Source organism: Brachyistius frenatus, unplaced genomic scaffold, assembly GCF_029030835.1.
Source record: "Brachyistius frenatus isolate BFR_SWC_R1_liver_20210118 unplaced genomic scaffold, ASM2903083v1 Contig_235, whole genome shotgun sequence".
Lineage (NCBI taxonomy): Eukaryota > Metazoa > Chordata > Actinopteri > Embiotocidae > Brachyistius > Brachyistius frenatus.
In genome coordinates this window covers 1-128,508 of record NW_027210834.1, presented here as the reverse complement: position 1 = coordinate 128,508, position 128,508 = coordinate 1, and the positions used below count along the sequence as shown (strand labels likewise).

The following is a 128,508-nucleotide window of genomic DNA, read 5'->3' as shown; positions in this document are numbered from 1 at the left end:
AAAAGCAGGTTGGATGAATGTTGACAACAAGAGCTGAGTTTAAAGACTTCCCCGGTATTTCATGGCACAAACAGTCTCTAGTCTGTAATTTCTAAAGACCCCTGTCACCATATTGTGTCTACCTTTTTTTCCTCCCGATTCTCTCGCAATAGGAAATGAGACAGAGGTTCATATTTCACGTTTCACATTTAATGTGGTTTGTGTAACTGCAGCCTTTAAATGGAGATAACAAAAGCCTAACCGTTGATAATTCGAAAAGATGATGAGGATTTTTGTCTCCTCTGCACTGACCTCGCACTTCCTTCGTGCAGAGCTTTCCCAGGTTTATGTTTGACCCGTTCGCGTGCCAACTGAGTGATATAATCACAAGGCTCAGCAGGCTGAGTTCATAACTGATTTTTACAATGAGCTCAGGGTAGTGCATAAAAAGAGCCCCAACTTTCATCCAAGCCCAATTAAAAGAACAGTGAGCTGAGAGCAAAACAACTGAGTCTATGTCACTGCTGCCTGAATGTTATGTCATCTTGGAGTTCAGTAAATATTATGTCTCTGAGCAATTGCAAATTCACAGGTCTTAAATTTTCTCTGAACCTTTTATTATTTTATTTTTTGAACATGAAAAGCTTGTTCAGAGGGGACAGGCCATTTTTTCTGTCTCCCTGTTGTTTATGGCTTCTGTTTGTGCAATCTGGTCCTGTCATCCCAATAGATACTGCTGAGGATACACGATACTGCCCTGGACTGTGTACACCCTCTATCCAGTCGCTGCGGCTCCCCTTCCAATACATGTAACTTTTTTTTATGTAGCCACACAGAGCTGCTATAAACCTTCAAACTCTGGACAGTTTCCTTTTCCACCTTGAGTAGAATCTGCTCAAAGCAAAACAGCAACAGAAAGCAATAGATTCAGTTTCATAATGTACAAAAAAAAGCTTGTTTACACTTGTCCAATTAATAGTCTTCAAAAAATGTAACTCTTTAATTCAAGACATCTGTCTAGACTCAACATTTGGCAGTGATGTGCAGCAACCATGAAGGTAGAAATGCTATCATAGAACACGCCGCTGCAGCCATAATCCTATGTGGAATGCATTTTGCTTCAACACCTTGTACACAAATACTTGGAAAAACAAATGGAATTGGTTACAAGCTGTATATTCTATAGGAGACACAAATCTTTTGTGAGAAAGTGTTGTTGGATGTCGAAAAAAAAGGGCAATAGTTTTATTATCTGTTAAGTATTGGTTCCCTAAATAGTTCCATACACAAATAACAGAAATAAAATATGACATTGCTTGTAAAGTTCTCGGTTTTGAGTATCTGTTTCTCACCTTTTTCTGGTCTCTTGGTTTTCTCTCCTCTAACCTTCGACTGATTCTTCTAGCGATGATTTCAGTGCTCTAGAATGAAGTCTAACTTTTTCCAGCCCAAATAGCGTGTGACCCACTTCTATCAGAAAGAAGAAAAAAAAGAAGCAAATGGAAAACAGTTAGAAGGTCTGCATTCTTTCAAACCCACAATATGGTTTTTTTCTCTTGAGATTTTAATGTTATTAATTAAGCAATTTTGTGCTATATTCAAACGTATGGAGATGAGCTCTTTGTAAATCAACACAATAACACCAGGAGTAACTTACTGGCAACGAGAAGCTGTTTGAAAAGTAGCTGAATTCATAATGTAAGATCCATGTGTGGAAAGTCAGCTGGGCCTGGACTCAATCATGCAAGCGTGGCCTTTTCCCCTTTATATATATATATATATATATATATATATATATATATATATATATATATATATATATATATAAAGGATCAGTAGTTTGCTCTGTGCACAGACCTTGACTGAAAACTATTACAGATGATCTGACGAGTCCTGGAAAATAGCTGACATATGATGTTTTAGTGCCGTGTCATTATGGATGGGTATCATAGTGTTAGCTTGGCTGAGAAAAAACAAACATTTCAACATCTTTGGACTAATTTAAAAGACTGTGTTTGTGTGTGTGTGTGTGTGTGTTTTGTATATGTGTGCATGAGTGATAGAGGCCACCTAGTCTTCCCTCTGTCTTCTGATGTCATCTTTTGGCCTCATCTCTTGATCAAAGCAGATGCAACAAATCTCAATCCAGTATTCAGTCCAAAATCTAATGCTGAAGAGCGAGAAAGTCACCAGAGCTGTAAAATCCATCAACAACTTTGGTAGGAACACAACAACCAACCCCTTACTTCACCTGACACCCTGAAGTCCCAGTGCTGTGATTTGCTTGATTTTTGAGTTTAACATTTGTAAGAAAACAAGCCAACGATGAAAAATGTGCTTCCATTGATTCACAAGGACAATTTTAGACATTGAGTGAATCGCATGAAACCAACTTGCGCTGATACTTTTTTTTTTTTTCCCCAAAATATTGGATACTCATGACCAAATATGTTGATTATTATAGGTTATATTTACCTATAACTATAAACATTTCATATATCCGCCCATTTTCTGTTTACTTCTGCTAGCAAACTGACCGCTCACCTACTTTCTGTAGCTTAGTATGCTAGTTAATGCTAGCTAATATGGTAAACTAACATCAGTTGTCATTATTATTTTTCACAGTGGAAAGGCTTGTGATGTTAATTAGCCAGCAGGTTTTCATTTTAAACCAAATTATCACCTACTATACTCTGGCTGGGCAAACGGCTAACTTAAATTTGGCTGTTTCGAGAGTGTGTCTGTCTAACATGCCCATGTGCCTTGTGTTGTCAACATTTTAGGTTAAAAAAACAACACTTGATAGGCTGATATGTCAGAGTGAGTCTTCTGTTGTAGTGAACTTGATGATATAGCCCTTAAACCAAGTGATACTGAGCCCCCTGTGTGTTTAGTTAGTTCAATATTTCTCTAAAACTGGATTCCTGAAAGCAATGTGCCATCTTATTAGAAATCTCCTTGAAAACCAGATGTTGGGGCTGTTTTAGTTTCAGAAAGTCAAAATTCAATAGTTTTTGTTTTATTGTAATGAAAAGTTTAAGCATGGTGCATCATTTACAAGTCTGAGCATCACATGCTCTAAATTCTGATTTAACATCTTTCCAAAATGCAATTTCCTGCATGTGGAAGCCAGTGGTGCAGAGTTTGAAACTTGGATCACCGTCTTGTTTTCTTGCTCGTAGCTATACATCGTCTTGTCATATTGGTTATGGTTTATCTATTTTGCTTATTCCCCCTGACAGCCCTCATCATTTCTGACCAGGACACACATGCAGACAGTGACTATATCCTCTCTAACATCTGTAGCAGATGTGGTAGCCTTCATGTACATATGTTTATGAGGTGTGTTTGTCCTCGTGGCCAACCTTTTTCCTTTTTTCTCTTCTCTTTTTCTTATTTTCTCTCTATCTCAGCTCCTCCGGTCGTTGTCATCAGAGACCACTTACATCAATACAGATTAATATTGTTTTTTATTGTCTTAATGGTTATCTTTGGCTGCTAGAGTGGTGACAAATTGGTCTGCTATGACTCCAAAGAACAGCCTTTATCTCTCAATCGTTGCTCAGGGGAAATACGTTATGCCCTTCCAGAACTCCCACTGCAATTAATGTCTTTTAAATCTGACTGCCATGGCATATTGGAGCCAACTTCAACAAGATACTGTCTGCACTCCTCAGATAAGAGATTGTAGGGCGGTTGTAAGGAATGTAAGAACCAAGCTTTTTCTGCACTATTTACTATATTTCTTGCACAGATGTGAATAAAATTAGAATCACAACCACAATCAACATGATAGTATGAGAAGGATTAGGTGTAGTAGTTATTGATGAACAGCATGTCAAAGTCTCCCAGCTCTTGCAGGTTATAAAGAGACTTTTTTTTTCCATTCTCCGAGGAACAATAGGGATTAATAAGAGTGATATGTTAACATTTTCTGTGAGGCAGAGTTGCCCATTATGTGGCGACAATGAATAACCTGTCTGCTACTGGATATCATCAATTTTACTTAGAGTCAAAACAGACTGAAAAATGCTTGTAATAATTTTGAGGCAATATCTGAAAAGGGCAGCGCTGGGTCGATCTCACGGCTAAAAGTTAATCGAAATAGCTTGTAAATATATTTCTGATGAATAAGCAACAAAAATAAAGTACCTTCCAATTCATTCAGCTTTATCAGTGAAAGATTTTCCAACTGCCTTATTGTGGTGCCGTCACCCCTTATGATTATACTTTTTCCTATTGGTCACAGTTAATTTACACAAATTGGAGCGTAATTCATTTTCAACAGCCTATTCGTTGGGAACAATTTTATCCAAATGTAGAAACGATACATATTAATATTCAGTTTCATATTATCTGGAATATATCGGAGATAATCTGTTCAACAAACTTCCACTGAAAATCTCTCCAAATGTAACAGTGCAGATGTGGATCCTGTGTTAAGCAGTGGTGAAAAAAGTATTCAGAGCTTTTACTGAAGTATAAATACAAATTGTTAAAATACTTAGTTACAAATCAAATTCTACATTCATAACCCTTCTTAGATAGTGGAACAAAAGTATTATCAGAAGAGTACATTTGATTTTATAATCTATCAAATGTAAATTGGCAGTGTAATATAACTAAAGACATTCATTTGAATTTGAGGTGCTTCAGTAATTCCTTTTATTTTTTATCCTCTACATGCAGTTTATTGCTTCTAGTTATTTTGCTGAATTAACACACAAAGCATAAAATGATTTCATAAATATGATTTTTTACATATTTTTCTTCATAAAACATGTTGTTATCATGTGTTATAAAAATCCAGCAGTAATATGTAGCTTAATAACAAAACACCCACAGGGGCCATTTTTATCAATGATGATTTTTTCTTTTGGCCTTATAGATTTTGCAGTTTATATTCATTTCACTTAAGTGGTTTCAATGCTGAACTTTTACTTGCAATATATAATTTTTGACAGTGTGGCACTGTTGCTTTTAGTTGATGTGAATTACATCCTTCTGTGCTGAATAAAAACACTCACTCTGCAGAAAGATGGCCCCTGTGAGTGACATATGTATTCTATATTATTAGATTGTAATGAATTGTAAAGCCTTAATTTTGAATTTTTTTTTTTGCTATAGTTGCCAGGTAATTGTAATGGAGTAAAATGTACAATATTTGAATATAATATTTCACAACACTCAACGAAGATAGAAGAAGTACATTAGAATAATATTTCATTTGAAGTTTAGTTCTAACACTTAAGTACTAAAATATGAGAATTTCACATAGACTAATTGTACTTAGTTAATTTCCACATTTGAAACCTGGATATTTACAGGCAGTGTGTTTACTCACAGCTAATAGGTTAGTCCATTTCTTGCTCACGACCAGGTGTTTTCTGAGTTGTTTTTTTTTCCTCTCTATCACCTGCCTCGTGTTGTTTTTGTTTTTTATGTTGTTTTTGACGTTTCATCACCTCATAACAGTTGGTGTTCCAACTGGCTCACCTTGTATTGACTCAAACCTTCCATGAGGTTGATTAAGTAGATCTGGATCACGTGTGGAAGCTTTTGCTAGAAAAGAATGTGGCTGCCGGAAAAACTTATGATATGATTCATGTTTTTGGATTGCTGTGGTTTTCATAGCACCTTTATTCAATCTCCCACAGTTCCTGAGCAAATATTTGGTCTTTTATTCTTTGTCCGTATACATACAAAACTTACATAGTAACTTTTAATGAATTCTGGTGTAAAAAATAACTATGATGGTTTCAGGACAAAAATAAACAAACCAAAAGTAGCTGTCAGAAGGTGTTACATTAGGAAATATAAATGTCACGACTGAAAATTAACAGACCTATACACACATTAAGTGCCCATTCTTACAGTTTACTTTGCAGCTTGTACTTTGGTCCATTGCTACTGGTTAAACTGTATGTGTTGCATTACTGATGAGATAAATAACACTGGATAAGGACCTGTCTCTGAGATAGTTGGGAATAGTACAAGGACACTTTGAGACAAGAGTTAAACAAAGCAAAAGTATACATGCTTCTTTTTTCCTCATATACAGACTGCTCTATATAAAAAGTGCATTGTAATGATATACATTGAGTTGTTTAAAAAGTACTATATTCTCTGTCTGTGAAGCTGTAATAAATTCGTAGTGGTGTCTTTTCGTGGTGGCAGGAAAAAGTCATTTTTAAGGGCAGGGCCAGCGAAGGTGACAGCCTTTGGTTACCCTTGGTAACAATGTCTCATCCTCCCTTCCTGTGTTACCACTTCCCAGGAATGGGCACCCCGCATTCATACCAGCCCACGAATGGATGGGGTGTACGTCGGCCAATAACTCCAAATGAAACTGGCTCCTGTCTGTAGGCACGATAATATCCTGCAACAGAAAAATAAAACAAATATTGGGCAGGTTTCCATTGATATTGAGAGCAAATTTAAAATAAATTAGCAGATTTAAACAAAACAATGTACGTCTCTGTCGACTGCTGTTGAATATTAGGACATAGATGCATAATGATAAACAGTATGTGATGTCACTTCTCCAGTCAGGTGCCATTAAGCCTTTGTAGAAGAAGACCGTGAGATAAAGTTAAACAATGTAATGAAAAGAGTGCTGGTCAAACCTCAAACAAATGAAAATGGCATCTCACCAGTGAACATTAAATCACATGCATGAACTTGGCCACTTTTATTTGTATTGACTAACTTTTTGACAAACTTTGATTTGAATGTGCAAATTGAAAACGGGTGAAAATCAGGTGAATGAAAATGAATGTGCATCTGCACACATTAATATAATACAGCCTGAGATAGTCATATATCAAGACTTAACATACGGTTAGAAAAATGCTATAAAAAGTTTTGTCCATTTACCATTCTCTCAATCGCTGTTGTGCTGGGTAACATGTTCCTTTATTATGACAAATAGGGGGTTTATTTTTAGGTAATCCCATATACTGTACATTGTTCTGCTGTAAAAATACTTAAGGTAGCACAACAAAAGTGTTTTATAGGTGGGAATTGTCCACAGCAAATGCATTATTTACTCCTGTTTGAGTAATATTTAATAAAAAATGACATCATCCAGCTGTTTAAGTTAATTACTAAGCCTTTTACCAAAATTAAACAATATATTGTGACTGGTTTTACAAAACTTCTGTTTAATTACATCATCTGTTGGAACCCATAAGTTTGCTAATAGGAAACATCATAAGGAGGTGTAAAAGTCCTGAGACAAATAAACACATTACTGTTTTCCTTAGGCTTTGTTGAAAAGAAGTTAAACAGAGAAAATTAGCAGCCTTATCTTGTAAATATAACAACACAAACAAGCTGCGGCACTGGAGATTTGAAAGTTTACAAAAATTGGAATGTCCCTACACTGTTGCTGGGAAATCAAATCCAGAAGGTAAAGATTAAGCAAATAGTTAAAGTTTTGAAAAACAATATTGTGAATTTGGGCATTTCTAGCATGCAGAGTTACAGGACAAATAAAAGAAGGTATGGTATAATTAGAAAAATGTTTCGGAGTAATAAAAAGCATGTGAGGTTTGGGCTAAAACATGCAAATCCCTTTAACAAGTATTCATTTCAACATTATTCTGCATCTTTGCATAGATAAAATACAGCTGGTCCACTATAGAGCCAAAGCGCCAGCCTGCATAGAAAAAAAGTGCTATTAGGCTCAGTCTAACAATAGAAGCTTCATATGTGCCATGTGTTCTTGTTTACCTTGTGCTGAGGGCAGATTATTTGAGAGGTAGGCCGGGCCCGTCCTTCCATCCCTGTAGGAGTCTACAAACTGGCAGTGGTCCTCTCCCTGGCCAAAGGTATCTCCTACACTGTAGAACGGCTCTGTGGGGGGAGAGGAACAGTTATTAGGACATTTTCACTTATTTAATGTGGATTATTTACGACGATTAGTATTATATAAGGACATGTTACCTCTTAGCCCGTCTCCCATGAAGATTTTGTATCGTAGGGAGTTGCACAGAACTACTCCCACAAACTTCCTGTACCAAGTCCGCTTGACGTACTGGCTGCCCTTGCAGCTGCTGTGCATCGAGTTATACTTGAAGGTGAAGGGAACCCAGATTGGTTCTCCACCTGAGGAGCAGAGACAAACAGAGGAGAGGCATCAAAACGGCCCGACTTGGTCCTGGATTGATGTTTGAAAGAACGAAAGCTTTCAATTTTGGATCTCAGTGCAGCTTCAGTATAGAGCATGACTTGTTGACGTTATATTAGAGATGTGTTGTCAGTGTACATACTCACCAGGTGGTCTTTCAATGAGCAGAGGGTCATCTGAAAGAAAGAATGTAAACATTTCACCACAAATGAAAAAGACAGCAATGCAAATTTAATGCAATGAAAAATCACTGTAGTGTGTAATTCAGTGTACATCTGGTATTCTACTTCACTGCAGGGATGGTTTTCAATGTGGATATCACGCATTGCAATAAAACTTATTTTTGGAGAGTAAAGAAAGAAAACATAGAGCTGAGGGTTTGAACTAATCGTGCATTTCAAGGTTTATGTTTGCAGGTGTGGACAGGATACACACCTGATTCCGTGACATAGGTGAGTGTATCGCTGACTGGTCCCAGACCAAACACATTCTTGGCCTGCACTTTGAAGTAGTATCTGGATGAAAACAGACCACAATGTTTTCATTTAAAGTGAGATTTTGTCGTTAAAGTATCTTTCGGCCAGCTTTGTTGTGACTGGTTAAAGGCGAGGAAAATGATTATGAGCATAGCAGATGACTTGGCATGCTTCAGCCCGGCTGATTTAAGAGTAGTCCGATTTATACTCGTGCGATTCCAAAGTGAGCGCAGCACAATAAAATGGCTCATGTTGAAGGGAGAAGGAGAGAAGACCAGTGGAGAAAAGAGACGTAGAAAAAAAGTGAAGATTAACAGATAAGAGGACAGGGTAAGAATGAATAGAAGCAAAAGGGAAGGATGTGGAAAATGCAAAGCACAGAAATAAATATAAGCTGAAAGAGAGTGGAAACAAAGGTGGCTAAAGGGAGAGAGTGTATACTCAAAAGAAAAACTTCTCACCAAGAGCTTTACTATATGGCACAAGCTTTATTGCCAAAGAGTAAAACAGAGACGTGAACTGAGCTCATTTTGTCTCCAGGTGGTTGAAGAATTATAAAATCCAATCAGATTAAAAACAACACCAGAGTCAACTTCAAGATTCTGCAAACTTTTCCACTGTAGATGACTGGTGCATACGAGCTTTCTTCCACTCTGCGAGGTCACATACAGTAGGTTTACGGTCCGTCAATTTCTAGGCAAAAACTTTCACCGCATACAGCCACAAGGCCTGGATCCAATCACCCCGGCCACGTGATGACGCTGATCAAAATATGTCACCAGAGAGAGAAGAAAGAAATGCAGCTGCAGAGAGATGATGTAATTAAAGCAAAAGTGAAGAAGAAATTTGAGTAAGCAGAAAGAAAATGCAAACCATAATCTAAAACAAAGAGATTAGACAACAAAACCCAACATCAAAACAAGCTAGCTATTTCATACTTTCAGTACAAAGATCTTGGAGTCTTTTCCATACATTCAGAAAGTAAAGCATTAGTATAACTGAACAAACCAATGATCATTTTTAGTATCAATTACCCATTTTAGTCATTTCTAGATTAGCTGTTTGAGAAATAAAATACTAAAGAACAATTGAAAAAAATTGCCCATCACTTCTTCTTGGAGCCCAAATTGATGTAATCAAATGTCTTGATTCGTCCAATCAAAATCAAACGAAAACCAATTTACAGACAAGGAAAACCAAACATTCTCACATTTGACAAACTGAAACCCTGAAACATTTGGCATTTCTGCTTGAAACCAATTAATCCCCTATCAAAATAGTTGCTCCAAATTTAAAACTTCTTATTTCTCAAAGGATTCTTACAGTGAGGAATAAAACGTTTTATAGTCTTGAGTAATTCAATTCCATTTTTATAGTCGAAGTACTGGAAGGCAATGTTCTCAAATCCAATATTTATGTAGCTGTTCGGTATCAATAGTCAGCCAATTCAAGTCTGATGCAAAGTAGTTTTTAATTTGAGAAGAGCTGTGATATAATAAGGCATCTACACATATAGTAAATTACTTAGTCTTAAGAAGAGGAAAGCTTGCAAATGCAAGGACATTTTCCACACGTTTGCACACATAGCTTTGTTTAGTAGGTTAGGTTAGGTTAGGTTAGGTTAGGTTAGGTTAGGTTAGGTTAGGTTAGGTTAGGTTAGGTTAGGTTAGGTTAGGTAGTTACTTTATTAATCCCCGAGGGGAAATTTTTTCGCTACAGCAGCATACAGAAGCAATAAGATAATAATAGAATAATAGAAAGCAATAAAATAGCAGTAAAAAAATATTAAATATAAAATGCAGAGTATATACAGTATAGTATATATCTATATATATTATATACAAACAACCAAGAAACACAGACAAAAGTATTATTGTTGTGTGATGGATTTTGCCAGATGTGAGTTATTGTAAAGTCTTATTGCGGTCGGCAGGAATGATCTCCTGTATCTGTCCTTGTGACAGCGGAGCTGGAGGAGTCTTTTGGAGAAATTATTGTGTTATTGTGTTATTGTAGCTCAATAGTCAGTAGCTCAATAGTTCTGGCAACCAGGAGGAGCCTCCAGCATGGGAAATACCAACACTGTCCCATAAACCATCCCATGATCTTGAATACAAACCGGTTGCCAGGGAGGAAAACCTTCTTTGCAAACTCTTAGAAAATGTTATCCTTGCACGCAAGTGTAGTGTTTGTGTTCAGCAGCAGGTTTTTTGTTTCCTGCAGTCCAAGATGACCTATCACAACACCTGAGTCGATTCATGCTTCTGCTGGCCTTAAGGATACTTGATGAACACACACATCTGAAATTGGTTATCAGTTTTTTTAATGTATATGGTTATGTTGTTTGCAAACGTTTATCTCGAGGGCCACATGGGTGCCTCAACTGGACTTTTAAGACAGTATGTGGTTAGTTGCATACATATATAATCTGTTGGGAAGTCAGAAGATTTTACAGAATTTGTGTATATTGTTGACTGACTGCAGCCCATGTGTGGACCACTCACCTCACCTCACCTCACCTCACCTCACCTCACCTCACCTCACCTCACCCAGACAAAAAAAACATGTGTTTTTTCCAGTGAGGACTTTGATTGACTGTGTGTTATATGACATAAAGCCTGATAGCAGTTTCACCTTTATTCTGTATGTTATCATAATTATGCAGACAACACACACATTTACATAACTATATCGCCAGGGGACTATAATCCCATATAAGGGCTGTAAATGCATTGAACAAATGAACAACTGGATGTGCCAGAATTTTCTTCAATTAAACAAAGATAAAACAGAAGTAATTGTTTTTGGTGCCAAGGAAGAACGATTGAAAGTCAGCGCTCAGCTTCAATCACTGATGTTAAAAACCACAAACCAAGCCAGAAATCTAGGTGTAGTCATGGACTCAGACCTCAATCTGAACAGCCATATCAAGACAATTACAAAGTCAGCCTACTATCGCCTGAAGAATATATCAAGGATTAGAGGATTTATGTCTCAACAGGATTTGGAAAAATTTGTCCCTGCATTTATCTTCAGTAGACTCAACTACTGTAACGGTGTATTTAAGGGTCTCTGTAAAAAGTCAGTCAGACAGCTACAGTCCTCACTAAGATCAAGAAAGTGGATCACATCACTCCAGTTCTGAAGTCTTTACACTGTCTTCCTGTCAAACAAAGAATTGACTTTAAAATCCTGCTGTTGGTTTATAAAGCAATGAATGGTTTAGGGCCAAAATACATTTCTGATCTGCTGCTACTTTATGAACCATCCCGACCCCTCAGGTCGTCTGGGACGGGTCTCCTTTCTGTTCCCAGAGTCAGAACTAAACATGGAGAACCACCGTTCAGTTTTTATGCTTCACATATCTGGAACAAACTCCCAGAAACCTGCAGGTCTGCTGCAACTCTCAGCTGCTTCAAATCAAGACTGAAGACTTTTCTGTTTGCTGCCTTTCACTGAACCAGATTTGAGGATGTCTTAAACTGCACTGTAACTTTAATCCTATTTTTTTTTAGCTTGCTTAATGTTTTAATCAATGTTCTTAATTGTATTTAAATGTCCTTTTCTTTTGCCTTATGTTTTGATGCTTTTAATGGTTTTATGTGAAGCACTTTGAATTGCCTTGTTGTTGAAATGTGCTATACAAATAAACGTGCCTTGCTTTATTCTAGTGTCTAGCACATGCCAAAGCTTATCACTTTTTTTTTTTAATGAATAGCAGAAGACAAATTAAATCTAACTAACATACATTTTTAAATGAGACAAAACACACATGTACATTGTTTATCAAATCTCCAGTTCAAATAAATCAAGAAATTTAGGAAAAATAAGGAATGATTAAAAAAAGTAACTTGTAAAATGTCACAGCAACATAAAATCTTGAAGCAGAAAACCATAAAAGTACAGGTGAATGAAAAAGAAATCCAGAACTGCAGCCCTCATCTATTGGGTTCATATTTCCATGCATTTATTTTGAAAACGGTCACCTGAGTCTTGTAAGACATGGTTGTGGAAACATGCTCTAATAACTGAAACAGACAGTGATGGCTGTATCTGTGTGCAAGTGTCAGATAGTATGTGCTGTATTTACATTCCACTGAATTTTCCAAGGTTTCAACAGCATGTCACATCAGATTCAGAACGGTTTCCATTCAGCCAAACTCATTTCCTTCGCTCTGAGAGTTTAATCAGTGCTACAGCATCCAACTCACACTCTGCTCTGATCGGTGTCAGCCTCGTTTCATATCACATTAGTCCATATTCCAACAGACAACATACACATACACATGCATACATGAAATCATATCAGAAAAAACACATGAATTTCACATGTGCAAGAACTCCTGTGATCACGTGACCAAATACACATGCAATTGTGCACATGTGAAACATGTGCAGTTCTATTCTGCCCATGGGAAATGTGTTTTTGGAACGTTTTCATTGTGTAATGTGTGAAGCCCATGCAGATTTTCATGTGAAAACCTTTCTACACATTTTCCCAATGTATCATACATGTGATCACGTGGAAAACATGGGTAACTAATGTGTTTTATTTCTATAAGGCAGCTCCTGCTGTTCCTGCTTTCTATGACTCCCACGTGTGAAGTGTTACTGCAAATCACTGCACCTAAGAGTGTGGTGGATGTGCAAACATCAACATCTTTCCACACATACACCTACTGTCGGGTTATTCATAAATGGTGTACAGTGATACAAATAAAAACATACTGAATAATATGTGTTACCTAGAGTTGGGTTTAAGATTTTCCACTGGCAGGTGTGTCTCACTGGAGGCTCTAGAGGACCACCGGTTGTTTAGGACATCATCATAGGAAGCACTGTGGACCATGTAGCCTGCAGGGAACAATACAAAACATGTGCAATCGTTGTTAAAAAATGGAGATCAGATACTTTGGAGAAGCAGCTAGAAATGAAGAGACTGTGTATGCTTATGTAAAGTCCTATGTGAAACATAACATCACCCTGAAGTTTAGTATGAAAGAAAGGTTTTGACAGTTTAAGAGATACGCTTATTCACTTTTCTTTTGCCAAGAGTGGGATGAAGGAATCCATACCACTCTCTTAGTTATAACGTTACCACTGAAAGCCAGCTGGCTAAGCTGGGCACTGTTCAAACCAAGGTGTAAAAATCACATGTTTTTTTTATGGGTTATGTTCCCGATCATTTCTTGACTGGGCGCAGTAACTTCCTGGACTGCCCTGGTAGCCTGGCAACCCTGCGGTGATGAGGTTAATCCAGCTGGCTGCTGATGGTAGCTTCATATTTACAGTTCATGTCAAACTATTTCTTTAAAAAGGCTTATAATGTATCTGTAATGTACTACTGCAGCCTGCAAACCCCAAATTGGAGTCGCATGACTTATGACTGATGATTTATAAAGTACCAACATTTATTCAATGAATTAATTTGCTTTGTGACAGTAGGTGGTCTACCATACATTTAACTCAAGAAAAACGACCCTTCTGGCATCCTCTGTAGTTTATTCTGACCGTCCTCCAACCTGCCTAACTCTCTTTCTGTTTTCTTCTTCGTACAGACTAATCCTCAGAATCCGCGAAGTAACCTGAGGTCACAAGGCCCTCAATCATTCATGTCAAAACCAGGGAGACTGGCTCTGCCACACATCAAACTACCAACTGTTTCTATTGGATGTCTGAGTTTTACTCTCTATTTTTACTGGAGTCACACCAACACAGCTGGCTGCTGACAGGAGAGAAGGGAAATACTAGCCGCTTTGTTTTTCTTCTTTTGGGGTTTCATTCCTTCTCCATTTTACATAGTTAAACTGAGGTTTCATAAAGTAGTAGCATCTTGTATTTGCCATCTGCCTCTGTGCTATGTGCAGAGTATCTTTCCCTGTACTTTAATTTGTCAAAGGTTTCCCTGGAAATTGGTGCACAGAGCCAAAAGCAACATGTATAATACTCAGTGAATAATGTGTACGTTTTGCCCAAAGCCTTTAAAGGAAAAGGTCATCAATTCATCACAGAAATGGAACCAGACATGGGTTTCAGGTGAAAACTCACTTAACCACACGCTCGCAGCTGTTTCCATCCACTTGTTTTAAAAGCCGTGACCCATAAGTCATAAGGCACGGTTGTGCAAACACGCCGCCCTAATAATTAAAACAGTGCCTTGTGATTGGATCTGCATGTGTGAACTGCACCAGCATATGTGTGTCAGATAATGTATCCTGTATATGATATATTCCATTCTTGCCTTTGTGTGTAGGAAATTCACATTAATTTCCCATTAGAAGTTAGAAAGGCTGAAAGTTTAAACAATTGAGGGAAATAATTTTTGATGTCATTCATAATTTCAAAGAAAACAGCATTTTCCTGGTTGTTTTATATTTCATTAAAAAAAACCAAACAATCGACATTAATGTCACAACACTTAAGAACAGTTAGTTTCTGGAATGCAACATGTAAGATAAAACTTTAAAGGATATACTTTGTTGGTTTTCTCTGACATGTTTATTTCGAAACAGCTTCACAGTCTTCAGTTTTGGGAAAGTTAAAGTGTAAAAGTCTGCAGCTCAGTGATGTATTTTGTTGGACAGCAATGGAGCTTTACAGAGGATTAATTAAAATCATGCTGACAATATAGGATCAGTTCATTGTTGCTTGTCATTTCTTCACAGGATTTGTTGACTATAAGAAACACAGTAAATTCCCCAAAGTTGTGTTTTAAGTTATTTTAAATGAAAAAAAAATAGTTATCAAGTTCCAAAAAGTCCAAACAAACAAAGTAATAACAAGTTTGTGAGCAGTGAGCAGAAAGGAAACACCAAAGAGAGCAGATGGAAAGAGAGAGAATAAGAAAACATCAGTGACACTGCTGACCATCTATCTGTATCTGTTTTACAAATCAGAGGAGGAACCCTTCCACAGCATGACCAGGAGCTTGTGTTTCCCTGCCAAAGAAAACACATTGCCTCTCTAGCTGGCCAGACTGCTACCTCTGATAGTCCACCATGTCTCATATAATCAGCTCTTATCTTCAGTCCCCACTCGATTCCCTTTTTTCCATGTGTCAATTTCTAGGTCAAAGGAATCTTGATTTTCCCTGAGAAACGGTAGGAGAGCAACCTCTATTTCATGGTTTCAGCACAGTCTGTGTTTTTTGGATGATTTATTAACAATAAACTGCAGGACTGAGTTCTTAAAAGTCAGTCCAGAAGGGTGCTGGTGGCATGTTAAAGGTATCTGCTGATTAAAAGTTGATGAAAGAGAATCGCCAGGTAGTTTTGGACTTCACAGTCAAATTTAAACACATATCCTTTTTTTTGCCTCTTTGTGGCCCTTCTGTTGTTATGAATGTAAACACACTTGTGTGGCTCCTAAGTCAAACTAAAATTTGAATTTTCCTTAGGTTTTCTGGAAAGAAATAAAACTATGACACCTCTGGATGGGTGGTTTCCATGGTAGCATTTCACTGACATTTGAGTATGTTGTTTGCAGACATGCTGTCAAGCTACATGGTGCACTGCTGACTTTTAACAGGCACACAGCGATAGTTATGTACTGCCCCATCTCTTCTGACCAGACTGACAGAAGCAAGTAGTTTTGTAACTTCAGCTTCAACTTCTCCTTAACTAACTAACATAACTGAGGAACTGAAGTCATGGGCTAGTGTAGGGAGATCTCAAAATCAAATGAGACCAAACAATGGCTAACCCACTTAATTTACAGCGTTCAAACACATACAGCATCGATCAAACTAGAAGTGCTACATGTTGGGTAAGTACAACTTTAACTTATTTTTTCTATTCACAATTTTGATTTAAAGTATGAGCAAAAACCAACATGCCAATGTACAATTTGTGTAATGATGGAGTAACAATTAATCATTTTAAAAATGACTTTGAGTTCTGTAAAAACAAAGTTTCTTACCTGACACCATGTCACCCTGCAGGGGGCGGGCCCAGTCCAGGATGATGAAGGAGTGGCAACCTTCCATGGCGACCACAGTGAGGTTATGAGGCTTGTTTTTCGGAGGCTGGTTCTGATTGACCGTCTCACTGTCCTTCTTTATCAGGTCTTCCAGTATGTCAACCTGAAGGTACTCCAGAGCCTCTGTTAAAGAGCAAGGTGCAGTAGGGTCCTTTTGGATGTAGTTCAAATAGGGAGCTGGTGGCAGGAAAATATGATGGAAAATCATGTAAATATAGGCAAAATAATTTTTATAATAGGAATATAAAGAAAAAAGATTGTTCTTCAATGGACAAATGAAAAGAATTCAAAACATACTACTACTCTTCCATTTACATTTTTCCAGTTACAGTCATTTTAATATAATTTGTGCTTTCTTGATATATATATTGTTTTCCTCAGGTGACTGTCCCCTTACTTTACTTTTCTCCTCTCTTCTCCTCTTAATTTACTTTATTTATTTGTTTTCAGTGACTCTGGCAATGTGAGCAAGACCTACAGCTGTGAATACTTTAGATATCCCATAATTCCTAGTCTGTCTGGTATTTGGAGGGAACCACCACAGCCTGGAGTCGCTCCCACCTCCCCAGATGATTGTGCTTCTGTGAGTGCCAAGAGTCTAACACATGTCAGTATCTTCACATCAACTCGCAGACTGTTATGCTGTTTGCATTAGGCTGCTACATGCTCCTACTGTATGTGTATATGCAGTCATGTGGCCTTTGTACTACACATTCATAGACCTGCCATCAGGGTGAGCAGATTTATGTATCTGTGTAATCGCAAGGTGCTTGTAAGGTTGTATTTTTCTGGACAGTGGAACTGTGCAGGCTCACGCACGTGGAAGATCCAGATGTTATGCTTTGGTCATGTGATCATTTTTAAATGCTAAAAGCACCTCCCTGAAGAAACACACTGTCTTGTTGAAAAACCAAATCCAAAACCAATGACGAAAACTGGCGTGTGTGAGCCTGACGTGGATTAAATGTCAATGGGAAACAGTATCTGGACAGTTCACATCATGTCAGCTCTAAAATCAGCCTAGTAAGGCATAAATCTACATCCTAGTTATCCAAATTTCCCGTTGCTTGTTTTCTCATCCAATGTGGCAAACTCCATCCATCTGGAAGTTACGGTCGAGCAGATTCACGCAACTGCTGAGAATTATTAGTTAATAGTTTTTGTCCCACGTCTGCCTTGGACTAGATTCACCCAAGTCAAACCAAGCCGGGACAGATAAAAAGACAAAGGAAGTCTCTGTTAGACAGTTCATACAAAGCATGTCAGTAGACTGGCAGGCTCAAAAAGTGGACCTAAAATAAATTATAATAAACAGGACAGAGGAAGTCTCCACATCGAGCCAACATACTCTTCTTTCTCTGCTGAGGTCAGCACCCTTAACTTTTATTATTTTCATTTTGGATATGGGAGGGTAATAGCTTTCAGATGATTGCTTTTAAGATAGCGGCTGTTTACTGAGATAGATGGTGTACAGAGTAAGTTATTGTTCTATTGCTTCTTCTGGAGCAAATGATGCTGACAATTCTGATGCTGTACTGATTAAAAAAACAAACAAAAAAAACAGCCATAAATCTTCCCTCTAGAAGGTCTCAAACGAGATCAATATAAATGGCAGTGACATGTTACATTTAATCTGTCAATGAGGGACAGTAGAGCCATTACTCAAAGCTCACATAGAAGCTCACTCACATGCAGATCAATAAACCTTGACGCTGACTGGCCAGAATATGTGAAATATTTTATGCCAACCACAATTGGATCTGAGTTAGCTGCCTTGTCACCAGTCTAAATTAAAGGGGCACTCCAGTAATTTTACATGTCAAAGTCAATTTACTCACCGTGGGCAGTGCTACACAGCCTATGAAAACAATTGTACAATGTCTTCTGCAGCTTTAAAGGGGCTTGAACAGGAGGATGACAGGGAGCGTCTAACCAAAGACCTTATTGATTTGCAGGCTCTGGTATTTTTGGAGCTTGACTATGAGCAATAGTGCACTGCATTGATTTTGACTATCACAATACTAAATCACTCCACAGCTTTCATGAAAATATAAACATTTTAGTTCAGGTTCTGGTTCATCTTGGTTCATGCATTCAGCCATGTAAGTGAAATGGTCCACTGTAGGAAATGTAACCTGCTCTGCTACATATGGGGTTCTTTGCCTCCATGTTTTGAGTTATGTTTTGATAACCACACTGCTCCAGGGACGGTAAGAGTACTTGCTCTTAGTACTAAAACGTCTGCGTTTAAAGAAATTATCATTATGAAAACTTCAAGTGCTAAAAGTATTTATTGATCATGTTCGGGAAATGCTGTAAATCTATTATTGAAGCCTGGAGTCAACATGTGTTGACCAAAGTATGCACACAGGACCAGTAATAAGACAGCAGGGGGGGGGGGGGGTGTTTACAAGGATCTCAAGTCTAGGGACCCTGAACAGAGTCCTCTAAGAACTTTGTTATTATGATCCAATTACGGTGTGTTTGTGGATTTTTCGTTTTTGTTACTGTACCATCTGAGAAAGTCACAGATTTATGAGGCATTGCTAAGAAAACCGAGATTGAGGGCCAGATTTATTGTTATCCAATTTAACTCCACCGCTAAACAAAACAGAGTTCATCGTTATTTACAGCGCTGAGAGACATTCATCAAACACAGGAACACACACATTCACAAAGACAGACCCAAAAAACGTGACACCGCATGGTCAATCATGCTTATTGACTCTCTTGGCTAGAGACATTTGCTATTTATCAAGTTATTAAGTAAAGATAATGTTTGTTATTCTTGTTAGTACTTGACAAATCTCAAAGAAACAAATATGCACTCTCCTCCTAGTATTGGGTAAAGAGTGGCTTTCTATACATGAAGTCAAATTATAACATATATGGGGGTTTAGTTCCTTATAAAAAAGAGTACATTATGCTTATGTTGAATGTGATATTCAATAATAAAAAAAAAACTACACTGCAAACCAAAAGTTAAACTCGGGAAGAAAAACCATAAGAAAAGTTTATTATCTTACTCCTTGGGAGGAGCTAAAGTATTGGGAGCAGGATGTTTTTCTGTCAATAAAAATAAAAGTATATCTTACTGATTATCAGAGGGCTTAAGAGAGATCCATCATACATAATAGGATAGAGACTCAAAGCTAACTTCTGGAAGAGATTACAACGAACCAACAATATCGTTTTTGGGGCCACTTGGGGCAGCATAAACATGCTGTAAACATGACAGTGACAAACAGTTGCTTATTTACACATCTCATGTTTTTGGACACATGATAAATGTAAGTCCAATATTCACTCTCGTTTTAGCTCTGTTTTGGGTCTATGCTAGCATTTGAAGCATATCTGACTCTAGTTTCTAAATGCTCCATCCTGAAAACAATTTCCTGTTGTACCTTAAAACAACTGTATGAGAGCCAAAATAGTGAATCCATGGGCTGATAAACTGAAACAATTATCTGAAAGACACCATACAGCACCATAAAGCAGAGGGGAGTTGAGTAATGATCCCCTGTTGCTTCATCACAAAGGGACCCTTTCGTATTTAAGTAGTTATGTGATCATTTCTTTTCTTTTCGGTTTACAGCAACAATTAACAGTGGACAGTAGTATGTCTGACCGACTGCATAGAGCATATTAAGGCAAGTGTAAGTATGTACAAGCATGCATTTGTTGACAGACTTACCTGTGAATCGTTTCTTCCCACTGAGGTCGAACTTGGATGAAGGGCTTCTGTTGAAGGGTCTGGTGGCTGGCTCTGGAGTTGGGATCTCTGTAGTGGTGGTGGTGGTGGTGGTGGTGGGTGATGGCAGAGTTGTCTGAGCAAAATGATCTAGCAACAACATGTGTCAGTGAGCTTTTGATCAAAACAGATTCATATTATTTACATCCTAACTTAATAATAAACTGCTGTGTTTCATTAATCCTTTCTAAATGTTGCCATAATCTGTGTAATGAGTCAGATAGATTTAATTAATTGTGGGCAGATGTGTGAGCTTACTAATACCCATGGCTGTATTTGTTCTTCCCATATTTTCCATGTGAGGGGGGCTTGAGGACAACAAGCATTTCATAAGTCTCCAAAACTAACAAATGTGGCGGTTTTCGGGGTGAAATTGAATTAGTGCCTTCATCTTTCATCACTGTTTTTTTTTTTTTAAATTCCTGTGCTGCACCAGTGGACCATGGTATTACATCATGGTCCACACACATGCAACCATCTTTGCGCCGTTGCAAATAAATGCTAAGAAAATATTGTAGCAATCAATGTGACTTCACTAGCAAACCCAAGAAAGACAGAAAATATGACATGCAGCTGATTCCTTCAGACATCCCAATACCTGCAGTAAAATTACAAATGCAACATCAACCAAACTCTGCAGTTTTCCATCCAGCTAGTGTTTGGCTGAAGCTGAGGTTCCTCTATTCCATTACAAGGCAATGTTAAAAGAGCAAATACATTGCATTAGATCATAGGCCAGGGCATTTTCTTCCGCTTAGTAATACAGTTCACATGCAGCATGCGTCCAGTTTTTGGAATAAAAGTGATTAAAAACAGCCCATAATGGATAATATCCAAAACCCCAGCAATGAACCAAGACCAACCCAAACAAACGTACAAGAGGAGAAACAATGTGAAAACCACATGCAAGGCAAAGAGGAAGAGATGGGAATAGCTGGCAAACAGATCCACTGACAGATAAACAGACAGAGAACAAACAGTGTAACTGTCAACAAACAATGAGCATACAGTGCAGTTTAGTCTGTCCCAGCCCAGTGGCGGTAGGTCGGTCCGAAGCCAAACTCAGCCAATACCTTTCTTAAGAGATAAAGCATCAGGCAGCATGGTCACTGTAACCATATGGTCCATTTCCATTCCTGAGGAGTCCTCTGTCAGAGAAGTAGAACAAGCTGCAGCATAAATTTCACACAACTATGGACACATGTCTAAACTGGCACATACACACACTGTAGACATGTACACCCACGCATCCATATAAGAAAACTCACTATGAACAAGACAGTGTCAGCATTATAATGGGAGGTTTTTGCAGTGTAGTTAGATATTTTTTGTGGGGCGCTATCTGCTGTTACAAAGAAAACAGGATCTCAAAAATTACAATGAAGTGATAATTCAATATGGTTCTTACTTAAATATATCATTATCAGTATTTGTTAAAAAAAATATATATATATATATTTGCATTGCTTAGCAAGACTTTATTGTTTGTAGATCTAAACCAAGTAAGACTTTTTCACTTCCTTCAAATGTTCACATCCAGTTATGTATAACTTCAGTGCTAATGCTTTTCTGTTTATAGTTCAAAATGCTGTCTGAACTCCATAATGGGGAAATCACAAAGCACTTGAAGTTTAAAATGCAACACAAATAACAACAAAATGATTTTTTTCTAATTATGAGAGTTCTATACTTTTTATATTTGTTTTTCTGTAGGACTGTTAGGATTTCGATGCTATTTTTTCATATTTTGGTTTATTGCAAATCTGATCCTCTTGGACTTAAACTTGGTTTAGTTTGATTATTTTAAAATTCCTCTTCATGTGTGCAGTAATAACAATAACACCACATTCTGTGTTTATGCATGTGTGTAAGTGTGTTTCAGTCCACACAACTTGTAGTGTGTTTGGACCCACAGTATTCTGACCACAGCAAGCTCCCATCCAGAGACTTACATGTGGTTCCTGTGGTCTCACATAGACATACGTACTGTACATGTACACGCGCACACTGACCAGTTATGCACACAGTTGTAGAGTTATAGGACTCTGTGGGTACAGACAGGAAGCACTTACTATTGTAAGCAGTATATTGTTTCATTCCTGTAGCACAAATCTCTACTGAGATTAAGGAGTCTACAGCGTGTTATAAATTTCAATTTGAAGACTCACCTTCTGGATAACAGTCCAAAATTCCTTCTGGCTCCAGAACCGGATACCCATATTCATCTGTTTTGGAGAAGGTTCCCGGTGGACAGGTTGGGTATGACAGTGTGGTGGTCATCTCTGTGGGCCATTCAGTGGTGGTGGGCCACTCAGTGGTGGTGGGTTCAGGTGTGGTAGTAGGAGCGGTGGTTGTGGTGGTGGTCCTGAGGTGAGGTAGGTTCAAACCAAGAAGAGGCTTCCCTCCAACCATGAGGACCTTGTCTTTGGGGTTTATGACAGGCTGGCTATCTCTGCCATGGCCAAACAGAGCAATCCCTTCCTGGTTTACAAGGGGACTGCCCATGTGGTCTGGAGGTTGGTGAATGGGTAGAGTGAGCAGAGGAAATTTAATATTCATTACTTTTTCTCAGGCAGTTGATAAGTAAACCCCAAGTGTACCCCATTTATATAAAAACACTGAATACCCAATTAGTACAGTATCAAATTGCCATTCCTCACAAATGATTTAACAGGTTTTGGCTACAGTAATACCGTATTTATTTTAAAATGGTGACCAAATACTGAAAATTGTGACAAAAACTAGATTTTTCCAAGGTTGGTCTGTTGGTTAACTTGCACACTAACTGATGAGTGAGCAAACATTTTAAAAGATTTAATTAAGTACATTGTTTCATATAACATTTCAGCTCTATATGTTTCAATAAAAGTGACTGAGGCATATCACCAAAAATTGTACGTCCATCCTCTCCAAGCACCACTCTCTTGGGTGCGCCCTGGGAGTCCTGAAGGACTCGCCCATCCTGGTTCATAAGAACCCCCCTCTCCAAATCTACCACCTGAAGAGACAAATATATATATATAAAAAAAAATCTAAGTAGAAGTATAACTAAAATGAGAACTATTGTCTTATCCTGACTGAGAATTAGTCATACTCCTATTCATGACTTTTTCCTGTAAATATACTCATTTGTTTGGATTACCCATTTGGATCCATCCGGTCCAGTGATAAACCTCTGACCAGTAGCCTTGCCTGTTCCATGAGAGGATGACGACTTTTCATCATTTGCTGCTGTCCAATTGGGTCGTCCATTTTTACCTGACAATTACAGGAGTGAACTCGAGTCATTGTGTTACAAAATTATTCAACGATCACAGTATCAGAAGTCATCTAATATTCAAACAACTTTTTGCTCAAGGAGGTCCTTGCACCTTTTGAAAAAAACAGTAGCTGGTAGCAACATATTAATCACATGCACATACCAATTGAGTTTACCATTTCCATTGCCGGGTTTGAGTCCTCCTCCATTGTTTGGTTTCCCTCTAATGATAGGATAGCGAGACCTACCCCCATGGACTCTCGATGAGGATGAAGGCAAAGACGATGATGATGATGATGATGTGGACTGGGAGTTGCCTTCAATCAATCCCCCTGTCTTAGTCACAGTAGTGCCACTGCCAACGTCACGATCTGATGTCAACACTGGCTGCGGCACTTTTGAGGGAGAAAAAGAATCAGATGATGATGAGGAGGAATCAGACGAAGAACCCAGCTTGGAGTTCTGTGCTGGCTGTGATCTGATGGGAAGCCTGGAACCACCAAACTGTCTGTTAGCTAGAAGAGGAGAGCGCCCCCTCCCACTGACCCCTACACCGGGACGACGATGAGTTGGAGCAACTCCAGAGGAAGTGCCAGGTCTGGTCCTGGGTGAGGCTTCCCTTGTACCCACACTCTCATTGTCTTCTGCATTTCTGTGGGGGTCAACTGAGGTAATAGTTGGATTCTTCTGGGCTGCTGTGGGGTCTGCAAATTTATCATTTTTCCCACTGATTTCACCACTCTTCTCATCAAGATAATCCGTATTACGATCATTACTATTGTCATGCGAGGTACCTCTCTGGATGGGCTCACTGGAGTCTCTGCGTCCACTTGAGGAATGATGGGAATTAGAATTCGTGGATGTTGAAGAGGAAGATGATGAAGACAACGAGATAGTTGGGTTTCTATTCTCACTAGATGCTGTATTTTGATTGGTCAAAGAGGGCTTAACTGAACTCACTCCAACCCCATTCTTTAGTGAGTCATGAGTGGAAGGAGTCCTCAGACTTTCACTGCTCTCCTGTATTAAAGACACTCCTGCAGAACCCGTAGCCCCGGAGACCCTTGTGGGTGTCCCCCTCAAAATTGGTCGGCCAGCCCCTACAGAGGATGACACCCTGGTCAAGGGAGTCCTACCATCCTGCCTGGGAGATGATGCCCTTGTGCCTGAACCAAATCGGCCTGGGTAACGATTAGCTAGCCAAGGAAATCTTTCAGCAAACGAAGTGCTAATTCTGGTACGAGAAACAACGGGTTTTTCATTAGTGTTTTCATCCTTTCCTTCGACCTCCCTTTTCTCCGCCTCTGTGGGTTGCGTCCTAGAGCTTGAAGCAGAGTCCTCCACTTTTGGGACTTCATCATCTGTGTTTTTGTCATTAGTGTCATCAGTTCCCTCCCTGTATGATGAGTCTCGCTCTCTTGATGTGTGTGGACTCCGTGAATTGTGTGCATCATGTGAAGTTGCAGATCCATGAGAACCTCTTTTTGACATTGATTGGGACAAACCTGATGTGTCTGCAGCAGAAGGGTGGTTTGCGCTGCTCTGTGAAGTGGATGGATTGGTGCCTTGAGAAGTCCTAGAGCCATGAGACCTAGACTCTGATGTGGACTGTGATTTGTCAAAATTATATGAATCTGAGGTTGCCTGGCTGTTGGAAGTGATCCCTAAAGTTGACCTTGAAGATGTTGGATTGAAAGTATGTGACTTATCGTGGTTCTGAGTCCTGTCTGGCAAAGTGGACTGTGATGCTGCTGAACCTCGAGTGTTTGATGTTACTTGGTTCTGAGTTCTGCTGGGAGAATTTGACTGTGATGTGATGGCAGGTTTGTAACCATTTGCCATTCGAGTCGAATTCCCTCTAAACAAAATTCCAGGGTTTCGGCGGCCATTACCATATCTAGAACCAAAACCCAAACTGCTAGTGCGCCCTGTGGAAGCAGAACCTACAGATTTTGAGTCTGTCTGCTGTGAATCGGTTTCTTTTACAACTGTCGTGGAAGGGTGTGCATGTGCTACGCTGGGCTTATTGTAGATGTTTTTGGTCTCCAGATATGTGGAAGCTATATAGTCCTTTCTACTGGCTGCCGACTCTTGACTACGTGAAGAAGAGGAGGATGAAGAGGAAGTAGAAGGAAAAGAAGATGAGGAGGTATCCAAAGAAGAGGAGGAAAGGGAGGTAGAAGCAGATGAGGAAGATGAAGAAGAAGAAGAACCAGTGGATGAGGAGGAGGAAGTAGCCTTTGATCCAGTTTTTTTATGGATCCTGATCTTAATTGGCTTTCTGTTTGGTGTATTAGGGCGAACAGGCACAGGGTTAGTAGGGGAGGGCGTCAAAACTTTAAGACGGGGGGGTTCTGTAGTCTGGGGCACTTCGTTATATTCCACTTTGTCCTCAGATTCAGGGGAAACCTCGTTGTCTGGTTCTTTTGTCTCTGGCACAACCTCCATTATTGTTGTCTCTTCTACTGGAGGTGATGTTGTGGGTATTTTTTCTTCCTCTTCTCTGTCTGGAGTTCTTCCTCTGGTTGAGCCTCGGTTCACTGTATTCCTGACTGAGCCCCTGACAGAGGAGAAGATGCTGTGAAAGGAGCGTGTCTGGGAAAGTGGACGTAGCCGTCGGTTGACAGGCGCAGCAGGACGTGGCCGTGGGGGAGTGGTTGGTTCTTCTGGCACCTCTGTTGACTGGAGGTTGGATTCATCATGGGCAGTATCCTGTTTGGAAGGAATGTGGCTTGTCCTGTGGCTGTCCTTGGTTTTTGAAAGTGATGAGGCAGCACTGCTGGCTGGCAGGAGAAAGAAGTCATCATTAGATTTAGTTTGTGTGATTTTTTTTTTTTTAAGATCACATTCACAGTTACTGTATAAGATCGAATGTGCTTACATCCTGGCATGGCAACACTGAAGACCTTGCTCTGTGGTCCCATTCCTCTTCTGTTGGTGGCTCTAATCTTGAAAATGTAACGGTCTCCAGGTGTGAGGCCATCGATGGTGGCTGTGGTGGTGCCACTGCGGTGTGACACGCTTTGCACTCCAAATGGTTTCATAGCCGGGGCGTAAGACAAGATGTACTCTGTGTGAAGGTAGAGCATGAACAAGTGGTGTGAAGAGGTGGTGAGAACCTTCAGGGAAAAATGTCAACTAGTGCCTTTTGAAAATCTGAATTCAAGAAATGTCCACAGTACAAGGAATTTTTGCCCTTTTTCCTATTAAGCCTCTCATAACATTGGGTATGTGTTTTCAAGATTTAAAGCATCTATCCATTTATAACATTTAGGAGCATTACCCTAGCTTAGAGAACTAATGTTGGGGGCGCTATAATAGCAGGGCAATGCCTTCCTTTTACAAATAAAACTGTTATATATTGATTTAAAATAAAATATATTTATTTAGGTTAGATTTAAATTCTCCTGGCCTGACCTCTTATTCTTCCATTGGGTTCTTCAGGTGGATCCCATGTTGCTATGACAGCAGTTCCTTTTCCTCGTAGGGGCTTGACCTCAAAGTTTTCAGGTGGCCCAGATGGTGCTAGCAAGAGAGGAGAGTACAAGTGAATGGAAATACAGGGGGGAGAAGGAGCAGCAGGAAAGAAACCACAGGCAGTATAAAGTAAGAAGGGTGAGGAAATTGCAGCTTAAATCGTATAAAAATAGAAAGAACATTTGTGCCAGGACACTTCAACTGAAGAAAATACTGCTGCCACACATCAGGAACTGCCTCTTGAGATCATGTATGAAGCTGCAGATGGAGATCTGAACTGTGAGCCAGGCAGTAAACGCTGACATCCCAATGATCCACAGCTCAGGAGCTGCTATGACATTGTATAAAAACTGCAATCATGACAGAGCTACAGCCAAAGTTAGAGTCATATATCAAATGGAAGTAATAGGCGATGAATGTGATGAGGTGTGGTATGAGGAAATAAGTAGAAAAGAGCTGACAGACAGAGTTCACGCAAGAATGAATTCTTTTCTTTATAATCTAAGGAAAATTCAGGGCTTTAGCTCTCTATACGTCTTCACAACTTCACTTACAATCACTATCCCTCAGCTGTATCACATATGACAAAAATAATTTATAAGCATTTCTCAGCATGCAGTGGCAGCACGTACCTGACTCGGGAGTCCTCTGAAAGACTGATACACTCCACTTGCCATGATTTTCTCCCTGAGAGATCCTGACAGAGAACTCATACATGCCGTCAGCAGACAGGGTGTCTATCATCATCCTCCTCTGGGTGCTGTCTTTATACTCCCAGCGTGCAGACTCACCCTTCTCCCTGTACCTAACTGTGTATGATCTGAGTTAGGAGTAAATCAAATGTATATGGTTAGTGTTCTGTTTTAATAATTCTCTCTTTGTCTTGAATTCTTTCTCTTTCTGTCTTTTCAACAGATATAAGGTTGAATAGAGCCCACCTGGATGCCTCAGGGGCAATTTTCCCCATCTCAACAGCAGGGTCAACCCAGGAGATAAGGACTGACTTAGCAGACATGACCCTGACACTGATGTCCCGGGCCTCATATTCAGGTGGTTCTGGACAACACACACACAAATAAACACAAAGACATACAGACAAAAAGCTCTAAACTCCAAACTATTATTAAAATCACTTCTGCGATCGATAAATTTGATCATAAGTCAGCTTCAGAATTTTGACTCGCCGTTTACAGCTTATAAGAATGTTGATTACTATTTTGTGATATTTACAATATTTAATATAATAAAATATAAATATAATTTACAATTTACAAGGAAGTAGAGATACATGTGATTATCTTTAGAACTTTGGGGTACCTGGTGTATTTGTTTTGGCTGCAGCTGCTCTGCTGGCGGGTGCGCTCTGGCCCTGGGCCTTCTGTGCCTGCAGTGACACCACATGAACGGACTCAGATGCTATGAATAGAAAGGGATACCAGGCACGGCCAGAGTTTACACTATGGACACTAAAGACAGTACAAACAAAATCTGTCCACTTAAATTATCGTAAAAAGTGTATATAGAAAATAGGAACAAAATGGCATCTAGATGTCATCCATTGCTAATTTGCTCACAGCAATCACACCACAGTAAAACAGCTAAATCAGTGTATATGTCATTGCAGCTACTTAGTCTAGAGTCTAGATGTGCTTCTAATGCTATCTACACATTTTGATCTTGTTTACAGCACTATTTCAGCATCACATTTAGCTAAAACCTAAAGCCCATTTAACCTGGTGATTAGGAGTATAAGATGTGGGTCCTCTTACTTAGTTTCGGTGTATGTCGGTTTCTCTGGTCAGACTGAGGCTTGGTATGGTGTTGGCGTCTCCTTTCCAGCAGGGGGGTTCCTGCTAAGGCTCTCTCAGGCTGCCTGGGACCGGAGGAGGACTGTGGTGCCCTCCTGTGTGTCCTGGCATTAGACACGCCGGATGGCCGTGCCGTTCTGTCCACTCTGGTTGCTCGCTGTACAGAGGAGTGATTTCTGGCAGCAGGTTGTGAAGACCTGATTGGACCTGTTGGTGGACGATAATGAAGGGCAAAAGTCTGCGAGTGCACTGGAGTTCATTTAAACCCTTCTGACCCCATCGTTCATTTATAATGTATGCTCTGTGCTCGGGTTGCCTTTGGGGCCTTGTTGAAACTCTAACTGCTTTGAATAATGATTGGACGTAACTATTCCAAACAAGACATCTGCAAATTGATAGATACATAATCACATGTCACGTTCCTCCAACAGCAACTGTAAACATGGCCAGTCCCCCGTCATCTGCTCCGACGTCTGGTGTACGGCTTCCCACTTTAATTAAACACTAGTAGTCACACCAGCTTGGACAATGTCTCAGACTTTGACTCAGACTGCCAGACAATCCCCCTCATCTGGCTACAGTGTTGAGCGATTGCACTGCCAATAAAAAAATAAATTAAAAAAATCTTCTTTTCCTCCCACTCTTTTGTCTTCTCTCTCCTTTATCCGTTTCTCATAATCACTGTCAGATGAGAAGGCTCTACCCTGTTTCCCATCAGGACAGCTGCATGCACAGCTGCTAGGTCAGCTGATCTAACAAGGTGAATTTGAATAAACCCAAACAGGTTAAAAGGTTTAAACAATAGTCTTTATATAGAGTTTCCTCTCCCCATGAACAGGTAGGGTGGTCAAACTGAGAATAGTTGTCTATGAGACCCCCACATCCAAAAAGGTCTTCTTTAGTTTTGGCTTAACAAAGGAGTGAGAGTTTTAGGGGTGATGGTGCAAACAGGATGTGATGAGGATTCTACTGCATAATATAAAGGCTACCACAAATACAAAGGGTGGTTCCTTTTAATTCTTCTTATACTTGTATTTCAAAATCTGCACCTCCCGTGTGTCCAGCACAGCAGAATGAACTTCTTCCCTTTGGATCTGGAGAGTATTGACTGTTTGTTTGGTATAAGGCACCAACTCTGTCTACTAATCTTGCTTTCCTCTCACCTTTTTCCATTTATGGAACTGTGTAGTGAAAATAGGGATTTACAGTGTCACATTAGTTGTGTGTGTGGCTCAAGTCACATATCTAATGTTGACAGCGTATGGTGATTTTATTTTTGGGTTTGTCCTTCCCTCTAGATTGTTGTTGATTTGTATTGATAAGAAAATGGCCTAAGAAGTTAACTTAATGTAAAACATGCACTCGTGTGGTAATAGCTGAAAGCACAGGCACAATATATAAATATATAGTGCAATACAATAATGACTAAGTTTATCCTTTTGAGTATCATGCTCAGACGCCTCATGGTTAAAGCGCATATTGCCTAATTACAATATCCATCTTTTCACTTCATTTTCTGGCACAATTAAGGCACAATGACAAAACTAATTAATGAAAGTGTCTTATTCTTACTGTAACTTTTGTATCTGTTTCCCTTTGCTGGAACTGTTACCCATAACAATTATATGGCAACTAGCCAGGTGACTCTGTGAATTCAGTCTCCCTGACCCTGATACATGCCTATTTGACTGTATCTCGTGGTACTATAACTTAAAACAGAAAAAGCCCCATTTGGTTTTAATCCGTCAACTTCTCCTTTCTCATTCTTCTTCCTGAATTTCTCTCTCTGGAAAACTGTCACTGTGCATAGTTTGGCCCAGGTCACAATGCCGCGGACCACTAAACCATTGACTCCAGTTCTCTAATGCCAGATCCCTTCTGTCTTTTCCTGGAAGCCCGATGGTCTGAGGATCTACGTCGCTGGCCTGCAGACAGATAGACATACCTCTGCTTAAGCGGAGAGACCCACTTTAGTGCATTCAGGCTGAGATGCCAAAGAATGTCATTGTGTGCTTTAATGCCTCTCACAAACTAGCTGAAGGCAGTATGTTTTTTTACTTGACATTTTAAAAACAAAAACAAGTCCAAACTTTGCAAATATTGGTTGGTTTGGGTCTCATGGTCGAGCACATTGTTCCCTTTACCTGCAATTTCATTTCTATAAACAATTCTCAGTGGCAGATTTTCCCTGCACCCAAAGATAACCAATTCAGCCTCAATTGGCAAGTTAGCTAACAGAAAGAACCAACCCCAATCTAAATACACAACACTAATGCCAATGTATTGAGCTTCATTCATTCATTGGCTTACCAGGCTGTTGGCTATTGGCTACATATAGAATAACTTAAAGGACTTAAATGTTAAGTGGGCCAATTAGCACTCACATCAGATGACAATTGTCAACTAGCAGCAAGTGTGCCAGCTATCTGTATGTTGTAACATAAAACAGCAAAGAGACAGCCCCATCTATTAGTTTGCCAGGCTATCGACTTTAGGTCAATACCTTGAAATGGGCCAATGGATAGGAACTACATTACTTTAGCTGGCTACCATTTTCCAGGTTGGTAGCAAGTGAGCTAACAAGGGTTTATACGTTGTTTTTTTTTTTGCCCCTTCCTTTCACTTTAGTTTAATGATACTTTGCCAGAAACCCAGTGGTTGTTTGGCTCTTTTCACCAAAGTGTAACTCAACAAATATGATTAGCTATGTCTCCAGAGCAGCTCTGCCTCAAACAAATAAAACTGAAACTCCAGAGCAGCATGGTGGTTCAGTGGTTAGCACTGTCGTCTCACAGCAAGGTCCTGGGTTCAGTTACTGGTCCTGATCCTTTCAGTGGGGAATTTAAATGAGTTTTCTCCATGTTCCCTCCCACAGTGCAAAGACATGCCAAGTTAAATGGTTTGGAGAGACTGAATTGTCCATAGCAACAGAATAGATCTATTTGTGATAGACTAGTGAGTGTTTACATGACATATTGTACAACGTATTGAAGTATGTATGAAAATAAAGATTTGAAATGAGCAAACAAACAAAAAATCAGCACTTTGAGAATTTGATAACAGCAAAATTGAGCATTTTTGCTAAATACATATTTTTTATTTGATTGTCAAAATGTATGGCAAGTTTTTTTTTTATCACTTACTAATCAATTATTTGACTGTACATTCATAAAGTGCACTTAAATCACTTCGATTGACAATCTGGCAAGGTACAAGCAAACCATCTGTCTGCAACTAATTTCCTGTCGTTTCACAGCCTATTGAGAACACTGACAGGCAAATATTTGATAATTAATGTGGTGTACAACGTTAAAGGCAACACACTTTGAAATAGATGTCAAATTTGGATCACCCACAAGAAAAACATACCTAGCTGCATAGATGGGAATCTATGAGTCAGAGACAAGTGAGTGTTTTTCCCTACTGATCCCGTAGAGACAGAAAAAGTGAGGTAATGAAGGAAAAGGAGACTGTCGCCCCAAGACAGAGCTGTAAATCATCGTCACATTAGATCTGAGGGTTCCTTTAACATCCACCATGTCAGCAGATAAACTGCTTTTAAAAGGATAATTTCACACACACTGTATGGCAGTTAACTGAGAGGCAAAGCTCCCAGGTGATGTTGGTAATGATGCCTTGAGATCAGGTTTACCTGCTGATGAGTTGCTGACAGGTGCACCGCCCAACACAGCAAAGCCGTCCAGGTTAACCCATTCAGGGTCTAAAAAAAACACAAGATATCTGGATAAATGATGATGTCTTTGACAACGAGTAACTTAGTCGTCACTTTTACACAGATTTCCCAAATAATATCTGTATTTATTTGTTTTCTTTTTTTTGGAGCATGTCAACTTTGACATGTGTATTATTTGCTTTTTCCCACTTATCAGAGAGAAGTAGGATCTGCTCCTCAATCTCCTCTTTTCATTTACTCTCCATTTCTCACTCCTTGTTGCTCACAATAGGTCAATTCTTTGTCTTTGTTGCTCTAACAACGCCTGGCCAGACAAATTAATGAAGTGGAAGCAAACAGTATGGTGTTATTTATGACGACTGATGCAGCTCTCATGCTGCTGAGGGAACAGCACACGATCTGCAAGGAATTTCTGGAAAGGCAACACTGAGACTCAGCTCGGTTGCCAGAAGTTTATGGCAAACTGCACCGGAGCTGGAGAGACCGCAAGGGCCACCACAATGTGCACTGGGCAGCGCACACAAACACAAACTCACATGCACGTATACATGCTTTTTTTTTTTTTTTTTTTTTTAACACACTGAGACATAATACAACACAATGCATGACTTCATCACTTGGCACCACCCTGTCCTCGACCACAAACACTACCAGACACACACACACACACACACACACACACACACACACACACACACACACACACACACACACACACACACACACACACACACACACACACACACACACACACACACACACTACAAGTGGCCACAACACAGAGGATTGGGTTATAGCTGCAGGGCTGGGTTCGGAAAAGGGTTGGCTGCAGACTTTGAGCCGCTGATGAAGTATGGCTTTGAGGTGCCAAGGACAGAGGGAAATGGAATAATGATAAAAGCAGACTAGACTGTGTCAACACTGCAAGCTTTATGTGCATAGAGACATAAGGACCTGTCTTATGTTTTACAAGGCGGAATTAGGAATTACCAGAGAAGCTGTTAAGACCTAAAAATAATGTCCTCCTCTAAAGCTTAAAATAACCACTGTCTGCTTAGCAGGGGGGATGTCCTGGTTATGCACCCCACCACCCCCATAGCTGCTCTTACTTTCTTTCTGGTAAAGTTTGATGACAGCACATCCATTCATGAACTAATCCACCCATATAAATTAATCACACACATGCATGTACATACACTGCACATCTTTGTGCATCCACTTCGTGCACAGCTTTGCTCATCCCCCTCCTCATTCTTGGCCTTGAGAAAGTGCAGAGCTCTGAGATTTGAAAGCTCACACCATAGTCCAAGCCAAACCTTAGTTTCATGCTCAATGTCCATTTATTTTCCTCTGAATTACTTTTTTTCTAGCAGTGCTACCAGCACTCACGTTCCCATTAGCTCCCATTAGGCTTGCCAGGGTCACTTAAACATGGTCAGATTCATAACCACCTAATCCTAACATCACACATTCTCATCCAGCTCTCACCCTCTTTTCTGAACTTTTTCTTTGTTTCTGTCTTACCTACATCCTCCAGTAGGTGAGAGCGACTGTCCTTGCTCACTTTAGGGAAGCGGTGAGACCTCGGGGGTTTGTTGGAGCTGATGATGAAGCGGTCCACAGGTCTTCCATCCAGATGGATCGAAGGTTCCCAGCCCTCCCTCAGGCCCTTTTCCACAGATGTTTGTTTCCCACTTTGTGGCCGGAGGGGTTTCTCTGCTGCAAAACAAATGATGTCAGGATAAATCTGGCATGTACGTTTATTTAAACAGAGTTAATTTTGCACGGTCCCTTACACTAAGTGTGAAGACTTGTTGGTCTTACAATATGTGACAGAAAAGGTATAACCTCTGTAAGATGGTATTATGCCTCTACTTTAGTGCCACAGAGACAGTTTCCTTTGTATTTATTGTTCTTGTCACTTAAAAAAACTCCTAATGAAACGTAAACTTATGTTGGTGGCCCTACAAGTGAATTCTATGGTTAAATAAATAAATTTGTATTTGGTTGGATGCTAAAGGCTTAGGATAATAAGCAATCTTCATTCTCCCAACTGACTGGATTCACCAGAACGAAAACGTTATGTTTTGGACAGCAAATGCATCTTTGAACCAACATAGGAATGTGAGTTCAGCTTGTGTAAAAGAAAAAGCTACTAAAATGCCTCAGAAAAGACTACGTGAATACGTGAGAAATAATAAACAAGCACTGCCTTGATTCGTCATGCACAAAATCTAAGTTTCATGCGTGATAGCTTACATGGATGCTGAAAACTCAGCTGAGTCAACAAATAAAGGGACACTCATTAAAAGTATGAAGCAAAAGAACAAAATGGAGAAATGGTTCTTGTTGTTTTCAGTCCTCTTGTAAAACATACATAAAACCCTTAATCATTGTACTGTATATATCCATTTCATGGTTGGCTCTGTTTTAAGTTAATTATCAGGAGGCTATTGGGTAACAATTATTTACACAAATATATGAAAACAAAAACCACCTGTACACTGCTCTGTCAAATGTTTATTCTACATGACAATATTCTAAACACACATGCTCTGAAATTATTCATATCACATTATACTTTTGATAGAGACAGAAGAAAATAACACTCTTCATGCCAAATGTTTGGCAATATCTGAAATCTAATAACTGTTGCACCTGTAAAAATTTACTTTTTGGTCCCATGGTGGGCAGCACGTTACTGAAAATTATCATCTTGTTTGAGTTTATAAGTAAGTGTACAAGCAAAACGTTTCCTATTTACTCATTCGCATACGTTAGTGTTACAGCCAGCAGTCTGTGTGTGCGCGCGCGCGTGTGTGTGTGTGTGTGTGTGTGTGTGTGTGTGTGTGTGTGTGTGTGTGTGTGTGTGTGTGTGTGTGTGTGTGTGTGTGTGTGTGTGTGTGTGTGTGTGTTGTGTGTGTGTGTGTGTCTGTGTGTCTGTGTTTGTATGCTTTGTCTCCCCAGGTAACGCCTCCTCTCTTTTGGGTAATTTGACACACATGATTCCCACCAGGAGGCAAAGTATAAAAACCTGGAACAGCATGTGACGGGTGCCAATGGGCATTTCAGCAGCATTGTTACTGTTTATGTTGAATAAACTTGTAAAATTCCGTTTGAACATTTGGTTCACTGTTCCTCTTTGGATTTTCCTAGGTTTATTTTTTTCCCCTCATCTCCTGGACCCACTTTGGACATAACAATAACTAATGTTTTTGTCCACCTGATGAACGTAAGTCCACTATTTCATCTCTGGTCTGGTCTCCAACTTTTCCTTTGGGAAATCCTGGCTCTAAATTTTCCACTATGTTCACAAGCTATTTTGATCTGTCTGCTGTTTGATCCAGGGCAGGTGGCATACATTGAGGTTTTGGATTGGAATCAGTTGCTGCTGATGGAACCTACGCTGATGAGAGCACTGAGCATGAACCAAACCAGCAAAGTTGCCTGACAGACGCTCGACTACTACAAAGCGGTGAGGGGAACTGCAGAGTCTGGTGATATTCTCTTCTCAAAGATGTGCAGTCATTTAATACACTGTTTGTAGCTTTAAATCAAGCTCAAATGGTTGGAAACATTAGTTAAACAGAGAGGTTATGTGGTACTTGAACAAAAGTAGTGCAATGTTTATTAGCATTCTCGTCATTTATTGCTGTCATAATTGTCAGTACTGTCAGCAGCTGGTCCTCTTGAGTGTCTGTGCTCCCCAAAGGTTTACAGGAGCACTTTGGGTTTCACTTAGTCCCAAATTTACTTCTTCATTGTTGCTGCCTTCAGGTGTGCTCCCAGCTAGATCTGCACTTTCACTTTGAACATTTAGAAATAATTGCTACTCAGTCCTCCTGAGGCCTAGTTTACAGATGGTCACAGCTTTCAGTGTTGTCTCGGCCGAACTAGGAGTTTAGTATGTGCTGAAAGATTGTCTCATCATTGCTTGTGCTGACTGTAGATAGCACCACTCTAGCTGTAAGTTCTGAGATGTTGACTCATGTCACACTGTGCAAGGGTGCATAAAGAAGTATGGGAGTGTTTTCCCAGTTAAAAAACAAAACACTGTCTCCTCATTATTTCCTCATTAATGTAGGCTTACAGTGCAATTACTTTTATCAGCTGTCTATGGCAGTCTCCACTGACAGTAATCTGGACACACTTCAATCACTTGCACACTGTTTCCAATAAGGCCTTGTATTACGTAGGAAGGGATCTGCTCCTCAGCCCAGACATCACTGTGATTTGGCCTCTTTGAAAATTTATGATCCAAGGGCAAACCAGATATTTTTGATTAAGTCAAGACTCCTTCAAGCACAGCAGATGCATGATTTCCATCCAAGAATAAACAGTTTGGGAAGCAGTTAAGCAACTGAGTGGTTGTAACATCACAATCTTACAAAGGGAGACTTGGTGTCAGGGCGTTGCCATGGGAGACCAGAACAATAATATAACATTTTCTATTCTGTGTTTGTGAATGTGAAATGGAAAGACAGACAGACAGACAAGACAGACAGACAAGACAGACAGACAGACAGACAGACAGACAGACAGAGAGGGAGTATGATTGAGTTAGACAGTGGAAAAAAATAAGTATGTGAAGAATTAGGGCAGAGCCTGACAGTCATTATGTCACCACTGTTGTTTTTTTTTTTTTTTTTTTTTTGATAAATTATTTGTGTATGTAAAAGAGAGACTGACTGTATGTTGGCTGGATAGAGGATGTACAGCACACATACACACTCAAAGACTCAAACAGATGGGCAGACACGCGTGTATGTGCATGTGTAGATTAGTACAAGAAGCATATGCAGGTAAGCCCCTGGGGTAAAACTGTTCTCGAAAATACTTGTGCTCATGCACCTGCGATGTGCTCCACTTTTACAAGCGCACCTTTTCACTTCACCACAAAATCATAGACACTGACCTCCCATTCACCCCTAATGACTGACTTCACAAACTCCCATCAATAATCAGGATCAACAGTGAGTGTGTGGGAGAATTGACTCGGTACTCATCAGAAAGACTGGCCACAATATGCATTTTTGTTTCGTGAGAGATCAAATTTAGATGATACAGTACTTTCCTGTCGTGATAACAATAAAGGGAAGCACCAAGTTGTCTTTTTCATGTAACTGTAGGGATCAGTTTTAACTGACACGGAGGTTTCCACTTTGGTCTTTTAGAGATATTGTTTTGATCATTTCAGCACAAGATCAAATATATCTGTTGTGTTTGTCTGCTTGATGTTTGTTGTTAGTATATGATCCTCTTATTGCAGGGAGTTTTGATTTTATTTGCCCAGGTTTTGAAATGTTTGTATTTGGGAGTTTCTGGTGCCACTTGAATAAAATTCAATTTAACAAGCAGAAAATTTGCATTTAAAAAAATCAACGCCATCATGATTTTCCAAAAACAATGTCCCAGTTACTGTGGATAATCAACAAAACATGTCAACAGTTTTCATTGAAACCATTCTCTGTTGAAATTCTGCTCTGTGTTTCATCCCGAGTAAAAGGTCAGTACCTTTGTGCGAGCACCACAAACGAAATTCACTTCATCTTCATTGTTTTCAGGTGAAAGCAAAACGACGCATTTTAAAACTTGGGAGAAAACCTGAAAACTGTTGGCTTTAGTTATTGTGATATTTCATTAGAGTGATAAGAAATAGGACATATCTTTTTGTTACTGGGTGACCACACCCGATAAAAGAATAGTTTTGCATAGACATACAGTATCTGTCCATGAAGTTGGAGCCAGGAGGTGGTTAAGCTTAACACAAAGAATTGATATCATTTGTACAAGTACTGAAGTAACATGCCCAATTTAAAGACTCAGATGTGTTAGTTAACACATCTTGCTTCCTTCATGTCACCAAACTTTAAAGGGGCCGGTCGTTATGTCTTTATCTTTGCACAGAACAGGTTAACTGTATGCCCGTTTCCACATGGGCACGATTATAGTATCTGTTATCTCATTTAGTCTCTGCTATTTACCCCCAAAAAGTAACCCTGTTACTTTTATGGATCAAATTCTGGGTCTTTTTTTGCTACTCTGTAAGTAAATGAAACTTGTGTTTAAAAAGATCTGAGCTGCCTCTGTGAACGTGGATTCATGTAGGTGGGAGGTTGTTGTCAAATCTTGCCAGGGGCAGCAGAATTCCTCGCAGCCCTTCTGTCAGTTGAAACACCCCTCACCTCTGACATTCAGTAAATTCTCTCCAGTAATCAACTTTGTAGTAAAGCCGACATAACAGACTGAGACCGTGACCCAAGATCGTCATTGCCTTCTGACCGCAGTCAGCCACACCAACACATCAATCACCACTCTGTCAGATTAGATGCTGTCAGCCTATCATTGAGAGTTCAGCCTTATTTAACTGCAAATTGTGACTGAGAGCAAATTCTATTTAAAGCAACATCCTGAAGTGAGTGTATGTTTAGCTTGGGAGAGTTTCATACATACATAGAAGACTTTTATGACACATGACATTGACAGTCAGAAGCTGGCCAGTACAATTATCATCTGAAAACATGTTTTGTATTTTAGTGTCAGTGGTCACAAGTCGGTTTCCTTTCACCAAAACACTTTCCCAAATGACTCTATTATTCACTCCCTGGTTTATATTATATCTTCCTGCAGCACGTTTAGTATGCTGACATCTACTCTTCTGTGACAGGTGTGTTCGTAGCCCAGGTGGTACTTGTTTAAACAACTGGAACAGCGCCTAGAGATGACATCATGACATGAGACATGCCATTGCTGGCAGGTTTAACAGGCAACCAAGTTGCAGGTGGGTGGTGGTGCCGAGTCAAACTATGTCAGGTGATTAAACATAACTAATACTTTGGAAAATATTAAAATATTAGACATATGCTGCCCTTTACACTTAGTAACTCTCGAGGCGAAAAAAGTTGAATTTATAAAATTCCTGACTCTAAAAGATCTCCGTTCAATCTGATTTGTTGTTCCTTGAGAATCCCAACATATTGAGAGCAGCGAAAGCAAATTCCACCGGCCTGCGAGGACATGACTCCCTCTTTCCCATCACTCTTTGTCCCACTTACTCTCCACACACTTCCCACACTTTCCAGGAGTTGATAAACTGTGGCTGTATGGAAGAGGTTGACGTTATTTATTATCTAAATACACTATGTTTCTCCTCTCCCTATTTACACAGCTCCCGGTTTGGTGTCCAGTTGTTCCCATGCGCCCCGTTTCCTGCACTGTGGTGAGGAATTCTAGAGTGACAAGCTGATGACAAGTGAGTGGAGAAAGTTAATGAGTAACACTCTCCTCTCTCTTAACAACTACTGTCAAAATACCCGAGAGGAAGGCATTTAACTCCAAACTGCTCCAGTGTGCTGCTTAGTGTCCCGCAGCAGTGAACTGTGATTGTACTAAGTGGCTCCCAGGTGTGAATGTATGGAAGTGAATGAATGTGCATGCTCTTCTGAAAAGGCTTCCTAAACAATGGAAAATAAAATGACTCGCTGACAAAACCACAACAAATAGCAGCTGACTATGTCCAGAGAGAGCAATGATCTCATGCACTAAGTGCTTACAGTTGAGAAGGAAACGTATAGAAATGTACAGACCAACTGGCAGTGGAGTAAGAGAATTTGAGGAGGAGGGGAAATAAAGAAAAGTCTGGCTGTGGCCTTTAAACCCAGCCGAAAGGATTAGCTTCTTCCTCTCCAAAACTCCTCTGGCTTTATGGCACTTTCTTACTGTCTGAAGAATGTGGGATCCTTTCACTGAACATTTATTTTACAAACAGCACGTAAGAAACTTTAAAAACATATGTGGCTTTGCGGTTTGCAGCCTCTGCGTTGTTAAAAAAAATGTGCTGCACATTTGATAAATCATTGTACTGACATGGAGTATTTCCTGGTGAAGTGCTGTCAGTCTTTGCATCACCAAAACTCTCCATAGTCTCATGGGTTAAAAGCATTTTGCTTCAGTTTGCTGTCAGACATATTCCACCCATTCCCAACTAATAGCTGAAGGATGATGTGACATTTGAAATGAAGCACTTTATCAACTTTTTGCAAAGGAAGTATGACAGACAGAAAACTTGAGCTCCTTTTACTTCTTCAGCCATCAAAGTGATATTTAGAGGCAGGTCATGTGTCATCAGCAACTTCAGCCAGATTAGTCAACAATTTGGCACAAAAACACTCAGAACAATCGTTTTCTTTTTTCACAATATTTCATGCTGGAGCCAGAAATTTGTCATCATCTTCTAACCATTGTATGAGAGTCACTTAAGGATGTATGAAGTAAGGACTTGTTCCCTCACTGCTCAGCCTTGCATCATATTTTCCCCCATAAAGTAACAACAATAAAAACACTGTGAAAGTTCAAATTTTCTGTATTTGTTCTCACTTAAACCACTCTTTCACATCTGCCAACAAATTACACTACACACTCTAAATCAAATATTCTAATAAACTTTAAATAGCAGCAGTTTATATATATTGTTTTAAACAACTTGTAGGCTGTGGACATTTTTAAGAAGCAGATATCCACATTAAATCACACATTTTAGGGTTTATTTTTCTTTTACAAATAACAAATTTGAGATTTGAAGCCCCAGTTATTTCTTTTAAATGTATTATAAATGCACAAACTGCAGCAATACAGTCTACTATATACAAGTAAGCTCTTTCTGTAACTAAATGTGATCTGAACCACAAAATGAGGAAACGGCCACACTGCCTCAATAATCAGACACAAGTGCTATCAAACTAGTGAACACACTAGTGCAAAACTTACACCTGCTTTGAAATAAGCGAATAAATATTTTACCTGTCCATCCGCATCCTGGTGCGCAAAACGTAACGAATAGCGCCAAGAGCGTCCTGCTTGCGGCTACAGCCATGGTGAATGTGGTGCACTGCTGCTGTGGAGCGACGCACCAGCTGGATGCAGAGGGTTGGGACACACCAGCCCTCCCTCCCCTCTGCTGATGGGAATGCTGCTTTTCACCGTGAACTGTCACGTCCTTATACCGGCAAAAACTCATGAAAAGCATGTTATTTGATCGATGAATCTCCTATGTCGATTTAAAAGAAGTGATTAAGCTGTAAAATGTAATGATGTGAGCTGAAAAAAAAACCCGAGAGTGCTGTAGTTTTATAGGATCTATGAATACGTAGAAGTTTTCATGTTTTCAATGTATTCAAATTGTTTTTATTTTTAAAAAGCCTCCTTTGTGCTTTTTCGCTCTTTAAACGTTGTAAACGAGTTGTTTTGGGGTAAACTACAAGCCTGATCGATTTTTTTAGAACATGACAAAATGTCTCCCTCTTCAGGACACAGCACTTATTTCACCCAAAACTGACAGACTTGCAGAAAGTTGAGATGAAAAAACCTGCAGACTCTCTTTGAACACGACGAGTGGCCGGTAAACCTAAAAACAGACCACGCCTATGTTTTGTTTGGCTCACTGTTGTAACACCATGTGATTATATATATTTTTTTATAACAAAACTTTCGAATTTGATTTTTTTTTAAACTCTAATTTTATGCGTTGTTCCAGTCTTATTCTGACAGAGCTGACCCACTTTGGGAATTAAACCTTTCCATGACACCATCATTGCAGGAGGTTTGAGAAAACTCAAAAGTTAAGGTACGATTACATACGTTCTCCGAAGATTTTATTTAACCACTAGATGGAGCAACAAGCCACGCTTTATAGGCTATAGTGTGTGTGCAACAATCCAAGCTGATGTCATCAATATAATGAGCAATATATTGAATTGTAGATAGTTACTGATTGATTAAATTGGGTAGTTAGGATGACTTAAAGTATAGCCCAGTAAATGCCTAATATTTTGTGTTATTCCGAATAGAATTGGTATGTTTTAATGTGATCTTGTTCTTGGGTGAGGCTACAATTCACACATGAATATATCTTCTGTCATGTATATGTGTTTGTGACAGTACATGAATTTGTATCCATGTTTCGTCAGTTAAAACGGTTCAAAAAGATTGCTTTCTTTTCCCATGGCGGCTATCACCTTAAAGTCAGAAGAATTTCTTCCTCAGTGGATGACCTTGCAGCCCTTTTTTCATGTGAGAGCTCCTCTGATTTCCCAGATATCCTCTGAGTTTTGCTGTACAGAACCTCTGGACATTTTTGTTATAAAAACAAATGTCCCATAAGCCATGCAGCAATCTTACAGATGTGCTTTTACTGATGTTGTTTCGCTGTCTCCGAAGTTCAAAGGTTATGCTTTCATTATTGTGCAAAGATCAATATAGATCTATCTGTGCCTGTGTGGGCCCCCATGGTACGGCACACGACTATGTCTCTATTCATTCGACTGTAGATGTTTTACTCCTGACCAACATCTCCCTCTATTGGCTGAAGTCTTTAACCATCTTGTTCATGACTCAATTCATGAATGAATGGGTTTGAGCCTGTGACTTGGAAAATCCATTTTAAATATAAGGACCAGGTTTTCACCACACAGTGATATTACGAAAAAGCAACACAAAACAATCAACAGAGAAATATTAGCACAGCATTAATTATGATAATAATCCTATTATAACAAAAATAACAACAAGATACCGCTGCAGCTCATACGCACCAATTCATTTATTTTTTTTTCAGCATTTGTTACTGAAAAAACAAAACACGCTTCAGTGACTTTTATTTTCTTTTTCATGTAGCCTCTGCCCTCAAAACCTTTATTTCATAAATTCATTGCTGGTGCTGATTGGGTCTGTTTCTGTTTCTCTCCCTGTCTTTCTCAAACGCACACACACACACACACACACACACACACACACACACACACACACACACACACACACACACACACACACACACACACACACACACACACACACACACACACACACACACACACACACACACACAGTACTGCAGCGCATTGAAATAGTCCTTGAGTCAGCACAAAACCCAACAGATTCTTAAACAAAAGAATCTTGTTAAAGCAGACGGTTGTCTCTTACACACTCTCTCTTTCTGCAAACCGGCAAATGTGCACAGACTCTGTCACTCATTCACACTCACTGAGAGACAGGGAGACACTGAGGGACAAAGAGCTGGATTGCTCCTCAGGTAGCGCCGCAGCCACCTTTCAAATACAGAGTACAAGGTGTTCTGTCTTGTTATACACATGCCCAGCTTGTTTATGCCAGGTCCTGCTGATTCCTCTACTGAAGAGACAAGATGTTTGTGATGAAATAAGCCATCTCTGATCTGATTTACTGTATCAAAAGAGGCATGCTGTCCAGTTGAGTTTGTACACATAGGTGTTAAAGAAAAGTGAGTGTCCCAGTTCAATCACTTTACCTTTATTTCTTTCGTCATTTGTCAAATATGTTACATTAGTCTGTCAGGTAAAGGACTGGTCAACACAAAGTAGGCCTGTATAATTTATTTTTAAACATACAGAAAAAAAGATGACTTATCTGGCGGTACCTCTCGTTTGGGTCTCTTCAGCTCTCCTACATAAAAATGATGAATTAGTGAACCAACCTTTTAAGTCTGCCACTGTCTTTGTATTATCCCCGAGTTTTTTCTGGGGGTTTTCTGGGAGAGCCGGGAGGGGTTTAAAAAAAACCTGTCAGGTATTTTCAAACACATTTATGTCAAGAACTCCCACACTTTAATCCCCAAAATTTGCATTGTCTGTCTTTTAAATGTTTCTTACTTTACCAACATCTAGTGAATCAGTTAATGATTCCTCAGTTTCCCAAAGTACAGATATGTGGACCGGGACTCTTGAAACCTCTTGGCACAGCTACCCACCAGCTGATCTTTTTGTATAGGAATGTATGGACTGCAGAAGTTCAGCCAGCAGATGACCGTTGGTTTCTGTTGTTGCCACTCCGGCTGACCAAAAACAACTACTGCCCAAGAGCCAGAAAATGACGATGCTCATCTGACCTCTGATGTTGATCATAGTCACCCACAACCATACTAAAGGGCAAAGGGAGTTGCCTAGTCATATAGAATAAGATTAAATCCTACGGTTATAGCCTACTGTCTAAATGTCACAGAAAATTATACAGAATACTAAAGAAGACAGTGGGGTGTGGCAAATGTACAAATCTTATCATTCAAACTCTCCAAAATTGGTTAATTACCAATTGTAAGGAAACATTTCATTTCCAGAGTGATTTTGAAATAGTTTGATTTTACGGAAAATACTGTATATGGATCATGGGAAAGGAAGGCAGTGACTATGAAAAATATATATTCAAAGGTCTACAGTAAGGTTTTGAATGGAAGATTTTTACGCACTGCAAAAAAGGCAGCGAATTTCCTACAGATCCCACAGCTGGACTGATCGTTTACCATGAGCGCATCCCATCCCATCCCCTCGCTGGAGCACAAGCCCACCCCCTCCTTTCCTGCACAACGAGCAGATTAAAACCAGGAGCCAGCTCTGAGATGAGCGAGCAGCCACGGAGCACGGAGCAGAACGAAATGCTAACTGGTCCCTGTGATTAAATCCGTTTTTTGTTCCTCGTATATAACATATCTAAAGTATTGATGCTGCCCCTATGGAAAAAGATATTTGGGTCCAACGAATCCAGACGCAAGGAGAGGCTCACCTAAAGATCACTCAACAAAGATTGCACCAAACCGTTTTTTAAGTTTTTTCTGTGTGGAGTAGAATTACTCCCCCGACCCGAGTGGACTAATGATGGCCCTAATGGTTCACCTGAAGACGGTCGGTCACCTCCGGGGAAAAGGTGACAGGATCGCCAAAGTTACATTCAGAGGTAGGACATCGTTACATGCAACATCTCTTCAAGTCGAAGAAACGGATGTGTGATGTGCTCTGATTTATTATACGATGTGTTGGAACATAATCATCAGTCCTGGTTGCATTAAAAGTTATGGGAAACCCCGCTTGGATCACCGGTCACCAAATACGCGCTGCGCTCTGACGTACCGATGCGCGTTTTATCCAAAGACGAAAACTAATATTCTTCAAAGAAAAGAGAGAAAGAAAATTCATCAACATCAATTTGGAATAGTTCGTCTATAAGATTGTAATGATGGTCACATCATGTTGATAAGAAATAGCCTGAATTCATATTCTGCCAACAATGGTTAATAATGTAAAATCACAGCTAATGTATCCTTTTTTTTTTCCAGCTTTCAGGACACGGATTTCTCTTTTGAGAAGTATTCTATTATTTAGAATTTAATAAAATATTAGCTATCTAAAACAATCACAAAAAGAAAAAGAAAAATACTTTTTGAGCACCCTTGTAAATAGACGTTTTATTTATTTCTCATTAATGTTTTTTTTTTTTTAACTTGTTTTCATTTATTTACTTTAAACTAACTGAATCAGTGAGGGCAAGAGACTAGTGTTGGCTAAGCTGATGGCATCGATTACTTAAGTGAGTGTTGGAGGTGGAGGGTGGGCGTCTTTTCAGGGCATTCTTCAGCTCCTGCAGGGTCATTATAAAAAAACTCTTGACCTGCACTCTTGCTCTCTCAGAGGAAACTAGAGTTCAGTGGATTCATTAACTGACAGCATGTGCGTCTTTGTTTGAGAGAAACTGAGACAGGAAGGGAGAGGTGAGCGTGTTTCAGCACCTTGGACAGCGATGTGTTCGCTCTGACAGGTGCTCATTCCCAGCTGATCTCTGATTTAGACTCCTACTTCCAGCATCACGGTTGTGGAGGATGTTACAAGACCTCACCCCCCTTATTCCTCCTCTCTGTGTGTGTGTGTGTGTGTGTGTGTGTGTGTGTGTGTGTGTGTGTGTGTGTGTGTGTGTGTGTGTGTGTGTGTGTGTGTGTGTGTGTGTGTGTGTGTGTGTGTGTGTGTGTGTGCGCGCGTGCACCAGGGAAAAAGGATGGCTTTCAGTGTTGTGGTCTACAGCCGCAGTGATTTCAGCAGGGTCTTAATATTATATGAACCGTGTCATCCAAGTCCTGGATTAGATTGTCGATTCTTTTCTCCGTGGTCCAACTGTCAGCACAATGGCTGCAGTTCATCTGTTTATCATTTCAAATAGCCCAAGCAACTGCCTCTGCGTGCGTGTGTGTGCATAGCCTACATTGCATTGTGGGACAGCTCCCCTTTTCGGGGACATAAAAATAAGTCCCTGTCATGTAATGATACATTTTTCAGCTTAAGTCTTGTTTTAAATTTAGGTTAAGGTTAGATTCAGGTAAGTCTTCAGGAAAGCAATGTAAATCAAAAATGTCCCTTGGCAAAATAGCCTGGTTAAAATTCCCCAGGTCCCAGGATGTAATGGGTCGCGCAATACAGTGTAACACTGGCAATAGGTGGCTTTGGCCATAAGGTCAATGTTGACCAATATTATTTTTGATCTCTGTTCTTGGTCTCCACCAACTCCTGAGTAAAATATGTGGCTCTGTAGCTACTAAACGTTATGTTCACCAGATAGTCACTAACTGTATCTGCCACTGTTTGGTGCTAAGCTAACTCAAATTTGATCGTAGACCCGGAGTCATAACAACTCTTCTGTACAGCATCGAATGTGTTTGTTTTATTGTTTTCTTCAGGCCTTTTCCTTTCATAAAGGCCTGGTATCATTCGAGCAACATAAGTGTTTCTATATTTATTAAGAGTTCTTTCAAGTGAAGTATCAGCGGTGAAAGGCATGGGATTTAATCTGAGTGGTCAAATGTAAATCGTGTGTTATACATTTTTAGATTTATTGCTCATTAGATAACAAAGAGTTGAGAAAGGTCAGCGAGTCGGTGCAGCACAACAGCAGTTATGAACAGGGATCAAAGCCTTCATATCGCGAATCAGCGTCATCCAGCATATGATTACTTTCATTCCAAAAACTCTTTTTTTTTTTTAAATAAGGGACATTGTGTTACCATTTTCACATCTTTTCCTTCTCCATTCATCTCCCCATCTCTTCTATATTCTTTCCTAAATTGCAAATAAGTTTAATCATCCATTTATCAAAGACAAACTGAATTTTGTACTTCCCTATTCCAAAACGGATCTATTGTATTTTACTAGCCAATGCCTCTTCTATTCACAGTATGCGTGTCAGTCTTGCATCCCCAGTCTCTTCCAATACTGTGGGTTTTGAGTTACGCTTCTCCCTACAGGCTGTCAGTGGAGTTTCCTGAGTGCTTTCAACTCCAAAAACTTCCTGTCTGGGGAGGAACAAGTCTGCCAGGAAGACCCAGCCTTCCTGTGCATAGTATATGTTTTTTGTTTTTTTTGATTACCTGGTTTTCTCCATGAATTATGGATAAAACATGGCCTGATCTAATTCATGTATAATGTGTTTAAGTTTATAACACATTGTTGGCATTTTGATCTCTTTTTTTTTTTTTTTTTTAACACCTCCATTAAACATTCAGTGTTGGTGGAATCAAGTAAGCGAAGCTTTGGATTTAATAAGCAGCGGAGCCTCCTTTGGCTGCAATATCCTCCAATAAGTGCTTTCTGGAGCTGTTGATCAGACCTGCTGTGCAATGTTCAGGAGGAATTTAAGACCATTCTCCCTTATTGAAGAGCCTTAACTCAGCCATATACTTGTTTATAGGATGTTTGGTAAGTGGAAACGGATGGATTTTGTTTCAAGTCATTCTGTGGTAGATTTGCATTGATTTTTAGGATCACAGTCCAGCTGCGTCACCCGACTTGAACTCTTACTTCAGCTGGTTAGCAGTCACTTTGGATACCTTGATAAACTTTGAAATACATTTTCCCCTCAATGATGGCAAACTGTCCAGACCCAGAGGCAGCAAAGCAGCCCCAAGACATGATAGTGCCGCCGCCTTACTTCACCTTTGAGATGATGTTTTCATGTTGCATATGCATCAGCAGATGATTCTTTTGAATAACAAACTCAAAATGTTTTACTGTTTTTGTAAGTCAAAGTAGCTCTAACCCACACTTCCAATCATTGATCAGGGGTTCACATACTTTTTCAAACATACACTGAGATTTAAGTGATGTATTCAACCTGGTCAATAGCAGTACAATAGACAGTAGATTGATATATATATATTAAAAAAAAAAAGCTTGATATGATGTCTGACAGCTCACACAGTCAAAAGTCAAACATTGTCAATATGTTCAGAAAATATTTGAAGACAAAGGCTAATATAGAATTAAATAATAATTAAAAAAAAAAACCCACTTTGGAGCTCTCTGTCCAATCAAACTGGTTATTTATTATTTGATAGCAGAGACAACAAATGAAGTAAGGTCACTTTAAAGGCACAGCATCACAATTTAATTGATTTCCTAACAAGTCTCTGATGAATTCTCTGTTATCTAAAGCACTTGGCTTTTATCAAAGAGCAACACTTTGGCTCTTGTTGCTTATCAACTGAGTCTCTGCACAGTAGCCTGCAGGATCACAAGCACAGTTCAGTGTGATGCCTTCTATGTGAAAATTAATGAAAAATAATGACAATCGTTCTGCTTTAAGATATTCCATTTCAGCTTCTTTTAGCCCAACTCTCTTCTTCATGCTTTACCACTTATCAAACGTCTCCTTCACTTTCAGACACTTGACATTCACACTGAGGCTTGGACAGTTTCATTCTTGTTTTTATAACTCTGAGTCTTCCTCATTTGAAACAATGCTTTGTGGAATCTATCCTGCAGACATAATTTGATTTCCTTTTCTTTCCTGTAGCACTCTTTTTTTTTTTTATGCACTTTCTGCTAGAACCGACATTTACTGTATTACGTTTTAAACTGCACCAAAGAGCACTTCTGTGGCTTTCTCATTTCTACTGGTTTGAGTCTTTCACATTTTATATTTCCAGCTATCTGCTTCAATTTAAATTTGTTTTACTCGGTTTGTTTTCTTTCTTTCAGGTCAGTTCTTTCAGCACCACTCTTCTCTCTGCTCTCTATCTCTCTCTTAGTTTCACCAAGGCCAAAAGCCGAAGTGATTAGCAGAATGTTGTTTTAGGTTGGTGTGGAGCACCTTACATAAGCATGATCTCCTTTTCTAAACCCACATCTCTAAAAACACTGGTATGACAGCAGTGCCGCTGCTTTTGATAATGTAGGAGGAATTTTGTCTCTCTCCCCCTCTGTCATTGAAGTGGTTTTTATTTTCTAAAAATCTTTTCAAAGGACGTGGGTTTTATCAGATTGTTGAGGGTGTAGGAGTGATGGGAAAGAGAGATGAAAACACTTGCATCAGAGATTATGACCTGGAGTCAAAATTGGCACCTATTGGCTTAATTATAAAGATAACATTGTATAATATATATTATATATTATAATATCTTTGCATATTATATCCTTGTGTATCCTTTTTCTCTAAACTGAGAGGTTGTTTGCATAAAGTGAGAAAAGAGACTTTCAGCCCAGTTAATATCAATAATAATATCAGAGCTAGGCAGAATCTATATATTTCTATTCAAACGTATCAGGGGACAGGGACTGTAATTAACTTTGTAGGTCTCTGTGTGTGCCTATATGATAGATGATGTGTTCTCATGCACCCAAACAGACATCAACACCCATATAACAGCTGCACTTAAATACACAAAGCAAACTACCACAACAAAGCAGAGTGCACACTGTGGTCTCAGACCATTCATAAGCATCACAAAGCAACCAGGTGAGGACAAGCTGTAGCACGCATGAGTGAGTCAGGTTACTGTGCAGTGAATGGCTCTCTGTTAAATAAACAGTGCAACAACGAATTATTGTTTTCATGGGCCCTTAGGGAGATTTAATTATGTACATTCTACTTTCTATAACCAAGGTAAAAATATAATTAGGGCCCAAGCACCGAATGGTGCGAAAGCCCTGTTGTTATCCAAGGAATTATCATTCTTCCGCTTTCATATCCTGACAAAGTTGGCACCTTTTTGGAGGCTTTATCATATTCAAAAACTCATGAAAGTTGGTACGCGCGCCTGTCCCGGCGAAATGTTTGTATTTTAGTGGAGTCACGAGTGGCTCGCTAGCGCCCCCTAAACTCATGCCCCGGCAGCTACATTTACCTACATGCACGAAATTCTGTGGACATGTGTATCACACCTAGATGAACAAAAAAGTTACAATCCACCATTACGTCAACCCAACAGGAAGTCCTCCATTTATGGCGACTTGCACATGTTGTACTTCAACAAACTCCTCCTAGGGATTTTGGCAAATCAACTTGAAATTTAGTCAGTGCACTCGTAACATGTTTGGGATTAAAAGTTATCAAAACAATTTGTTTTGCGTCGATTGGTATGCCCGTGGCGTGGCGACCATTTTGAGCGTCTCACCATGAAACTACAAATTGCTGTAAATCTTATGTACATGGACCGACCGCCTCCAAACTTTACATGTATGATAACAGCCCCGCCCTGTAGACCCCTGTATGGTAATATTCGCTCCTAGTCATAGCGCTACCTGCTTGCAATTGGAAATGACACTTTTCATACTTTCACATGCTCCGTCAAGCTGGTTGATCGCATGAATCTAAATTCAGATCAGAATAGCCTAAACACGTTGATGATGATATATTGAGAAGTTTGTTCGACTTCGTTGAAAATGCGGCAGATGTGGCAAAGTTTGATGTCTCGCCGTGACACAGGAAGTAGATGTTTAAGGTCAAAGGATGCTTGAAACCTTACGAAACGTGGCACATACATCCGGCGTGGTGAGATGATACATCTGATGTGTTTTGCGCGTGGGCGTGGCCAAATGGCTTGCTAGCATCCCCTAAACTGCAGACCCGTCACTTAGTTTCAACTACATGCGCCAAATTTGTTGGACATGTGTATGACACAGAGATGTACAAAAAAGTCTCTTGGCATCATAACCTCAACCTAACAGGAAGTCCGCCATTTTGAATTTAGTTGCCATTTTGGGCTATTCGCACGTGTTGTATTTTAACGAATTCTTCCTACAGACTTTGACGTACTGACCTGAATTTTTTTCTGTCCTATTTTAACACCTGGGAGATGAAAAGGTATCAAAATAATTTGTTTTCGTTGATCGGTGTGCCTGTGGTGTGGCGGCCATTTTGAGTGTGTCGCCATGAAACTACAAGTTACTGTAACATTTATGTACATATTCCGATTTTCCTCAAACATTACATCTTTGATAAGAGTGCTGCCCTGAAGACACCTGTATGGTAATATTCGCTCGTAGTCATAGTGCCCCCTGTTGGCATCAGGAAATGAGACAAAATGAAAACTGCAAGCGGGGATATGCGGTCCCTCGCATGCTGCATGTCGGGGAGCCCACGGCCCCGACCCGCTGGATCCCCGATGTGCACTGTGCGAGGGCCTGCATATCATTGCTTGCAGTTTTAATTTTGATTCATATTCCTTAAAGACTGCTGCAATCTCTGTTTCTCTCTCCAATCTGCCGCATAATGAGTCATACACAGGAAACTTCTAATTGTCTGCATTTTGTTTCTGTATCTGTGGCTCCACACAGCGGTTTCATTTGTGTGTATTTAGGTACTCAAGTCATTATTTGTCTTTCTGCTGGTTTTTAATGGGAACAAGTAAGTAGATTTAAAAATGTTATAAATATCTCGGTGATCTGCCACAACCTATTTGACAGTGGAGGAAGAATTATTCAGTAAAAGTATTATCACCAAAATGTCTTTCAGGAATCAATAATAAAGGTAGATTATTGTTGCATAATATTGTTAGATGTTTTGAATGTTGTAACGGGGGAAGCAGGAAGTGACTGAACTCAAATGCACACCAAAGTAAAAGTACGTTTTTTTTTACTATAAAGCAGGTACAAAAATGTACAAGCAATGTAGGCATCAATACAAAAAGGCAAAACTGAGTCAAAACCAGTGGGACTTTACTGAAAGTAGCAGGGAACACACTCAGAAAACGGCAGGATCGAAAGCAATTGGTACAACAACAATCTGTCACTGAAGTTTTGGAACACGGAGTATATACACGAGAGAGGGAAGTCATTTGGAAACAGTTGGAAACAATCCGAGCAGGGCAGGTAATCACACGAGGGCAGGATGTCAATACACCTGAGGCGAGAGGAGATGTGAGTTTGCAAAAATAAAACAGGACAGGGAATGCTGGAAATGTGAAGAAACAAAAACCTACAGGAGCAGATTGTGACCTGTAGTTTCAATTTTATTACTATGTACAGTTTAGTCCTTTAGTTCAGTGGTTCCCAACCAAGGGGTCATTCTGAGATGTTTGATATGTTAGGAAAGGAAAATAATAAAGTTTTGCTGTGCAAATTTGATTAATTTTAATTAACCAAGCATTGTGAAATATTTGAGAATTCTTTCTCTTTGTTACTCAGACAATAATTTAAATGGAGCCATGCAGGATGTTTAAAGGGCAGACACCGGCCAGTATCAGCAAATCACAAGCTGTTACTTTCCCAATTTCTACAGTTAATTAAAAAAGATCAAAATGCAGTACATGGCTGAAACATGTATGAAACACTAGAGGTTATTTTGACAAGTCACGACATTCGACATTCGCTGACCAGTAATAACTTGTTTCAGATAAGGTCTGGACAGTAGGTTCTCTGATTGAATATTTAATTAATACAGCAAGCACTAGACGGTTTTGGAAGGACAAACAACACTGCTACTATAATGAAGAAGATGTTTGCACACTTACAGTTTGTACAATAGTTGAATTGAGATCTAGCTCAGGTGTTTTTGCTAAAGTTAGTCTTTTCGTTGCTGGCAATGATGCTAACGTTATCATGCTGCACTCGGACTGCATGTAGCATTCGTTGGGAAGGTTTTGACTTTCAAAGCTCTGCTGTATTGTCATCCTACTCTGTTTGTGTTCTCTTTGTGCTTTTTGGAACCAGACGAGCATTACTGAGGTTAAAATGATGCCACTTGAACTAGCTACTGGCAGGCGAGTGTCATGGAGTGCCCTCTGGGTATTGTAGTGTTTGTGGAGACATCATGAATCAGATTACCTTTTATGGAGGATATAAAAGATTGCTGGCAGCTTGAGAAAAATGTGCAAGAAAAAGTCACAGTACGCCAAAGAGTAAGATGTAGAAGTACCTGTACTGCATACCGGGGAGTCCCGACCCATTTCAAGCACTAGCCACAAGCTTATGTATTGTATTTTATGTTATTATGCTCATCATAGTGTTTTGATATAAACTCTTGGTGCAAAAAGTCAAACAGGCTGTCAAATAGTTGTAGTTAATTAAAAAGTTATAGAGTCTGTCTAACATTTGATGGAGATATAAAGCTGTATGCAAAGGATCTACTCAAGTAAACTGTGTTGGACACCAAAAAGGTATTTGGCAAATATTAGGTTTTCTTTGGTTTCTGTAAATCACTTTGAATCTTCTGAAAACAATTTACTTTTTGCAATTTCTGTGACTAAAAATCCGAAACTGAATTGCCTCTTCATGCAAGCAGATTAAAGTTACTAACCAGATTGATTGTTCCTTTTTGTGTTTTAGAAAATACTCCCTGCTGCAAGTCCACCCACTCAAACAGAGATGACAGTAATCACAATGTTATTAGTGAGCCATGTTTTAACCACTGATTCTTGGTCATCTTTCAGGTCTGCCATTCTACAGCCGTGTGGCAGAGAACTGTGAGGAGGAGGCTAACTTTAATGAGGTCAGTATTAATTTCCTCTCCCGTACCCTTAACAATGACCAATCAGCAATAATCAGATATACAAATAAGTTGATTTCAAGTTTTGTTAATGAAGTGAGGTGAAGAGTCAGTAATTAACAGGCATTATGAGGGTAATTAAGTCATTTTTTAATTGATCACATTAGTGAAACTTAAACTTACAATATTGCAAATCTTAGTATTTGATGCTTGTTTCTCTGGAAGCACATGACAGTAAAACTATATGTAGGTAAAGCATAATGAAAATGAGGTGAGGAGCATTAATTTTAGGTCCCACTTCAGTTTCTCCTGTGAGTTAAAGATTTATTTTTAGTATTATCAGATTGAATGTAATTCTTTGTCACCTCACGATGCAGCACCTCACTGATTTCTGAACAAACGGCAGGAAATGTAAAAATATTTCCTGGTCACGCAACTGGATTTTATTAATTTTGAAAAAGCTACAGAGATTGTAAAATAAATTTTTAAAGAATGTTGGCCATGATCAAATTCAATTCAATGCTGTTGAATTATTCTTAGACTAAACTAAATTCTTACACATGCTGTGTCTTAGTCAGCTGCATCCTTAAGTAAGACTTTGAACCCCAAAAATCCCTTTTTACATTATGTCCACTATGCAGAGAGCTACCTTGACATTATGCACCTGCATAATGCTGTATACCTATATAGAGAGCACCAAAAGGCGAATGGAAAGAGAAACACATTTGTATTTACATCAATAAGTAATTTAGATGATCTAGTTTCAACTTTGTGAGAAAATTGGAGCACGTGGAGAAGCACAATGCAGACACTCGGATGACTTCATATGTGCCAATGGTGCTAACCACTGAGCTGTCAGAGGATCATGTCTTATCTACTCATTACAGTTCTAATTCAAATATCTTATCGAGTCTAAATGGCCGATGTACTGCCAAGTATCTCCTAATCACCTTCTCCTGTTCACTTATGGCCTATCAGGGTCTGAGAAGCGAGGCAGAGGTAGTGATCTCCTCCCATGCATGGCACCGAACACTGTTATAATTAAAGTAGACACTTCAATGCTGCAGTGCGAAAAAGCTGGTTCACTAAATGGCTCTTCTGCCAGATCTGGAAGTTCTTTCAACTTTTAAAAGAAAGTTTAGTGGATATGAACTCTTTCACAGTTTCACTGCAAATTACATTATTCTGTACTGACATGAGTAGTCCTTTGAAAACTCTAAGGATTTTACCTGGTGCTGGCTGGCCTGTCTCTTTTGACTTTGCCTGCTGTGAGACTCTGGGAAATGTTCCCATTAGATTTCCCGCAAGCTCCTGTGACTCTGAAAAACCTTGCAGCATTATGATAGATTCAAATGCATAGAGTTATATAAAGGAGCAGAGCAGGGGAATTAGAAAGAGAGGAAGGTTGAGGGATGAAGAGAGTAATGCAGGAGGAAATCCACACAGAGCAGAAACAAGAGACAAAAGAGTGGTAGGGGATAAAGTCAGGGAGAGAAATATGACAAACCAAAGAGAAAGCACCTCAAACATGTACAGTACCTTCCCAGAAGAGCTTTGACTAGTTGCTCTCTTTCTTTCTCTCTCTCTCTCTCTCTCTCTCTCTCTCTCTCTCTCTCTCTCTCTCTCTCTCTCTCTCTCTCTGAGCTGCTGTTTTCATGGAGGAAAACATTTTTCCTTTGATGGGCTCACAAGCAGAAGGCTGCTTCCTTTGCTGATAACCAGGGCTTTTGTTTTCAGTCTACTCAGGAAAATGGCTAAATGACTGTACACATTTGGCCAATTGCATAATAATCACACACACACGAACAAAACAAAACACACATGTATGACTGCAGTCCCTGCAGAAAGAAAGTTGTTTTTGTGGCGTCGAGGGTGAAATACAAGACAGAAAAGTAGTCAAAAAGGAGAAATGTGTCAGAAATATTAATGATGGTGCAGTATATCATTCCTGAAGCCAGGTTACAGTAACGGGTATAGAACTGAGTGGCTGGCACTGATACGCGATGTCTTCTGACAGCCTCACCCGGTTCTCGCCTCTCGGTTCTGTGGTGCTGCGGAGGTCGTTAGCATCACTCAGCATCAATAAAATGTTCAGGCTTCCCTTCGGATGACTTGTGCTTGTAGCCTATAGGTCGATGTGTATTTGTGCGTGCGTGAGTGTGTGTGTGAGTTGCACTGGTTTGTTGTGTGCTGGTGGTGCCCAATCGTATATGTAGTGTCTTCCTGACCGCCGCAAACTGTGGAGCAATTCCTCATCACGGCCTCCTCCTCATCGTCGTCTTCGGCCTTGGCACTGCAACATTTTACATGGTTCAGTAAGCCTAGTCCAGCCCCTGGAGTTGAGGGCCATTAGCACAGAGTTGTGCGTCTTGTTGCTTTATGCATGGACTACCAGGACGCCTTTGAACTAGTGTGCAGATAGACTGGATGGGGAATCTGTATTCATTATTCATTCCATGGTGGGGCTTTTAGCTGCAGAACGCCAGGGCTTCCCCCTCACTAGTTAGACAGAACTGGAGCAAGGAACGATAGCCCTGCAAGTGTTTGATGTGGCCACATGGTTCAGTGTTGGGCCTGCAGATGTAGCTGCTGCTGCTGTGTGTGTGTGTGTGTGTGTAAGTGGGAGGGCACTCATGAGAATTTGATAAGGATAAAGATGTGTGTTTGTTTTACAAACAAGATGTCAAGGGATTCGGACCATGCAGACAATAAACAGGGAATTATTATGCAAAAATAATGAGTAGAAGAATTGTCGTTCTCCCCGATAACTTTTAGCTGCAGCCCCACTGTCTGATTTTTTAATGAGAGTCTTGTGATTACGTAAAACTAAAGTCTGAATCCTATGACTTTTTCATGGCTTTTTCAGGATGTTGTGTTCTGATGTCTGTTTCACAAAAATGATTTAAAGCACTGCTTACATGAGGATCGCAAAAGGAAGTAATTCCTCCCCCCAGAAAAAAGGTATGACCACCTCTTACCTTTAAAAAGGTACACTGGAGCACATTTTTTTCAAGGTATATCTGATTGGTTGTTCGGAGCATCTTGAATGACTTGTCACAGTTTGTCTGTGACGTTAGTGTTGTCTCTGAGTCTTCTGTCTCTTCATTTAATCCCAGACTGACTCCATGATGTCGAGATCAGGGCTCTGTGGGGGCCATACACAGGTCAGCCATAATATTAAAACCGTTGCCAAGTGAAACACACAGCCCATCAATAAATCCTCCCTTGGTAAGGATTATAATGCACAGTTGTTATTCAATGAGGTTGAGGGAGATGGTCATTTATTTTCATTGTCAAATTGGACACTGTTATTTGTGGTGCTGTTGAACTATACTTGTTGAATACTTGAATGCAAGCATATGTCATTTTTGGGAATTTGCTGAAATGGTGATGCTTAAGAAGAGTAGCTGTGGACATTGTCCACTGAAAGCCTCATCAGCCTGACCTATTCTCTGAAATCGGGCGCAGGTTGCGGCTGATCAAAGCGAGTAGCGTCTGCCGTGAGCTCACTTCCAAACCACTTCCCAGATTGTATGGATAATCATGTTTGGGAAGTTAGTGGGTTCAATTAAGGCATATCTGTTACATGAGAACATACTGTATCACTATCAGGGTGAGGTTCTTAAACTAATATGCATTATGCCAAGTTCATATTTAGTAAGTTACCGGAGAATAAAAGATTCTTAAAACATAACTTCATTCATCAGTTTGATCCACCTCTAGATATTATATGTCAGCCGCTGCTTTACCGTCCACTTGACCAGCAGTAAAGACAAGAAAAGTAGCAGTTGCCTCTGGACTAGACACAAGCTGGGTCTAAAAATAGTTTGTGAACTTCACCTGTTTTTAAGATTCAGGGCTTCTCCTGGAAGGTGCTTTCCCATCTCTCTTTATAATGAATAAATGATGATCTGTGCAGAATATATATTTTTTTGCGTCTTTGGAGTTGGAGGCAAACTGAAAGTGAAAATCTGAGCTGTCAAAAATGAGCACAATAGAATCTGCAGGAGTCAGACTCTCAGCATAAATCCTAATTTTATAAGTTTTTGTGAGTAGTGTGATTCATGCATCTTGTCGTGCATTCATTCATATTATTGTCTGTGTAAAATGACAAAACTGTTTGATGTAAGAAGCACGCAGATATAGAAGAGATAGAAATATACAACAAAACATTGTTTTTTGTAATTAATGCTGAATATTTATGTTATTCTGACTCCTTAGGAGAATAGAAATATATAGTTGCTAATTTTCTTTTACTGTTTCGATGAGAGAGCTCCTGTGCATCAGCTTGTAACTCCTCTACCGTAAAGAGTCTCTCAGGAGTGACAGGATGTCTGATTAAACGCTGGCACAGAAATCTGCTGGGCAAAATAAAGTGTTAAAGCAGCTCAGCTTACCTGAAATAACTTTCATTATCTTTTTCATTGATATTCTGGATTTCCACAAATAACTTTTGATTATTTTCTATAATTGACTGACTCCCAGTTTGAGTTGTTTTTTTTGCCATTTGCTACACAACGTAGTTCTATAACTGACCATCTGATGAATATCTGTCTTTGAAAACTATCCTCCCTCCACCAGACTATCGTCCACAGCTTTAGTTTTAACTGTGATTGTAGTCTAGACATCCTGTTTGCATTAATGTGCGCACAGCCCCTGTGGACCAATCAGTGACCAGTGTCGGCGGTTAGGTGCAATGACTTGGAAGTTGAGCGTATCTTTTCTAAATGTGGTTGCAGCTGTGGAAGAGTGTCGGCTGATTTCAACATATACAGATTGGTTAAAGCTTCTCCAATACTTTGTTTCCTGAGGTCTACGCCCAGTAGGATGCAACTACTCTAAGCAATTACCTTTGGAGTGAACTCAGACACATATATTCATGCAGTGAATTTGGGACATCATGCTAGTTGAAGATGAGAAGAAATAGAAATAAAAATAACATCTCGGCAAAGGAAAGTTTATTTAAGGGGTGAGTGCTCTCTCCCAGCACACCATCTATTTTTAAAGAGTTGTGAAGCGGTTTACTTAACAAGTGCAATGTCATTTACAGTGTCTCTGCACCATCCGGTTAGCAGCAGAAACTGGGAAGCTAACTGCATTTCTATCAGAGTCTAACATGAAACAAAATAAGTCTTGAATGAATTGAGTGGATAAAAATGATATTTCCTGTCAGCAGAGCTGTTCTATTTCAAGAGAAAAAGGAAGAGTTCAATTCTACACTTTCCTCTTTTAAATAAGAATAATATATAAGTTGATTCCGTATAATATCAATGCAGGAAAAATTAGGACAGAAAACAGCACCATCAGATCACTAATATGCTGTGCATACATTCTGCATGAATGAAAGACTGACTGGATTAATAGAAACGTGTCTACACCCGTGGCATTTCATTTGACACATACTACAAATTAGACTGAGATGAATTGAAAAACATTGGAGCATGCAGAGAAAGTGACACGAGAAACAGAGCTGGGCTGGAAATGAGAACAAGGACGGACAGTTGAATTGGAAAAAGTAAATTGAGCCTGGGTTGGTGGTGGTGGTGGTGGTGGTGGTGGTGATGGTGCTGGGATGGGCATGTACGCAGTGCTGTCAGTGAATTCAACACGGTCGAGTTTCTCAGCAGAACCAGCTTATAAGAGATATTGTTTCATCTAGTGACACACACACACACACACACACACACACACACACACACACACACACACACACACACACACACACACACACACACACACACACACACACACACACACACACACACACACACACACACACACACACACACACACAGTGGCAAAATAGGAACCACTAACAATATGATGCAATGCAGTTGAAAGATAACAAAACTACATCCTTTTCCAACAGCTCAAACAACAATATTTCATGCTCTCTACAAACAAAAAAATCTAACAAAAGTCTGCAGTCATGCTGTGTTACTGTATCGCCACTACACTTTGTTAAGCTAAACGCTGCCATCTGCATGCTGACATGCTCCCAATAACAACATGATGTTTAACAAGTAAAAGTCTTACCATGTCCACCGTCTTACTTTAGCATGTTAGCCTTTTCTTATGAGAAATAAACAGAGTGCAGCGGAGGCTGAACGTAGTTTGTCATAAATGCCTCCATAAGTTGTTTAGATTTTTGAGGTTTTGTTTTTAACCTCACTCATTTAGATTTAGATTGATATATTGCAATAACTGATAAACTACAGTGTAGTACAGGTATATGCTGTGCAAAATTACTGCATATGGTTCGTACATGCAAAAGTTAAGTTTTTCATACTATAGATTTGCACAACATTTTCTGCTTAGGCAGCATAGTTGGGAAGATAAATATCACTAATATAAAAACGTCAAGTGCATCACATTGGTAAGTATGTTATTTAATTAAAAGTGAATCCACACTGAGAAGGCAGAAAAACTCTTTTCTCACCGTCCTAAATATTATGGATTCGGCTGGTGCATACCGAGGCGACTGGTAAAGCCTGCTGTAATGAGATGGTGGCTCATACTGCCTGTTTCAGCCGTCTCCCCTCATCTTTTTTATCCTTTAAGAAGACATCTAAGCCTGAAGGATCCAAGTGCAGAGAGCTGCATCATCTGAAGATCGCAACAAGCCTGTAAACTTCAACCAAACACTACAAACTGCATATCGAATGCTCCCATTGTAAATGTATTATATTTCGCCCAACCCTTGTAGAGAGTGTAAAAGAAAGAACATATTGTTCATAGTTAATCATTGAGGTGTTTTCATTCTCTGTGTCCATGGCAACAGTCATGAGATATCAAAGGATGGTGAGTAGGGGGAAGCTGAGGACGACCCAGTCATCCCTCTGTTCGCCACAATGCTGCAGCGTAGGATTAGAGCAGCAATAGCTTCTCCTCGTCTGAACATTTAGCCCCTCTGATAGGCCGCTGCGGCCTCAAGGCTTCCGGTTAGTGAGATCATACCTGTCACTTTTAATGAGCGGCCATTCTCCTACCAATTAGTAATCATCCAGTACACTGGGTTAGAGGGGGCAATCGGGGAATAGTAAAGTGCAGTTTTTAGACACATAAAACAGACGAGGATCTAAAATAAGTCAAGTGTTTTTTTTCTGTTTTATATCAGTGCAGTGGTGATTGCTTCTCAGGTTACTATCACACATTTCCTGATGCATGTAATCACGGTTACATTTTGATTAAGAAAGTCAGACTGAAGTGCTGCTAGATTCTGCGCATTGCAGCAGTTTACATCAGTCAGTGTTTGAGGCGCAGTGACTACTTCAGAGCTTCCAGTTCTGCAAAATAGAACTGGAGCAGTGTGACTTCATAGCTACGTTGGTTTGTGTTTCTTTGAATTAAGGGTATCCAAAGGTGTTTTTATTTATTCTGGCTGATAGAACAGAAGATTACATAAGATCACCAAACTCTTTGTACTACAATAAACCAATTTCATTGAAAATATTTGCACCTGAAAAACAGAGAAAGCACATTTTTTAGGTGAGGCAGTTACAGGGCAATGATGTCCTGTGCAAGCCATTATCAATGTTGGATAACGTTTAACGTTAAAAGGATATTAAGCGATATGTCAGTCATGGAGACTGTTCTCAGTCACTGACAAGAATGACAACATTATTGGTTTCAACATGTGATGATATATATTTACTGTGAAGAGACAAACCCCTCTGTAGTAATTATGAGCGGAGAAAGGGAAAAGGTCAGGAAGACAGAATTGAAGAATTTGTTGTTATGGTTTTTACTGGTCCATGAAAAGTCATTTTGATTAGACAAGAAATGACAGGAGCAAAAATAATTGTCAGAGTAATTCTTTAGAGAGTTTGGTGCTTGTCCCTGTAGACTTGTTGACAAGAGTTTACCATTATAAATCAACAATATACATTTTATAATAAAACCATCTCATTTATGTAAGTCAGGCTATTGACTAGTTCAGGAAAAAAATAATTGTGCTTTATTTTTAGCAGAACGTACGGATTTTGTCACATTTGTATTATTATAATATCACATGCTCCATCTACTTTATTCACTTTCATGTGTAGCCTAAAGGTGATGTCACCCTCTAACAAATGGGCTACCAGCTGTGAAATATTTAGCAGGCCTAATCATCAGCACTTCAGTTTATCTTAGCTTTCTCACCTCTTTATTTTCTGTCAAAAAACAAGTCTGTGTTCATGACCAGCAGCCTAAGAGCCTCTTGAGAAATTTGTCTGTCTAATATGGTCATATGGCAGCCATTATAGTCATCCCATAAAGGTTTTATTGGGGTAACCATGGCAGCACATAATGAGTGTCTAATAGAGGTACCTGCATCTGTCCATGAGGCTGATACTGCGTGGCATTGTGCTTCTAATGTGTTTAAATTTTAACTTTGTGTTGCTCAGACTGAAGATTAAAATTAGACATTTAGTTAAATCCCTGCCGTCACAGAATCATGTTATTTATTAATGTCTATTGTAATAGTTAAATAAATAAACAGAGCTGAGTAAAGAAAATTGGGTTGAGTGTGCAGGCAGAACTACCTGTCTGAATAATTTCTCTCTTCTGAATAACAAGAAAGTACTAGCTTTTAAGTTGATTTTTGAACACTTATTTTCTCAGAAAAGAAGAGATCTGCATGTTTGAAGACTGTGTAACTTGACAAATGGTAATATTTTGCACCTTAATGTTGCATAACACCCCCGAAATGGCTTTCTGAGAAACAAAATCACCTTGTAGAAAGTAAAACTGGCATAAAAGTACTGTTTTATTTGAAACCCCTCCTAAACTAAACGTTCCCTCTTTCTCACCTTAATGGTTTCTCTGCTTTCATTTATTTATTTTGTCTGTACAGTTTGGGTGTTTAAGCCACTGTAAGCACTCTGTCTGTCATGGTGGTTGTGAATGCATTAAGCAGAATAAAAAGCTTACTCTTTCTTTCTTGTGGATTCCTGTTTGCGTGTTACTTTGGAGATAAGTTGTTTTGGATATTATAGCAGAGGATGAAGACGAGCATAGTGCTGAGGCATGTAATAGAGTTAATAGGGCTGCAAGCAGAGGCTTAAAGTTGGTCCATCTGTTTGTGTAAAAAAAAAAAGAAGGTAAATGTTTACCTGCACTTATAGTACATGTGTTTGTGTTGTCTGTGCAGGCATAGATTTAAATTTGTGGTTCTCTTACTCTGGGGAAATGAATGTGGCTGCCCAATGTCCCTGATGTTGGATAAACAAAACATAATCATAAGCGGGTGTGTATCATTTGAGCTTAAGTGTGTGTTATGCACTGGTGTGTGTATATTGGGCGTCATTTCCTCTATTAGCTGCGTGCGCTGTCATCTGTGGAACATTAACACCATGCTGGGGCCTCCCTTCCTCTTACTGGAGAAGATTTAGTTGTAAATGAGAAGTGAGATGGCTGTATAAGCCACAATCTCAGAAGAGGACTGTCACTGTGAGGATGTTGTCAGGCTGACAGTGTTGTGTAGGAAAAAATAAGAGCGAAAGAGGCAGCAGTGTTGGCCTTTCCTGGCAGAAGTCTGGGAAGAGAAACCACAGACTGTAGATCCTCAGGCAGCATGGACTGATGGTTTAATGCACACACAGACACGTGGCCACAGATCCTTGAAAGCAGATCTGACAGTAGCAGGTGGGAACCCCAGGATTTGTTAATGGGACAAATCTGATGTATGTCTTGCCTGAAAGCCTGCAGGGTTTTCTTGAATGAGAAGCCTGCATCAGCAGGGGGTGAATGAGTTTTAAATCACCTGAGCAACCTTTATCCATTTGCCCTCAAACAGTCCGTCTGCCATGGTACTGTATGGCTCTGAGGTGATTTAGTGAGTGTGAATCAACACAGGACCTCATCATTTTTCTAACATTTCCGATGAAAGCTTTTGTTTCTTTAGTTAATCATGTACAGTAGCCTTGTCGTAGTTAATCAACACGGGGGAGCTGAGTTATGCATCATAATTTAGTGTCAGCATTTACTAATCTACATGTTAATACCTGTAATGAAACTTGAAAATGGGAATTGCTTAGTCACATTTTGCATATCTATCATACTTTAGTTATTACATTACATTAACTGCTGAATATTTTAGAATTGCCAAATCCGAAGCTATTCCTTTAAGCCTCCATCTTAATTATTATGAGTAATTCCCTTCCGCCATCAGCAACAAATCTAAAGGGAGTTGTTGGATATATTTCCCTGCTAAGGGCTCGATTAAAGTTTCAAAATGCAAATGAAAATAGTTTCTGGTTATAATACTGTGTTTGACCTTCCAATTAATTTCTACTTAAATCTGCCATACCATGAATATGTAAATATAATTTATCTGAATTTTCATATATTTTTTTATATATTTCTTAATTTGAACTTGACAAAGTCGTAAGGGCCATTAGAAAAATAATTCACTTACAAGAGTTCTTAAAGGATCACTAACTTGGATTGATTTGGCACAGACTATAGACAGAATATCACAGATCATTTCATCCTTTAAGAGCCATTTTATAGCCTCCAGTCATCAAGTTGGATGTTATTGGTTGGGAACATTTTAAAAACATGGATACTAGTAGTTTGGAACCTTTTTTTGACACTTCTTATGTTGCTTTAACTGTTTCTCTTTATTGATCCTATATTAAGTAGTTTTTAGGAGTTGTTTGTTCGTTACTATGACTGGATATGTGATATAAACAACTAAATCTGTGAAGTGGATCTAGTATTGTCACAGAAAGACATTTTTACGGTATGTGTCGTAAGCATCTACCTATTTACTACTGTCAAATTAAATCTACACTAATACACATTCAGGATCATTATTTTTACTCATGACAGACCCTTCATGACAGATGCACTGCTTATGTAAACAAGATCAAAACCATTATGATCCATCTTTGAAACGTTAGAGGGCTTTTAATTTGAAACAGATAAAAGCATTTGACTGACCACAGGCAATTTTATAATTCAGTCAGTCAGGGAAAGTAAACCAATTTATAAACAATGTAAAGAAACCTGTTTATAATATTGGAAAGAAGAAACTAAAAGCCAAATTAGATTTGAATGTTATCTATCCCTATAAAGCGATTAATAACTGGCATCTGCTGTCAGAGATGGAGGTTCAGCTCTGTGATTTAAGATTTTAAAAAAATCCTAATAACCTCTCAAAACTGAAAATACTCCATGGCGAAGGAAACCACATATGTTGCAGCCTAATGTGTATCGACATGCTACAACCTGAGGGACAGTGAATGACCTTGTCAAACACCACTCATGCACACACACAAGCACAAATACATGCCTACGCTTCACTGTATATACACTGTATAATCAATATATATATCAATCTTAATGTTGTGTTAATATTCATATTACTCTACTGTCCAAATAAATCTGCAATCTTCTTCTTATCAAAGCAGCGTGAAAGGACTTGAAATATTATTAAACTGCTATTCAGAACTAATTAAAGTGAAATGCCAAAGGATAACCTTTATCCTTCAAAGCTCCTCTCACTGAAGGAGAGCCAAGAATGTATTACCATGTAGTTTTGCTTGGCTTCTGCTTTTTCCTTTTGTACCTCAAGGCAAAACAAGGGGGAATCAATATTCTTAGTCGGTGCTATCTCTAGCCTAAATATGTTTATGATGATCAATAAAACATTGTGGTGTTTTATTCCCTTCTGAAAAGCACCTCTTCATCTTCTAGGGAAGTTGTCTGAGAGTTGAATTGTGGAAACTTTGATTATGACTTCACTGAGAGAGTAAGGTAAAGCTGCGTTCAGTCATTGTGGCTAACGGTAGCTGTTGATGCGTTACGAATACCTTTAAAATGTAGAATGGCAGCTTGTTAAAACCATAATGTAACGTCTCTATGTGTGTGTTACCAATAGCTTCATATTTACCATACAGATATGACATTTAGATATGTTGTTGAATTCAACACCAAACTCCTCAGCAAGAAAGTGAATATGTGTAACTCCTGAATTGTCCTTTTTTATTGTTGAATATTACCAGAATCCAGAATACATAATAAGAAATGAATCAAGAACTTTGTTAATTGTATTTCAATTAACCATCAAACAAAAATAACAAATGTCTGCTTATTCCATTTTCTGAAATTTACCAACCAACCAACCAACCAATCAATCAATCAATCAATCAATCAATCAATCAATCAATCAATCAATCAATCAATCAATCAATCAATCAATCAATCAATCAATCAATCAATCAATCATCTATTGTTCCTTTTGTACAGGTTCAAAGTGCTCACAGGTGACTGACAAGTTGGTGATAAGACAATTCAAACTGAAAAACAAAGTTAGATTTGAAACATCATAAAAGTGCATGATAAAAATGTATTAAAATGAATGGTAAAACTTATAAATACAGTAAATAAGAAAAATCTTAAATAATGGTGGTAATAATGAAACCTGTGCAATATTACAAAAGTAATTGAAATATAATAAAGTTAAATAAACAAGGTAAAAGTAAATCAACAGCAAGGACCATTTTAAACATTTGATCTTTTCTCTAAATAAATATATTTACATAGTTTGCATTAGATATCTTTGCTTTGCATATCAATATAGACTAAATGATTAATGAGGTGTTGCTAAAACTTACAAACAACTACACATTCATTAATAAGAAATCTATCCATTAGTTTCAGGCTGACTGTCTGCCAACCCTTCATATTCTGTCTCTGTTTCAGACATTTCGATGGCCCATTGCCAGCAGGCTGGATGGAAACGAAATGCTGGAGATCCAAGTGTACAATTACAGCAAAGTCTTCTCCAACAGGTAAGGTATACAGCTCCAAGCTTCTCTTAGATGCAAACAGCATTTCAGAGTAAACTGTTTGTGGTTCCAGTGCCCTTCCTGTCACTGCCTGTGACCAATTTAGACTGACACACGGCGTGTGTTTCTCAGCCAAAGGAGAATAAGCTTGAATTCCCCCCAGAGGTTGCTGTAAATTGACTCAATTGTGCAAACCACAGAGCGGGCCATGAGTGAGTATCACATCAGGAGGGGAGGTAGAGGGAATGAAACGGCATGAGAGACTGAGCAATTTATCACTTTACACTCTCCAAACAATCAGATCGTGAATAACACTCGGGGTGCAGTTGTCGACGATCCAACATGGGTTCTCACCTTGAACACATTATTTTGAAATTGTTTGCAATTTGTGAGTCTGAGTTTGATATAACACTGCTGTGACTTGTAGACTGTTTCAAACATTCACAAGCTTGCAGTAAAAGTGTGCATGTTTTTTGTGACAAATCATAACCTCAGGAGGCTTTATTCCCTTTGTGAGCCATGTACACTCATTACCAAAGTGCTGTTGAGCAATTCGCTGATACTTCGGCCTGCTTCAAGAGTGCAGCATGACACTCAACACTTCTTACAGTATGTTTGCATAGTTTTATAAACTTCTGGCTCATGCATGTGTGTGTGAAGAATGTACTTTAATTCCAGCTGTCTACACAGGCCATGTGACAGCTCCTGTTTCCCGTGTGCATAAGCATATTTCTGGGCTTCAGGTCTTTCTTCATCTTAACGCCCTTAACTTCTGTGACTGTCTGACATGTTCTGAGTGCTGCTGAAACGCAGGTGACCTGCAAACAATACTGTGTCTGAACGCATCCCGTGTCTGCTAACTTGTCGCCACGCCTGTCATGTAGACATGATGTAAAACATCATTTGTGAAGGCTGTGTGTGAAAATTGGCTAATAAAGTAATTTCCCTCCACTTCTCCTCATTTCTTCTTCTTGTTTTGTTTTTCTTTGTTTCCCTTGGACGGTATTTTGCTCTTAAGCCTTTCATACTGTGTCCGGGTCTGAAAAGTCGTGGGCTGGTTGCCTGTCCATCTCCTGTGTCTGTAACAAATCCAATCAGATTGTTACAGCTTCTGCATTTTTTTGGTGTTGGACTGATTGATGTGTCCTATAAAGAGTTAGTAGTACTATATCGCCTACACAGTCATTAGAACTTAATACGTGTGTGTGTAGGTGGTAGGTGTGTGTTTGTGTGTGCGCCCCTGTCTTGATATTTTATCTGTGTGACCTTATCATGTCAGCCATGTGGGAGTGTGGTTCAGTGTGAATGTGTGGACTGTAGGTGGAGACACATTTCTCATCCACTTACAAAGACAACTGAGAGCTAAAAGCTGCTGACAGGTGTGCAGACGGATGTTTTATCGGTTCTACATCAAGGCAGCTCTTAACTGTCATCAAGGTTTTTGTGGTGTTATTGTGTGGAAGAGCAAAATGGAAACAGACAGGAAGAAAATTTCACAGCTGCACATTCCAATTTAGAGAGGACCATAAATTTCTCTTCATCGAGCACTGAGTTCATGCAAGCAGTTTTGTGTAATACCTAGTGACTCTGTCTTTTTCAGTCTTGTTCCAAACTGAAATATCTCAGCAACTCTTGGATTTACCACCATATAATTTTGTACCAAAATTAATGGTCTCCAAGAAATAATATCATGTGAATTTGGCAGTCTTCAGACTTTTATTGTAATCCCACCATCAGGCTGACAATTTAGTTTTTTAGGGAATTATCTCAAAAGCTTTAGAATGAATTGCCATTGAATTTGATCCTAAATTCATGTTGCCCAACAGAATTATTCACTTATTCTGTACAATTTTGCACATGATTTTGTGCAGAAAAAGCAAAAACTGCAATTAAGAACTTTTTCATCCACTCACTACTTCATAATACCGCAATCTGAATTGGAGATGCATGTCCACAAGCAAAACTTACAATCACTCTTGTGATGTGCTCAAATACAAGTACTGTACTCTTGACTGTAAAGACACTTAAACACGGACGTGAATACAATTGGACACACATTTAATTAGGTAAATAATTCAAGATGAGTCGTAGTGTTGTGTTGATCTCACACCTCCTCCATATGGCCACAGGTTGCATCATTACCATTGTTACTGATGTACTTCATCACTGTAGGTACCAACACACTGTAAGGGCAGTGTGTCACACCCTGCAACCACATGCGCGATCACATTACCACAACACAAAGAGAGGGCAGCGATGCGTGGTAGTCTCTGTGCTGTAGTGCCATAATGTAGAACATGTTTTATTGTCTGGTTTCCCCCATGGCATGAGACAGGCTTTCATATTCTGCACACCCTGGAGTATGCTGTGTGTGAGTTACGGAGCTGTGAAGCAGACTTCAGGGTGTATGATTGCATATTCAATGTCTTTTACCCGAGGTCAGTGACTCCCATAAGGTCCATTGAGGAACATCAGTGGGGTCCATGAAAATCGAGATAGAATTAATGCATCAATCCATTATCTATACCGGCTTTTCCCCGTAAAGGGGGGCTGGAGCCTGTTCCTACTGACCGGGTGACAGGCAGAATACACCCTGGACATGTTGCCAGCAACACAGAAAGACAACCATTCACGCTCAATTTACACCGATGCCCAATTTTCAGCTTTTCAGCAAAAGATGACAGTTGTGATTTCACCATGGAAATCTGAAACTTGTGCAGAGAGTGCACGACAAATTTTATGTCAAATTTTTGGGCTAGAGAAAGAAATGGCAGGGAGCTAAATCCAATGACTAGGAGTGGTAGGAAGCCACAAATGTGTTTGTTGTCACGCTGTGAGCGGACATGGTGTCGTGTTGGAGAACCAAAGTACCATTGTGCTACGGTTCAGGATATTTGCAGCAATTTTTTTCAGCTCAGACGCCTCAGAACATCACAGTCGAACTGTAGTTGACAGTCTGATCCTGGAGGACGAATTCACAGTGTACAACCCAATGATTGTCAAAGAAAACCCACCTTCCCGACCTGAAGTGTCTTCTTTAGTTTTGGACAGTGACGTTCTGCCCCTCTTAATACATAGTTGTCCCTCAAAACATCTCAGCCCGCTCATTGCCATAGACTTTGAAAGCATTTGAGGATTCTCTGTCACCAGTTTCAAAGTAACATACGTGTTACACAAAGGTTAGATTGCTGCACCTTCAAATCTCAGCCGGTGTAATAAAAGTGGCATTTCCTCTTGTAGCAGACAAGACTGACTATTTACATAATTCTTGTCAGTTTGGCTCAAAAGAAACATCCCATCGTGTTGAGACAAATTCTATGATTTGCATCAGTTATTTAATAAACAAGGTGTTTATGTGATCACACAATGTTATGCAGCTGGACTTGTGATTGGATTGGATGCAGTATGAAATTGATGAAGATGATTCTGCCTGCTGATTATTTATGACACTTTTGCAAACTTGTGATTGTTATTATTAGGCAAGATTATAAAGTATGACTATAATTGGTGCTAACTGAATGTCACTCTTGAATACCCTGCAAACAGAAACACAGATCAATCAGGAAGAACTTGAAATTCTAGAAGTATATACACACTGTTTTTGTTGAAACAGCACATGCAACCTTTGGAGAACTTTTCCTTGGGGTTTGTGAGTGACTATTGAATTTCAGTTTGTCACAGTCTTAAATGTTTTACTTTGCTTTATCTTTAAAATTGCCTTCAAGTTTTGTTGTGACCAGTTTCTACTGAAGTGAGATTAGACTGTTTACAATTTACATACTCTTTGTTCCAATTAATCTACCTCTGTCTGTCCCCTCTCCTGAGTTTAGCACTAAATCAAATCATACCCTCACTGGTTTTGTTATTCTCTTCTTGAGTTTCTGATTATTTTTTAGGCTTTTATGACTCAAAAAAAGGTGTTATTATTATCAGTGTTGCACACATTGGGACAGTTTACAGCCTTGTCTGAAAATGAATGCTTACAAATATAAACCTGTTACTCCGTTGAATCTTACAGATTCTTCTTTTTTGCCAGTAGCATAAAGACATTTTTCCGATGGATTGCTTTGAAAACAGTAGTCACACGGTGGACAATACAGATTGGTTAAAGGCTGCTTCAGTGGTTTCAAAATTAGCCCGAAGTTTACACGATAAAGATTGCAACGAGTTTGGGTTTGGTAAAACCAGACAACTGATGGACATCCATGCTAAACAAATTTTGATATCCTGTTACGCGTCATTCAGAAGCAACAACTGTATTATTCCCTCTTTTTTCACTTTGTTTCTTTCCACTAAAACTCATTCAAATTGTGTGTGTGTGTGTGTGTGTGTGTGTGTGTGTGTGTGTGTGTGTGTGTGTGTGTGTGTGTGTGTGTGTGTGTGTGTGTGTGTGTGTGTGTGTGTGTGTGTGTGTGTGTGTGTGTGTGTGTGTGTGTGTAAAAGGGAGGAACACTGGTGTATTGTTTGCATCCATGTGAATCAATAGAGATGTGTTTACTCAATATTCTTATGCTTGTGTATGTGTGCTCATCAATGGGGGCAATGCTTGACAGAGGTTTTCCCCTGGTCAGAAAGGCCAAATCACACACACCTGTCAGCTGTAACATTTCCATGTCATGCTGTCCTCCAGCTGAGTTACGAGCAGCTGTGGTGGATTAGTGCAACCTTGAGAACAACTCTCTTTGACTTGAGGGAATATTTTACATTTCAAAGTTGTTCTCACCTCCTCCCAAGTTTACCTGAGACAGATCTTTCATCATAGTTACGCCTTGATTTCTGTAAGAAACTTCATGATCACAAAGAAAAATAATACAAATTGAAAGGGAAGGGAGCTCTGAATTATGGAGCAGATGAAAGTAAATTGTTTGCAGAACTTCAATCAATAATGAATGCCACCTTTTGAAGTGCTAAAAAGTGAGCCAGAACATGATAGGCCTCGCTCAGTTCAATTATTCAGCACTTGTACACATGTTACAATGGCTGAAAGTAAATGACAGACCATTTGGACATATTGATCACCTCTGTCTGGTAAAGGAAAAAGTGGAGATGTTGCTCAGAGGTGCAGAGGCTCCTATTTTTCTGCAAAGAAAAGGTTTTCTGCACAGAACCTTTAATATCCTCACTGACTTTTTTTTTTTTAGTTAATCCTGTAAAGTTGAGCATGGAGCTGTGCTTTGGGGAGCCAGGCAGATACACACTTTCACAGAGAAACCATCTGCCAGCACCTGAGGCGCAGCACATATTTTTTTCTGTAAAACCTGGGATTCAAAGTCAAGTTCTGCAAGTGTAAATTTCCCTCATTATTAAGTTTTGAAGCTCTCCTGACAAATGTGGCCTCACTTTTTTCTCTGGTTTGAATTCATCAACACTCGCTCCAGAGGAAAGACAAACTATAGGTGAGGGTAGGAGATAAAGAGAGATTAATCTAGAGAGAGAAGAAGAATAATAGCAGCTTCTAAACAGCGCTCTCGCTTTATTTGCTCACTGATGAAAGCCACGTGCTGCCTTTGTTGTTATTCTTTGCTTATAAATGTAATGAGATAGAATTTGTTGTTTTTCATATTGAGGTGCAGGTGTGCTTGTGTACAGCGCGTGTGTTTGTATGTACTGTACTCATTCACTCTCATCTGACTGTCAATTTATACAGTCCCATTGGGAAGCTCACATTGTTAGCTCCAATGCCTGATGATTTCCTCTATGTGTGTGTGTGTGTGTGTGTGTGTGTGTGTGTGTGTGTGTGTGTGTGTGTGTGTGTGTGTGTGTGTGTGTGTGTGTGTGTGTGCGTAAGTCTTTGTGTACCTTGTGGTTAAGCTATTGCTTGCATGCCCTTGCCTTATGATATTATCTCTCCCTGTGGACTCATCCAGCCTGGTGTTTGAGTGTCCGGTTCCTTTGTTGCTTCATTTGATGTACTACCCACTATGTGACATATGCAGTAAAACTTGTGTTATCCGAGGTATGTGTAGATGTATGTGTAAATCATGATAGTGTAAATGGGATGTGTTTGTGGCTCGGTGTGGGCTGCACGGCATGCTCTCTATGTGTGGCTGATTTCTCTGCACACTCTGTTTTGGGGGAAACTCTTTAAATTATTCACCAACTCTAATTGACTACCTGAATGGGGACTGTACTGGGTTTCTTCCTGCTGTTATGTTGTATGCAGGATCCTTGGGCAGCATAGAAATGCATCTAATGATCTAATAAATAGCAACGGTCCACAGTGGAAGTCCCATTCTGCTGTGTTTCCTCAGACACCATGAGGAAATGTTCATTTCACAGCTTAAAAACTCAAGGCAGTTGTAGAGTTGCAGAAGTAAATAGTATGACTATTTTCCATATAGGTGCCCAGTTGATTACTTAGTTAAAGTTTCCATTGGATGTTGACAGGAATTAATCTCCAATAAAACATGAACAAAAGAAAACAATCAAGAAATAATCCTTTAATTAAACCAGGCATGGGATTTTCAACAAAGTAAAAAAACAAAATGCCCAATATGTTATTCTTCCATTTTCAGTGTTACATTTACATAATTTAATACTCTTAATTTAAACAAAAGAGCAGTTAAATGCAATGTGTGTTCTATGTTCCTATGTTGGATCTAAGGTCAGCACAGAGGCCCTGCTGCCTTCATAATTGTTTTTTTTAAGTTACAACAAACCTTTCTTATAATCGCAAACTCAAAGTAACAGCAAACTAAAGAAAAGTAAAGAGTAACCCTTCAATTGAGTGTGCAAGGTGAATGAATTGTGTGTGACTTCTCATCCATTAAGTCACTTGTCCTTGAGGGGACTAAAAAAAAGTGTAAGAGAAGTGGCTGATAAATTGCTGCCTTGTGCTGGAAATGTGTTGAAAAAAGGTTTTAGAACATTTTTGTGAAAGCTATTTGAAACACATGTCTAGTATTTTCCTTGATGTTATGCCTAATAGGGGAGATTTCCAATTCGAAGTCCTTTGATACAAACACATTTTAATTCTGATCATATTTTATACACGCAAGTTGGCGAGCACACTGGGGAACTAACCAGACTAAACCGATGGTTGATTCTCAGTGAAATCAGGACAATTGGCCATTAAATTACAGGAAGTCATTGAATTCAGGTCTTAATATCTAAAATACATTTTAGCAGAGATTAAGCATTTATGTTTTCTATGTCACTGTGTTCGCTTTGGTGTTTTTTTAAAGTGTACATTGACCAAACGTTCTGCTCTATGCCTTTGTCATGTGTCGTGAAGTGTGAAAAGATGTGTAATTTGTAATTTGCTTGGTGGTTACAATCAACATAGAGCAATTTTGTGTGAACTTTTGAATCTAAATTCAAATATACAGCAATATACAGCACCATGCAGCACAGGGTCCATCAGAAATGCATCAACACAGGACAAACAAAACTCATCTGTAAAGACGCATCTCCAAACTAAAAGAACAGCTCATCAAATTCATAAAACTCTAAGATAATAAAAGATAACGTGATGGTTGTATGTAAGAAAATGTCCAAAAATAAGTAACCATTCTGTCAGTGAATGAGTCAGCTTTTTTGTCCTTCATGATTTATCACTTCTTTGAAAATTTGGCAGCCAGTTACACAACCAGAAGACAACAGAACTTGAAAACACGGAACAGCTATTGCTTCCCACATTGTGCATTAGCACACAACAAAATAACAAAAATCTTTTAAATATAGGACATACTTTTTAATAAATGACAATCATAAGTTTGATACTATTTATATCTATTGTTTGTACCAATTCCTGTAAGTACCAAAATGATGGATGAGGTTTGATTCGGCAAAATCTAGAAGCAGTTTCTGACAAAAGGACAGTAAAGAGGAAATACTAGTTAAAATGAGGACTGACTGACAGTGAGCTGTTCTCTACTTCCTTTAAACAGCTTTGACGAGTGACATACTGGCACTACTAGATACTATGGCACTTCATCATGTCTGTCACTGTTCATATTCATCCCCATTCACCACAGAGCAGTCTGTTCATGACTTCACTCACACACTTTCCCCTATACAGAAAAACACTATGTAGTGGTTGAGAGCAGATGCTTTTGATGAATAGAAAAAAAAATCAATTTGTCAGTATTTATTGGTGTTACTGAAAATGTAGACAGGCTGGCAATGTGACAACGATCTGCAGACTTTAGATTTACACAGAGGTAAACAGATGGGCAGCAGAGGAGGAACAAAGGAGAAAAACACATTAATGTTGTGTATCGATTCTATTGATTTCTGTTTACAATGTGTGTCTCTCTGTTGGTGTTTTCCTGCAGGCTGGTTGGGACTTTCTGTATGGTTCTTCAGAAGGTGGCTGAAGAGGGACACCTAGAGCTGACCGACACTCTCATCGATGATAACAACACATCAATAAAGGTAGGCTCTTACACTGGAGTGGCAGCAGTCTACACGAGTTACAAAGTGAGGAGGTCGACATTTTTGGAGACCCCGACCATATCTCTGCTCTTTCTCTAGTTAACATTTAATGTTAAGTGTTCAAAATATTTTATTTCCAGGCTAATATTTATATATAGTAATTACTATAAATCATTTGAATCAACTCCATCAACCTTTAAAAGCTTGCTTAGAGCTACCTTAGTGGCTCCCAGACAAGTAATGCAAATACCCAAACAGATCAGTGCTTTTATGAAACCAACTCTGCAAAGGCTCTAAATGAATGATATGTTGCTATATATCTACTGAATATATCAGTAGAAAATACTAACATTTTCACCATAACAATTTTATAAGCTGATAATATGTCACTTTTATGTTTATATCTTGTGGTGCTGCCCACAAGAGGCCAAAACGTGAAACAAGACAGGAGCTGCTTGTAGGCTCCATTTTCATCCTTACTCCTCCTGTCAGTAATAACTGCGTAGCCTTCCCATTTCAAATAGCTATATTCTAAATTTAAGGCTATGGATAAAGTGTCCAAACATAACAGATGTATTGAGCTGAATTTGGAGGTAAGGATGTAGACAAACGTCTAAAATAAATTTCATTGAATGGCACAAGAACATGTCCTTTCAAGCTGCCTATACAACATTTCAGCATGCGCAAAGCTCAAATTAAAGGGGGGAATACGGGTTTACAAAAAACATTTACAAAAGCCTAAATCAAACAGTTTGTTGTTGTAAATGATATAGCTTACAGCAGTAGGATCTAAAGGAATGGTATTAGCCAGCAAAATGTATTCACAAGCAAATAGAGGGACATGCAGCAGTGGCAATAGGAGATGTATAACCAATAAAGGATCAGCAGTGAAGACCCTCACATAAACCAGTATCTGATGGAAATACAACAGTCTCCTAACAACATCAGAACATCATAAACACTTGCCATTAACATTAATCTATATATTGTCTATTGATCAGGAATTGTGTTTAGAACAGCTCAGTGGTAAAGATGAGTGTGAGGATGATTTGGGAGTGAAAGCATGATGTAAGAGGGAATATTTATGTGGAAATGAGGGCAGCACAATGGGATGTGAGGGACGACGTATCTGTGTGAGATTTAAAACCACCACAGGGTGCAGAATTGTGTTGGTGGAGCTGGGAGTGCTGATGCCATGTTTCTGAGATGATAACACACAACGGGAGGGCTACAGGGTTTACACACATGCCACACATTTACACATACAAAACGACATATGTGCAAGTGGCTTCTCGTGAACACACTTAACCCCCCCCTCACTCTCTCTCTCTCTCACACACACACACACACACACACACACACACACACACACACACACACACACACACACACACACACACACACACACACACACACACACACACACACACACACACACATCCCTGTAGCAAGAAACTGGCAAAACTAAACCAGACGTAACCCGAGAGAAACACTTTTTCTTACAACTCTGCACTGGTGTGGTTGCCATAGTAACAAATCTAATTCCTGGTGGATTACAGTGATTGCCTTGCCAGGATGTAAGAAAGAGAGAGCGACAAAGAGAGATGTGGGAGTGAATAAACAAGTATCCCCGATGTAAATTTTTGTCCTCATCCATCTTTGTCAGTAGAATAAATTGGCCACTCTGTATTAAAGATCAGGTCCTTGCCAGGAGGATGATAATTGTCCAAACAAAATTCTTCAGAAGATACCAAACACAAACTACGGTGCCACCTGTCTTTCTGGTCTGCATTAAACAAACAGCTGGTGTCAGTCTGAATCCCCCCAGTAAATACCAAGAAGAGGACTTGATTTATAGTCCTGCTAAGTTTGTTGCCAATATTGAGAGCTTTTTCTTTACACAGTTAAATAGACAGGAAAGCACATGCGAGACGGCCTTCCGGTGTTGGCTGGTTTACAATTTCATTGGTTGTGCATGAGGTGTTGCGCTATATGTGTGGTGAGTTTAGCTAACTAAAAACAAAGGCAAAAAAATATACATTTTACATGCAAACATAAATACATGTTAACATGTATAAACACTGCAGATTAACCTATGTTAAGAAGAGCCCAGTAAAGTCCCTCAAAAGTCTATCAGAATATTATCATAATTTGTATTTAAAGAGCACTTTTCATATCATCATGTACTCTACATTAAACAGACAACGTGAACCAAAATGCACAAGTTAGATCCACAAGTACAAGTAAAACAAGGATAACATAACAAAGTGAAGAGTCAGCAGTCACGGTAGCTGCAGTGTAAGGCTGTAAGTAGGCTTAGCAATACTTTGAGAAAAAAATTAATATGTTGAAAGTGCCATCTATACAGCTGCACACAAGCATGGGCAAACATTTCAGATCAGGTAACGTATGAAACATGACATGATTTCAAACAAAAAAAGTGAATAAGCCAAAAATTACTGTTGGTTAAAATGACATTTAAGAAGTTTGTAATGGAAAATATTTGTGACATAATTTGTCAAGCTGAAATTATCTTGATGGCTGAATCGGTAGGCGTAACGGCAGTCCTGATAGCACACTGCCATTTTACAAACAAATAAAGGATATTAGTGATAAATGATGCTTTGATTTTGTTTCTAAATGAAACATCATAAAGTCCTTGGATTAGATTTTGTTTGCAGGGATAATTGAAACATTAGAAGCATCTGACGGGGAAATAATGAGTTTTGGATAATTTGACGCTTTTCTCAGAAAAACAAATTTCATACATTAGATAAATTAATCTGAATGCTTTGAAGTGAAATAAAATGTATTCAACTGAGCTCATTTTGATCAACTTTTCCGTAATTTCTAGACCAGCGTTACTATAGAGATCAGATACCAGTCGATGGACGGCGCGGTTGGAGTGTGGAGTGATGGGGAGTTCCTGGATGTTCCCGACGACCGTGACGGGATGTTTGCTTTTGAAACAGACAGCTTGCTGTCAGGACAAAGCCACGGGCCAGGGACATCTCCTGGACGGTCTTTACAGGGATCCATACCGACGTTCAGAAAGTGAGTCAAACAGACAAACTGTTTCCTATATAACTTGATTACATCACAATCAGGATGTGAAATTGTGTTGATTAGCCCTTGAATATCAATTTGTTGGCACCCCAAAAGCAAACAAGATATGTTGTTTATTTTTGTACTTTAGCTCTTTAAGAGGATTTTACCGGTAGGAGTACTACTGAGGCACACATGGGTGATGAATAACTTGAACGGGTTCAGTTTAACAGCTGGATGCAACATTCACACATTAATGAGGCCTCATGCTGTCCGGCTGATGTGACATCTGCCGTCATTACTGAGAGAAACACAGAGGACTTCTGCATCAATCTAGCCAAGTTCAGAGCAGAATTTATCGTTCTGCAAATCGGTCGTCATCTGTGATCAACTCTCAATTAACAATGTGGATCATGTCAATATATGGTGTAGATATGGCCATTCCTAATGTTTGTGCAAAATTTAAATGAAAAATGCATCACAGTCAGGTGGGGCATTTAGTTATGTAAAACAATCAGCATTTTAAAGTTGTTTTATATATTTGATGAAATCTTATGAAGCTTTTGAGGCCTCCAAAGAAGTTATGTGAAAACAGGTAAATATGACTGAACAGCCGCCCACGCTCGTTGCCTCCAGTTACATTGCAAGTGACATCACTTCAGGCGACAAGCATGGGCAGGACAGGTGCGGGGAACAGTAAGCATGCCCATTGGGTTGCACAACGCAGAAGGGAACCTGAAATCGACAAACCATGTTTGGGCGAGCCTCGGTGGCTGAATGGTTACAGCACATGTCACATAATTGCAACGTCCCTTGTTCAGTTTCAGCCAGGCACAAGTGTTGTAAGTCATCTCCTTTCCCTCATCCAGTGTTTCCTGTCTGACTCATCACTGTTGCTCGTCCAATAAAGGACAAAGACATTCATAAAAGAAAATGGTTTTGGCTTACCGTCAGACAAGCAATATTCATTCAAGTAACTAAACACTATCTTTGAGTCCAGTATTAATTTCTCCTAGTACATCCATGAGCATGATGCACTTTATTTTCAAACTGTTGGATGAGTTGGATTGTGGATAATGTAGGAGCCATATTTTGACGATGAAAAATGAAGAGTATGAGTCTCTTTTTACTTCATCCATTTTGATCCATTTTTGCAAACTGTCAATAACTTTTTAAGAGTACAGAATTTCAGTTTGTATATTTGTTTAAGCCTGGATGATATTAATTTTTTAGGTTTTATGATTAACTTGTTTAATGTCATGCTCTTTGATGAAATCCATTTATTTTACAGAAGCAGCATTGTAGAAATTAAAACAGAATATATTTCTTGCAATCACTGAAGTTACAAATATTACTACTTTGTCCTTATTCAAACCAAAATTAAAAAAGAAAACCATAGTGGGCAAAATTGTATTAGTTTAGAACAAGCTGCATGTGGCAGTTGAAAGTAATACACAATAACACCAGGCTGTATAAGGCCACATATATTTACCATGAAAAAAAGAGCTGCTCATGTCTGCAGGCTGTTTTTTTGCCTCAGTGCATGGTCTTCCTCTGTGGTTTCACTGTTGTGTTTTTGCTGAATAGTATGTGAAATAATCTGTGGGAGGTATTGATTTTCACCGAGACTATCTGCAGAGCCAGACCCCTAAAACCATCATTATGCTGCATTTTGAATGAGCGTGTGAAATAACATATGCTTGTGTGTGGCTAAATGCGGTTGTGCACGTTTTTGTTTTTGTTTGTTTACACTGAATGACTAAGTTACACTGTCTTACTGAATAAAATTAAAGAATTGTGTTAAAACGGGATTTACAAGCCTGGGGAAACCAAGAAAAGTTAACTTGGTTATAGAGCGTCCCACGGGTTTTATATAACGGATACAGTGCTTGGATTTGGTCAAAAAAGAAAAAGAAAGTACTGCTGCAGAGGAATCGTGTAAAATAGTTAAGCTGGAAGAACGTTATCGAGCTAATCTTCACCAAAGTAATCAAACCCTAAATGTATTTTCGATGTGCTATATTTCAGATTAATAATTATGCAACACATACATTTGACTCTCCGCTCTTTACTTCAGGTGAGCAAGCCCAGCCATCTTGTTGCCGTGGCAGTTGGGAGCTGTCAGTCAGACTGTCAGGGATACCGTAGGGCTTTTTGGTTTGGGGAAAATAAGCGAATAACCTACTGAGAAAATTGGTCAGACTGATGGATTTTAATAGCCTTGCCACTTCTCATCCAAACCTTTTATATCCTGAATTACCAGCTGCTAAGTTTTTCTCTGGTTGAGATGTTTTCAGAATTAAATTTTCTAAATATATTTTTATTGTGTCTTAATTCTCCACAGCCAGTTGGTAATAGTCCTTATTCTGGTAATGATGCATAAATGCGTAGGAGATGATAACCTGGAATGATTCTCTCATTCCTCTAGGAAGGAGGATGAGGAGGCGAAAAAGGGGGAGAAAGTCATAAGCAGTTTAGCCTCAAAGTATATCTCCCACAGCCTGCTGCTGATTTTCCGCCTGTTTGGTTTTGTGTGTCTGTTTTATCCCTATTTCATGCAAATATCTCACAATAATGTCTCCTCAAATTCGTCCCTTCCAGGTATTAATTATGGCCAAACTTTAAAAGACAGCCATCAGCTGCAGGAAGTCATTCTGAGACTCTGAAAGAGAGTTATATTTTATTTTTAGAGAATTCCAGAGGCAGACTCCCGTTCTGTGTTTAATGATGAACGAGTTTCAGAAGAACTCTGTCATGATACATGCAGCTCTGCCCACTGCTGACTATTTCTGTTGGATCCGCTGCAGACTAAAGGTCATGTATGCTTGTTGTAGAAAAAGTTTTTTAGGGCAGATCGAATTTCATTATACAGTATCTTAGCTGCCTTATTAAGGCATATCGGTTTCTCCTCATCCCCTTAACTAAGTGGAATTGCACCCAAAGTTCACCATCCCCCTGCTACCACCTCTCCCCTACCCCACCTCCACATCATCTCCCGGGCCTTGCAGGATGGCCGCACCCATAAAGCGCTATCTGCAACACCATAATAAGCCAGCCTGGCAGTGGTTTTGTTATTTCTAATAAATAAATCACCTTCTGTGTGGTTTTACTGCCGGTGAAGCAGATCTGCTGGATGGGCCATTCAAGGGAGAACATGAAGAGAATGGGTTTGAGGTTCCCGCTGTCATTTGATCTGTGGACATCAAATGCTGGAAATAAAACAATGAGAAAAAAGGGTTGCACTTTGGAGTATGATCCTACTTTAACACTGATGCGAAGGGCAAAAAGAACCTTTTTTTTTCTTCTATAAAAACAATTCATACATTAATCAATATTGCTCCACTGAAACATATAGCTGTAAATAGTCATTATGTTTATTCAAACAATTTAAATATGCATGATCCATTTGCATAACATCAAATCAATCCTCAGTGTAATGTTACTGATGCTAATTTATTCAAACAAGTGTTGATTTACAGTATTTATGATTTTGTGCCAAGTGTGGGATTCATTTCTTCATCAGTGTAAATTGGCGTAACTTCAAAGACAGCCCCGGCGTCACACGGTGATGATGTATCATCACTCAGTGCTTTGGTGCAGGTGTTGTGTGGTCTTTTATCTCTCCCATCCTTATCTCAGTGGGTCTGCTGGATATGTCTTTTAATACAGAAACATGGCGTTCATATACAACATAGATTTTTCATGTAGATTTTGTGTAAGTTTTATTAATTGTATAGGTTGGTAAAGGCTCCACTCACATGTTTTTTTTCCACACATGTTGACTGATAAGATCTTTTCTAAAGCCTGTTCATTCTCTTGTCGGTTGTATTGCAGTGGGGACAATTTAACATGCTGTTGTAGATTTTTCATCATCTACATCATGCAATTGACTGTGCAAATAATTGCTCTTGATAAATAGAAACATGATGCTAAAAATTATGCTAAAACTGCAAGAACCAGGCAAATATTTAGCATTCTCAGAAGGTGATGAACTACGTAGAAGGCGTGTGAATACAAAAATGATTTCATTCTATTATAAGTAAAAATAAACACAAAGTCTAACCATTTATTGTCCTAACAGCAAATGGAAAAATTTCAAGAGGATTTCATGCAGTTTTAACCTGACTACTAGTCTAATCAGAGTCATTTAAAACATCTGTGTTTGTGTGCATGGACAAAGATTTTACGTACTTTTTTATCCAGAAATAATCACCATTTCATTGTTAAACTCACATGCTGTATATACAGCTGTTATTGATGTCCAATACACACCAGACGCAGTCTTCCGCACATTGTAATAATTGTAATACACAATTACTGTACTTCATTGCAAGTTTTCAACTGTCAAACATACAGAAAAACCTTTCCAGCAAAATTCCTCAGATCAGTGAGTCAGAACATTGTTGACACACTCCAATCACAGATAAGGCTTTACACTCCCTTTCTGTTTAAGGCTTAGTAACATCTGCTGTAAAAATATATACAGTATCATTATTATTTGTTTATTTTTATCTGTACGATCAAATAAAAATGTCAATCTTCAATCTTCAATGCCAGGCTTTAAATTGTTTAAAGGATGTATGCATATTCCTGTTCAGCTGTTCTCCTGCTTGTTTCTTTCTGCTGAGACAGATGCTCGATTGAAGCAGTTGTCTTTTGACTCTTTGACATTGCTTATTTCTTCTCCGATACCCGTGTTCTCTTGAGGGACTGCTTTGTGTTTGTCACCTCTGCTGTTGCGTTTTGCTGCAGTTTGCACTGGTTGTTATTCTCAGCGTGTGATACTGCTGTCGTTGTGCAAATGCGAACCCTTTGAGTCCGTTTCTATGCTGCTTTTTGTTCCAAGCTTTGATGAGGAAGCAGACGATGACGACATGAAAACATGCCTCTTGGGTAAATCCCAGTTTCTGCATCAACTGTGTCTGTCCCAAATATGAGTTGGAAAATCCTTGGAGATTTAGAGGAGCTGATCTACTCAGAAGAGAATATTATTTATACATAAGATTTCATACAGGAAAGTGGTTTTGGAATTCCTTAAATGTCATCAAGAATGTCAAGAAAAGAGGAACATTATGTCTTGAAAACCCTTTGATGCGGTCTTAATCAACGTGTATTGTCCAGAGATTTTGTTTTCCAGCCCAGTTGAAGCAATAACAGAGTAGAATATGTGCTATTTGCAGTGAATGTTAAAATTTTTAAAGCGGTGCGTGGTCATAGAAAAAATATTGTTGCGTAATGTGCATCTCCCTCCTTCCGCTCTATTTTCCTCACCGTACTTCATACCTTCTTTGCATATCATACACGCACACTGTTAAATATTGTGAAAGTGTGTTTACTATACAGATAAAAAAATCCCAAACGTACAATGCGGACCCGTGAGTTTTCAAAAAAAAAAGTAGTTTAATGTACTGTATGTAGGCCATGAAGTCTCAAAGGACTTTTTTGCGTGTGAAGTGATTAAACTTGTATAAGCTTTGAATTCTGTGACACTAATGAGACTAAAGTTGTAAGCAAACACTTGGTAGATCATAGGCAAGGAATATCAATTGTTGAATCAATTAACTACCTTATAGGCAAATGAAGCAGCAATTAAAAGCACTTGAGAAGAGATATTACTATTACAAGAATGATAAATAATAATAAAGTTCTGTTTCATCAGTTGAAGTTGTCAAAGTGGAATTCTGCCAAAAAATAGATGGAGCATTGAGAGAGAGAGAGATGGGGGTGGGGGTGGGGGGGGGGACTAGGTGGGGACTGCAGGGCATTCAATAATGATTCAGGACAGAGTGTTCTGGTTTAGTGAGGGTTCTCATTCCCCAACTGTGTTATGAGGCAGAGCCGATCTTTGTCTGGCTCAGTGGAGGGGATCTTGGAAGCACCGAAATATCCAATCCAATCCATGTGTGGAATAGACAGAGAACAGGTGTGTATACTTTATCTCATTGAGCTCCATTCAGCAAAGCCCCAGAGCAGAATATATAGTATATATCAATGAATTATTAAGCACTGCTGGGTAATGTTTTATCTTTCCTTTATTCATTTATTTTAATCTGAAACAAAGTTTAGTGTGTGTCTGAAACTTCTTGAGGAAACTTGCAAATAGATAAAATGAAACACATTAAACATCATGACAATGTAGAGTATATAATTCAAAGTCACTGTTCTGCTCTTACTATTAGTGAGGAATTTTGTTGTATGTGCACTGAGCCTGAGGCTATGCAGAAATGCCTAATGAACGTTTATGAGAGACTGTGTTCTAGGCATGGGAAGAGTTTGAGAAGAATCATATGCATACAAAATTGTGTCATCTGCATAGAAATGGATATGAGTTGGAATTGGAGTAGTACTATTTTTTTTGTTACATATAAATAATATTGGGCCAAGCACAGAACCTTGTGGCACTCTATTGGCTACTAAAAAGAAGTTGGTATGAAACCTGATCATTATACATCACAAAAGAAACATCAATAAGATGGAGTGTCCAACAGGATTTAAACATAGAAAGGATTAGTCCAGCACATGTTTTGTTTCCAGAGTATATACAGTACATACCACTTGATACTTGTGTAGTGGCTGATATTGTACTAGTGACCTGAATCCTTACCGCCGTGGCTAAAGAATTACAGTTACAGTAAAGATGCAGATCATTTTCAGGGATCCAATTTTTGAAAGGGGGTGATAGTTATTCATGCTGTCAATAGAATAGATAAAAGAAGACATTCACAGCTAGATCTCTGATTTAACTGCAGCTTACACCATCATCCTCTGCTCCTTATTCCACTGCTTGACATGCAGATTCAAGATGAGGAAAATATTGTTCACGTAGTTTGAAACTTTTGTTGTGAATAATTCTGCTTCAGTCAGATAATTGATATTTGCTGCAATTTACATGCGTAATGAGATCATTTATGCATGCTATCATGTATTATTGATTTGCACACAATAACCCCCAGACATACAGCCACAGTTCATTTTCATCACATATACAGTATGTTTCTCTGCTTCGGTGCTTTGTGGATATCCATAGCTGTGCTTTTCATACAATGCGCTGTGCTTTTCATAGGTTTGTTATCTTCTTACATTGAAAGTGCATAACTTCGAATTCAAGATGTTTATTTGTGTTTGCTTGGTGTGCAGTCAGCGCATTTGGAGTCTTTATTTCAAATCGAAGGAAATAATAAGTGTAGCATCAGCTTCAACCTCTCAACAAGTCACCGCTTCTCTCTGTTCTTTTCAAATTTGACATTTTGAGAGTTTTACTTTCAAACTCCCAAAGTACTGTGTGAATTTGCATATTTATATTACTCTATTAGGAAACACCAGTTGTGAACTTTCCTTGCTTCCAACTGACACCTTTGAAGGTAGCATTTCATTTCATCATTAAATCTGAATAAAAGGATGGCTTGTTTAAAATATATGAAAAACCTTCAAAGTTCATATCAATTTAAACTCTCACATATCCTCCTGCCGAAAGAATTTTCCTCTGATGTTTCTGTGTACTTATTCTTACTTGAGTCAGCAAAGGAAAGGAAAAGAGAGTGAAGGGAGCCAAAGACAAGTAAATAAAACTCATTACTCAGTAGTACTCATTTGTACATCAATGGCATCATATTAAAGATCAAAACAAGAAGAAAAAGCTGAGTGTTTTGATTTCTTCTTATAGTTTCCAGGAGACTTGGCAGGCCAGTGTATTGCTGCCTCTCACCAACTAAAAACAACAACCCATGTGATCTTTGCAAACAGAAATGATGTACTTGTTTGTTTGCATATAGAGCTGGGAAATGAGCGCCAATCACAACTGGTCACTCAAGACGTGCTCGGAGATGCATGCCAGGTGTGAAGAAGGCCGGAAGGTGTTAATGCTTTGTTTTACACTTACTTTTGTATATTCTCAAAACACTTAATTGGTGCCTGTAAGATTTGCCTCATTTTTACTTTCACCAAATACAGTACAGTTTGAGGTACTGTTTTTTGTACCATATTGCTTGGAGTAATTTCATTGTAAAATTTTCTTTTATAAGCATGGAACAATAATGGTCTGTTGGAATAAGTAAAATATAAAAGAAGAGTATTTCATTAACTGTTTTGTTTTGAAGTCTCGAGGAGACTGACTGTTCATGTTTCTACAAAGATCGTCTTTATTGGTGCCCAGCCCCTTCATCCTTCCCCTCTCATTGTATCTCCAACCATGTCCCTCGACCTGTTTCTGTCTCCCTCCCCTCCTGTCTGCCCTGCATCATCCACTCATCTGTCCAACTCTTACATGCCCGGGTGGTTTGTACTTTCTGCAGCTGACAGGTGAAGCATATGGAAATATAGTTCAAAATAGGAAAAAGCTTGGGGTGGATTTATGGTGATCTGACCTGTCTGTGTTGTCTTTCATGTGGTATGTATGAAAAATGCTTTTGACACATTGTGTTTGTGTATTTCCTTCTGGTAGTTTATAGTTGATTCATAGGGAGACAAGGAAATGGGTTTAGGATTAAATAAGGATGCAACTCACGTTAATTTTAATCATAAAATTGGTTTTAAGTCAATTTATCTGTCTTCAAAGTCAGTCATTAACTCAAAGAAATTCAGTTTACAGTGATATAAAACTGAAAAAGCAGCAAATCCTCTCATTTGAAAAGCTAGAACCAGTAATTGCATGATAAATGACTTGATTATTATTGCTGTCTGCAAATCAATCAATTTGAAATTCTGAAATCTTATTATACAGTTAAGTATTTGTGATTTTTCAGGCAATACTGTTAATTCAAACTTACCTCCTAGCTAGAATCAAACTGCTCAAACTTTGGTTTACAGACATGATGTAGACAGAAACCAAATCCTGAAATGCAAATGCCTTGATTTACAGTAAATTGTGGGGAGAAACTTTATGTTCCTCAGCATTTTGTGATTTTTATTTGTAATCATGGGGTTCCAGACTGCTTTGAACTGCTCTTAGCACTTTGCCATGAACTCGTCTACTGAGATGATGTCATATGTTTAAAGTTTTCCATATTCCCTGAAATGCGGTTGACGGTTGCTTCAGAATAATGGAGGAAAGATCAAAGCACAAGCTGAACTTTGATATACTCGACTCTAAATGCCTGAGGAAACAAAAGGAAAAACCCTCCTGTTCATTAATTTCCTGACATGTATCCATATCCGCAGCAAATTGGATGGTCACACTCATTTTTAATTATTAAGGCCCCTCATTTGTCGTCCTGCTGATGACATCACAAGCTCTTTGTTGTTGCGGTGATATGTGATCCAGATAATATCAATGTGGAGATACTGGATACTCTTGTTTTGTGATTGAGGGTCTGGAGAATTGGTTGGTGGTGATGGGGGGGGATTAAATCAACTGGAATTAAATGCCCAGCCAGGTTACAAAGACATCTATGATATATGGACAACCTTATGGTGTTGAATTGCTTTTTCAGTATGCACACATGTGAGCAATGTGGTCTTCGCTAAAGATAAAATCAGCATTTAATGTAAACTAATCTCTTCTTTAGGTATGTGTCTACTCACAGTATGAAGTTGGTTGATCTGAGGATGGATCAGCAGAGAGTCAGACAGTTCACTTTCAAGATATCACTTCCCTCTTACCTCCTCTCATTCTCACTGTTTTATTCTCCTTCACCAGAGCAGGGAAGGGGGTTTTCTCAGCCATGAAGCTCGGCAAGATTAAGAGCTATAAAGACGACCACAAGAAAGGAGGTAAAACTTTGCACAACACATGGCCATCTTGCTAAAACTGAAAATCTAATCTGAAACTATTGAATTATTTATTCATGTATAGGCCTAAAAGTGGTGTAATTTGAATATTAAAAATACTGGAGGCCTTTGAAATATCCTGTCTCGGTCTGTAACTGGTGATTTGCTTGTTTTGATCAGATGAGCCAGCAGTCCTGGACATGGAGGACCTAGACAGAAAAGCGATGCGTCTTGCTGGAGCACTGGACCCAGACACCATTTCTCTGGCCTCCGTTACTGCAGTCACCACCAACGTTTCCAATAAGAGGTCCTAAACACTGACTCACACACACCCTAACATGATAGAGGAAAGTGCAGACTTGAAGAGAAATTTCACAGCTGGAAAGTCCGTTACTGAGGTCATGAGATTAGGCTGTCTATGTCACTTATTGTCACTTAGGGCATTTTGCGGGAGACAAAACTAGGTGATCTCAGTACAGCCAACATTGAAGGAAGTTAGATATACTTACTTAGTCGTATATTTGTAGATATACTTCTACCTGTTTAATGGCCTCTGTCAGTACTGCACATCTCAAACTCCACATGATTGAAGGTGATTGTGCAGTGTTAGCTCACTGTATATATTTATTTAATATATATATATATTTAAACTAATTCTGAAGATGGAAAAAAAGTATTCATTTAAGATTTACACATAAAATTAAGGTTTTGCCCAGATGCTTCCAGTTTTCACTGTTTGAGCACAAGAGAATGTACTCTGTCAGTCCACCGTAGGAAAATCACTGATTGTGTTGTATTTCTTAAGGTCAAAGCCAGATATCAAGATGGAACCAAGCTCCGGACGACCAGTGGATTATCAGGTATGTGTGTATGTATTTTTCTGGGTCTTTTCCATGTGAGCGCATAAGCACTTGTGTGTCTTGTTGTATGTATGACTTGTTGGTCCAAATGCAGGTCGATGGATGTGAATTTGGGTGTCAGTGTGTGACTTCCTGTATGGTTCCTTCTACTGTTGTTGAGGTTTTTAGCCTCTGCACTAGCGATAACCACGAGTGGAGTCATTCTGTTTCCGGGTTATCCTTATGTCCCATTCTTGTGAACACAAGAACAAGTTGAGGGAATTTCCTCAAGTTTGGCACAAACGTTCACTTGGTTCCAAGGATGAATTTCAGAAGTCAAAGGTCACTCTGACCTCATGTTGACTCATTCCAGTGAATGCGATATTTTAGGAACACCAAAAGGGAATTTCTTCAAATTTGGTACAAATTGGACTCAAGGATGAACTGAATGGATTTTGGTGATCAAGGGTCAGAGGTCAAGGTCACTGTGACCTTACGTTTGTCCCATTTTCACGAGCACAGTATCTCAGGAACACTTCTAGGTAATTGCTTCATATTTGGCACACATTTTTTTTGCAGAATTTTTGTGGTCAAAAGTCAAGGTCACGGTGATGTCACGTCCATGAATATCTCAGAAATACTTTGAGGGAATTTTTTCCCTCAAATGTGGCACAGACATTAACTTGGACTAAAGGATAAACGGATTAGATTTTGGTGGCCAAAGGTCACAGGTTACAGTGACCTCCCAAGTTTGTGGCCATAACTCAAGACTCAATACTTTAATTAAGAGTAAATTTAACAAAAACGTGAGCATATTTCATATTTTGTCAGATACTGAATTGGTGAGTCTTAATTGGAGTGCCACATAGAATATATTCTTAGTTCCAAATTTTGGGGAAATACTCTTGTTATCTTCCTTGAGGAGAGCAACATGCCAATCTCACATTTGTGTGTTGTGCACAGAGCTGGTGTCTAGCAGCAATTACCTCGGCTCAATATAAAGACTGGTGGGGGGTCCAAACAACTAGGCTGTTTTTTGAAAGACCTTGGTTATGGGCTGCACGCTCAAATTAACATGTTCAATCTCATTTGTTTAATTGATACACTTTGACTATTTCTTGGCAAACAGCAGAGATGCTGCACCTATAAAACCAACCATTGTTGTTTTACATTTCTTTATGCTATATTAAGCTCATCATCTCCTGTCTCCAGCTCAATACTTACCATACAGTAAGACTTTGAAGTCATTTAGCTTGGTGTTAAAACTAAGATGAAACAGCATGCTGGTTTCTGCCCAGAAGTATCAAAATTTACCTCACGAAGTAAAAAGTTGTATCCTTTTTTTATGTGTAAGAATTACAGTTTACTTTTTTGCATTTGGATTAAGCATCCCACAATGTCCATCCATTACCTGTACCCGGGGGCTGAAGCCTATCCCAGCTCACTTTGGGTGAAGGCAGGGTACACCCTGGACAGGTCCCAATCTATCACAGGGCCAACACATAGAGACAGACCAAAACAAAGACCATTCATGCTCTCATTCACACCTAAGGGCAATTTTTTTTTTTTGTAGAATCACCAATTAACCTGAGATGCATGTTTTTTTTTTAATGGTGGGAGGCAGCAGGGAGAACATCCAAAGTCCGCACAGAAAGGCCCAGCCCCAGAATCGAACTTGAAACCTTTCAGCTGTGAGGTGACAATGCTAACCACTGCACCACTGTGCCTCTCAGTCCCCCACTGTGTCACATATTTATATATCCACAAATATAGACACACTGTTAGTTTTCTTTACAATCAGGGCTGTTTTCCTGCTGTGATTGCCACACTTCATTTATTCTCCAAAACAGCAATAAAAACAAGTAACAGAACACAGTGTAACAATCCTCAAATGCCAGCCTTTGGCCCATTTTCATGGCCTATTTAATTTAAAAATATGAAAACCAGACAGGAATCTTGGTGTAATCGTGGGCTGCAGACTCACCCCCTCTTTCTTTCTTGTTTCCCTCTGTTCCTCTTCATCATCCAAAGACTAATTAAACCAGGGGGATATTGCTCAGAAGTAGAAATCTTCGACTTGGCTCTAGTTTGTCCATCAAATGCTACATTACTTTAGCCTGGGGAGATGTCAGAGGAAAACCACAGGCTAAAATAGTGCAGACTGGCAAAACCCCTGAGACTACTTTGTAAAAGATGTGCCTCTCTTTGAATTATCCTCAGGGTAATTACTGTGCAGTTGAGTCATTTACAGTGAAGGCATTGCTGTTTGTTGACTCACTGTTGGAGGAAAGTCAGCTTGTTTAAGTTTTCAGAGTCAGAACTGACGTATGAATGTCCAACAATGTCAGATCAACATCACAGTGATCGAGGCCCGACAGCTTATTGGACTCAACATGGACCCAGTGGTGTGTGTGGAGATTGGAGATGACAAGAAGTACACATCCATGAAGGAATCCACTAACTGTCCATACTACAATGAGGTGAGACCTTTAAATCTTTTAAAATTCAAACTGCAAGTAGACCCTGGACAAATTATAATATCCTGAAAGCTAAGTTTTTCCTATTAATGCTCGCTTCATTTTGTCTATCCCATAAAAACATTTGTCAACCTGTGCAGTATTGTATCGATGCAATAAATTGACTTCCTTAAACAACATTATAGCCAACATTGAGGTACAGTGTATTGTATTGTATATACAGGGTACATGCCCGATCACTTGCAGTCAGCGCTAAATTTCTGAAAGATGAATGCATAGTTTATGATATTCTATAAAATATTCTTCAAAATTTAGTTTAAAAGAAAACGGTAACTTACAGCAGCTATGATTATTATTTCTATATTACTGTAACAATGTCTCCCGTAGTAACGAATCCAAACACAATTTATCACCCGACCCTGCAGTTCTCCTCAGGTCTATACGGCCTTTTAGCTTCTTTCAGTTCATTGTTTTGGATTTAAAGCAGCAACTTCTTTGTTTTGGGACACAACTTTGAATTTCTAAAAATCCTATTTCTACATCCTGCTCAACATGAAATCCATTAGCTGCATTGTGGAGCATTCGGGTAAAGGAAGTGGGAGCAGTTGTTTCTCAAGACATCTTTTTTCCCTGTTCCCCTCTAACCCTGAATTAAAAATGCGAAGTACAGAAGAGGTTGCCAGTACCCTCTTTAAAACTAAAATGGTGCAATGATTTATTGACTTTAAAATGCTACATAAACAGCCTAAACTGCAGCTGTTGGCAGCAGTGATTCTGCATAGCAGAGAACCGCTGATAGGATGTGAAGGGTTAGTCGGTAGTGATGGGAGCTCAGCCTCTTTGTTGTACCCTACAGGGAGTGAAAGTGACAGTTTATCTGTTATCGACTCTTTCTGTTTGTCTGAAAATCCCCTGTGGACAGACAAACTGGTAACCTGAGTGATTAAGATGACAGTCCTTCAAGCTTTCTCTGCTCATATCGAGACTGCTTTGGATCCATCTTTTTAGGCATCTGTGCTATTTCAGCTGGCCTTACATTTCTCAGAAATAATCCGAAATTGGGAAAAAATAATCATCTCTGTTGTTTAAAGGGTCACTGATAATATCGGAAACGCTACATCATCATGAAACATATTGTATAATATTACCTTTTACAACTGATTTTGAGAAAAATAAACAATTTAACATACTCGCTGTAAATACAGTGTCGGATATTAAGGCTTTATGAGGTATACATTATTTAAAGAGTAAAGTACTCGAGTCATCCACCTTTTTCTTAGTTAAGTTTAATGTAATATGCTGTACATATTTTAGCCTGAATTATACGTCTATGTCGAGATTATAGAAGGCTTACTGTATATCATACATAGGTTCTGTTTGAAGAGACTGTAATTACCATTTCTTGCAGAAAGTTCAGAGGCTCAGTCAAAGTGGATTTTCATGGTCCTGATTTTTGTATTTTTGGAACATTTTTGTTAAATTCAAGTTATGTAGACCCAATTGTGTTGGCACATGTTACTGCCAGAGTAAATCTAAAAAAAAACAATGTGTTAACCAGTACCCTTGTGTATAATAGAGGCTTAAGTATCTACATTTTAATGGGAAAACTTTTTCTACTCTCTGCAGTATTTTGTCTTTGATTTCCACGTCCCTCCTGATGTCATGTTCGACAAGATTATCAAGCTCTCGGTAAGTAATCCATACCACAAAACGTACATGGTGCACTACAGCAGAACAAACTGTTACTATACTATAAACCTCATGCTTACATTAGAGTTAATGAGGAATAATTAAATGTCTTCTGAGCATTTTTTGGAACACATTAAATGTTAAAGCTGCCTACAACATGTAAGGAGATAAAAAATAATAATAAAAAAAAAAAAGATATTGGTGTTATTGCATTAAATAGGATGAATGAAGAATGTAACTTTTTATGATTAATATGAAATGTTGAACACATTATGCAGCCCCTCGTATAACATTAAGTCAATAGCCATCCATTTCTTCACAGTACTTGAAGGTTTTATAAATTTCATGATCTTCCAGTCTCAATTAATATTAATATTAATTCTCTTTTTTCTCTTATTAGGTTATTCATTCTAAAAACCTTTTACGGAGCGGGACCTTGGTGGGAACCTTCAAGATGGATGTCGGGACTGTTTACTCTCAGCCTGGTAAACTACAAGCTGCAGCTCCAATGAGAATATAATACTGTTCACAGCATGCCTCCCGAGTTTTCTTAAAAATGTATTAAATGTTTCCTTGTCAAAATTAAATTTGTAAAGGAAAACTATGTCTATGTAAAGATGAAAATACAGTTTTATCTTCAGTTTGCTGTGAAGGAAAAAATAAAGGATTAAATAAATGTTGGTGTTTTGTTGCTTCATTGACTGACGAACTGGTTGATTGACGTCTATTCCAGAACACCAATTCTACCACAAGTGGGCCAGCCTGTCCGATCCTGACGACATCACAGCGGGTTGCAAAGGATATATAAAGTGTGACATTGCTGTGGTTGGGAAGGGTGACAACATCAAGACTCCACACAAGGCCAATGAGACTGATGAAGACGACATCGAGGGGTATGAAGCTCTTCCTGATTACATTGAAAACATTTTTAAAAGATACTGTAGTCTAATAATATTTCAGTTTTTTGCTGTGTAGAATAAATTATGTAAAATCTTGAAGCTATACCACAGTATATTTGTGTATCAATAGATTGTAAGATCAAATTTGTTTGCTTTTTTGTATTAACCCCTGAAATTTGTCTATAATTTACAGAAAGACATTGACATATGTGTTCCCCTTGACAGTAATAAATAGTTAATGTGAATACCTATTTTACATCTCACGTCTCTAAAAGCTCATTCCACAAACTGAAATTTTCTTAAATGCAATCAATAACTCCACAATCCTGTCTCTTAATGTGTTTTTTGTGGTGTTTGTGTTGCAGAAATCTCCTGCTTCCAGAGGGCATCCCAGCTGAGAGGCAGTGGGCAAGGTTCTATGTGAAGATCTACCGCGCCGAGGGACTTCCTAAAATGAACACCAGCATCATGGCTAATGTGAAAAAGGCCTTTATAGGAGAGAACAGAGACCTGGTGGACCCCTATGTTCAAGTGCAGTTTGCTGGGCAGAAGGTAACTCCCTTCACATCCTGCTCTCTCCTATTCTTTGCTGCTTTATTCAGTTGTTACTCCTGCCCAAAGAACTTGTCCCATGAAATTCTCTGTGGGTTTGATAATATGTACAAATGTGGATATCTATGCAAGATTTAAAGGTACTCCAGCAGTGAAAGTGATAAATACCATATATATTTATAAAGGAGCCGCATAGGCATAGTTTATTTTGACAGGCATTAAGATTTCATTCCTGTTTTAAATATTTTAGGACCATTACATAGCCAAAGCTTTAGAGTGGCTCCTTTTGTTGAAATAATTCATTGGATTTTCAGAATTTAAATACAAACATTTTCACAGATGCAGTTATCCTACATATACAACTTAACACAAACCTAGCATGAATAAATACTCATTAACCCTTTAAAAACACACCTTATTTTTTTAGGCTTCTGCTCGGAAATTGCAAAAAGAGTATATCTCTGCAACCACAATAAAAAATAATAATAAAAAAATATTTGTAATAATAAAGGGAACACTTGTGAGATTTGTTCAGATGTGTAAATATCAGTATATATATCTCCATATTTTTATAATAGTTTAGTCCCTGGCCCCGAATTGTGGGCCTTTAGGGCTTAAAGGGTTAATATTAAGAAAAAAGAAAGCAAGAAGGAGGAAAAACAAGAGAAATAAAAAAAGTAAGGCAAGGCAAGGGAAGTTTATTTGTATAGCACATTTCAATAACAAGGCAAGTCAAAGTGCTTCACATAAAACTATTAAAAGCAACAAAACATCAGGCAAAGGAAAAGCAAATTTAAAAATAATTAAGAACATCGATCGAAACATTAAAAACAGTCATTAAAACAATAAACAAGCTAAAAAATAGAATAAAAGTCGCAGTGCAGTTTTAGAAATAAAATACAGTAATAAAATGCAGAAATGCAGGAAATTGATCAACATCCTTGAGTCTGGTTCAATTAAAGGCAACAAACAGAAAAGTCTTCAGTCTTGATTTGAAGCAGCTGAGAGTTGCAGCAGACCTGCAGCTTTCTGGGACTTCGTTCCAGATATGTGGAGCAGAACAACTGAACGCTGCTTCTCCATGTTTAGTTCTGACTCTGGGAACAGAAAGGAAACTCATCCCAGACGACCTGAGGGGTCGGGATGGTTCATAAAGTAGCAGCAGATCAGAAATGTATTTTGGCCCTAAACCATTCATTGCTTTATAAACCAACAGCAGGATTTTAAAGTCAATTCTTTGTTTGACAGGAAGACAGTGTAAAGACTTCAGAACTGGAGTGATGTGATCCACTTTCTTGATCTTAGTGAGGACTGTAGCTGTCTGACTGACTTTTTACAGAGACCCTTAAACACACCGTTACAGTAGTTGAGTCTACTGAAGATAAATGCAGGGACAAGTTTTTCCAAATCCTGTTGAGACATAAATCCTCTAATCCTCGATATATTCTTCAGGCGATAGTAGGCTGACTTTGTAATTGTCTTGATATGGCTGTTCAGATTGAGGTCTGAGTCCATGACTACACCTAGATTTCTGGCTTGGTTTGTGGTTTTTAACATCAGTGATTGAAGCTGAGCGCTGACTTTCAATCGTTCTTCCTTGGCACCAAAAACAATTACTTCTGTTTTATCTTTGTTTAATTGAAGAAAATTCTGGCACATCCAGTTGTTGATTTGTTCAATGCATTTAGCATTGTAGCTAGATCTTGTTAACCTGCTCGTTGAGCATTGAGTTTTATACTTTTATACCTACGTTTTTCAGCTTGAAGTGTTTCATTACGTCCTTCAGCCTACAGTTATAAAATGCTTTTAATCTATATTTATCTGATTTCAGAGTATTTGTACAAATTCATTCATACATTGAAAGGGTTATGAGTTACGAAGGTCAGTATTTCTGTAGTATCTTATCATTCATATTGGCCACAAAGAGATCCCCGTCTTAAAGTGATATCAGAGTAAATGATAACGAGCAAAATCCACAGTTTATTCTTTCTCTCTTTTTACAATACTACCCTATGCAACTCTGTCTTTGGGCTTCAAGTAGCAGGGTGACAGAAACACAAAGAAGACATTTTGTAGTAAAACGTGTGCAACTTTGGAAGATATCCAATTGAATTTGTTCCTTGTCTCTCACATTGATGGGGTTTGAGGAAGGTATCTCCTTGCGGCCATGAACATGAAAAACAATGAAGGCAAACTAAAACTCTTTCATTGTATATATATGCTAACACAAGTTGTGTTCTCGCACAAACTTCCTATCCTTCAAGCAATTCACATTCGCTCCTGATCAAAAGTTTATCCAGTTGGCCACAGGTCAAATAAAGCCAATAAAGTTAAAGCAACAGTATCAGCTACTATAACATGAGGGCTGTGGCCACATAACTGAGCCCTACAAATGTATCTGGATTTTCGACCTCACTGAGTTCCTTTATGTGTCTCCAGGGAAAGACTTCAGTCCAGAAGAGCAGCTACGAACCAATCTGGAACGAGATGGTCATCTTCACCGAGCTTTTTCCTCCTCTCTGCAAAAGGCTGAAGGTCCAAATTAGAGACTCGGATAAGGTCAACGATGTTGCCATAGGGACCCACTTCATCGACCTACGCAAGATATCAAATGATGGAGATAAAGGTAGGTCAAAACATGCAGGGCAGCATACCATCAGTTTGTCTTATGACCATTGATTAGCTGTCAAGTATTATTCCACCTTCACTGGTTAATATTTTACTGCCGCTAGTAATTATCTGTGCTACATTGTGAATCGAGCCACATGACCTGCCTGACCCTCGGCTAATGTCTAGTAGAATTTCGTGGCTGACATTGAAATTGACTTGCAATCAATGCATACATTTGCACATGTTAAACCAAAGAATATGATTCATTGAGAATTTTATTTTTGCAAATGAAAGGCATAATGAGAAATTATTAAGCCCTGTTATATAGTGAGGCGTAAAACTCGGACATTCAACATTTATCCTCAAGCAAAACCACAAATGCTTCTACAGTTGTGTCAATAGTCAGTGCATTCAGTCAAATTTGCACCTACCAGAAATGATAACTTTACACTTCTGGCAATGGGTGAAGGTTTTTTTTTTTTTTTTTCCAAATAGAAGAGAAAGACTCGGCACTGTTTCTGTTTACTAATGATTGCAGCAAAATGCATTTGAACTACAACACAGGAATGAGTGCTTCGAACAAGAGTTAAAAGTCCAGACAAAAAACTTGTTAAAGAATAAAAAAATCTGCTTTGAAATAAGCTCTGCTACAACTGGTTCTGGTGAAAAGTTCAATATTATTTGGTGACCATTTTTCAGAGGTCTGGGCAAAGACATAAACTCTTAATTCCAATAATAACTTTAATAACATTGACTTTCCTGCAATTCAAAATGTGTTGATAATTTGATGACTAGCTCTCTTTTTATATATATATCTGTTTCTGTTTTTGTTGGTCAGTGCTCTTTGAAAGCTTTGGAACAGTAGTGAAATAAAATGTCCAACAGATATTTATTTCTCCGTCACCTTCTTCAGGGTTCTTGCCCACCATGGGTCCAGCCTGGGTCAACATGTATGGCTCCACCCGTCAGTACACTCTGATGGATGAGCATCAGGACCTGAATGAGGGACTTGGAGAAGGGGTGTCCTTTAGAGCTCGTCTCCTGGTCTCCATAGCTGTGGAGATCCTGGACACCACTTCACCTGAGATCATCAGCTCCACTGAGGTGCAGGTGGAGACTGTCTCCAACATCTCTGAGGTGAGACTCTGGTCTATTTTTCCAGTGTATCTGTGTACTGCCAACTTTAACATGAAAGCAAAATTATCAGACAAAGGAGTCAAAGATAAACTGTTATTTTGACTTGTGATCAATAACCTCTCTCGACCCCAAAGTAAACACAGTGATGCCATAATCAGCCATTGTATTGGATCAGATGTACTTAACTGCTCATTAGGGAAATCACAAACATTCATGTTGTGGCTTTGGGGCAATGTTGTAAATGTCTCCCCTGAGATCTTCAGTGTGTGCAAGTTATCAAGTGATGTGCTTTAAAGGAGAATCTGATCGCCCCTTAAAATATTAAACCTGAATTTGGTTTTACCCATTATGGGTAATCTATAACACAAAGTAAAATGTATGTATCAGTGGTTTTGTATCGTTTACTTGAGAAATGCATTAGTTAACTAAATTCTGAGAACAGGAATGGATTGCTGATATTTAACGTTGGAGTTGCAACAGAAGAAAAATTTTAAGTCCAAAAAGTTTACGAGCTTACTGTCAAATTTGGTGAGATACATGGAAGTTTCTCCATAATTCAGAAAAGAGACAGATATTATATGTACAGTGAATTACAAACAGATAAACTGCAACAATTCTTCCTCAGATTCTAAAATAAAATAATATTCTTGTCTCCAATAAAACGTTTATTGCCTTCGTCTTTCCATCAGAGCGCCACAGGGAAAATTGAAGAGTTCTTCCTCTTTGGCTCCTTCCTGGAGGCCACCATGATCGATAGGAAGATTGGCGACAAAACCATCACTTTTGAAATCACAATTGGTAAATAAACTTTTCAGAAACCTTGTTTATATTGACCTGCACACCACAAGTCTCTACTTTAACAGAAAAACGAGACAGCGAACAATAATCAATAGCTACTGCTATAACCGCGCACACTCGATAACCACCTGGATTGCTCATGTAACAGGTAACTATGGCAACCAGATAGATGGTGTGAGCAAACCTTCGTCGGCAAAGAAGAAGAAGAAAGATGGGGAGAACGAAGAGGAGGAAAGCGAACTAATCCAGAACTCCAGTGAGGACGAGGCGGACGAGGACGGGGACCTCGTCTCAGTCTCCTCAACTCCTCTCATGAAGCCTGTCATCACTGACAGGTCAGTTGTCAAGAGTCATGAGGTCCCAAGAGCAGAAAGCTATCTGGTTGTATTACAGAAATTGTTTTAGTATGATTTAAAAATTGTGAAAGGAAGTTAGACAGCATTTTAACATTTTGTTTGAACTTTCCAGGAACTACTTCCATCTTCCCTACTTTGAAAAGAAGCCGTGTGTCTACATCAAGAGCTGGTGGCAGGACCAGAGAAGACGACTTTACAATTCCAACATGATGGACAAGATTGCAGACAAGCTGGTCAGCACACGTCTTTCTTTTGGCTGGATCTATGATATGTAGCAGTCAATAATGATCTAATTGTCTACAGCCATAACAGTATTTCTGTGTGGCTAAACTAAGACACCACAGGGCTTTGAGCTAACATCAGGATGCCAGAACGCTCGCACTGGTAGTGATAACAGTCCGATGTTTATCATGTATAGGGTTTACCGTGTCCACCGTCTTAGTTTAGCTTGTTATGTGTAGATAAGAGGGTATTTATAACAGAAGTTTTGGATATAAACTTTTGAGTACTCAAACTTGATTTGTTCTAAGCTCCGGTACTTTTCGTGTCCTGGCAGGAGGAGGGTTTGAATGATGTTCAGGAGGTCATTAAGACAGAGAAAGCCTTTCCAGAGCGCAGACTCAGGGGAGTGCTGGAGGAGCTCAACATCGGCTGCAGGTAATCGACATAACAATAATCATCTGTCATGGTCTCGTATCAAAACTGACATTATGCCTCGGTGGTCAGTATTGGTATAGAGTTTCTACTTGCAGTGACAGTTTTAAAACCTTTCCAAGTCCTTGGTTAGTATGGCATTTAATTGATAGTTTTGTATTGAATGCTTCACTCACTAAAGACAGCGTGCCACCTCTGCCATCTTCATCAAGCAGCACTCTGTAGTGAGCCATCTCTAAATCACAGTCATTGTGGGTGTCATGGTGAAAGCCTTTTCTTTCTTTTCATGTCCTTTTCGACACTATTCGAGTGTGCTGACATGTATAATGGCCATATCTTTATTAATTTTAGATAAAAGAGGAGGGATACGTGTATTTATTAAGATATCAAATCAGTAGTCGACCCACCACTGTGTTTCTTCCTCAGTGTTTTGTTGTTGTTGTGCTTATTTCCAGTCGATTTGTGATGCTGGCAAACAAGGATGTGAACCAGGCGGGCAGAACCAAACTCGATCGAGAACGACTCAAGTCCTGCATGAGAGAGATGGTATGATTCACAGTTCTCAAATACAGAAGGAAGGAAGTAGCATGAGAGGAAGAGGAAGCTGTGATTAATGGCTTGAATTTGGTTGCTAATCTCAGAGCTGTTGTTACTATTGTTTTCATCATTGCCGCTCATCATATGACCTCCTGCAGGACAGCGTGGGCCAACAGGCCAAGCAGATTCGGACTCAGGTGAAGAAAAACACAATCAAAGACAAACTGAAGCTGGTGCAGAACTTCCTGCAGAGGCTCCGTTTCCTGGCTGACGAGGTATGAAGTCACTCCTGCGTAATATAAAACCCAAATCCTGCTCAGAGTGAGTGCACACGATTCACATTTCGCGGGATAAATATATTGTGTTTTTAAACATTTTCTTTGGTTTGTCGTCACTGGGGAAAGAACTTGAGACAATAACAATGGTCCCACGTCTTTATTTTGTCCAGCCTCAGCACAGCATCCCAGACGTTTTCGTCTGGATGATGAGCAACAATAAGCGCATTGCTTATGCGCGGATTCCTTCCAAAGACATCCTGTACTCCATAGTGGATGAGGAAACGGGCAGAGACTGTGGAAAGGTCAAAGCTGTCTTCTTCAAGGTACTATTAGTACCTCTCTCTTACTCATTTGTTAGCTTGTTACATTGAAACACACTTTGATAGCTTCTAACCATCTGAAATCAAATACCTCAAATGTTTCTCATCACTTTACTGTGAGGTGACTAGAAGTGGTGAATAGTCAAGATACAAGAAACAGTATTTACAGGCATTATGGTGAATTGACTTGCAAATCTATGACAGCTGCTTAATATGTATGGATTGGGGCAAGATGAAACATCGTCTGCATATTGCTGAATGATTTACTCGCAATAACAATATCAAAGTGAGAATGTGTGGATCCATACTAAACGCGGAGCTGCTCAAGGGATTCTTCAGGGAGCAGTAGTTTTTCAAATAGTGGTTTGTTTGTAATTGCTCTGTTTATTGCTGTTGTGTCCACAGCTGCCTGGTAAGAAGGGCTTTGGTCCTGCAGGCTGGACAGTTCAGGCCAAGCTGGAGTTGTATCTGTGGCTGGGCCTCAACAAACAACGGAAGGATTTCCTCAGCGGTCTGCCTAATGGGTTCGAAGAGATCAAAGCCGATAAAATGGGCTCCGGTCTTCAGTCTGTCCCTCCTGTCAGCCTCATCTACAACAGTAAGTAAATGACAAACTGTGACACCTGGACACATCTGATGAGCTGATCCAGTCTACAATCAACTACACACAATTTGCGCTTACTTTTACTTTTCATTCAGAATAATGTTTTGCATTTATTTTCTCTCTTTTTCACCATCAAGCTTTGCATTAGGCTTTCTCTTCATTCATCATTAAGTTTTAACTCTAAAATCAATCGTAGGCAAAACACAAACAAACAAACTCACTCAGAAGTAGACTATTGACTTTTTACTTTGCGGTTCACTTCTAACTTCAGTGTACAGTTGCTCACAGAGGGGATTGATCGCCAGTTAATGTGATGGTGATGTGTGTCCAACAGTGAAGCAGGTGTTCCAGCTGAGAGCACACATGTACCAGGCTCGCAGTCTGTTTGCCGCTGACAGCAGTGGCCTGTCGGACCCTTTCGCTCGGGTCTTCTTCTCCTCACACAGCCAGGTTACTGAGGTAACAGGAATGTGTATACAAGTACAGATTTCGTGTGTTTGTGTGTTTGTAGTGATCGTGGGAAAGCTGAGTTGATTTGCGTGTATGCTGCAGGTTCTGAGTGAGACTCTTTGCCCGACATGGGACCAGCTGCTGGTGTTTGATGATGTGGAGCTGTTCGGGGAGGCCAGTGAGCTGAGAGACGACCCTCCGATCATCGTGGTTGAAATCTACGACCAGGACACTGTGGTAGGATCCTGCTCGACAAGAAGGAATGGATGCAGCGGAGACAAACTGCTTGTTAAACATTTCTGAACGCTTTAAGTTATCTGAATAAAACTAAATGTGCTTTGCTTCTCCATCCCTCACGTTCTATCTGTCTGTCCACCTTTGTCTCACTCTACCCTGTCCTTCACATGAATTCTGATGTCACTCATGCTGGGCTGGTTAAATAGAGTGTAAAAGCATTAGTACTTTAGAGGCTGTATTTGATCAGAAGTTTAAATAGTAGTATTAATCATTTGGTTCATCTAGCTGCTGATGAGCTCTGGGAAGATTTGAAAAAACGTGCAGGTACCTTGTCTCCCTCAGCAGCAGCAGAGATAGTTGTAGGAGTACAATACTCACAAAACATGGAACAGAAGTGAGGAACGTTTTTTTAAGAGCACTAACAAATGACTCGTAGTCCTTTTGCTGCTCTATAATGTTTACTCTGGTAGTTTATTTGTTAGCTAGACTGTGTTTTTTTTGTTCTATTTTACAAGCTGTATACAAGCTATATCTACTTTGACCAATAGTGACACCAAGTGGCTGCCCTGTAAACTGCACCTCCCACACCCTCGTCTAACTCCCTTCCCTTATCCCCTTACCGTCTTGTCTGGATGGTTTTCACACAACTCCCGTGCACAGGGTAAGGCAGAGTTCATAGGTCGGACATTTGCGAAGCCCACCATCAAGATGTGTGATGAGCATTACGGGCCCCCGAGGTTCCCGCCACAGCTGGAGTACTACCAGATTTACAGAGGGAACTGCATTGCTGGGGAGCTGCTGGCTGCCTTTGAGCTGCTTCAGGTAACAGATGCAACGCAACAATGTATGAATGCTTTCATGTTTGCAATCTTCTTAACTGCTACACTGTTACCTCGACCAACTGTAGACAATCATTAAAGCTTTGGCAGAAATGTCTCTAATGTCTTCTGCATGATTCCACAATACAAACAAAACAGGGATCCCCTCATAGAAAACATTTGTGTACTCGTGCCACCAACAGGGTTCATACAAAGTCTTGAAAGTTTGGAAATGCTCAAAGTTTTTTTCGTATTGTTTTTTTAATAGCAGCATGCTAGACTGTTGTTTTAATGACTGACAGCTGGCTGACTAACGTAGAATATAAAGTTCTTTCTTGTGGTCACTCGTCATTCACATCTCGATACTGGGCATCATTTGTTGATTCCTTACTCTGAAAGTTATTCAGCATTTGATAACCATGTTCAAAACAAAGTGTCAAAGTGACAATATACATTGATTAATAAAGGAATTATGTCCCCTTTATTTTTCATATTTGCATTTATAGAAATAATTTAGATGGTATTATAATTTTTGGTTGAAAAGTGATTTAATTTTAATCTCAAAAAGCTTTACGAACAACGTACAAGTGATAAAAAAATAAAAAAAAATAAATAAAAAAAAACACTCTACAAGGTTCCCTAAAAGATGTGGAGCATACACAAAAGGTCATGAAAAAATTGCCGGAAATGTTTTTGGTTTTTTGTCTCTTCAACTGTCTGTTCATGTTAAACTGAGTTTTGCTTGTTTTCCAACCTGCTTTTCCTTTTATTCCGTTGGGCTGTCTGCCCTTTACATCATCACATACTCCTGTCTTCTTCCCCCTCACCCTTTTTTTCGTGCAAAAAATGAACAATCACACTTTTATTCGGTCATGTTTCCTCTGGGACTATCCCCTTTTCACTTTGTTCTCTTTTAAATATCCATTCCCCCTGACTTTCTCCTCCTGCTGCCTACAGATACCCTTTGATGCAGAGGAGATCAGGCGAGCTCTGATCGCTGTCCATAACTTTGCTGTTCCTCAAATAAAGGTTCTCTTTTCATTCTGTCTTTTCATCCCTCTTTTTCTTACTGTTTGGGTACACTGTTCAGTCTTTGTGCTACAGTAGCTGTCTTTTTTCTCTGCCAACATGACATTAACTGTTGGACCTCTCCACACTTCTTAAACATTGTTACACCAAGCAAAAGTAGAATTGATACAAATATTAGGACAGTAGGAAATAAATCTGATAAGGCGCTCTCAGGAGTGTTTCAACCTGATTTAGTTCTCCTCTCGCCCCCCTCATTAGATCGGTCAAGGAGGGAGAGCTGACCTTCCCCCCCTCGAAGGGCCAACAGACTCCGAGCGTGGACCGATCCTCCCTGTGCCGCTGGGCATCCGACCTGTCCTGAGTCGCTACCGTATCGAGGTGAATTTTATCTCCAACTGTGACTGTGTACGCTGAGCTCCAAAGGTCCCTGTCTTATTGCAGGATTGTTTTCCCTCTGGTTCAGGTTTTGTTCTGGGGATTAAGGGACCTGAAGAGGATCAACTTGGCTCAGGTGGATCGCCCACGTGTGGACATAGAGTGTGCAGGTAGAGGTGTTCAGTCTGCCCTCATCCAGAACTACAAGAAGAATCCCAACTTCAGCACCCTGGTCAAATGGTTCGAGGTGGTGAGTGCAACTGTCCATTTGATATTCAGACCACTACGAAGCGGTATCTTTGATATTATATCTACGTCCTCGTAGTTAACGCATAACTTGAAATTCGTTCTTATTGCTTTTCTTGATTTTGACCGCAGGACCTTCCAGAGAACGAGCTCCTCCATCCGCCTCTGAACATCCGTGTGGTGGACTGCAGAGCGTTTGGCCGCTACATCCTGGTGGGGTCCCACGCAGTGAGCAGCCTGAGACGTTTCATCTACAGTGCTCCAGACAAGACCTCCAACAACTGGGCGACTGCAGGTGCTCACACTCATCTGAAGGAAGATATTCAGAAGCCTGTGTGTGTGTTTGGAGTAATGCTGTGTTTCTACTGGCAAGATACTTTATTTTGTGTACATTAGCTGTCCTTTTAAAAGGAGGACTGGCTGCTGTCGCATATGCTCTGATGATCATTTGAGGCTGAAACCCATCGACACTTTTTGTCACAATTGTCAAATTTTGTCAATTTCAAGCAGATATATTTCAAACACAAAAGGGTATTCTGCCATTAACTTTTTTGTCATTGTTGGTTTCAATTTTTCTTAAAAAGATTCTCATCAAACAGAGAGTGTTTAACCTTTTTAAAGTCAGCGGTTTAGACAATAAAAACAAAGATTTAAAAGTAGCAGCTTTAGGACTATATTTACAATCTTCAGCTCTCTGGTCTCAAAAGTGGACATTTTCTTCTTTATTAACTTTGCTGATTTCTCTGCTTCCTTTCGGCCCTGACCTCCTCTCCTCCTGTTTGTGTCTCCCCTCCATCTGTTATCTCGTCCCTCTCTGGCATGACGTGCCCGGCTGTCCTATCCTGTCCTTTCCTGCTGCCAACTGCCGTCTTTAACCTTCGGCTTCACTCCAGCTAAGCTAATGAATGGCTACATGGTCCTAACCAATGGCGGCTCCCAGCCCCGCTCCTCACCCAGCCTCTCTTCCCGCACCTTCTCTCGCCCCGCAGGTGACGTCCTCGTCAACATGGACACAGAGGCTTCGATCCGAAAGATGGACACAGTCGTCAAGTTAGACGCTGTAAGCTTTTCTCATGTACAGTAGAGCAATGCCTGCTAGTTTCCCCACTGTGTATGTTTATATACGGTATATTTAGTGAGTGTATAAATGGTGGAAGCAGAGCTGCTTTGTGTCCAGTCCTTTTTACCTGCCTCTGTACATGTGGCTCTCATACCTGCACCATCCGTTGTGTGTATTAATGCTTGTGTTGTTTTATGTGACGCCCTCTATCATAGATGTCTGATGCTGTTGTAAAAGTTGACATGGTGAGTAGTCTCCCTGTAGAAATATGCAGTGTAGTGAAGTGGCGCGTCACGATGAAATAGAACTGGAGGTACTGAGAATCACTGGAGTGTCTGTGATGTTTGAACAGACTGAAGAAGAGAGTGACAAAAAGAAGAAGAAGAAGAAAAAGAAGGGAGGAGTGGAGGAAGAGGACGAGACTGACGAGAGTGTGCTGGACTGGTGGTCCAAATATTTTGCCTCTATAGAGACAATGAAGGAGGTTTGTATATTCCACTGTCGTCTACTGTGTTTACATCTACACGTTTTAGTTAACCTAACACTTGAAATTCGATTATACTGACGCATTTTTCTTGCCTGGTTTTTCAGACGCTCCGAGCGCAGGACGCAGCTCAGGCAGAGGCAGAGGAGAGAGAGGACCTTGAGATAGCAGCAGAAGCTGCAGGTATTTAAACTCAAAGAAAACAGCAGCCTGCCAGCGTGACTCTGTGTCTGCTGCTTTGATTTCTTTTAAAGTGAAACGTCAACCGACATTGGATGTTGAGTTGTTTTTGTATTTTGCAAATGTGGACATATTTCTGACTCTTTTCAGGAATATGTTGTTTTTTTAAGTGCATGAGAGGCACTGTCTGTGCTTCCTCCTCTTCGTCGCCTTCATCCCATGGATCCATACTTCATTTGTGCTTCGAACAGATTCAAAGATGATCATATTCAGAATTGTCTTTACATCAGCTTGACTTCCCAGCTCAACAGTACAGATGAAAGTTGGCTGATACAGCTCTGCTGAATTGATCTACATCGCATTCTTCCTTTTACTTTATGATAATTAAAATAACTTATTTACAATAAGGCTGCAATCCATGCAACATAACTCTTCATTAAAGGTGCCACTTGTAGCATATGAATAGATATCTTTGTCAAACTCAGTGTCAAAATTTGGAGTAAACTATAAACACTTGAGAAGATTGGTTTGGATGCTTATGACATCGTTGTAGAGTTGAAACTACATGAACCTTTGTCCTCTGAAGTTTGGCATGACGTTACTGTCAATCTTCTCACAGACTTCTTTTCTTCTGAGGACCTCAAATCTTTTAGCGATATCATGCAACTATAGCACCTTTAAAATAAAATGTCTATTGACACATTTTCAACATTTGCTTGTTTTCCTCCTTTAAGAGTGACTTAACACCAGGCTTAAAAGCAGTGTTTTGGTTCAAAGTTCAGTGCCGAGTGTGGTTGCATCTGTAACCACACCCACCAGTGATGTCACAGTGTGCCGCAGTGCACCTGTACATCACTGCAGGAAGGTGATTTTGTTTTTTTTCAGGTGGTGTTAAATTCAGACAAACTGATTTGTGAACATTTTGATGTTTTTAGTTAGTTAGAGTTCAAGAACATTTAACTACATTTACAACATGAATTCAAGGACACTTAGTCTCCTGATAAAAAAAAAAAAGACCTGTCAGCTTTCATGTTATGTGACGCGTAGTGCTGTGTGAGACCCTGCCAACCCTCTTCATAACTCCGAACATACTTTGTCCACCTCCGCCTCCATTCACCCTTCCAATCAGATATCAAACCTGATGACCTTCTTCTGAAAGGCTCCAAGATGAGGGAAAAGAGCAAAGAGAAGAAGAGCTCCAAGGACAAGAAGAAGGGTCAGGCCGCAGACGGCGCTGAGAAACGACCAGTTAAAGCGAAAGTGGATGAGCTGATGGTGAGTGTGTCACTCACATTCAGACAAAAGTTAGCCAACACAACACTCATCCTCTTTCTGTTTGCAGGTGTACAACAAGGAGCTAGAGAGCGAGTACGGCAACTTCGAAGACTGGCTTCACACTTTCAACCTGTACAGAGGAAAGGCGGGGGATGACGACGAACACGCCCTGGATGACGACAGAATTGTGGGCAGATTCAAGGTGGGGAAACACTGCGTAAAAACGTTCACATCTCAGTCAACACTTGCCGACAGTAAATATGACCTACGGGTTTTGTTTTTTGTTTTTGTGACCCAGGGATCCCTATGTATGTACAAGCTACCTCTGTCCGAGGAGATCACAAAAGAGGCGGGATTTGATCCTAATATGGGCATGTTCCAGAGCATCCCGCATAACGATCCAATCAACGTCCTTGTTCGCATCTTTGTGGTCAGGGTGGGTGACATTCTCAATGTTTAAATATGTGCTACAATCAAAAATGATAACTACATAAATAATAAGACAAAATCAATTCTCTCCTATTTTCCTCTGTGTTTTTAGGCCACAGACCTCCATCCTGCTGATATCAATGGGAAGGCTGATCCATACGTTGTCATTAAGCTGGGCAAGTCAGAGGTCAAGGATAAAGAGAACTACATCTCCAAACAGCTCAATCCCGTGTTTGGCAAGTAAGTCAAGAGAGCGTGTGTCAGTTTGTTATCATGTGTTGGTGGTGCAGTAGAAAAGTCAGGCATATTTGTTAGTCTCATGGGAAACAGAAACAAATATTTAGCGTGATATTTTTATTCTCTGAGCTGATTTACAAGCAGCATTCAAAAGTAGGTAATGGTGTTAATTGCCAGTCTGCCAAGAAGTTTAAGTCACAATAATTAAACCAAACTGTACTCAGCAGTCTTCAGATCTGTTGTCTGTACGTTCTTATGCAACAGTATTTTGAATGAGCTCTGTTCTGTTTATTGTTAACTTGTCTGCGCTCAGATCGTTTGACATCGAGGCCACGTTTCCCATGGAGTCCATGCTAACAGTGTCTGTGTACGACTGGGATCTGGTCGGCACGGATGATTTGATTGGAGAGACGAAGATCGACTTGGAGAATCGCTTCTACAGCAAATACAGAGCCACCTGCGGCATTTCATCCAACTACTCTCTGTGAGCATTAATGTGTTTATTCTGTATATGTCCGTTATTGGTTGTGAGTGTTGTAAGGTGCAGTGTCTCCATAGGAAACTCAACATCTGCTTTAAGTACTGTGTGAAAGTCTGAGTCTTTTGTAATTTAAGTTATCCTAGTCATCTTAAAAGCCTCCTCAATTTCATTGCATTTTGTGTTTCATTTTATTTCAATAATCACCATTTTCTTAAAGACCTCTCTCTTTTTGTTATCTGTTAATGGTAGCCATGGATACAATGTTTGGCGGGACCCTATGAAGCCCAGCCAGATCCTGGCTAAACTCTGCAAGGAAAGCAAGATTGACGGACCTCAGTATGGACCAGGAGGCAAAGTCAAGGTGGCCAGTCGAATCTTTATGGGACCAACAGAGATCGACGATGAAAATGGTACCGCTGCATTTATCTCCTTCTACTGTGAAATCATATTAAAGTCTAACCTCACTATTGAACTGTCAAACTAATTGATGGCAATATAATACAATATACAAGTAATTAATGGTCTCTGATTTTAAAGAAGTGATTATAATTTATATTTACTATCATTTGTGTTGGTGTTTGCAAAAGGACTTTTAATTTTCCTCTTTTTTTTTCTTCCTTCTTGTTCCAGTTTTGTACTAAAACCAATATCCCATACATATTCAGTTACATCAACCTTTTAACTTTCTTAAAATAAATTTGGCATTGAACCATTCTGACTCAAGTATTTTTATTTTTTGCTTTCCCTTTTCTTCCCTTTACCTCTTCATTTTGCCCTTTTGTCATCGCATCGATCTCCCAGGTCTGAAGAAGCAGACCGAGGAGCATTTAGCCCTGACGGTGTTGAACCACTGGGAGGAGATCCCAAGACTTGGCTGCAAGCTCGTCCCCGAACACGTTGAGACCAGACCCCTGCTGAACCCTGACAAACCCGGGATCGAACAGGTAGGAAAGAGACACCTCGCCTAGAATCATGAAACAGTTCTGGCTGGTAATTATTGCAGCAGTTTTCTTTTTCTCAAAGGGCCGTATTGAGATGTGGGTGGACATGTTTCCAATGGATATGCCTGCCCCTGGACCTGCGATTGACATATCCCCACGGAAACCAAAGAGGTACATCCTGACTGGAGCAAAAAGACAAATATCACTCTGAAGATGATGTCATGATGATGCCAAACCACAAATCCAGTGCAAATTCAATGGGAAAGATATATATTTATTGTTTTTTTAAATGTTTTTTCAACAGATTATGTAGTTTTATCCCCAGGTTAAATTATGGTGAGTCTATTTGACTAGTTAGCTCTCTAGTAATGTCAAATATAAGTCCAACAATGTGTGTGTGTTCCTTCCTCCCCCCCTTACCAGATATGAGCTCAGGGTGATTATTTGGAATACAGACGAAGTAATACTGGAGGACGATGATTACTTCACTGGGGAAAAGTCCAGTGACATATTTGTCAGGGGGTAGGTACAGTGGGGCGGGGCCACCGAGCCTCCTCCCGTGGGTGTGAGCTGTGTGTGGATTTTTTTCTTTTTTCTTTTTGCAGTTAACCGTTTTTTTTGTTGTTGTTTTGTTTCCATTTTTTCTGTGTGCGTGTTTGTGTCGTTTGTCTCTGTGTTTGTGGCGTCTCTCCTGTCTGTCTGTCGTCCTTTCTCTCTTCTCTGGTCAATGCTCTGCTGATGTCTAGCTTTGAGCTTCGTGTTGTTATTTGGAACACTGATGACGTAATTCTAGAGGACGATGCTTTCATGACAGGAGAGAAGATGTCTGACATCTATGTCAGGGGGTAAACACACGATTCCATCGCATGGCTCGTACAAATACCCTTTTTTCCTGCTCCTGAATCCCTCGAATCATTTCTTCTTGTTTTAACTCTTCGTCCAGCACGTCACCTCGCTTGTCTCAAACTCTCCCATTAGCACGCTGAAAACAAATGCCGAATGAAAAATTTGCACTGTGAGGACCAAACCACATGAATGACTTGAGTATTGATTGTAGATCTGTCAAATTTCAGAGACATCTGTCAGTCTACTTTTAGCTTATGTAGCCACATTTCAATTGCATCAAGATGGATACACATAACTAATATTAATAGCCAATATTGAACTATATCACAAATATATTGTATATATTCTCGACATTGGTGTCTGTGTTGACCGATAACAAAAAAATGTGGCACAGAAATGACAAAGATATGTTTCAGATAACAGCAACAGAGTCTTCATTACATTATTTGTCCACTGGAGAGCAGTTTATTTTTCATTTGTAAAATATCTTACCTACCACGTGTATTATCGTGGTCACAACTCTTAAACTCCAAAAAAGTTCTCATTTCATTTTTTGCAACATAAATTAATATTAGTTTCACTCTGTGGAGTCGTAAAAATGTTTTAATTGATATTGTGAACATGGTCCAACTAATACTTTTTCTATGAGCTTCAAAACAGAAACACCGAGTTTAAGTAGCTATTAAGCTACAAAGATCAATTTAGTAAGGTGAGCTGTCTATTTGGGTTAATCACTATAAAAGGAGCCCTTTCACAAAATATGTTTGTTAAAAAATTTTTTTTAAAAGATTTCAAACTGTTCTATATCAATATTGGTATCAACCACAAAAAGCACTGTTTTGTTCAGACTTTAATTCACACAGCTGAAACACCAGAAAGATGAGATGGACTTTTTCCCACAGCTGCACAACTGCTGTACATTTTGTGTGAGGTTTTGTGGTTTGGTCCTGTGCTGCAGGCGCTCCTGGACATTACCAAAAAATAATGACTTTCCACAAATTTCCAATAAAAAAAAAAAAAATCTTGCATGAAAGTGCACTTTTCTGTACACTCATCAAGCACTTTATTAGAAGCAGCATACTGATACTGGATAGGGCCTTCATTTGCCCTCAAAACAGCCTCAGTTCTTTACGGCATGGATCCTACAAGATGTTGGAAATATTACTAAGTGACATGATTACATCCCATAATTCTTTGAAGATTTGTCGCCTGCAAATTCATGCTGCAAATCTCCTATTCTGCTAAATCCCAAAATTGTTCACCATTACTTCACTGGCAGCTTCGGCTCCTGACACCCAGCAGGTTGTGTCCACGGATTCATGCTGTTTCATCCAAATTGTGAGCCTCCCATTTGGAGCCTTGTTAGAAATGCAGATTCATCAAACCCGTCTTCAACTGTCCAGTTTTTGTGAGCCTGCACTTACTGCAGTGCCTGATATCTGTTATTGGCTAACGTGTCTCATCAACAAGGCGTTTCCATCAGCAGATCTGCTGCTCATTGGATGTTGTTTTCTTTTTTACATCATTCTGAGTAAACTGTAGAGACTGTTGTGCATGAAAACCGTCAGCAGTTTCAGACTCGGATAACAACATTTTATGCTTTTCACTGCTGTCGCATGATTGGCTGATTGGATAACTGTGTAAACAGACAGGTGTACAGTTGTTCCTAATAAAATGCTCGGTGATTGTATGCATGCCTGGTTGACATGACTCCAATGTTCTTATTAACATTGTTATTTTGCAGCCTGGATTCAACCTCTAATGTACCACATATTGGTTCCTCTTCACTCCTGCCTATCTTCACCAGAATCATTTTTCTCTCAACTGATGTGGTATCACCTGTGGATGGGTCACCTCCGGACTTTACTGTAACAAACAGGATGCCATCCTCAAACAACCCTGAACACAGAATGACGAAGTGCTTTAGAAAGGAAGATCACTTTTACTCCAGATTTCTGTAGCTGACCGGACTGTCCCGGAGTGAGAGGGAAGAAAGGAGAACTGGGGTTGTTTCAGATGGATCCAGTGTTGTCATACAGTAGAGATAATTCAGTTGTTGGGTCACATGAGATCAGGCACGTTTTCTTTCCTTTAGTTAAAACTCCCCAACGCCCTCTCTCAAATTATACCAGTTTATGCATCTCAGTTACCAAATCTTTTTTGGGGGACTCTTCTGTATTTGCCAAGTAGTTTTAGGCTGCTAATATGTAATGTAATGAATTTTAACGATGCATTTTGAGAACTGAGAGTGCAGCTTCTTCCCTGCTACCCCTGACTTATGAAGCCAGCCTCGCTCCGCTGTTAATGAAACCGCAACAGAATAATCCTGAGCTTTGATCCTCTATTCGCAATCTGCATCAAGGATAAACTTTTTTCAAACTAATATTTTGGATAAATTTGGCCAGTGACACTTCTGCAAGCTTTATGTGTGCATGGCTTTGTAAATAGTGTGAAGCTCCAACAGCAAATCAGATTTTTATGGGTCACCCAACAGACATTTAACATTGTCATACACGCATGAATGTAAATCTGATTTGCTTTTGGGGAGCCACATTATGTGTTTTGATTTTGACCTACTCGCATCATCTCTCTTGTTAGCAGACTGGTATATTTAACATGTCCTATGCTCTTGTTTAAATTACTCCAAATTGTTAGAAAGTAACTGACAGACAATTGTAATTTCCTGTCAGACCTTATAAGTGCATGACAAAATCTATGAGCTCATCACATCATTAATGATCCCAGAGATCAGCCTAACTCTGATCTCTGTGACCGTTTCCGTAGATGGCTGAAAGGGCAGCAGGAGGACAAACAGGACACTGACGTGCACTACCACTCCCTGACCGGTGAGGGCAACTTCAACTGGCGCTTCGTCTACCCCTTTGATTACCTCATGGCCGAGGAGAAGATCGTCATCTCTAAGAAAGAGTCCATGTTCTCCTGGGATGAGACTGAATACAAAATCCCTCCTCGTCTCACAATGCAGGTCTGGGATGCAGACCACTTCTCTGCTGATGACTTTCTGGGTGAGAACTGAGAAATTATTGTTTTTTGTTCTCTTTGATCTTTTGGGGCTGTAAGACATACTTGAGCTTGTTACGTCAAATCTTATTGTTTGAGGAATCATTTTAGTCTTTTGCTCAAAATTGTGAGTTGCTGATCTGAACAGACTGAAATATGTCAGATGATTATGAAACTTTGTACAAAAATTCATGTTCCCCAGTGGATGAACCTCACCTGACTTTGCCTTTGGCCAACTAATAGGTCAACACTTCTGTCTTTTAGTTAAATGCCTCAACAACTATTGCCAAGAAATGTGGTACCTGAAGGATTGTTTTTAATAACTGATGATCCTTTGACATTTCCATTTCTATCACATGAAATCTCAGTTTGTCCAACATTTTGGTTTATGCAGATGCTTACACAACAAACAACAATTCCATCAGCATCAGCTGTACTTTGTGTTTTGTGCTAATTAGCCGTTAGCTTTCTAACTATGGTAATAAATATACGCATCTGCAGGTCAGCACATTGACATTTGGCTTTGAACTACAGCCTCACAAAGATGTTGGTATAATTTGTCATAATCCAGTCATGGTGTCTTCTGTTTTACCAAATTCACCAGGAAATAGCTGGTTTTAATTCAAATGTATTTTTGGTTCATTGTCCTGTTTAGTGGCCTGCTCCTGGCCCAGTCACCCATTCATTTGACCTCAGTCATTACAAGAGGCTTACAGCCCTCACTGTCTGACCACTTTTGCTATCACCACTCCCAGGTGCAATCGAGCTGGACCTGAACCGGTTCCCTCGCGGCGCCAAGACGGCCAAGCAGTGCTCTCTTGACATGATCCGAAATGAACTGCCCACTATTTCCATCTTCAAACAGAAGAGGGTCAAAGGATGGTGGCCGTTTGTCGCCCGTGATGAGAACGATGAGATGGAGCTCACGGTGAGACAGTCTTGAAATGCTGGGCATCGCAGCATGAGCAGAGTCATGACTGCAGTCTGGGAAATATGTATCTCAAAATCACTTCAAAATGTTAGATCGCCACCTTAAAGGGGGAAAATGATGAAGGAAAATCAGCAGTATCAAGGAAAACACAAGTCCATAAAAGTACAATAAAAGCGAGAAAGTGAAAGAACAAAATACAGGGCAGTTCAAAAAGCTTCAGAGGGAGCTTGTTGCAAAAAGTAAGGTATTTCACAGTACTTATTTTGTGGTCAAAAGGTGACTTTTTCTTTTCTAATTTGCATGTTATTGATGTCCTTACAGGGTAAGGTTGAGGCTGAGCTTCACCTGGTGACAGCAGAAGAGGCAGAGAAAAGTCCTGTTGGTCTGGGACGAAATGAGCCGGATCCTCTGGAGAAACCAAAGTAAGATATCAACATGTTGCATTTAGGGAGAATATAGCAACTTACAAACAAACTCACTGGTTTCACAGTTGGACACACACACGGGTCCCTTTAACTTTCTCGTTGGGAAAATCATTCTTACAATGCAAAAAGCAGTTAAAAATCATCAGCATCAAAACATAGAGACGCAAATCATGACCAAACATGTATGTAATCTTACAAAGATGTGATTTGGTCATGTTTTCTGAAACTTCAGCGCTGCTTTCTGCACTGTAAAAGATCACTGTTACACTTGTTTCTCCTCCTACCATCTCTTCAACTGTCTCCCTGTCTCTCCCTTCCCCTCGTCCTTTCCCTTTTTTGTGTGCATGTGATTCTTTTTCTCCTTCCCCTGTCTCCCTCTATTTGCCTCATCTACATTCCTTCCCTCCCTCTTTCTCTCCCTTCTTCCACAAAGTCGCCCGGACACCAGTCTTATGTGGTTTCTGGGCCCTCTGAAGTCCATTCGTTACTTCATCTGGCACAACTACCGCTGGCTGATCCTGAAGGCCCTGGGGCTGATACTGCTGCTGCTCATGCTGGGCCTCTTCCTCTACTCATTCCCTGGTTACCTGGTCAAGAAGATGCTGGGGGCCTGACGCGCTGGTAGCCTCCGACCCCCTCCTCACTGTCTCTGCTTCTCTTTTTGCCCCCTTTTTCCTCCTGGATTCTTATGTCTTAACTACAACTCCTCCTCCTCTGTCCTGCCAAACACTTTCTTTATTTTCTCTGTTTTCCTTCACTATCTTAGAAGTAGAATAGTCGTTGTGTCCCTTTGTTCTATCTTGTCTCGTTCCTTTATGCCACCAAGTTTCATAAGTCATCTCGTATGTGACCAACTGTTTGGTTTGGAAAGGAGGAGGCACATTTTTAAGTAGAGGTGAACAACTGCAGTGTTCACTGCATATAAGATGGATAGTAGAGATGGGAACGATTTGTATGTTAATTAATTTACAATATAACATCATCTCATGATGATTTTTACACTCGGTTCAGTTTTTAAACATGTCACTTGTCAGGGTTAGTCTAAGGGTTCGGCTTAACTCGTGTCTATTTACACATCAGAAAATGTGTCATTGTGATAGCTCTGATATCAGCTGGTATTCTGCAATAGCACTTCAAGAAACCCTTTTATCGAGTTCATTCCAGATTTTACCAAATATAGAAGAAGCTACCGTTTTGGTTCATGAAATGAGACGTAGCAGCATCGAGTAAAGTGACTTTGGGTTCCAAAAATGATCACTTTGATGCCGTATTATGTTTCATTGTTGATATAAAAACAAAGCACTTAAATAAATACTGACTACATTTATAATTTCACAACAATATAAAAATTCTTATGGGTCATATCATGTCTTGAATGCCAGTTTCATTACTCATAGCAGCTTTAAATAGGACTTAAAACAGGGACACTAGTGTGTCTGTAAAGGTGGTGACATGAAGTAAATCAGAAGTTGAATAAACGTTGTATTAAACTAAAATAGCTTTAAAAACATGTTGGTCAATCATCCATCCATCCATCCATTCATTTTTATGAACATACCCATTTCTACATATGGGAAAACTTCCACTGTGCGATGTGTTTTTGTGAAATATAGTTTTGATAGAAATGTGGATCGTGAGCATGCTGTTGTCCACATGGCTTACTAACCACTAATGCCAGGTTTTCTTCCTGTCTTTTACTCCTCCCATCTTTCACCCTATTTCTTTCTCTATCCACCCCTTCTCACGCTTCCTTCCACCTGCATGCCCTCCTCACCATTCCTTTACTTTCTCCTCTAAAACCTCCATCTGTTCCATCCAGTCGCCCAGACACCACCTTCCTGTGGTTCCTGAGTCCGCTGAAAGCCATCCGCTACCTGGTGTGCAACCGCTACAAGTGGCTGATCATCAAGATCGTGTTGGCCCTGCTGCTGCTCATCATGCTGGGCCTCTTCCTCTACAGCATGCCGGGCTACCTTGTCAAGAAGCTGCTGGGGGCCTGAGTCACTGTTGGGAGGACGGGGAAAGGGTGGGGTGACCGGCCGTAAAGATGGAAGGGTAGACGGATGAGTGAATGGGCGGAGACACATGGAAGGTGCTGGCTCACCCACAAGACGGGAAGCAAAACCAGGTCCGATTGCATTACTTTCTCCTCTCCAGTCCATCCTGATCTTCATAATCAGCCTTCCACCTTAGCACTGAGGAGAAGAGCAGACACCATCTGATGTGACTGTTTCCCCTCCAATCCACTGCAGAACGGCTTCTAACCAATCTGCCACAAACCTAACAAACATAACGCGCAGTATCTGGACTCCATCCTTGAACTGACTAAACAAAGTAACCCCTGATCTCACTCACACTTCTTCTTCTCCAGCAATGTTATACGACAGTGAATGTTTATTTGTTTCTGTATACGTCTTTTCATGTACTCATGAGGACAAATCAGCGTGTCGGGTTAGTGGTCACACGATTGCATGGAATATTCACTTCAAGTGATGACACATGATCTCCCGTTACTGCTACAGCGTCTGCTCCTGATTTAGGTTGTTAGGGAACAAATGACCGATATTTTTGGTAACACATTTACCCTGCCCCCCCCCCCCCATTTAGGATTTGTAAGCACTATATAAACATTTGTTAACTAGTTTGTTAAATATTATAATGTAATTATAGACAGATTGAAGGTCATTTTAATTGATTAACAATTATAACTTCTCCTATGAAGATATAATATTATTACAGCTATGTTTCTTTATATTGTCATTCATTGTGTTTTATACATCAGCCTCCACCTTTCAGTCCCCACAGGAAGTGTTACAGTCGTTGAAAAATAAATTACAAATATTTATATTTGCATTATAGTGTGTTATAAACCATTCATGAAGTGCTTATAGAGTGCCAATAAATGTCAGATGGGGGGTTAATGCAAAGTGTTACCTTTTTTCAAATGTTATAACTCTTGCGGTCTTTGCACACTTATATAAGAATATTAATGAAGAAACTAAAAAAAAGTCTATTTTCCTAATACAATTCAATGAGACAGAGAACAAGATGACTACAAAATGAAACAAATACTTATTAAACATGTCCTGGGGTTTAGTTCAACTGCATTGTTCAATATTTAATCTTCTTGAATCAAAGCAACCAAACCAGATTTGGGTCAGTGTTCGCAAATCCTTTTAATTTTTCTGTTTTTATAATTAAACTGTGGACAGTTCAGCTGATTCTCTCAGGATGTCTTGTGCTCAGTCAGTATTCTCGTGTTTTTGTGTAATTGTGTAATTGCTCTTCAGTCCACTGTCCTGTGCTGTAATCCGTACTGAGAAAAACACTCGCAGGAGAAAGAAACAGAATATTATTTGTGAATATCCTTTGACCAGGTCTTATTTAAAAGTCCTCAAAACTACTAAACACGTAAAGGTTGTCACCAAAACAGGCTTATGTGTTAATATGCATGCATCATTGTGATAACTGACCGGAGAGGTCATGTGTGTTGGCATGACTTTGTCTTTCCAGCTCGACACAAACCAAATCACCACCCTTGTTGTCTTTAACATTATAGTTAATATAAAGATGATTTCGAGGGACTATGATCAAAGTGCACTTGAACAGAGCTGCGAAAAGGGTTTGAGGTTGCTTCTGAAAATGATCTAACCCTGCCTCCATATTAGATGGCATTGTGTGTGGTGTCCGTTACCCCCTTCAATGTTGACTGCAGTTGACCTCATATGTTACAGTCTTTGTTTGTGAATCTGCGTTTTACCGATTACAGTTATTGTTTGCACTAAACTAAACTTGCCTGTTTTTACAATGAATTTGTGTATTTATATTTATGTGTTGAATTGTGTGCAATATTTGTTTTTGTTTGTTTTGACAATTTGAAATAAACTGAATTCCATGACTACATGTTTAGAATCATTAAAGCAGCTAGAAATGGTCATTTTACAATGACAATAGGTCACATGACTACTTGTATGTATCAGGGGTCACAGATAATTATCACATGACGCAATGGAGCTTTAGAGTGTTTTACAGCTCATTGTTTTGGTTTCTAGGCTCACTGCTTTTGTTTTGGTTGACTCTCATCGCTGCATTATTTTCAGCAAAAACCTCTGTGGACTTCTTGCTCAGCACCAAAAACAGACCACAGTAATGACTAGGAGATCCAGGAGAGCATTTAGCAGTTATGGGTCAGTTATTTCTTTCAGAAGTTAGCAGAGACCAAAACGGAGCTAAAAGAAGAGTGAGTATTTGACTTAGATTCACCATATGCAGAACTACAAATAAATGCTAATGTTGCTCCATATCTGCAGGGTGTGTAAGTACAGTTTGCAAACAAATTTGCTTCATCTGCATCAAAGACTGATGTCACTGTTGTGTCCAGATCGTTCCACTTCACAGAACATTAGTTTCAGTGAGCCTCACGTTATTATCTAACTGAGTTAGCTCTTTGAAACAATGGCTGACCAGTTTGATTTCTGAATGTCTCTGCAGTCGTCCCAACACCAGCGTGTCGTGGTTGCTGAGCCCGGTGAGGACGCTGTGTATCCTGACCTGGAGGCACTACAAGCTGCACTGTGTGCTGCTGCTGGCTGCTGTGTTGGCTCTGGTCTTCGTGGCGCTGCTCTTCTTCTCTGTGCCCTCAGAGCTCAGCCACCAGCTCTTTAATGCTGCTGGGTAGAAGCACCAATCACACACATCCCCTGTCTGTCTCAGTGCTGTTTTCTATACACTGTGTACTGCACAGGAACTGTTATATATCTAGAGCAGCTGCACTGTATTTTTCATTTAGGGTAGTCAAAAAAGGATCCAGTATCACATTGTATAACAAGAGCATTATTTTTTAAATGAACATAAAGGCTTTCACAAAATACTCCACATACATAGTGTCTGAGTCCACGCTGAAATGTGTAAGACAGACCTCCAGGACTGTATTCTGATTGCTTATTTTTGTCAATTCAGGGAAAAGCAGTTCTAAAATTCAAAGATATTTAACTTACTATTAAATATGACAAAAAAAAAAGCAGAAAATATTTACATTGAAAAACCTTTATCAGCAGACTTGTGTAAATTACAGTACATTGTCATGACATTTTCTACACTGTTATTGGAAAACATTCTCAAACGTTGTGTTTTTCTGTTGCAGCTGCATCCGCAACTCAGTGTTCTTCTCCTTCAGATCCTCAATCTTAGAGACAATGTCAGCTACTTCTGTCAAGACCGACCTGGAAACACACACACATACAAATCAGTCACTTGATGCAGCTGGATGGCTGCTTTGTGTGTGTATTACTCACAGGTGTTCCTCTAGCTTGCGCTCTGCTGCATCCCACAATTTGAGTGTGTCCTCAGAGATGATGTTTGCCATGCTCTCCCAGTAGGCCTTGTCCACTGAGGTATTCTGGGATGCTAAATAATCGTGTCTGGACCGGTGGTGGACTGAGCTCTCCCTTACAAAGCACCAGGAACACACAAACATCAGATGCCCGTGATGAAACACAGGAAAATGTCTTTTTTTTCTCAGATGCCGGGATTAACAGTGATTTGAGGTTTTATATATCAGACAGAACAATCCAACAGTTAATCAGGGATTATTCAGGAGACACTATGTGGTCTTACCTGGACCTCCTGATTTGCTCGAGGAAACTTTTTAGAGCAGGCAGGACATGGTTCGGGTGGATGAGTTCGGAGATCATTGTACTCTCCACTACGTCTGCCATGCCACTGGACCCAGCACAAACTTCCTGCAGGCGGACAAAGCACTAATAGAAGATGCAGAAGAGTAACTGTCGAATCAAAGAAAGCTGTATTTAAGTACAAGCTGAAGTTCAAACCTCTTCACCTTAGTCTGCTGTCTCTGCTGCTGTTTGTACTTTAATAAGAATTCAACCAGCTCGGGTAAATCCTCGTCTTCAAGGCCCAGAGACTGGAAGAGAAAACAACATGTCCGGTTGTTACCCCGTGGAGTCCAGCGATACAGTGATGTATGTCAGACACACAGGTCCAGGTAAAGACTGCATTTGTGCGAGAAGATAGGAGAAAAATGACTGAACATGAACTCACACAGAGGGTAGAAGCCACCTTCACATCGGCCTGTTCTTTAATCTCCAGGGGAGCCAGCAGTTTCAGGAGTTTACCCTCCATCAGGAAGCCCTGAGATAAGACGAAGAGACGGTTTTTTGTCTGAAGATGCTTGTTGTGCTTCCAACTTCACATTATTGCTATGTTGTGCTGCTGTAACTGATACTGTGTGATTGCAATTGTCATTTTTCAGAGAGGGAAGCTTCACTGCACAGATTTTTTTTTTTAATAAATGTGTCTGCTTCTACTGCACAAACATTCTGTATGTAACAACTGCAGTCTGCAGGAAGGCCGTTTCAGGTCACCACTTAAACGCTGCCAATTTCCACATCAAAAAACATCCATTAAATTCAGTCAGTCACAGCTCCACTACTGTGATGACAAAATGAACAACTGTGGGCTCCTTGGATAAAACACACTTGGGACAATTTTTAATTACAATAAGTATCCTTGTCCCATTCAAGAGGCCAGAGTCCGATTTTAAAAATTAAAAAATTGATATTAAAATATGAGACATGGCCTGGTCCCAGTGCATGGTGAGATGAGAGCAAAAGACAAAGAATAGTACAATATTTTGAGAAATGCACTTTTGCTCTTCTCAAGAGTGAGATGTGAAGGCTGATATCACTTCATGTGTGCATATTAAATAGAGGCTGTTAGTGTAGCTTAGCGTAAAGCAGGGTTATTCGATACGTTGGGTTTTACATTTTCTATAACCCGCAGCAAGGCATTTATGTGATATGATAAATAAAACTAAGGTATAAATCTCTGAGCTACTTTAAGATATCTGAACCACAGACAAGGATGGAAGCAAATGTGACATCTCATAAATGATCTTTGTGGTGTAGGCATGGCGACAGTGTTACAGTACGTGCTGGAATTGACTGCGAGGGGATTACCTGTGCCACACCTGTGAAACACAGACTTATGTTAACAAAACTTTGTTAGTTCAGGTATTTATTTACTTTGCCTGCTGCACTTCAGGAAAGAAGGGGAAACTTCTAGCCTGGCTCTGGCAGAAGGTTAAAAAAAACAAAAAACAATCCATCTATGAGTACCACAAAAGTTCTTTAGTAAATTTAACAATAATCTTTTATCATTTTAAATGTTAAATGAAAATCTGTGCTGGAAAGCGTATTTCCAAAAATATCCTCTAACATGTCTTCTTATGTTATTAATTCGATGTGTCTGTTTGTTACAATAAAAACATATTTTTAATCATCTAAAATATTGTACAGTTCTTGTCCTGTCCTACAAAAGCATCTGTTTAAGGAGCTGTCGCTGTACGTGAACATGAATGTTGTCGTGGTTTCTGACCGCTTCATCACACAGCAGCTCCATCGCTTGCTTCAGTTCTTTCATGGACAACTTCCCTTCCTCCACCTCTGCTCCGCTCTCACTCTGCTCCGCTGTCGCTTCTATGTACACTTCCATGTCTGTGCTCTTCATGTCAGCCTCCAGGCTCGGCCCGGCTGAGACGTCCACCGTCTCCTGGCTGCACTGCCTCGGGGCCTGTTTCTGAGGCTGGGTGGGGCCAGAGACCTCCATGAAGGCCATAGGAGGCCACTTCCAGGCTAAACCAAGGTGCTTGCAGATCCGTGAGTCAATATCCAAAACCTTCATGACTAGTTGCTTCACCTTTTCGTCCTGCATCAACCACACCTTCTCAAATTGTCTGTTATCAGTGAGTACTAAGTGCCTGCATGAAGTGGAGATGTGGTGGAGGTGAACAAAAAGGAGGAAAAAAAGCTTCAGGTAAAAGAAGTAAGTCTACATTACAGTACGTCAGTAATACCTTGAATTAAATCATTATGACTCACTTGACTTGCTTCTGCAGGCGTTCATATTGCTGGATGGAGCATTTGTGGACCTCAGATAAATACTGGCTCCTCTCCATAAATTCTTTCTCTTGTGCAGCACACATGACTTTTAGGGATTTCATTTCTGTCTGCAGACTGAAATACAAAGGCATCAGCTTAACTGTACACTGTGTGTTGTGTGTTTGTGTGAGAGAAACTGAACTACCTGATGATCTTCTTCCTATTTTGGGCAATGGTCGTTTCATCTACTGCCTTCTGATTCCTTTGGTATTTGTCTCTTAGGCTCTTGAGCATTTCGGTGCCTTTGCATAGTTCCCGATCTCTCTGCAGAGGCTGCAAATGCAAGTACGGGACTTAGAAAGACTTTTTTTTTGACAAGCAGTAAACACTTATAAAAATCCTTGGTAACACAATCACTATTGCCGTAAACGTTATTTCTGTTTTCTGAGTCAGTTCTCTACCATTTCAGTTGAATTAATTATTAATTATTTGTACAAACCTGAAGCCTTGCATCGTTTTGTCTCTCGGTGGATATGTGCTTGTTGGTACTGTCCAACATCACGTTGTGAATGTTTTCTTCATTTTCCTCCACTTTCCTCTTCCTTTCCATCAATCTCTCGGGCTAAAAAACAGATTAAATATCAGTAGAGGGTACAGAGTTTATATATATATCAGAAGAAATTAATGAAAAGTTTGAGTCTGCATTTGTGCCTGTGTTGTTTATTTTTCATGTAATTAATCCTGACCTCTTTTTCCCTAAGTTCCTGCAGGAGTTGGTCCCATTTGGTCTTTTCTTTCGTGAGAAAGATTTCGATTTCCTGCACATGAGATTTCTGCCAACAACACCAGTGCAATCATTAGAGACAAAAACAATAACACAAACAAGAATAAATGTCTACAACCCCTCTAAATCTGTGAGGCACAGTGGTGCTTCGAGCTTAATGCTTCAGTAACATACTGATTTGCAGCTGTAAAATCCTTCATCTTAGTTTAATGTGTTCTGCAATAATAAATGTTTGCCTGAGAACTTGCAGTTAACTCAAAGTAAAGCTGAAGTAATGGAATGGGATTAGTGTCGCAGGCCTTTTGTCATAAACCGAAGTGTGGGATAAAGATTTGATCTGATCACACCGCTAAAAATGCTGAGAAGTTAACCCTCGTGTTGTCCTCGGGTCAAAATGACCCGCAGCTGTGTTCAACCAAGTTCTATTTTATTTCTATATTTTTGAGGATTTTTTGGGGTTTAAAGAAACCCTCACAGCATCCTTGTCACCAATGATCCCAAAAATATGAAAATATAGAAATAAAATAGAACTTGGTTGAACACAGCTGCGGGTCATTTTGACCCAAGGACAACACGAGGGTTAAGGATGATCAAAGTGATTACAATTTATCCTGACGGGGACCAGAATGTTTCTACCAAATTCAACAGAAATGCATTAAATTAAGCTTATGTGTAAGTTCAACAAGGAAGATCTGTGCCCTCACGTTTCATCTTTATTCTTCTCAGGGTCAACGTGTCCCTTTCCCGCTGCTCCATGTTCGTCACTTTACTTACCCGGTGAACTTTCTCCCAGTGTCTTTAAGCCAATCAGTTTCTTGTCCCTGTTCGTTAAATATTTTCATAATTCTGTCATTCTGCCTTTCAGACTTCTTGATGTACAACTCTCCTCCTCCCCACCACCACCTCATCCTTCTCGTTTTCCAAGGAGCCTCAACTAAAGTTAACATCTCCGCTCTCCCCTCCTCTCAACCAGTCGAGGCAGATGGTCGCACACCTCGGAGCCATGTTCTGTTTTCCGACAGCAGGCTCTGTCTGAGGTTTTCTTCCTCTTCAAAAGGAGTTTTACCTTCCGGCTGTCACTCGTGATAATTGTTGGGTTCCTCTCTATAATGTTATGAGGTTCTGTTCTGTATTTGGTGCCCAAAGATATCTCATGTTGTGATTTGGCGCTATATAAATAAAATAGAAATCTACTGACTTTGCTCCACCACCTCCAGCTTCGAGGCTCCCGGGGGTCCTGTCTTATCGCCTACCTTCATTTGGGGCTTTGCTCTATGAAGTGGCCTCCTCGTCTTCAAAGTCTAATCTCCAAAAAATGAATTACTGTCATCCATCCTTTATCTATGTCTATAGGCTGAAGCCTATCCCGGCTGACTTTTGGGGAAGGCAGGGTACACCCAGCCAACACAGAAAGACAAACATTCTCAGGATCTCTCCTCAGGGAAAGTGTTCACGCTCACCCAAAACCCTAAATGTCAACTTCATGGAGGCACTAGAAGGAAAATCATGAGAAGTAATTACTCTACACTCTCTGTGGGTCGTGAATGACTGCACAAACGCTTACGGCAGTCCATCTGATGGCTGTTGAGATATTCAGATTGTTTCAGATGTTCAGCCTGAGAACAAAGTGGTGGACTGACAAGCCAAGAAAGAGCCGTGCTGCCAGCCAAAAGGTTATGGGATGTGAAGGTAATCAAGAAACTAATTATATATCTTGTTACTTACTGATTTAGTAAACCCTATCCTTCTGATTCCCCTCTACAACGAGATCTGGTCCTACCGTTCTCTGGGCCATGTCGTCCCTGAAGGTCTTTGTAATGCGCTTCATCTGGTCCTCCATCCTTTCATCCATCCAGTCCAGCTCCTCAGTGTTCTTCCTTAAGTTCTCCACATAGCGATCGTTTGCTGACTTGAGTTCCTGTTCAGCACAATGCAGAGAGTAATCAAAGTTATCATGGCAAACAAGATGAAACCAAATTATTATGTATATATACACACACACACACTTATTACTAACGTAACAGCTACAGAGAGTTACCTGTTGCAGGTCATTTATTAGTTTTTTCTTGTCTTCTATAAGAGCATCACACAGCTGCCTTTGGCAGTTCAGGACTTCCTGCCTTTCCTCAGGGTTCGACTTCTCTTCAACTATTGACCACCCTCCCATGATCTCCTCAAGTTTCTCCTGTCTGGACTTTGCATCATTCTCCAGTCGCTCTTTTCTGTGTAAAAAGGAACAAGGATGGTGCCGTTTCTTATTACTGAAGTAGGTATTTAAAACGGCACAGGGGTTGAGTTAGGACACTGAATATAAAGTTTAAAAGAATCACCTAATTCTGCGGGTTTCCTCCAACTCTGTCCTTCGGATTAAATCTCTGGCTTTCGCTGCACTTTTCATGTTGGTCAACTCTCTGTGCACCTCGGTTATAATCTGAGAGGTGATTAGGGGATTAAATTCGTGTCGTAATAATACAACAAAATCTCCCAAGAATCAATGAAAAGGTAATACATTTAAAGTGATTAAAATAAAGTGAAAGCAAAAAAAACAAAAAAAAACTGCTTTTATTTATTATTGTTTGTATTCTGGCTCGATTGAAAGATGGGAAACGAAATCATAATGATTTGATCATTTCATTGAAATTAGAGCAGAAACTGTCTTGGAAGCAGATAAAAAAGAAAACCTTTTTCCCATCCTCTCCTTCCTCCTCCTCTCCTCCCTCCTCTTCCTCCTCCTCTTCTTCATGAGTTCGGCTCTGGTCCTTGAACGCTTCATTGTCCTCCACTTTGGGTTCTTCTTCATCCTTCTCAGTGGAAACCCGAGACGCGTTATGTTCACCACTGTATTTAGGAAAATACAAAACATAAAACAAAAACTACAGCGCATGAATCCTTGTGAATTTAGAGAGACATTAATATATTTCTATCGTCACTGAAGTTACTCTTGAAAGTTGTTCAGCTTGAACAGCCTCAGGTTACGTTAGTTAGCTCCAGCAAGCTAACTGAGCTATAACGAGGTTACCCGGTCTCAGCCTCTTGATTTTCGGACAACACGGAGGGTTCAAGCGCCTCTCTTGGATCCTTTGCAGCTTCTTCCATGTGCAAGTTACTGACAGAAATCTCGAAGTTCTGTAGTGATGAAGATTAAACGAAGTAGCTCCGTGTCGCGGATGGCAGGATCGTACCGAGACGCGGTCCGTGGTTTGTACACGTTGCTATGGTAACGGAGCCAACGGAGAGCAACGGGTGTTGCGTTCACGTACCGCCGTAAACTAGCATTTAAGATGAGTAATATACAGGACTTGATCAAACCCATTATTTTAACGACGAAAATAACCAATAAATATCAAGTTTGCGGTAGATGTTATGTTCTTTATGTCACGTATCAGTCCATGTATTTACATGAATTGATGGGGGGGGATGATAGTCAGTGACAACATGGGAAATATATGCCTTTTTTTTTTCCATTCCAAAAATCTAAATTATGTAAGGCCACATGTTGTCTGTTATGGTGTCTAAAATATGAAGAAAACGTCAAATTATAGCTGCAAACAAACTGCTATACTAGCACAGTGGTGAGTGCTGCTGTCTCACAGTGAGAAGGTCATGGGTTCAATGCCAGCTTGAGCTACATCCAAAACTTGAAAAGTCATGTCGAAAATATGAAAAAAAGTCAAACTTTTGATATTACTCAGGGTCATAGTTGAGAGGGTCCTGAACGGGAATCCAGTCAAAGTTTTGCGCCAGCTATTACGGATTATTTTTAATGAATATTTTAAATTAGGAAATTTCAATGTCAAAATGCAAAAAAAGTGAAATTTGCCTTTGATTTTCTCAGTAACTGTAAGGTATAAACTCTTGATATAAAGTTGGGTCAAAGTCAGGACGGACTTTAACAGGAATCCACTCAATGTTTAATGCCACCTATTCAGGATTTTGTTTTATTCATGTTCAAATGACGGACAAAACACGTTTTGACAATAAAAAATGTCCCTATAAATTCCTTTCCACTGTAGTATCTCGTCCAAAACATGGGAAAAAAGTCATACTATATCATTTTGTCCAAAATAAGAACAAAAAAGTCACATTATAGCAAGTCGTCCAAAACATGAAAAGTCATACTATAGCATGTCGAAAATATGAAAAAAAGTCAAACTTTTGATATTACTCAGGATCATAGTTGAGAGGCTCCTGAACGGGAATCCAGTCAAAGTTTTGCGCCAGCTATTACGGATTATTTTTAATGAATATTTTAAATTAGGAAATTTCAATGTCAAAATGCAAAAAAAGTGAAATTTGCCTTTGATTTTCTCAGTAACTGTAAGGTATAAACTCTTGATATAAAGTTGGGTCAAAGTCAGGACGGACTTTAACAGGAATCCACTCAATGTTTAATGCCACCTATTCAGGATTTTGTTTTATTCATGTTCAAATGACGGACAAAACACGTTTTGACAATAAAAAATGTCCCTATAAATTCCTTTCCACTGTAGTATCTCGTCCAAAACATGGGAAAAAAGTCATACTATAGCATTTTGTCCAAAATAAGAACAAAAAAGTCACATTATAGCAAGTCGTCCAAAACATGAAAAGTCATACTATAGCATGTCG

General features: G+C 39.5%; 3 protein-coding genes across 13 annotated transcripts; 1 reads left to right on the top strand and 2 right to left on the bottom strand.

Moving 5' to 3' along the window:
- Positions 1 to 5,587: 5,587 nt before the first annotated feature.
- fndc1 (fibronectin type III domain containing 1) lies at positions 5,588 to 41,427 on the bottom strand. 2 transcript variants are annotated; one of them, XM_069720164.1, is made up of 22 exons: positions 41,352 to 41,427; positions 34,077 to 34,271; positions 32,511 to 32,579; positions 28,820 to 29,065; positions 28,368 to 28,466; positions 27,989 to 28,106; positions 27,683 to 27,870; positions 26,991 to 27,098; positions 26,455 to 26,643; positions 23,750 to 26,356; positions 23,457 to 23,572; positions 23,201 to 23,312; positions 22,483 to 22,824; positions 21,388 to 21,462; positions 20,258 to 20,404; positions 16,504 to 16,740; positions 13,332 to 13,440; positions 8,546 to 8,625; positions 8,257 to 8,286; positions 7,927 to 8,088; positions 7,714 to 7,836; positions 5,588 to 6,358 (listed from the first exon to the last, which is right to left on the bottom strand). In XM_069720164.1, exons 1-22 carry the CDS (start codon positions 41,422 to 41,424, stop codon positions 6,243 to 6,245), a joined length of 5,541 nt encoding a protein of 1,846 aa, XP_069576265.1. In that variant the 5' UTR covers positions 41,425 to 41,427; the 3' UTR covers positions 5,588 to 6,242. The 2 variants fall into 2 exon arrangements, with proteins under 2 accessions (XP_069576265.1, XP_069576266.1); XM_069720165.1 differs by lacking the exon at positions 21,388 to 21,462.
- Positions 41,428 to 44,980: 3,553 nt separating this feature from the next.
- otofa (otoferlin a) lies at positions 44,981 to 117,721 on the top strand. 9 transcript variants are annotated; one of them, XM_069720134.1, is made up of 48 exons: positions 44,981 to 45,311; positions 54,046 to 54,104; positions 66,792 to 66,880; positions 75,154 to 75,253; positions 78,108 to 78,307; positions 87,933 to 88,006; positions 88,184 to 88,310; positions 88,809 to 88,863; positions 91,191 to 91,322; positions 92,946 to 93,008; positions 93,409 to 93,493; positions 93,742 to 93,901; positions 94,273 to 94,459; positions 96,899 to 97,085; positions 97,983 to 98,206; positions 98,896 to 99,004; positions 99,153 to 99,339; positions 99,473 to 99,593; positions 99,917 to 100,017; positions 100,470 to 100,560; positions 100,710 to 100,826; positions 101,000 to 101,152; positions 101,555 to 101,747; positions 102,088 to 102,212; positions 102,306 to 102,437; positions 103,101 to 103,262; positions 104,216 to 104,287; positions 104,546 to 104,665; positions 104,751 to 104,912; positions 105,041 to 105,203; positions 105,802 to 105,968; positions 106,184 to 106,213; positions 106,321 to 106,452; positions 106,560 to 106,635; positions 107,762 to 107,907; positions 107,975 to 108,109; positions 108,206 to 108,343; positions 108,449 to 108,576; positions 108,887 to 109,057; positions 109,304 to 109,464; positions 109,856 to 109,998; positions 110,078 to 110,166; positions 110,419 to 110,517; positions 113,626 to 113,867; positions 114,618 to 114,790; positions 115,115 to 115,215; positions 115,652 to 115,839; positions 117,038 to 117,119. In XM_069720134.1, the coding sequence occupies exons 1-47, from the start codon at positions 45,230 to 45,232 to the stop codon at positions 115,830 to 115,832; spliced, it is 6,144 nt and encodes a 2,047-aa protein (XP_069576235.1). In that variant the 5' UTR covers positions 44,981 to 45,229; the 3' UTR covers positions 115,833 to 115,839; positions 117,038 to 117,119. The 9 variants fall into 9 exon arrangements, with proteins under 9 accessions (XP_069576235.1, XP_069576237.1, XP_069576234.1 ...); XM_069720136.1 differs by having other exon boundaries at positions 102,306 to 102,440; positions 107,792 to 107,907; XM_069720133.1 differs by lacking the exon at positions 110,419 to 110,517 and adding an exon at positions 110,742 to 110,840 and having other exon boundaries at positions 102,306 to 102,440.
- A 2,524-nt stretch (positions 117,722 to 120,245) lies between these two features.
- drc1 (dynein regulatory complex subunit 1 homolog (Chlamydomonas)) lies at positions 120,246 to 127,210 on the bottom strand. Of its 2 annotated transcripts, none has more exons than XM_069720161.1 (15): positions 126,920 to 127,210; positions 126,582 to 126,738; positions 126,231 to 126,331; positions 125,939 to 126,122; positions 125,681 to 125,818; positions 123,863 to 123,949; positions 123,616 to 123,738; positions 123,322 to 123,449; positions 123,117 to 123,251; positions 122,614 to 122,995; positions 121,279 to 121,368; positions 121,058 to 121,141; positions 120,835 to 120,977; positions 120,513 to 120,665; positions 120,246 to 120,440 (listed from the first exon to the last, which is right to left on the bottom strand). In XM_069720161.1, exons 1-15 carry the CDS (start codon positions 126,994 to 126,996, stop codon positions 120,320 to 120,322), a joined length of 2,103 nt encoding a protein of 700 aa, XP_069576262.1. In that variant the 5' UTR covers positions 126,997 to 127,210; the 3' UTR covers positions 120,246 to 120,319. The 2 variants fall into 2 exon arrangements, with proteins under 2 accessions (XP_069576262.1, XP_069576263.1); XM_069720162.1 differs by having other exon boundaries at positions 120,835 to 120,959; positions 126,920 to 127,205.
- Between the last annotated feature and the right edge of the window lie 1,298 nt (positions 127,211 to 128,508).

Excerpts from the sequence above, each read along its gene's own strand:
- fndc1 (XM_069720164.1), bottom strand. The coding sequence starts at position 41,424 with ATGGCTGTAGCCGCAAGCAGGACGCTCTTGGCGCTATTCGTTACGTTT. Across the intron at positions 28,467-28,819 it reads CCGACATACACCGAAACTAA|CATCTGAGTCCGTTCATGTG; the intron begins GTAAGAGGACCC and ends TTCTATTCATAG. Across the intron at positions 16,741-20,257 it reads TGGGAAGAAACGATTCACAG|CTCCCTATTTGAACTACATC; the intron begins GTAAGTCTGTCA and ends TCCTGCCACCAG.
- otofa (XM_069720132.1), top strand. The coding sequence starts at position 45,230 with ATGATGGCCCTAATGGTTCACCTGAAGACGGTCGGTCACCTCCGGGGA. Across the intron at positions 45,312-54,045 it reads CGCCAAAGTTACATTCAGAG|GTCTGCCATTCTACAGCCGT; the intron begins GTAGGACATCGT and ends GTCATCTTTCAG. Across the intron at positions 109,058-109,303 it reads ATTTCATCCAACTACTCTCT|CCATGGATACAATGTTTGGC; the intron begins GTGAGCATTAAT and ends TGTTAATGGTAG.
- drc1 (XM_069720161.1), bottom strand. The coding sequence starts at position 126,996 with ATGGAAGAAGCTGCAAAGGATCCAAGAGAGGCGCTTGAACCCTCCGTG. Across the intron at positions 121,142-121,278 it reads AGGTGGCTTCTACCCTCTGT|TCTCTGGGCCTTGAAGACGA; the intron begins GTGAGTTCATGT and ends TTTCTCTTCCAG. Across the intron at positions 120,441-120,512 it reads CGCAAGCTAGAGGAACACCT|GTCGGTCTTGACAGAAGTAG; the intron begins GTGAGTAATACA and ends GTGTGTTTCCAG.